We start from the raw sequence: 140,797 nt of genomic DNA on the forward strand, positions 1-140,797 counted from the left end.
GCAAGTTGTACTTGGATGATCTCAATTTTAAGAAAACTTTCTGCACTGATCAGATGCACACTACTAATTAGGTATTCATTGTAATGACTAATGACTTAATTAATTTTGATGAGTTGTTTCAAATTAGTTATAAATATGTGGTACATTACACTAAATTAAAAAGATCCTTCTGCATTATGTTTATAGTTTTCTACTGATCTATAGTATTTTCGTTGCGTTGAATTTGTTAGAGTTTGCTAATGACTGTTACCAGATGGTTGTTAATAATAAATATAGCTAGTAAACCATTTGTTTCTTCTTTTTTTTTGCCTGTTAAGCAGTGTTGCTTCTGAATTTTATTTCATTTTTTTTATTTGAAGTGTTCTAAGTTGAAGTCTCTTGATAAAACTCTAAACTGATGTCAAGTAGGCCGAACAATTTGGATAGTGAGTCAAATTGACAATATAATTTATGGAAACTTAATGTTCAAGAATTTATTATTATTTTTTTTGTTTGCTAAACGAAGCCCTAAGGGCTTTCGTTAAGTTACATTAAATATTTGTATATTACCATAAAAATCAGGGTAGACTTTTGATATGAAAACATAAAACTTTTTTATGCACCTTAAATGAAGCCCTAAGGGCTTTATTTAGCATTTTTTAAAATTTTTTATGAAAACTTGTTTTTATTACTGTACAAGAATAATTCAATTATCAAGGGAATATAATACTTAGGAAGGTTACAAACTACAAGTTATAAACTGGTCGATGATGGAACAATAATATTTTATTATGTTTTGTGGCTAGAAAACTCATTGAAAATTGGGTGGTAAATATTGGACAAACACTTGGCCGATAAAAACTATAATAATAAGCTATGGACATTTTTTTGGGTTTTATAATCTTCTTCGGCTAGAAAAACATAAATTCAGAAACTATCATTTTTGTCTTGAGGTTTCAATTTGACAATAATAAAGAATTAGTAATTGATCAAGTCATGTTAGTGTTCACGAGCCCTGAGGTATTTAACATAGCCGTGGGCATTTTTCGGTTTTGGGCTCAACCCAGACCCAAACCGGTTTGGAGGGGTGTTGACCCAAATCGGTTTGGGGTCAAACCCAAACCGGTTTATAACCGATTTGGAGGCTTAAAAACCCAACCCATTTCGAACCGATAGGGTTGGTTTGGGACCGGTTTAGGTCCAAACCGATTCGAAAACCGAACCTGTTAGTTTTAACTACATAAATCGTTTTTCGGCCACGTGATTGCTAAAGACTCGAGACTAGGACTCAAGATACCTTCTAAATGATAATATCTACTGAATTAACACAAAACTCCAAGTTATTTCACAAAAAACACTTAAAATTAAGTGAAAACTCACTAAAAATCACTAAAAATGCTAAAAAGTCGCTTTTTAACTACGTAAATCGTTTTTCGGCCACGTGAATGCTAATGACTCGAGACTATGACCCAAGATACCTTCCAATGGATAATATGTAGCGAATTAACACAAAAACTCCAAGTTATTTCATAAAAAACACTTGAAATTAAGTGAAAACGGAATTTCGGACCAAATAGGTTTGAAACCGATTTCTCAAACCGGATTGGCGAAACCGGTTTGGTGAAACCAGTATTGAAACCGATTTGACCATAGATACCCTGAACCGGTTTCGAACCATCGGGTTGGCTTAAAAACCGAACCGATTTGGTCAAAATCGGTTTTGACCGAACTCAATTTCGGTTTTGGTCGAACCGGGTCGGTGGGCACGGCTATTTAACAAGATATATCTAAGTTCAATTCTCACTAGATAACATTTTTGGATGGTTAACCGTATTAATATAAGTCAAAATACATGACTTTCTCAAGTAACCGATATAAAAACCACACCCGTTAACCTACCCATCCTGCCATCCAAGTCCTTTAAAAACCAATATAATTAAAACATAATCAAATGACTATAACCGTTATTGAGTAACTAAACCAATGGAAAGCTTTCATAGTTTTGTTTACCCTGTTGTGACCATAAATTAATGAAATGGGATAGTCCAAAGTGATAACGTGAATTCCATGTGAGGCCCATCAGATGGCAGCCAATTAATTGAACCTCTTTTCCACCAACCCAACATAGCCCTTTCATTCTTACGTAACTATTTTTTTATTTTATTATATTTTTTTTTTTTCTGAATTGGTCATTAAAAATAGGAGAAATATGATACGGAGTAATTCTTATCTCCCATCACATCTTTCAAGCACTAAGTAAGGAATATCTGTTAACAAGTTTTAAAGTTACTTAAGTGGAGTATTAGCTAATAAATTCTCAGTCAATATTAGTTTTCACAAACCATTTAAAAAATGTATGTGCCTATGTTATTTCCTAATCACGACCACAGAACTAGTTGTTTTTGCTATATAATCTTTCATGATATCCGTGTAATACGATAATATCACAATGACAAATCATTTTAATTTTTTTTTAAATATTTATGAAATATTATCAATGATCAATGGCTCGTATCTTTTATTATAAAGTAAATAGGGTTTTCAACTCTTAACATGCAACTTTCAACAATATATACATGTTCATGCATGATTTACATTTACAATACATCTAAACCATATTACATCAATAACCTACCCTACTTGCCACTACCGCCGACGTTATCACCACCACCACCCGTCACTGCCACCGTCATCGCCGCCATTACATCACCACCACCGGTGTCACCACCACCACCGCCAAAACACAAGGGTGCCATTTTATTTTTAAAAATCTAGCATAAGAAATCGGTGGGGCTTTGGCGATGTTTAGTAATATTGGGTTTGAAGAGAAAAATATGATACGATTCCATCATCTCTTTTCCATACACCATCAATATTTTTGGTCATCACCACGAATAGTCAAAAGACTATCAAAATTTAATAAACTCAAAAACTCACCCCTGTGGTATGAAAACTTTTGTTTTAATCAAAACATTGTTGTGAAGAAAATTTTTTTCATTTTATAATTTTAATTGATAATTATTCGGTTGGATGATGATAACACGCACACAATGGATCCACAAGGCTTGGAATCGAGTCATCAAACCACTTTACTTCCTTTCTCAATTATTATTATTATCTTAAAACCAAACCAAAGACCATATAACGTACCAAATAAAACGAAAATATTAAACAAAATATATAGCGTTTTTAATGATGTTACGTCACCAAAAGGTAAATGCATATCTATACTTGATCATAAACAAATTATCTTTTCTTTTCAATTTTCTATCTTTAAAATATCTTCAATACCTTTAATTTTCAACACATTCTCAACTCACACACTAAATCTACTCAAAATATCCCTAAAATATTTTCCCTCATATTTATCCAAACTATCTCACTTATTTATTAATTTTTATACTTCTACTTCTTTTCTTTATTTTTTTAAAAGTTCACTTATTTATTTATTAATTTTTATACTTCTACTTCTTTTCTTTATTTTTTTAAAAGTTCACTATAATACTCTTAATCAAACTATCTATAAAAGATACATCCCTTAACCATAAAAAAAACTACATTATCATTTACGTTAAGAGAAAATATTACATGATGTTGAACTCACGTCATTTTTAACACATGTAGAAATGCCCAAGGCCGGTGTAGAGGGTGGCCAAAGTGGCCGACCGACCGATGCCCGATTTTTTCTAGGATTATTGTTATGTATATACGTGTGTAATTATTGAAGTCTATTGTAAACTCTAACAATCATTTTAAAAACTAAAGCATACTCTGTATAATTTAATCCATAAAAGCCCACGTATATACCTATTATTGGATTAAAAATAGATTTATCGTCAGTTATCGAAAACTCGAAACTAATCAAGCGACATTTTTTCAATCTTTCATTGTTTCACTTTTTATAGCATGACAAGTGGTTATTTTTGTTCATTATTTATTGTAAATAATATATATATATATATATGGGGATAACTTGGATGATGTTAACATTATTTTAGTTGGATGATGTTGCTCTCACAAACCATTAAAATCATGGGGGCTTTTTGACATGTGTAGAAATTGATTTAAGTGAGTTTGTGAGAGCAACATCATCCAACAAAGATAATGTTAACATCATCCAAAAAAGATGATGTTAACATCATAAATCATTTTCCATATATATATATATATATATATATTATTTAAAAAACAGTGACATAGATATTTGTTGCTTTTCATTTATTTATGTCTTTTTAGGTTGAACCTATCGAAAAAAATTTTTTGTCTTTAGGTTTTAGATTTTATTTGTTGATATAGCATTTATTGTCGTTTTTAAGATTAGCTTATATAATATAATTTGTTGCGTTAGTTTATGGTCCTTTATTTTCGTGTTTGGCCTGTATTCATAAATCTTTAGAGACAACTCTGAAAATGTCCCTTATGAAGTTTATGGTTTGTGAAAAAACATCATCTAATTAAATTAATAAACACATCGTTAAAACCACCACAATCACCCATTACCATTATCATCGTCCTATTGCGCGATACCTATCTTGTTATCGCTTAATAATAATAAGTTGCATTAAAACATAAAAATACCATAAACTCGTGATATAAAATGATGGGCCCACACTTCGTTTTTTTCCTCTATGTTTTTAGCTGTTTTTCATGATAACAAGCCACGTACAAACAACCAATAACAAAGCTTGGGGTGGGTGACATCACGCAAAGTCGCAAATATGTATATTTAGAAGGGAGTGAAATATAAGGAAACTTAAGGGCGCATTTGCTTCACGAAATGTTTTTAGAAGGAATAGAATCTTTTAAAGGAATTAGAATCTGAAGGAATGAAATTTGACGGAATGTTTTTGATTTTTTGAAGATTCAAGTGAGGGACGGAATGAGATTCCTTCCCCCATCCCTAAGGAATGGAGATTCCATCAAATGAGGGAATGTTATCATTCTAACGGAATGTGATTCCTCTATCTTTAACCAACCAAACACACTAAGAAATGGAATTCAATTCCAATTCCATCAAATTCCATCAAATTCTGTGAACCAAACGTGACCTTATTCATATCTCATAATCCTCAATATTCTCTTTTCAGTTACTTCAATCACATGAACTCTTGACAGTAGTGTCCTTTTCTTATTCTGTTTTCTTGTTAACAAATAAAGAAAAAACAAGTTTTATTTCTAAAAGATAACCAAAAATATACAAAACATTAAATTCTGTTTTAATTCATGAGATTGGGTATGTTTTTAAAATACATATAAGAAAAATAACAAAAGAGAGTCCTATCATTGTTAGGTTTGTGGCCTATTACTTACAACTGAGTGGATATTCCGGATATCTATATCTATAATTCTTTATATATATATATATATATATATACAAAAAGGGAAGGATCTTGCATGAGATACCAAAAGGGGTTCTTTTGATTTGATTCTTTAATATTCTTACACAATCAAGTTTGATTCTATAACTAAGCGAAAAAATTTGAACAAAAAAAAAAATGGATTTTTGGCCAGAGTTTCTTGCAAGCAGTTGGGGTAAGGAATTTGTGGCCGGAGGATTTGGTGGGTCTGCCGGAATAATTGCCGGATACCCACTTGATAGTATCAGAGTCCGGCAACAAAGCTCACAATCTGGTTCTGCTTTTAGTATATTTAGGAATGTTGCAGCTAAAGAAGGCCCACTTGCCCTTTATAGAGGCATGGCTGCTCCCCTTGCCTCTGTTACCTTCCAGGTACGTTTCAATCTTGAAAACATGCACCACAAGAATATTACGGAGTACATATATATATATATATATATACTGTATATATATGTATGTTTTAGTTATGTTAATGCAAAATTCGTCTAGAATTGTTTTGTTCAAAGATTTGGAGTTTTGGATTATGATTGTAGTCACAATTTGATTCCCACATAAAATGTAAAAATATGTGTTTCTAGGTCAATCCAACCTGGGGATAATTCCCTCAAAATAAAAGGTTATGATCCTCACAAAGTAAAGGATCGTTTGTAATCATTATGAGTAGACTATTGGAATGTTGGATGTGCCAAATCAAGGGCGGAGCAAGGATTTTCATTCTGGGTTGACGAACAGTGTTTATGATACTTTACAAACGTAAAATTAAACTACAAAACTAGATTGCATATGTCTGGGTTGTTAATTACCTTTAAAACTAAGTAAATACATAAAAATATTACTAAAAATATAGAGTTTTATATATATTGTGGGGTTGTCATTGTCACCTTTAGCTACCACATTGTGCCAAATAGTTCTAGTACTTTGATATTTTCACTTTGTGTTGTAGAATGCCATGGTGTTTCAAATCTATGCTATCTTGTCCCGGGCATTCGACTCGTCTTGTTGCTCCAACGAACCTCCGTCTTACAAAGGTGTTGCGTTAGGAGGTGTAGGAGCTGGAGCTATCCAAAGCCTAATGCTTTCCCCTATAGAATTAATCAAGATCCGACTACAATTACAAACACAAGTCCAATGTAAACACACCGAAAAAGGTCCCATTAGCGTAGGAAGAAACATATTGAGAACAGAAGGTTGGAGAGGGCTCTACAGAGGGTTAACCATCACTGCTTTAAGAGATGCGCCTGCACATGGTTTTTATTTTTGGACATATGAATTCATGAGAGAAAGACTTCATCCGGGGTGTCGTGCAAGTGGTCAAGAAAGCTTTCACACGATGCTTGTTGCTGGCGGTCTTGCAGGTGTTGCTAGTTGGGTTTGTTGCTACCCTTTAGATGTCCTTAAAACAAGAATTCAAGCACAAACACCTGCTTCAACAATAAAGTATAATGGAATTGTGGATTGTTTTTTTAAAAGTGTTGCAAATGATGGATACAATGTGCTGTTTAGAGGATTGGGAACTGCAGTTTGTAGAGCTTTTGTGGTTAACGGAGCTATTTTCACAGCCTATGAAACCGCATTAAGGGTCTTTTTCAACAACAATGGTAAGCATGAAACTCTTTAGGCAGAGAGTGCCATACAAAGACAATTGAAGAAAACATCTAAACAGGAAGTTATGAATCTTGAAAGTTCAGAAATCCAAATTGTTTCATGTCGATTCGGTAGTTGTACAGCATTCAAGAAATGATGTTTCGGTTATCTGATAAATCAGATAGTACGCATTATTCAGCATTTCAATATAACTTTTCATGTTATATCACAGCAGAATGGATCAGATACAAAACACATTATATAGTAGTTGGATATAAAGTTTTGAATTTGAAGGGTACCTTTTCATGCTACTACTCTACAAATATATGTATAACAACAAATGATCCCAGATATGGTATCCTAGTACTCTAGTAGTGGGGACATTATATAAAAACATGAGAAATCATGTTTCATCTCCCTTTAAACATAGGAAAATAATAAGGGTACGAAAAAAAATGATAATTGTACCATAATATAAAATGTAATGTAGTGTTGTGGTAGATTCTTTTATTCTTGTGGCAGCTCCTTTTAGCTTTGCGTAAGGTATTTTCTCTCATGCTGGTCGTGGGTTATGAAAACCGATAATAAGTTAGCTATCTATTTATATCACAAACAAAGGAATCATTCACAAAAAATTTCAAAAACCATAGCAACTATCTTATGAACTAGAGATTCACAAAGCCATGTCCGATCACCAGCCCTGACCCAGGGGCCCAAATACCCAGTCTTAAATGGGCTCAAAAAGCCCGTTCCTTATATTAAAAAGCTAAACATGATTTACTGATTGACACAAACGGTTGAGCTTTACAAAAATACGAGTATCATTATTAGTACATTACATTCACCGTTCAAAAAAAAGCACATCACATTAGAGTTTATTTATCTAAATTTAAACTTGTAACAATAATCATGCTCAATTGATGGCCTACTTAAACAAAAAAAATTCTTTAAAATTCTGCAGACATTTTTTCATCTAATGTTAAAATGCTCGTTTAAGAATTGCTTGAACCCACTATCATATCATGCGGTTTTTCAGATACAGACCAGACTTACAGGCATAATAGAGCAATAGTGGGGCTTAAGTGAACTTTATACAAGCTTGGATGTCTAATCAGTTTGTGATCGTGGGCTCAAAACAAGGCTTTTGCTAGGCGCATAAAGTGATAAAACTATAGGAGTGACTCTGGCTAAACTCAAACATGACACAAAAAGACGAACAGTGTGACATAAATCAACCAACTGATGACCGGATGTGTATTTTCAACTGGACCCTTGTTCCGGTCTGGTTGCTAGTGAGACACGAGTTCCGTTAAAGATCCTTATTGTATGTAAAGATGCAGCTATAAATAAATAAATTCATTAATATCATTCCATATTCATGAGAATTGAAAAGATAAACAGAAAAAAAAAAAAAAAATACACAAACACTCAAATCCACACACAGACAGAAAAAGATTGTTGTAAGAATGGTGATTAATTAAACCAGCAGCATGGCATCATCTAGATGTTCAAAGGACCTAGCCTCCTTATAGAGCTATTGAGGCTATTACTTCTTATCGGTGGTTGTGAAACGTTGAATTCCGAGTACATATCTGTGAAAAACTTATCAACGAGATCTTGGTAAATCGGACTTGTAAGCAAAGAATAGTAGTGAAGAACCTCTTCTACATCTAAGACATGCTCCTCATCCTTCACATCCATCATCTCCAATTCTTTCATTTTTCGCTCCAAAACACTGCTTTGGCTCCTACCATCAACCCATTTAGAGCAACCGTTGTTTTCTTCTTCTTCAACGCTGCTAATTACCACTGAATTGTGACCTTGTGCGTTGATCATGCTTCTATTTGATTCCAGGTCTTGTTTTTCGGAAACTTTGACATCATCATTGGAATCCAACTGCTCACAGACCTGTTTGTAAAAATTGTCCAGTTGCTGCATCTTTGGGTTGTTCATATTAGTACGAAAAATTTTCAAAGAAGGAGCTCTGGTTAGCTTTTTATACCCTCCAAAGACGAAACACTTGAAGTTTTGGAGGGTTTTGTTGAGAAACTTCTTGGTTGTGTGTAAGGTCTTCCTGAGCAGCATCTGTACTTACTTCTGTTTGTCTTTCCTAAACGACTCGTTAACAACTCAGAAAAAGCAGAGTGTGATGTGTGTGTGACAAAAAGAAAGGGATAGGGTGTTTGTGTGTGTGTTTATTGGAGGAATAGATTTAGGAAATGACATTAACACGACAAATGGAGCACTATATATGTTACTCTAATTCGCCGAAAAAAGACTTCTGAGTGTTAAACAAGCTGCATTATTATAAACTTATCTGTCAAAGAAAAAGTAACAAGATTTCTTTGACAGTACATATTAGAAAGATAAATTCATTAAACTACAACACACCATGGTACTATAAGGTTACTCTTGATGCTAAAGTGCTAAAAACATTGATGTCAAATTTATTTCAAAATGCAGCCGGCCTAGAATTTCAAATTTAAAACCTGAATCTTTTGTTGGGGCAACATAGATTTATTTATTTTTATACATTTTTTGAACCTTTTCTTTTTGTTTGCACACTTAACAAAAAGTAGAGTGATTATGATAGTGTAAAGATATGAAATGGAATATTTTTTATGAAGAAAAAGGATGTGTAATGATAATAAACACTTGAATATTTGACCATATATTGTCAAAAGTGCATTGCCACTGATTCAGGAGAAAAAATTAAAGGTGGTGGGTGAGTGAAAGTTCAGATTTGACTCCTTGTTACCTGCTAAAATTGCTTACTAGTTAGTACTACTTAAGAACTAAAACGTTTGCATGAAATATATACAGTAGATAATTTTTTTCCTAAATTCATGACCAATAAAACTTATAAAGATGGGTTGCTATTACACTTGATATATTGTATTTTGGTATTTGTAAATGTTGTGTTGATAAAAGAAAAAAAAACTTAATCTAGATACAAATGGGGAAAAGGTGCTTTCTAGTCAATTGTATTCATTAGGAGCTTAGCTGTATGGACCCTAATCTTAAGATAAAGTGGTACCAGTGTGTTGGTAAAAAAAAGGGTGAAATGAACAAAATGCATTGAAAGCAAGGCATATGGCTTATGGGGATTTGATATCAAGTCATTTTCATGTAGCTCATTTGAGTCTGAAATTTGCAAACCAGCCTTGATGCAAGGAAACATACTTTAAAGAGGATAAAATTCACACATGTCACTCGAATTGACATGCAGCCAATGTAAGAATGACACGTTTTATATAATTAAATATATTCATTGTCGGAAATTTGACATAAGAAAACGAAAGACGTGATTATGTGTGACATTCTTAGTTGGAGATTTGTAAAACAGAGAGATGGCCTACTTTCATTTATAATTTTGAAAATATATATTCGTATAGTACAATACAATTGGGTATAGATTCATAAAATTTCACTGACCTTTTAAATTTTGAAAACTATATATATGTGATTGTATTATAAGAGTCTGAACATGCAAACCAGCCTTGATGATAGGAAACATACTTTAAAGAAGATAAAAATCACATTGCTACTAGAATTGACTGAAATGCATCCAATGTAAGTATTCACATATCATACTTTTCAGCTACAATTTACTGTAACAATAATTATGACAACCTAGTATGGGAAAAGTACAAAATTTATACGAGTATGTATCTAGGCGTCTAAAATCCTATGACTTACTTTTGTGAAATTTGAAGAATTGATGAAGTAATTTGTGGACTTCTCCATAATTATTGGTGTTAGAAATGAGGCGCTCTCTAATCCAACGTGGAAGTTTGTTAGTGCGATGCGAGAGGTCATTTTTCGAGGAATCTGATTTGTAACGTGCATCGACCAATAAGATTGCAGCATAATCATTAATGTGCCTAATCGCTCTGCCTGATAAACAAAAAGTCCAAAATGAAGCACAAAACATCAGCGGCAATAGTCAATTAGGTTTGATGTGTGAAAACCAGTACCATATCAAAATCATTAGCTTCACCACAAGATATCCTTAATTGTATTGTTCTATATATCATATTGAAAAGCAGATAACTGGTGTGCTAAAGTTTAATGTATACTTTTTAAGTTCGAAGTTGGAGAGTTTTAGGGGCGTTTGGATGTGAGTTTTCAAAGTGAGATTATGATGTTGAATAATCAAGATCAGATAATCAGATGAATGTGCTTTTGTTGTTTAAAGTTGTAAAAATAAACAATCAGTTGTTTGTGTGTTCGACAATTTATCTTAGCACAGAAAATTATCAAAAAGGACATCGTTGTAAAACAGAGAGGTGTTTTTTGGAGATAAGAGTAAATGTCTCTTAGATTAAGTTGATGAACAGGTTCTTAAATAATCTCATTTATTAATTAGTCTTTGCAGCTAGTATGTGAAACTGAAATAATCACTAAGCCGTATTATGCAGATAATTAGTTCCAAAATACGGACTTTTTAGTGGTAGCTGGCACTTACCGATTGACTGATTTACAGCCTTCATGCAAAGATTTTCATAGTACTCCCTTCCTCTATGTTTGCAATTTCTTAGAATCTCGAATCCTGCTTGAGCATCTCCACTGAAGCACGCACCATTCGAGTTTTTTGTCGGGTCTCCAAGGCCATCAATATGCTTGACTCGTTCCATCAACTCGATATCAGATGGACTTGGATATGGCAATCCAACCATGACTATGCACCGGCCCATCCCATCACTAAAGTTGATACCTTCTGATATCTTACCTCCAACTACAGCAAGAAGCATTGCACCATTATGGGTTACTACTAAATCCTTTGAGCTTGTAGCAGATGCTGCATCAATTGAATCCTTGTATTCTTTCAAAATAGTTTCCACTTCTGTGCTTTTTCTTGGCTCTCTGAATACGCGTTTCTTCTTCATTATTCTACTAAGGATGCCTGAAGCTTTCCATGCATTGTAGACATGTTCTTCATAATCAAATGAAGATAAGAACACAATTATACCCTGTGGAACTGCTGAAACCAGATTGCAAAGTAGAAGCCCTAGCTCCCCAACCTATCAATTTATGCAAGTCAGCAAGCCTTGGTAATGCCAAAGACATAGAAACCATGTAAGTGGGAATACGAACGGTTTAGGAAGATTGGGTAATCGGAGAATGAGTCATTTTTATATTAGTCGGGTTGGCCTGTAAACAATTCTTTCCGCTTTTTATTTTCTACTCTGTGAATGATTAATTCGTTAAATTTTAGATAATTAAATAAAGACATTTTAGAAGAATGTATGCATTAAAAATAGGCCTTGGGGATTTAACCTTTGACACCTTCTCCTTCTGGCTAAACTTTTGATTTGACCCATTAAATAACCCAATCCAATCAACCCATTTGTATATAAATAATACATAGTGTAATTAAAGCGAAATTTACTGACCATGGCTGATGTACTTCTAGAGTTATAGCTAAAATCCAAGGACTGGCCAGAGGGTCCGTGTGAAACAGAAATGGGTAATATATTGTCCGATGAGATTATATGACCACAAGAGAAGAAATTCAATTGATCTGGCGGTAACCATGGAAAGAGCCGCCCCTGTGTTTCTTCAATAGGTTGGAGAGTTCCACCAGCCAATACAACAGCATGGGCCTCATTAACAATCTATCAAAAGTTCATTGTTAACCTACAGTCAATTTATAAAAAAATTCATGAATTATGAAATTTTTGCAGACCTCGTGAAAAATCTTCTCCCCAGTGAGCATAACATACTTTAAATATCCTCCTTGCTGTCCAGAGTCAGTTGATCTTTTTCTTGATATTATTATCCGTCCATCACTATCATCATTTGTCAGTGATAGTAATATTCCAGCTAATGCACGAAACCCTGATAAAATGCTTGTAGTATCATTTTGTAAGGTAAATATTCTATCTCCATAGCCACTGACCTGAGCAGGAACAAAAATAGACCATAAGCAACTTTGCATAGATAGATTAATAATCACAAAAGGCAACAAAGCAACTTACCTTGTGAATCATATTGCTGTCTTTAATATATTGTAGCAACTTCACCAAATTTATGTTGTCAATGTTGAGGGAAAACACAAATTCATTGATGCACAAGGAGCACTCGGAGCCACTTTTTGCTGAAGGAACCAAAGTAGCATTATCCTGGTTGCACAAGGTTTGTATAAAGGCTTGAGTAAGAATCATCAATGTTTGAATGTGCCTTCGATTGCCTGGTCCTAGAAGATTGCTAAATTTTTGGAAGTAACCCTCTAAACTGGAGTTAACAAGTTCCAACTGTAATATGATGTGAATCACCAGGTTGGGTGGTTAGGAAGAAATCATAAATTAAAGCCGGGAAGAGCATGAAAACATGAATAAGTCTTATGCAGGGATAATTACATAAAAGTGCAACCAACTTTGGACCGATTTCTAATTAGTGTAAATGTGTAATCAACTTGTTTTAGGGTTGAAAACAGCACTGAAGTTTGAAAAATTTTTGATTTAAGGGGAGTTACATAAAGTGTCTGAGTTTCAGAGGACACACCAAAATAAGTCATTATGGTCAAAAGTTACCGATACAACAGCTGCCCTGTAATCCTTTTTTACTAGTTACTACCAGGTCAGATTAGTTTCGATCAGAACTTTTCAAACTTTGATCTCTATTCTGACCTGAAATAAGTTGGTTATGTGAAATGGAAAGTTAGACCAAAATAGGTTACCCTTTTATACAATTAGCAATATCATATACTCTTAATAAACTAGCTACTAAAAACCACACCATTTACCTGGGACAAAGTAATTTTTGCGTCATACATGCTGATGAGAGAGTCAGCAAGATTATGAGCTTCATCTATTATAACAACACTATTCTTCAAGTTTAAACCAAGTGATTCCCGTGAAGATTTTGAAAGAAGAGATTGATAAGGAAGAACTACAAGATCTGCTGCAGGGACCAAGCTTCTTGAACCGTAGTATGGGCAAGTACCTACATTGCCTCCAAGCCGAACAAGGTCTTCAATATCTAAAGGTCCCTGCTCATTTATCTCATTCCTGAACTGCTTTTGTAGCTTTTGTTTGCTAAGCATCGGGCATCCACCTTGGGCCTTTCTCTGGCGTACTTTCCCCCCAACACCTGAATTCTGCAGACTAGCATTAGAGAAGTCCATCATGATGTTCAAAAGTAATGACTGGTTCAAACTAAGATATTCTTCATGTTGTATCATCATAAGTCACAACAGAATAGACAAACGCTTAATCAGTCAATCAAATGAAAAAGACAGATTAGTGCGGTGACTAAGTTCAAATATCCACATTTTCAAATTCAGCAACACATTTTAACATACAAGACTTGTATCTATAATTTATAAACCATAACAAATGGCATGCTATTCTATGTGTATTATAATCATGTAGGTCATAAGGCAATAGCAGTCTCAGAGTGTGTTAGATTTCTCCTGTTCTCACATTATCAAGAATTCTTTCATAAGTGTAATATTTTATAATTCTGGGTGTTCTAATAGTATCCTAACGAAAATAATGAATCAAACACATTATTAATAGATAAAGAAAGAATGAGTTATACCTTCATTTTTGACACTTGGCTTTTCTTTTTCTTTTGAAGATCCAAACATCGCTCATTGATGAGAGCAGAATTCCCAAGCTTCACCACCTCTGCAAGGTTTCATCAAACTCGTGTAATCATATATTCAATTAAGACCAACAAAAAAAACACACACTAACTTACCTTCATTTATGCAAAAATTCTTCCTAGAGCCCAAAGATGCAACCTTTAACTCCCTAGCAAAAACCGTCTTCCTCAATTCTTTAACAAACTGCGATAGCTGCGAATGAGTTCTGCTACAGAAATAAATTTTGAAATCTGCCTCTTCCTCTTCCTCGTCATCGTCACCTTCCTCTTCACCTTCACTCGAAGACGAGCCACTGCATATTCCACCACCCTTTCTTTTCCCGTTCTTCTCATCTTCACTCTCGTATTCGTCCACCAAAAACTCCTTATCATCTAATAACTCTCCATCACTTTTCACATTCGCACCATTCCCATACATTTTGTAATCGACCTCAATAAAATGATCAAACAAGTCCCTAAAACTCTCCTCAATTCCATTCTTGTCTCTTTTCTTAATTGTAAATTCATTTCTTTTCTTGACCTTAACCTTCTTTTTAGGGCTTTCTACTTTATTATTCATTAAACTACTTTTGAGCCAATCGGGTTCATCGTCATTATCTAATTCATTCTGATTCGTATCAACTAAAGTTTCATAATTTACGCGCTTTTTCCGATCAATTAGCCATTGCATAGCGCTACAGATTATACTTAGGGTCTTTCCTGTACCTGTAAGTATATTTACATATCTTCTACTTTATATAATTCAAAAATAAAATAAAATAATAATAAGAAGAAAGAAAGAAAGAAAGAATACCAGTGGGGCTTTCGAGCATGGCGATACCGCCTTTATCGAGGGAATCGTAAAGAGAACTCATGAAATCGATTTGAATAGAGTAGGGTTTGAAGGGAAAACCCCCAAATTTCTGCTGCTTCATTTCTTCCCCCATTTTTTATTTTTATTTTTGTGTGTGTTTTACAATTAATTAATTTAATGGTTTCCCGCGCTATAACTATATATATATATATATGGTGTTCGTCATCTGGGCCTGACTAACAATAGTTAAGATATAACTAAGCCCAATATCCCATATTCCCATATATGTGTGTCGGATACCACTCGGATTCAAGAAAAATTAATTACTAGATGGAGTTTTCATTTTCAAGGGGAAACTTATTCTACTCTTTTTAGTCTTGTAAAGGTACACAAAATCTGAGATGAAACTTAGAAATCTTGAGAAAACGCCTAAAATTTTAATTATTCTTAATTATTATATATAAAAATATATATAATTAAGATATAAATAAAAAGATTCGTTGTCTTTTACCCGGCTGTTCTTCTTTGTCAACGCTACTAAGGACCTATAGGTTCGCAATAATCCAAATAACTTACCTCAAGTGAAACTCTAACTCTGATAAACAAAGTTAAAACCTTATTAATGAGTCATCAACTTTATTATCTTAAATAGATTTTTAAAATAAATTTATGCTAAATTCAAACTTGGTGAATATTATTAAGATTAACACATTGAAGATGGTTGTATATAAATATAAAATCACTCTAAAAAATTTTAGTCAACCGCCAATCCAAATAAAGTTATATACAAATAAAATTAACTTCAAAACGGTGTAAGATAACAACGTAATTTGGAAGGAAAATGATTGATCAACCTAAAAGAACAACCTAATGATCAACCTAAGCCCATGGTGATGACACTTGGCATAATCAAAGGAATAAATTAAGAGAGAGAATGAATGGGTTACATTTGTCATGTGATAAATGTTTTAAGTTGATTTGTTAGATTGATATATCATTACTCAATTTGGAATATTGTTTATCAATAAAATAGTTTTCCAACAATTTATCCACACACGGTTTTATTAACAATTTATTGACATATAGTTTGCCACACAGAAGTCTAACTTCAATACATTCACCATATAATGATGCAGATCGGAATATACATCATCATTGCTGATTCCTGTATCATCATTTCGATGAATGGGTATTCGTGAGTTTTATTGACTATATTATCACATAAATTACTGAACCGTGCTTAGCACAAATACAAAGATAGTACTCGTATAATATAATACAATATCAATTTTAAGTCATATGTCACAAAAGATTTAGTCTTTGTATGTACCAGCTTCCCAAAGAGGGGGAGATTGAGTTGTGTTGATTAAAAAGATCAAGTCCCATAGTTCAATAGCAACAATCGACAAGTAATCTTGACAATGTCTAATATGCCTTCCATCACATTTGTAATCTGTAAAAAACTCTTGAATCCGTCCCCTGAAATCCCAACTCATGATATCTATTTACAGTTGTAATTCACTACAGACCCTAATTATATTTGTGTCATTTGTGCTTATAAAACGTACAAGAATAATAAAAAAAATTATAAAAATTCCCGAGTCATAAAAGGGCGAAACAGGAACCAAAATTGCAGCGCCCTGAGAACCATATGTATCAAGGAAGAGAAACACTAGGTGAAGATGATCACTGCGAGTTGAATAAAAATGTTACTGTTCAAGAACTCCAAACTTTTGCTTTTCATCGTGCAATTGTTGGAATACAGATTCCATCTCCGGAAAAGTGGACAACAGCAGCAGCTCAAGAAGGTCAAAAGATAATTGCTTTAGACAAACAGATGACTGACAAAACGAACAGGAAATCATCAGATGGTCAAGTTTACTCAAGATTAATACAAATAAATATAAAAATACTGATCATGCATATGAAGGAGATCCCAACAAAGGTATAAGTTCCAAAGCGAAACCATTCTAGTTTTACCCAATAAAAACAAAGGTAAAGGTTGATGATACTACTTATATACGTATATCTGTAGATGTAAAGCTGTAATGGAACACATACAAGTTATGGGCATTTCAAGGAGAAAGCTCACCTGAATAAAGTAATAGACATCTTTCGCACACTGTTCATACTCCTTTCGACCAAAAAGACTTACCACCGTTGCTGGTGCTTTATCTATAATCAAAAGTTCCATTTATGTGCTCAATATTAGCCATGCAACAAAGAAAAAATGATGTAACTAGTAAAAAGAGTAGGCTCCATTATTTCTTTGAGATTAGAGGATTCCGATAGAGACCAGTTAACTTATAAATTGTCGACTAGAAAACTAGCTTCAAAGAAGAACGGGTCCAAAGTCGCCCACAGCCTATTTTTCAATGCATACAATCTCCTAAGTCAATTTTATTTAAACAAAGTCCAGTAGTATCAGTGTTTTTGCAAATCATAATAAACACATTATCTATTATAAAAATATTTGCAGATCAAACCCATCCCTTTTAATCCATACTTGACGAGTTTCAATCTGAACCCATTGTGACCCATTACTCGGCTCGCCCGTCCCACCCATTCTGCCACCTCTACAGCTCTACCATACTAAACGGAGATGGATAGCGCATGAAAATACCTAAGCAGACGGAACTTAAATACATGAGAAAACTATTACCAATCATTAGCTCATAAACTAGCTTAGAACGTCTTTGAGCTTCTCGTTCTTGAAGCTCTTCTCTTGTCAACGTTTCCTCATCACTGTGTCGGTATCCTGGTGATGAAGGTCCGCCATTAGGTAAATCCTGTGGCACACTCTGTGAGGGGGTTGGCTGCTGCCGCTTTCGGTGCTTTGTTAAAAATATACCATCCGGCCAAAGTATCTAACAAACAAAAGACATGAAATAAGTTAGAAGCCAAGAAAAATATCAAAAAATTGTATACACTTGGAAAACTTAAGCTAAAAGTACAACAGAAACATCAGAAGCATCCAATATAAGGAGTCATTGAGATTATAATTGTGGTTTTTAGAACGCAGGGGCTGCTGGAGCATTATAGCAGATTAGGGGCTACTGGAGCAATATACCAGATTATCTTTAATCAACCACGATTTCGATTGGTTTTGTTTGTCATTCATTGTCTTTCTCTGTGATAACTTCTTATTTCTGTTGGTATTATCAATTGCCAATTGGTTGCTGTTTTCTGGTTTGTTACCTATCAAATTAACCAATTCAAAGCTTCGTCATGGATTACCTGCTCAAGCCGCTTGATTCCTGAAGCAACAATAGAGCCCCTACGTAAGAGTTGAATTTTAGCAATTAGCCAATCATCAAAGGCATCTGACATGCCCAGCTGTAGAACCTGCTTGACCACCCAGAAGGCCTTCCTCCTGGTAAAACAGCAACAACATTGGGTTAAACAGAAAATAAAAGAGGAAGAAGTGGGAAATGGACCCAATTTCAATAACTGTAAGTGATCAACATGTTTAATACCTGATCCAACCCCCATCCTGAAGCTGGAAAACAACATCAACAAGATCTAACATTGGGATACTCAAATTTGGTGGCACCCACTGCAGCAAGACACACAAGATAAAGAAAATTTTTTGTGTGAAAAGAAACAAACTAGCGGTGGTTACTTCAACCCATTTACTGATGAATGGGTCAATTAAGGTTAGGTTATCTCTGATGTGACAAGTATAATAAAATTCTTAAAGGAAGTTGATCAAATGGGTTAAAAGAGTCACAGGTCACCCGATGTGCATAATGCCTAAGGCCTACTAAAACATTATATCAAAGTTAGAAACATTATTATTGATATCCATATAATATTTGTACATTCTAATAATAATTTTAAAATACTTATAAATTTATACATAAAGCTTTCCAGGTCAACTCAACATGTTTTGAGCCATACAAAAAAAAATTTTACCCAATATTACCCTGTCACCCACCCAACTCGTCCACTACAAACATATATGGAGAAACGGATTATAAGGCAGGAAATTTTACAGTAATTACCTCACTGGGTAGTACTGATTCACCATCATCTGTAAGCATCACAGATGGTGTATGCAAAGACTGCCCGGACTTTCCAGTTGAAGACATAATATTTGAAACAACAATTTCAGGGTCGCTGTCAGAATCCTCTGATGACTTTCCGACTTCCTTTACAGGCTTTCCAAGAGAAGCCGCTACATTTCTCTTGACTACTTTTGACCCATCGATCATAGAATTATGTTTGACTTCTGATAAATAATTTTTAATCACACTATCTGATTGTTCTCTTCTAGAAATTAAGGGGTCCACTACAGACCTATTAGCAGTATTACCAAAATCTGTACTCTTTTCACGAGCAGCTGGGGCTGTATCAACTAAAGAAAATAAATCAGTTTATAAATGAAGGGAAAAAAAAGAACATGCGTAGATAATAACGTCTTGCTAGAATTGTTTTCACCTGACAGCGTTTCTATGATGGAAATAGAATTTGAGAAACTATATGTCTGCATCAAGAAGCATGTACAAGTAAGAAATAGTCTTTAAAAAGATAAAGCAACAAATAAACCACAAATCAAACCTGAGAATCAACACTAAGAAAGTCCCAGACTTCAATTGATCCAGATATAGTTGGAAACTGCATAAGTCTCTGAAAAATAGCAAAAACGAAATAGAAAAAAAAGGAAAATTATCCACCAAAGATGTAAGTCATTAAAACAGCAGAAGGCAAATGCATATTGTCTAGGAAACATTATTTATATGAACAACAGACTTTATACAAATAGTCAATAGTGTACAACCATTCTGTTTTTATTTTCTTCTGAGATACCTTAATATTTAATAAATTAAATGAAGTAAACCCTAAAGATGATGCATCACCTTCAAATATATATCAAGAAGTTTACAACGTTCATGAATGACATCCACATCGAGTCCTGTTGACAGAAAGTGCTTTGGTGGGAGATGAAGATTATACTCTGGATACTCCTTGAGACGCCGGTGTAGCTCCTCAAAATGCCGAAACCTGTATATAGCTTATAAGTTCAGATAACGAAGTTCTGTGATTTTTAAATCATGAACACAAGCTAAGTAATTCAATCTAGTCTAAACACATGCATTAATTTGCTTTCTGAAACTGATTATCTGATTATCGCCAGATTTTGATGTTCGCATAACTGAAGTAACTTGTTCCGATTGCCTGATGATTCAGTGGTAAAAACAAAACCGACTCTCAAAGGTAAAATAATATTACCTGATTGCCCATTTTTTGACCTAACTTTAAAGACTTTTACTCACATCTCACAAGACAACTCCCATTAGCATGAAAGTCTTTTTTCATTATTTATGTAATAATTTCTTATATAATATAACAGAATTTCTAGTTACTATAAGCAAAATCACATCCAAACACTAGCTCCTAACAGCCATTTTATGATAACTGATTATCTATATGTATCATTCAATTCACATTATCATTATCAAAACAAACATCTAAACACTGTCTATCATGCATGTGCGCACACAAACACAGAGACCAAGGATGAATGAATACAGAGTGTACACCTTCTTTTAATAGACCAGCTAACGTTGTTCATGTCTGTAACAGATATGGGATAGACAGCAAAAGTCTTAGAGCCACTCTTCACAATATTGGCACCTAAAACCTGCATAATTAAATGATCTCTCAATGGATCAAATGATGCATATGCATCAAGATATGATATAAATTAGATATGGCAATCTTGATGTGGTATCTTTTCGGGTCACACAGGTAAAAATCATAAAATACTTTGCTGAAATAATATTAATTTTAGTAAACATCTGGAAACATAACTGTTGCCAGTGAATCCAACCTGACCCATAACAAAATTCCCAATTTTAAAAAGTTACCCTAGTACCCAATCTGCCTGGCCCACCCACTTTACCAACTTCCTACAATAAGATAAGAAATAACAAAATTGCAATTGCTGTACCTCACATCGTAGTCTAAAAAAATTATCCAAAGGTGAAAATTTTGGGGGATTAATGGCTGAAAGCGCAGGGAAAGAAGACGAAGCACTTGCCCCACTATTGGTTCTTCCCAACGACTCTCCCCCCTCAGAGTCACCACTAGAGTCCCCGGACTTCGAATTTCCTTTAGAAGAACCCAGCACATCCAGTCCATCTCGCAACAAGAAACTCTTCCTTTCAATCTCCTGCCACACCTCCTTCTGACTGCTCACTCTTGATCTTTTTCTCCCGTTGGAATTCCCTTTTTCTGATTTTCTCCTAGGTTTCTGGCCTTCATAACTTTCAAGCGGATGATGAATGTGAGTAACGGAATGGTTCCGATTACTTTTACCGTCCCAAACCTTCGTTCCTGGAGAATTTAAACCCATGATGTCACTATTCTCTTCATCTTCACTAGAATAATCGCTGCTATTTATATATTCTTCCTCATTTCCATCTTCATCCTCCTCATAAGACGTGCCCATAGGGGGGCATAAACTTTTATGATCACCTCTGGGGAGGCCATATGTCTCTTTGTGTGATGTCAATGGTTTTGAGTGATTAACTAAATTTGCTGACCTAGCAGAAGAAGGTTGGTGGACCAGATCTGTGATACGGCTCACATTGTCTTTTGTTTTGTAGTTTCTACCTTTAGCCCACATATTCTCAAAATTTTCAGGAGCTAATGCTGCTGTTTTTCTGTGGGAAATCATGTCTAATTTGCCACCCCATTCTCCACCTGAAAGCTGTTTTCGGGTATCGATGGAAAGTAATGGGTCCTTTGAATGAAGAGTGTTGGTGACATTGTCTTCAGCAGAATCAGGATTTTCCTTTTTTAACTGTGTGAGCTCAAAACCTTTAACAGAAGGATCTATAGACATAGATAGTTGACTAGACATTTTCGGAGATCCATTCGGCTCAGACGGCGAGTTCACTTGTTCTGTGTTAGCTCCTTTGTCAGTCTTGCTTGCCGAAATGACTACATTCTCAATTCTCTCATTAATGAATCTAAAGCCAAACATGGAAGACAATAAAAATGCATGATAAATAAGATTACATTATTTCAAGTTTAATTCAAGGTATTTTCTTTCCCATTACTCTATTAAAGATAAAGCATGACCTTGCATTGACTCATTCATAAGTGAAGGGTTCAAATTGCTACCTTTGGGATTAACCAAATAAAAAAACTAAATTTACTGAATGATAACCTTGGGTTAGCTAAATTGACAACAGGCCGTATAACTGTACACGCGAGAATTTCCCTGACTATGAAACGAAATAAAGAACACTGCAGATCCTCAGGCCTGAACGCGAAAGAGATGAAACCATCCATAAGATGCTGTAAAACCTACAAGAAATCAAACAAGAAGTAAATTACAAGTTTCATCCCGGTGTGAGTTATGTATCAAGTGCAGAAGTTCCTGAGGGCGTGATTTGGGTCCAATGGGTTTAACAAAAGCGTAATCAAGTTATATGACCAAATCACCCTTGTCATCTTATATGTCTAATATCTTCATTCTTCTTAAAGTTTAATTTTTCTGAACTGAAGTCATTAATTTTAACTTAAGAACACAGCGTTAATTATGATAAATAAATTTAGAAACTAAACTTCCGAACAATTGTTAAATTCGGACCAATACCCAAAATATCTCAAAAATCATACCTTGAAAAATCAAAACCCATTCACACAAAACCAAGAAAATCAAAAGACGAAGTGCTAGAAAACCTTGTACTCGGCTCCAGAAGAAAATAAAGCAGGGTGTAACTTATTCTCTGCATACAGCACAGCTTTGAGTTCCACGTCTCGTTGTGCAATTGTCAGAGACTGCTGCTTCATAATCTTCACCTGACATGCACGGAAAAGTTCCAAGTGGGTGCAAAAAAGTTTGATAATGTCCCTACAATATTTTATAACAGATAAAATATAAGTGACACCAACTCTAATACAAGATCCTTTAATTATTTGAGGGCTGTAGCATTTCAACCTTGTCAAGAAGTCAATAAGGTTGATGTTTCGCATGCGGCTAGAGAACTCCCCCAAGACACCATTTATGATCAGCACCAACTCATCTGGACCTTGTTTGTCAGGCGTAATTCGGGAGTACCACAAATCAGTGACCCACTCAGAAACTAAATGTTTTGTGAACTGATCTATTGCATCCTCAACAACAGGAGAATTGACTTTTCTTCTCCACTCGGATTTTCCTGATAGAAACTTTGGCTCTACAACTGCTTTCTTTTGAAAAAGAAGATTGGCCGATGATGGGTTGCTGTTATATGATGCAGCTTTCCTCTTCATGTCATAATCCAACGTTAAATAACGAAAGCAAATAATTAAAAGGAGCGCAGCAGGCAAGTTTATCAACACTGACGCGCTTGTCACTGAAATCAATTGCAAAAGAAATATGCATGATCATGATCAATTCAAGAATAAATATAATATCAAAAAAAAACATAACAAATAAAGCATTAATCTGGCAAAAGATATGATTTGGTACTCAAATAACGCTAATGCCCATTTTCTTACCTTCCATAGACCATAAGTAAATGATACGTAAATAAAATGCATTTGTATTGACCTTTATCTACTACATTAGTAAAGTGTATCAGGAAAAGAAACATAAAAATAAGTTAAGTGTTCGGAATCATGCATATGCTTATAAGAGGGAGAAAAGAGTAACAAACACCATAAGGCACCATCAATATACTACAGGGTAACAATATCTCAATTTAGCATGCATTGTGTTTGTTGTATTTTCACTACTAATAAAATTTTCAGGATGATAATTTTATCAGTAAATGCTAGTTTTGGCAAGATAGAGAGGATATTTTCTAGTAATATAATTTTGTAAACCATAAACATGCAAATTAACAAGAGCACGAATTTTATGTCAAACTACCCGGTGCGTCACACGCATCCAAAGAAAGGAACAACAGATAAGTAAAATAGATACAAATAGGACATCAACAATTGCATGACTAGCTAATCATCGATAAATTTATAAAAAAAAATTAAAAAAAAACCTATATTATTTCATCCTCCTCATCTTTACTTCTGGGATAAAAAGAGACATGGAAAGAGGAAATTAACCTTCACATTTGTCCTGCAACAACTATCTAGCAGTATACGGTTTGTATGCATGAACGAGCACTAAGAAACCAGAAAAAAAGCGCAAAAAGGCAAGGTACATTGGCGTAGGATGGTTAGGGTTGCCAAACCTTTGGAAAAGACTAGGTACATTAGATCTTGGTGTTTGAACTTGCCATCTTAAAAAAATAACTTATCTTCTGGTTTTCCTTTTACACAAGCATTAAATAACACCTACAAGATCATCTAACGTATTCTATTCCTATTCAGGAATGTTTGTTACAAACAACCATACATAACCTATGAATCTAACTAAGCACGATACAAATCTACTTGTAGCCTTGTTCAGGAAACTTCTGATTTCTTAGTCAGAGAAAGAGACCACAAACCTGATTTAAAGTTGCAATCAGCGGTCCGTATCAATATGTTTTGAATTATTTTGCACTAGTAAATTCACAAAACAACACGAGCAATTATCTTACATACATTAAGCATAGATTTATACTGAATAGCCAGATAACAACAATAAGGTAAGTAGCGGTTTAAAGTCAATATATCATTGTCCCCTTATAGGTTTGCGTATAAGTCTAACAAGAAGACACATAAACTCCGCCATGTGCAGAACGTACGTCTAGGCTATACAAGTATCCCTAGCTGTCTGGATTATAAGACGGAACTCTGTAAAGTTAACGATCCGTAAAAACAATCACTCCAAATAAATTTCTTAACGGTTTAAAAATCAATATACTGTAATTGTCAATTTTTAAGTTTACATGTAGGTCTAACCAGAATAAAATATCCACAAACTCCACCACGTGCTAACGCCGGGCTTAGAAACAAATCCTATACATGCATCCCTGATTGTCTGTAGTTAGCACCAATATTAGACGGAACGCAATTACCGTTTAACAATTCATAAAAGCTAATAATCTCGAGTAACACTCCAAACATAGTAAGTCAGCCTAAATGTGTGTGTGAATTAAGTAGGTACAACAAATAAATTTGGCAATAATAATAGAGAAGAAATTCTAAACAAGGAAACTTACGAGACATAAGATACGAGAGTCCAACAACACACACGGAAACGAAAACAATCCGTTTCTTCGCCTCGTCGATAAGGTCTCGTAACGACACCATTTGCTTGCCTGCTGTTGCCGTACTCATTTTTTACTCTTCGATCAATAATTTTCACCGCATTAAACTCAAATCTCCCAATTCTAACTGTGTAAACGATGCGAGTGAAGTGCGATCAAAGATATTTGAAAGTGATTGACTGGGGACAAAAAGAATTAGTGTTCAAGTAATTGAGGTTTAAAGGAAATATGATTGACTGAAGAACTGAGAGAGAGATATTTTTTTAGGTTTTATGAGAGAGATGCGCCGGAATTTACATAAAATAATGGAAGAATGCCTGTATATATTTGTGATATAATTGCGCAGAGGGGGACGGTTATTTTGTGACAAATGTTTTTCCTGTGTTTAAGGTGTTTGGTAGTATTTCTTTTTTAATAAAAATAATAAAACTTTTTTCATTAATTAATACTCCTAATAAAATTTCTCCTAATTAATAAGAGGGGAAGGGAATATGAGGCTGTTAGGCACTTAAGTTGGGTGAAAAACTCATCACATATCTTTTTTTAAACCATAAAAATCATGGGAGGCCAAGCATTTATTCAAAATATTAAAATATTGGTATGAAGGATTAATCATTTTTCTTTCAATTAAACTAAAAACTTTTTCATCCCAGAAAAAACCTTCTTTTTATATATTGTCTTTTTTTTCCACTTTTCCCTAATAGAACATTTAAGATTAACAGATGACAATCACCAAATCATTGTCATATATCAATTGTTAACTGAAACTTTAAAACTTTATTCAATATTTTCTTATTATTTTTTATATACTTATCATATAAACGTGTTATTGATTTATATAATACAAGTATATTGTAAAGAATATTTATTAAACATATATAAAAAAAATTGAAAACTAAACACGAATTTCAACCCAATAACCAAAAACAACGATCAAGATTACCATAACTACCATCACCACCGTTTTTCCCCGCCGCCACAATAGATAGTGAGTGTTCGGTAATGATGGTGATTTATGGTACGAGCCTCGCTCTTGTTGATGATCAAAGATGGTGGTGGTTGTAATTGATGGAGAGAAGAAAGGTAGAGAGTGTTTGAGGGAGAGAGATAGTTCACATCAATCTTAATCTTAGCAATTGATCAAAACAATCTCATGCAAAGATGCGTTTCTTGTTTTTCAACTCAAACATAATTTTCAAATGAACATTTTTACTTATAAAAGTATACAACACAGGGGGAAAAAAATTGTTACAAGCAATTAAACACATATATCATTTTTTTTTCTTGATAAATCAATAACAAATGATCAATTTGTTACAAGAGCTAAAGACTTATAGAGTTACAAGTAAATAATATTTTCTATACTTTACACGGGTACTATGTTATTATTTTCTTATACAAGTTGTTTGGTTTGAAGTTGTTTGGTTTGAAATTAGCATCGTCACGGTACATCACATTATATGTATTAGTATTTTGCAAATATATGGCTTGTTTTATAATTTTAATTTAATGGGACTTATGGCTTGTTTTAAGCGATTATCAATACAGACTCATCTAACATAAAATAAGATACATTCTTTATTTATTATATTTTTTTTACTTTTATTTTTTGTTTAAAAACTTTCTTCTAATTTTTGTTTTATGGTGCATGTCTCTCCCAGTAGGTTTGGGATACGTAATTTGAAATATTTAAATATGAGTTTAGAAAGAAGAAAAGAAAATAATAAAACGTTTTATGATTGTAAAAAATTGTATTATAATACTTACACACACATTAACACAAGAAAAGTTGGCCACCAAACCTTTTAGGTTCAAGCTCAAAACTAATCTGTAGTTGGTTATACATGTGAAGTGTCAATAGTTGATAATCGTGTAATATAAGATGGTAACCCCCTCCATGGTTTTGGGTTTCCAGAAATTATCTTTATAACCCTCAAGCAGTCTATAATATCATCCTGTTTAATCTAAAGCTCGTCTTTAGCCAAATGCTCCGCATCATGTGCATGTGCTTTTAAATGCTTGTTGATTTGTATTGCCAAGTCCTTCGAGCTAGATTTTGTTGACAGCTTTATCTACACGTAATAGCAACACACCAGCACAAAATTAGCCTTAAGACAAGCTATTAGAGCAGATATGTAGTCGTGAAACAAATTACTCACTGGGTTCGACTTGTTGCTCACTGGGTAGAACAGAAGTGCTGGATAGTCCTCCACCTGCAAAACAGTAGTACATACCCAATCAGGAACATCTTTGGTTAGAACGTCGGAGATAGCAAATTGATCAGGTAAGGTGGATTGGCCAAGATTTACGGATCAAGACATGCTTTGGTACCGGAAGAACCGTAGAAGAAGGCTGCGTCTGATTGACCGAACTTACTTTCGTCTAAAACAATAAGGTTCTTACTAAAAAAGAAAATTAGCTTTTCTTTATGATTAAAAAACTTATATAAATTCATTGATAATCCAACTTTTTGAAATAGAAACTTTCGGAAGACTTTCGACCCCTCTTACACATATAACCAGTTTCCACAACAGCTAGTCATACCAATTTGACCTGTTAAATATAAGACAGGGCCCAACTTGACCCATTTATAGCTTACCACCAATTTTGGGTGTTCATTTACAGAAGCATCTATCCTTGCAAAAACCAGATTTTCCAATCCTTTAAAGTGCTTTGCCAACTTCTCCACTTGTTTGCTTGTAGTTTCACAGTTCAAACACCATGGTGTGTGTACCTAGAATATGATCATCAAATTCTTTTTATCAAGATCCTTTTGATAGCGGAAAAAAGTAAAAACAAAATAAAAAACAAAGAAAAGAAGCAGAAATGAACACAAACATTATGCGCCTCTACTTGATGTTTTGTAGATACGATGAATAATACTTTTAAACTATGCAAAGATGCATACAGACCTCTAGAATGATGTTTTTGGAATCGCTTAGAACCAAGTCATCAAAAGTCTTTCCAACAATTGTCAGAATTTCTGCGCCTTTCTGCAGTATCAAGATCAAGAAAATGATCGCCAATTACATGAGTAAGATGATCATTATAGTTGCAAAACACTAAAGCTCAACTCAAGCATTAGGCTGTAAGTCATCGGTAGTTCGCGAGTAAGAATTTAGGTAATCATTTTAGCATTATATTATATAATAATACATTTAATTTATTAGACTGGAAGGAGAAATGTAAACGGGTCAACCCAATCACCCAAACCATCTTGACTAACCCTAAAATTATACCCATGGTCAACCAACTCCATTTTGATCCGTCACCCAGCCCGTCTGGTGGACATTTGACACCTATAATTACCATGCACACTTCAAATAGTTTAGTTTTAGGCTAAACAACAAGATATGAGAATCTTACATTATCTGGGATTGCTTGTGACTTGTAGAATTGGGGCAGAGATCCCTTTAAAAGCCCCGAGCAGAACTCCTATTTAAAAGAGAGAGAAAACAGTCAGATATTTATGTATAGATGAAGCATGAAAAGATCAAAGGAATCAACTTAGTACTTCTATTCTTGTGGGTGTTGGATCTGACTCTAACAAATACTTGGTGCCAGTTTTGTAATCAAAAGCAGTAACCTATGCCAAACATAATGAATGAGTAACATTATCAGTAAATCCTGAACTAATTCGGAGAGAAAAGATATTTGACTGGTTTCTAGAGATGTATATAGATGAAACCAACAAGAGTGTCTTCTGAATCTTCAAGCCCGAATAAAGTTAGGAAAGGCTTTGCAAGATTGTCGTCTTTAGTGTCCACAAATACAAACATTATCTGCATTGACAGAATGTATTTATCAACTGCAATGATAAAATGAGATTTAGAATTAGTCAAGTTGATAACTTTAAGTTGTCAACCTTTGATTTGAACTTCCTGCCAGCATCTTGAAATGGCTCTAGTAATTTCTTGAAATTATCGGCTTCTGCGAAGACATAGACCTGGAACACATACAATATATAGGTTAAAATGCCAAAAACGATACCCACATAGAATATGTTCGATCAAAAATCAAAATTTCATGTTTAAAGCACTAGAGTACAGGGGCTTGGGATGTGCTTTTCGTAAGTGATTACATATCGTTAATCAATTTCTAGTGCTAGTAGAGGCTAACTTTGCTTATGATTATCTGACTACGTAAGGGTCTAATAACCGATCTGATACTAACTTCAAGAAAAGTAATCATCAGTCGGAAGTAATGGGCTATATACCGTAGTTTTATCTATTACTTCCGTTAATAACCAGAACTTTCCAAGACATAACACCATTAAGTGACCTCCAAAACTTCAAAATACATGCATCCAAACACTATCTCATGCATCGCATTTAACTAATCAATGTGACTAATCAATATCATAATTTCAGTTTCAAACTGCACATCTAAATACCCTATATAAAGTACCAACCAGCCATTTTTTATTTTAAATTGTCGAACACACAACATGAGTTTATAATTAATGACTGAAAGTAACGGAAACCTGAAATTTATCACTGGCATAAACTTTGACAGAATTCACTTCAGTGAGAAAAGTGACCAATGGGAATTTGTTATCGCTCAAAAACCGAAGAATCTTATCCTTCTCGAAAGCATCTTCTGCAAAAACCGATGTGAATAACATAATTAACCAGACATATAGCCAAAAAATTATAGAAGCTGCGATTGTCTAAAACTCGAAATGGAGTATTTTTCCTTCAAGTTGTTTAGTTCACTTAGAGACAACATATATATATATGTTATATATATATACCACACATATCAAACAAAAATTATCCATCAATGATGACTCCGACTATATGTAAATCATTAGAGGTGACAGCTTCAATCCATTTACTTATTAATAGGTTATATTCTAACTTCCTACATCGCTTTATTCAGAGATTTAGATTGTTATTGTTATCATAAATAATACATTAATTATTAAATAAAAATATTAATAAAGGGACAGAAAGTGTTTAGCCTTTTAGCAGCTCAACCTGTCCTAAGTCACCCAACCGTCCTGTGTTAACCTGTATTAGAATATGAGTATATGACCCACTTTGAATTTACCAGTTGTGAATTCCATTGCCAGACCCGCCCCTCTGGTCACTTATACAATTCATGCATATCAAATTATTGAATCTTACACAAGTAAATTTTGAACTTACCATACGAAGTATATCTTTCGGGCTCACTTTTCACTATTCCAAGAAACAGTTTACTAGACTTAACATCTGGATATAAAGTATTGGCAATTTCTGGGTTGCTTGTCTCAACAAACTGAATCTCATTGTCGGTAGCTGCTGCCTCTACAAACTCTTCATAATTAGGTCCCTGGAAAATTTTAGGGATGTACGAGCGTTTAAGAGTAGACATGAGTTACTAGTTTTGTGTACCAAGGAGTTTATACCCTTTCCTCGCTAACTACAGAACATAAACTCAAAAGCACATACCTCAAATTTATCAAATAGGCCAACTGCAAACATAGAATGCTTCTGAAGGAAATTGTTTGCTTCATCAATAGAGTTGATTCTGATAATGGGTGTACCCGTCTTCTTTCTCACCCATAATACGATTTCTTCCCTGTCTCACAAGAAACCCCCAAACATAAACGTCACCAAACTCATTACACACAATATACTTTCTAGGATGCTTGTCAAATTGGACATTAGTATATTACTAGATTAAGGTGGTGTTAGGATGTGCATTTTAAAGATAATTATCGTATCTTCGAGAAGCAACATCAGAAAACCGGCTGCCTAAAGCTATGGATAGGTGTCGTTGTCCGCCTGTTCTTAACAATGATCAGCTTCCTTTACGGTACTTACCAGCTTCGAATTTGATTATTTTCACTACACATGATCATATTTTACTTGAATAACTACAACTACTTATGATCACTTTTGCTTATTATAAAATCAGATATGGTTCAGTACTTCAGTTATCCATTTCACATTAATATCATAAAATCACTCTAAAAAGTAAAAACATCCAAAAAAAATGCTAAAAAAAATTAAAACTTACCAAGAAAATCCACCAGTATAAGGTTGAGAAGTGCCATTAACAAAAAACAGCAAAGTAGGATAGCCTTTAATTCCAAGACTAGAAGCAACTTTAGGATATCTTTCAGCATCAATCTTAGCCATCAAAACTGAACCACCTTTCAATTCTTTCAAAAAGCTAGCGGCTTCAGCAAATCTAGGCATCAGTTCAGCACTTCTAACACACCAAGGTGCATATCCTAATACCAAAACATACTCATTTTCATCAATTATCTTTTTTGTATTATCATTATTAAGCTCCACTACTATTCTTTGAGCTTTTGTTAATACTTCTGCTTCAGATGATAATGATGATTTATGTAATTCCTCTTCTTCTTGGTCTAATGCTAAAAGATCTTCAATGTCATCAAAATCTTCTTCTTGTTCATTACTACTGTGTATTGAATGAATCAAGAAAGTGAGTGAAATTAGTAGAATTACAGTGAGATAGATGAATCTTGAAGTGGGTTTTGTAGTAAACATTGAAAGATTTGTGGGTTTTAAAGGATTTTGTAAAAAGATGCAATCTTGATCAAGAAAATCAAGGTTTTATAGTATGGGCTATTCAAGAATTTCAAGATCTCTTCGGTGAGAAACTGGAGTTGAAGATTAATAAAGTACTCTATTATATATTTTAAGTAAATTCAATGAGAAAAAGAAGTGGGGAAGCAATACTGCTTTTATGTGTCCCGTGCGACGTGCAGTGACTAACGGGATTCAGGGTTGGGTTTGTATCCTTTTTTCTTTTTTTTACTCGTATTACTTCTTTCTTTTGTATGCGGGTTGAATTTACATATGCCAATAGGATGATTTTTTTTCCCCTAAAACTCCGATTTAATGGGACGGTTTGGCAAGGGCTTTAGCTTTTAAAAATAAGTTCATTTGAAAATTATAGCCCTGTTTGATAATACATAAGAAATTGATGCAGGCTCAAGCCCAACCATTGAGGACAAGGCCATTTTGTTTTTAAAAAATCAAGACAAAAAGAGGCCACCACAAAAATGGGCATAACTTTTGCTAGAAGGTTCCGTTTTGGGCGTGTGACCAGTCAAAACGACCGCAGAAACGAGACGCATCAAGTTGCAAACAGCCAAAGGCGGTTTGGTCGACCGTCGAGCCCCGAAATGGCCTTTTTCTATGAGTTTTGGACCATTTTGTATGTTTTTTCGGTTTTTTTGGACTTTCTTTTGGTTATAACTTTCGGCCCACTTGTATTTTAGGGCCCATTCGAATTTTGCAGCTTTATTTATATGTATCTGGACATGGGGAAATGATCAGTTTATAATAAATCAAAAATTCATTTTTTCCCTATTCACAATGTGTGTTTAGTGTAAGAATCCAGATTATCGGTATTCAATCTGAATCAACGATAATTTGAAGAATTGTTTTCCGGGTATTCTTTGAATCAACGGAAACAATTAGTTATCTTAAATTTCCGTCTGCGTCAGAAATCAAAAGCCCTAGCCCCGAAAAACTCTTAAAAGCCAAAGGTCTTTAAAATAAAAGCTCGTAGGAAGAGAGTTGAAAAAAAGCCCCAGCCCCTAGCCCCAACGTCAAGCTCCATCCCCAAGCCCTTAACTACAACCTCAGCTTTAACCTTTTGTGTCAAACATACCCAATATCCTACAGACTCTTATGTTGTTTATATACTCTTTTTCCGTCTCATTTTGAATTTTTTGATCTTTTGTGTTTCATTTTGACTATAAATAATTTTGTTTGTGTTATATAATACTTGATATGAAGTATACGAATGGATAGGGTTTTAAATGTATTTTACATTGATATAATTTTCATCAAACCCGTAATGGGGTGGGGAAGGTTGTTTGGTGTCGGAGATATATAACGAGTGCACCGGAAAAGAACGGGAACTGGGAGTCTTGGTCAGAGCAAGCTGACCTATTCTATCAAAATGATTCTTTTCCTGTATTTGTTCGATGAGACATAAACAAAATTATTTACGATCAAAGTTATAAAAGAAAAACTTGACAAGTCAAACTAGGAAATTTAAATCGGGAGGGATGAGGTATTTTTTAATAATTTTATTTATTTAATATTTAATCATTATTTAAAACTCTATCATAATTTATTTCCTATTAAATAGAAGAAAGAAACTCTCGCTGCCACCTTTTGCGGGTTTGAGCCCCAATACATTGCCGGTGTATGGGGGACGTTATGTCGTAGGTAGATGTTACCCCTACTAAGGTAGAGAGGCTCCAGGTTTCACCTAAATAGTAAAAAAAGACCTCTGGCCTTTTGCATAGTATGAGAATTGAACCTTTGAACTCTATAAGAGAACATTGTGTTTTCCTATCAAATCAAATCTTTTAAAAATTTAAAGATTTGAATTAAAACTCTCTCAACAAGTTACTATATATACGACATATACTTTTATTAAACTTTCTTATCCCTATCATTTCTCACATCCCTATAATCTAAAAACTCACAATTATATCTTCTCACTACTACTGAAGTCATAATAGGATATATATATATATATATATTTATGAGAAAATAACATCAATACCCATTTTTCTAAAAAAATATATCAATTTACCCAACTTTTTTTGAATCTTCACAAAATACTTAACAAAATCGCAATAAAATACAAAAATCGCATAGAGATTCTCTAAATCGCATAAAAATTATCAAAATCGCAATGAGATAATGTAAAATCGCAATGAGATTGTGTAAAATCGCAATGAGATTCTTAAGTTCTTTATAAGATTTATAAGTTCTTTATGAGATTTACAAGTTCTTTATATGATTCTTAAGTTCTTTATAAGAGAGAAAATAGCGTGAGTACCCAATTTATATATAAAAATGAATCAATTTAACCAATTTTTTTCAGACTTTCACAAAATACCCAACAAAATCGCAATAAAAAATGAAAATCGCAATGAGATTTTGAAAATCTTTATGAAATTTATAAAATCGCTATGAGATTTTACAAAATCGCATAGAGATTTTATAAAATCCCATAAAGATTTAAAAAATCTAATAGAGATGTTGTAAAATCGCTATGAGATTTTGACTTTTTTTAATTTTGATTTTTTTTTTGAAATTTTGACTTCCACATTACGTTTTTTGACTTTTTTTTAGACTTTGACTTTTTTTGAGACTCAAAAAACACAATGCAAAAATCAAAATCTAAATAAAAGTCAAAATTTAAAAAAAAGTCAAAATAAAAAACAAGTCAAAATCTCATAGAGATTTTCAAAATCTTTATACGATTTTACAAAATCTTTATGCGATTTTTCAAAATCTCTATGCGATTTTAAAATTCTCTATGCGATTTTCAAAATCTCATTGCGATTTTCACATTTTATTGCGATTTTGTTGGGTAATTTGTGAAAATCCAAAAAAAGTTGGCTAATTTGGTATATTTTTTTAAAAAATTGGGTACTCATGTTATTAACTCTTTATAAGATTATAAGTTTTTTATGAGATTTATAAGTTCTTTATACAATTTATATGTTCTTTACGCGATTTATATGTTCTTTATGCGATTTATATCTTGTTGTACATTGTGATGACAATAAAGAACCTATGAATCGCATAAAAAATATGTAAACCGTGTAAATAACCTATAAATCACATAAAAAACTTATAATCTCACAAAGAACTTATAAATCTCATAAAGAACTATTAATCTCATAAAGAACTTAAAATCGCATAAAAAACTTATAAATCTCATAAAGAACTTAAGAATCTCATTGCGATTTTAGACAATCTCATTGCGATTTTGAGAATCTTTATGCGATTTTGAGAATCTCTATGCGATTTTTGTATTTTATTGCGATTTTGATGGGTATTTTGTGAAAATTCAAAAAAAATTGGGTAAATTGATATATTTGTCAAAAATTTTGGGTATTGGTCTTATTATATATATATATATATATATTTATATATATTTGTCTAAAAAAACACTCATTGCTACTGATAAGTCATAATAGGATATAGAGTTAATTACAGAAATCGTCCCTGTCGTAGTACCCAGCTTGCAGGTTTCATCCCTAACTTTTAAAAATTACAGTTTTAGTCCAAAAAACTTTGTTCCGTCAACAGCTTTAGTCCTGGCCATAAACGTCCGTTTAAAACCAGGTCACGTGATTCGCACGTGATAGGTAATCTCGTAAATTGGCTTAATAATACCCAGAGTAATTACAGAAATCTTCCCTGTTGTGGGGGGTCACTTGCAACTTTCATCCATAACTTTCAAAAAAAATACAGTTTTGGTCCAAAATCCAAAATAAAACTAAACACAAAATCATCTGGATTTCTAATGCATAACATATACCACAGATACAATCCCAGATCCAAAATCAAACACAAATTTAATCCAAAATTTAATGAAACTCCAAATCCCATCACTTTCATATCAATACATGATATGTATACAAACATAATATATAATTATATATATTAAATCTATTCTTTATATGTAATTAACTCACAAACAAAAAAATCTTAGAAAAGTCTCACCATCTTTAATATTCTTAGCTTTTCCTCTGTTTTTATAAGTTGTCAAAACAAAAATAAACTTAAAGTAATATATATATATATATATATCAATTACTTAAAACCTATAAACACTTAAATTCAAGAGAGTCTTAATCCCTAGTTTTCAAAAAAAGAGTAGGGTGTGAGTTAAGATTGTGATTTTATATTCCATAGAAATAGAAGAAGTTGGATAATTAGGATTTTTAATACATCCAACAAAAAACTCGATTTTTTCGATTTTAAATATGATTCTGATGCGATCCTATTTCTGATATGTATGATAAGTGAATCGATCTATTATACATCCAGCACAGTCAAAGACCTTGCAACTAAGGGCTGAAACCGATGCCTTCAAGCTCACCTAACTTGGTTCTAGTGTTGTGACTGGCACTCTACCAAATCCATCTATTCTTGGATTGGTTGCTTCTGAGAGAGCTGCTCTTCCGACTGCTTGTATTCATCCCTTCCCCATGAGAGCAATCAGCCCCTTGCTTTCATTTGAATATTGGCCCTTGTGCATCACGGCTAGAGTGGAGGTGCAACAATAGTAGAAGATGGAGATGCAACAATAGCTTCAGCCTGATCCGCAGTAGGTATTGGTAAGTGTTCCCTTGCAGCTCTATCTCTAGATCTGTCTCAATCGGTCTGTCGCAAACAACGATCCAAGAAAGAGGAGTTCAAGGCTGGCGAAGTGAATCGATTGATTAGAAAGAGGTCTCATCAAAAAGATCGCCCTAAAAATTAGTTTAGTCTGAATTACTCGTATTTCATTTCAACTTTTTATTTAGTTGGATTGTTTTTAGTTTTTATTTAATGTATTTAGTTTTTATTGTTTTCTTTTACTTTGAAGGGTTTTTTTTTTCTTTCTATTCAACTGTTTTTTAATTATTATTTTGAAATTTATTTTTGATACATATATTTTGAGAACACCATGTTCATCAAACGTACATGAAGACTAATGATGGTTATTTTAGTGATAATATTTAAAAAGTTTTTAGAAAATATTAATGCTAATCTATATATTATTAAAAAATGTAAAAATTGGTAGGTTGAAGATGTGGAAATGTATCTATCGCTAATAATATTGGTTTAATAATTATGTAAAGTAACTAAAAAATAACCTAACTTTTAGAAATTCAACACAACACACGGGTTCTTTACAAAAATGCAACATACTGGTTATTTAAAAAGGCTTTTGAGGGGCATTCCCTATCCTCTAATGATGAACCCAAAACCCAAGCTCAATAAGCCGAGCTTGAGTCTATTATGCCTTAAACATGTTACATGTCACATGTTTGTTACGACATACTGCTTAACTCGATATTGATGCATTGCAAGCTTAGGCTATCCAGAGTGTGGGCGTATCTCCACCAAAACTCGCCCAAAACTTGCCTGGAACACCACCACCCCATAGCCAATTGCTCCCCTTGTCCCCTCCAGGTGGAAAATATATTTCGCCCAAAAATTTCTTATGGGCGTGCCTTGTTTTCCGTGTGGCCAATCAAAAGAATAGTTTTGCCCCCATTTCGCCCACTACACCACCCCCCTCTTTTTTTAACATGTTCTTGATGATGACATGACGCCACATGGCGAATACCCCCATCATCTGAATATGCCCCATTCCGGATAGCCTTAGTTCAAATATACAAGACTTATTGGTAACAACGTAACATTTTACAATTAACTCCAGAAACAAGTAGTACACAGTATCATCATCATTCACCACAATGATATGCACAGAGGTTTGGTATAGTCATTATAAAGCATGTCTATAAATGGTGTTTCTTGGTCAAATTAACTTATAGCGTACAAGTGTATATATAGACATAGATGACAGATCCACTCGTATGACAATTTTTATTACCCCAACAACCAACATTTATACATGTTTCAACATACCAAAAAGGGTATGTCTTGGCTACAAGAAATCGATTTCGAAACACATTTAACTATTTAAGGGAACAAAACTTAATATGAGTAATATTTTTACAAATACTCCTTCCAAAGTTAATGTTCATTCATTTGTAGATGCAAGCACTCTTTCTGAATCTGATTGGTTTGATTGTATTCGATGTCAAGTTCATATTGCAAGAAATTTGCTTCCGATGCTTCGTGGTCACCAATTTTCCAACGACTTCCCCTTTTGATTTGATCTCAAACTCTAACCTCAATGGGATTTCAAACACTTCAGCATTAGAGACCACTAAACTTGAACCCGCGCCATATAAGGGTACTTTGGTTGCTTCTAGGCTCACAATTGCTGTTCTTCTACTCTTTCGTTGCTGATAATACTTCTTCAACTGTGATAACAATTAGCGGGTGAGACAACTTTGAATATCCGGGTTGTGCTTAATCTTAAACCTTTCAAAAAATACTACTCCAGTAGCCAAAAAGTAAACGAAATTATATATTTCATTATAACTCATTTTCAAGACTGAATTGAATAAGCCCAACCCAAACCCATTTGACCATTATATATATACAACCTGGCATCCCAGCCCATCTTGCCAATGATACAAACTAATATTAGTAGCCCATGGTTTGGTTGTGTGTATTCTCTGTTATGCAGCAAGAGATTGAGTGTTGGTCCTAACCTGTCCGGTAGCAATCACAATCTCTGAATAGATTAAGTTCACCGGGGTGGAGCTAACATGGATGCCAAAGAACGTGGCTGGGTTATGAACACCGATCCTCAATGACCCATTGATCGTCAACATCTTGGTTATGACTCCAGATGAGTCTGAACCCTCCCCAATGTAAAGGCTATTCAAGGCCAAACTCTGCAACAAATGCATACCTTTAATGACCCGGGCCTAAAAAGTTTTCAACATATATGCATTTTAACACCTAGCTATGGTCTCTATATAAAAAGCTAAATCAATGAATGACAAACCTTAACAGTGATCTCAGCTTTATAAGGTCTTGCAGCACCCCAAATAATCAAACATAAAACAGTGAACAGTATGATAAAACTCAAAAGAGCCATTAAAGCTTGTAATCTTCTAGTAAGCCTCTTTTCATCATCATATTCATCATACTTTCCTTCTTCCACAATCACATTACACTCTGGCCAGCCTTTATCATTCCTTTTCCTATGAACTTTCCTCCCTGAATGAGACCGAAAAATCCCAGAAAACCGACTGGATGATGAGTTCCTTGAGTGCCTCCCCATAGAAGGGTGTGATGGTGATTCCATTGGACTCCTGAAATTTGGTGTGGCTTGTATTGAGGATGATTTGTCACCATCTTGTGAGTCCCTTGAAGGGCTTTGCACATAGTATACCGGTCTTTTCGGTGATCTTGATGGTGATGATGGAGCTAAACTAGTGATATCTGACTCTGATTTTGTATGCAACATGTTTTGTTTCTTGAGAAAATAACACTTTAATTCACAGGGTTTTTAAAGAAAAAGTTTCACTAGTTAATTAAGATAAAGTTTCTAGCTTTACTCCATGAAGTATAATCAAATTTTGTAGAGCATATGGGAATTAAGAATCTTGAAAAGCCCACAACTTATAACAAGTAATTCAAAAGTGTGTACGTACTAATTACTAATAACACTTAAAACATCAAGAAACTAGACTCTTTTGCTTTTGTATCACAAAATTGAGATGCAAATGAGCGAAAAACGGATGATGCTTTCTTATTCAGGTTACGGTCACTTTACAAACTAAAAAAAAAAGTGGCTAAAGATTATATGAAAACAAAGGACAAAAGTTTTGTAATGTATCTTAGCAGACACGCAGAACACACATACACAGGGTGTGAGTATGTGTGTTTTATCTTGTGTGTTTTGAAGTGGTGAAATGGAGTGGTGTGAGTGTGGGTGCAATATTATGCATGGGTAGGTCCAACAAATGAGCTGTGAGTTGGGATTAAAGGGGGCAGAACAAACCACCACCAAACAAATAATTACCGAACCTCAATCCGGACCTCATTCCATGCCTACAAGGCTTCTTGGGTCCAAAATACAATCTATAGTGTCGGCGGCCAACTAGTATTTTACTATTTTTGATAGAAAATGGATCTAAATGCAACTTATCAACCTTTAATTATTGTGAAATTAATTGTTTAAAAGGAACCTTTCATGAAAAAAAATGTTTTAAAACGAATATAGTCAACGTGGCGCATGCATTTCCTTTCAAAATATAGATTATTGTAATTGTGACAAGATCCTTAAATAAAAAAGTTAGAATATTACATACTCCTTGATTTCTAGTATTAAAATATCAACTCTATAAATTAAAAAAAAAAAAAAACATATGTAACATATATTTTACCAAGTAACAATAAAATAAAATAAGAACAGTCTTAAAATAAAAACCGATGAGAACACTTAAAAACTACATTTTGATGCATTAAAAGTCCATAAAGCTAACATAGTGCATAACTAATTATCATTATTTAAGTGTTTAACAACACATTGGTCTCTCAAAATCGAGAAAATAATGTTTTTTGTTTTGTGCATCCATCTTGGATGCATATTCATCAAAATGATGCATCCAACAAAAAACGTGATTTTTTTTATTTTGACGGATCAACGTGTTGTAAAACACTTCAATAATGATAATTAGTTATGCACTATGTTAGTTTATGAACTTTTAATGCATCAAAATAATGTTTTTAAGTGTTCTCACCGTTCTTATTTTAAACATGTTCTCACCGGAGTGTTACTCTATTCTACCAAATAATATAATCGTTATAATTTGTGTACATTTGCTATTTAACAACGTGCACTTTTCACGCCGAACGCCGTTAACATTCAACTGCATGTACTTACTACAAGTTTAGAAAATGACCCACGAGTTTATATTAGAGCCAAGTTTTGGATATTTTTGTAACAATAAACCTTCACCGTTCATTAATCTTTACTACCATATAAAAATTCTTCAGCCTCTCATTTTTAGAAAAGTTAGGATAAAGTTGGTTTGAAAATGATATAGTTGTTCTTAATAAATTTTTTTTACAAAGAGTTACTAAAAATAGCAATTTACTCTTAATAAACTAATTTATACCCCAAATTACTATCTAACTAAGTTACACATTAAAAATTTTCCTTTTAAAATATCTCAAATACGGCATATACATTAATTACATTTATATCAACCTACACCATTCAACGTCGACGTCACCACCACCAATAGTTGTCACCATCACCACTAGTTGTTGTTGCCATCAGATCGCTGTCACCACCATCCCCACTGCATTGCACGAGTTTCGTGATAGTTTAAAGTATAAAAACATAGATAAACTTAACAAAAACAAGGTTAAAGAAAGCAACAAATCACAAACATCGTATCTACTTAGGGGCAAGGGTGTAGTGCCGATTGTAGCATGTTTTGACAAAAACACATCCATTAAAATAATGACACATGGCTTTGCCAAAAAACTTACCGATCAGCTATATCTTTATCTATTTAAGCATTACCCACCACTCTACCACTCATTTATATATATATATATATATATATTGGAGGGTTTTGGGAGAAGTGTTTTTGACTTTCTTTCTCACTTTTATATATATATATATATATATATATAAAAGTGAGAAAGAAAGTCAAAAGCACTTCTCCCAAAACCCTCCAATGTTCATATGCAACGGCCAAACTTGGCCGATTGAAGTTGCTGATGCTCCTTGTTGATTTTTGCCAAAGGAAAGGGTGTAGGAAATCGATTTGCCGATACTTGCCGATGCTATTTGCCGATGTTTTTTTCGGACTACACCATTGCTCCTTATACACTCAGGATTAAGGTTACCAACCATTAATTACTCCAATCATTATCCCAATAGTTCTTAATCATCCAATCATTGTTACCTGCCATGTGTTAAATAAGGACATGTTTATGATCGTTTCACCTCATATGGTGTGTATAAAAAATGTATTTTTTAAACAGCGAAATCCTACTCAAACAGGGTGCGTCTGAGGTACACTCCCTTTTCTCTATAGATACATGATCGATAAGTCTATGTTATAAAGATGCATATATAATAGTTAAGAGTACTAGAGATGTGCATCAACTTATGTCACATTTATCATATTTTTTAGAAAAGGCTAAAGATAGCGTCACTGTTTATTTTATTTTTACGAAAAAAAGTTAAGGAAAAATGTCTAAATTTATATTGGATGAGTATGAAAATAGTCATTTCATCTCACTGCCACCTCTCTTTTTACAACTATATCTATATCCATATATATCTACTATTCTATATACTCGTATTATCTTTTTAACTGATCCACCTAAATACACCTGACTGCAAAAACTTTGGATTTTACATATCTCAAGATCTGCTAAAGAGTCGTGGATAAAAGTGTGAAAAAAAAATGTTGGAAGGTAAAGCTCTAGTAGATGATACAGATATGCCAATCAAGATGCAGGTCCAAGCCATGGCTTATGCTTCTCAAGCTTTGGATCTTTATGATGTTATCGACTGCAAATCCATTGCTGCCCATATCAAAAAGGTAATTAGAACTCTTTTCTTTCTTTTTTTAATTTTACCTTTTACCTTCAAGATTCCTTCTTCTTTTTTTTTTCCCCTCAAATATATGTATGTATATGCATCTTGGTATTGTGAACTGTAAATCTTTAATAAAGATGCAATATTTTCTAGGACTATACGGTTGTAATTAAATAAGGTTATTTTTATGTACAACAATGTAGTACTCTATATTATGAGCTCTACCTTGTGTAGCAAAATCATAGAGTAATACTAGTATTAATGATATGGTGACAGGAGTTGGACAAGAAATATGGGAATGGATGGCAATGTGTGGTGGGATCAAATTTTGGATGTTTCTTCACCCACACCAAAGGGACTTTTATCTACTTTACTTTGGAGACACTCAATTTCCTCATCTTCAAAGGGGCTTCTTCTCTTATTTCGTCTTAAATCATAAGTAGTAATCCTAACCCATAGGTAAAAGTATGTGTTCATATCTTAGATTTTGTAGCTTATCTGGTTAGCTTATGTTCCTTAGAAATTGGTGGTTTGTTAGCTTGTAAAATGTTGTTAGTTATCTTTTTGTTGGTTTTTCGTAGTTCAGATTACTACTATTTGATGCATTTTGTTTCCCTTGTTTCTGATTTAAGAAAATAACAACTAATTAAAGGCTTATAGCCAAAGAATGGTATGTGGGTTAGCTAGTTAGCCCTGCCCAACAAGTATTGAGGTTGTGCATTCAGCCCAGGACAAATGTGTAAAATAATTTGCATTGTATAGCCGAAGAATGATATTTGCCTTTCTTATGATTAAAAAGAAAAGGTAATTAAAGAACATAATATGATCATTACTTTAGTAGTGACAATAGTATAGGTGATGGTGCATCAAGTTTTTGGGCAATCCATAATTTTGGTAAAGTGAGGTCCCTAGTGGTGTTCGCACATATTTGAATTTCTCTAAAAACTGAAAGATGTATATGTATATGTTTAAAGAAAAGTATTCTGACATTTGATTTATATAAATCTGAAACAAAAATCTGTTCAAATTAATGAGATTATCTACCTAATCAACCAAAGAAAAGCATCAAGTTCCTTTTATTCTACTGGTATTAAGATTTATAATAAGACAAGCATTCCCAAATTCACATGTAAAGCAAGCATAATAAGCGATTTACCATATGTATCTAATCAAATATCACACGATGAATGTGACATGGTCTAAAGTGTCCACTATGACCGTAAAAAAATCAAACTTTATGCAAATTTGCCTTAACAGACATGACCCTTCAAAGTTCAACAGGCGTTAGCAATGGTTCGTTAGAAAAGTGAGCCACAAGATTTGCCACAACAAGGTCAGCTATAGCCTTGCGGGTTTCAACCGTGCAACTTCCCACGTGCGGCGACAAAACTACATCATCATGATGAAATAATTGCTCAGGCACTTCGGGTTCATGCTCAAACACATCGAGTCCAGCCCCACCTAGCCTACCTTCAACAAGAGCGGACACAAGCTCTGGTTCATCCACATGACCTCCTCGTCCAATGTTAATGAGAAACCCGTTTGGCCCCAACGCATTAATCACTTCACGGTTGATTATATGTCGTGTTTCTTTGGTTAAAGAACAAGCAACCACTAGGATGTCACAATCGGAAGCCAATTCAATCACATTTGAATAATACTTGTAACATATATCCAGTTTCTTTGATCTTGAGTAATAACTAATTGGACAACCAAATGCCTCCAATCTCTTTGCAATTGCTGAGCCAATTCTTCCTAAGCCAATGATCCCTACTAATTTTCCACTAACCTGCAAAATTGTTTTTGTAAAGTTCTAGGCAAGGAAGTTGCAGTATTTCCTTAGCCCAAAAAGATAGTCTACTTGTCCTGTTTTTCCAAATTTACCTTGTTGAAAAGACGTTAAAACTATACACCAAGACGTTAGCCAACGTAGGGTTAACCTACTTAGTAAAAGCTTTTATCTTTTAGGGAGAAGTTCAGGATTCAGCCCCAGGCATGGGTGATTTTAGGATTATTTGGGCTAGTATATGAGTAGAGTAGATTTATCGTTCAAAAATATCTGTCAAGACTTTTTAATTATATTGATTACAGAGCTTAAACAATGCGACAAAAGACTCGACCAAATTTAGCAACGCAAATACTCAAATGTAACATATAGAAGAGTATATGCAGATATAACGTACCTTTGTTGTCAATTCGAAGTCTCGTTGCTTCCACAATCCAGTCCTAACAAACTGATGAGAAGCACAAATCTTTCTAAGAGTAGCTAAAATTAGTAATATGGCCAAATCAGCAACTTCATCAGTCAAGGCATCAGGGGTGGATGCAACCTTGATACCCTTTTCTTTACATTTCACTAAATCGATTTGATCTAAACCAGAACTATGACTCGAGATGATCTCTAGACATGGAAGTGCTTCAATCAAAGTGGAGTCAGCTCCATAGGATCCGTTTCCAACAACTGCTTTGATTGAATTCGAATGTTGTTTGAAAAACTCGGGTTTTGATGGGATTTCCCATGACTTGTAGAGCATGAATCGTTTCGCAATCTCGTCTTGTAGGTATTTCGACATCGGGCAGGTCATCCATACTCCTATGTTATCCATCACTGCTGTTTTTTATAAAGTATTTACTTAAGTTTGCATGTAAAGCAAAGTAAATTGCTCATAAGTCATTTGCATATTGCACAATACTACTACATATATACTACTGCATAAACATAATTACCCGAAAACAGATCTTGTCAGACGCTGATGGATCCGAACCAATAATATATATTTAAGAGGATAAACAATATAATAAAATTAAAATTGGGGGCGTCCAAAAAATATCCGAGCCAACCAATGGAATTTTCCTCATTTGAAAAGCGAATGTTGTGTGGTTAATGGTTATGTGTGGGCGTCCAGAAAGCCCACACAAGGATTGGGCCTTTATGCTTTGCCCCAATAAGAATCAATAGTATTAGACCCATCTAACTCGAGGCCCACAAAGCCACAACGTTTTGATGTCAACGTCGATACTCTTTGACATGACCTTAAATTATTGATATAAATCAAAGTTTTCATTATATAACCTGGAAATGATGGTTTCTTTCAACTATAAAATATATATATATATATATATGATCTAGCTTTTAAAATAAGAGGAGAAAATGAAAATATGCATAATGCTTCAAACGAATCAAAAGATGTTAAATGACTTTAGATTATTTAAATGAGAAGCCGCCCATGAACGAACTACAGGGAGCGGAAGTAGACAAAGATGTTGACGTTTATCATTTTAAGCACGGGAACGTTTTTTGTCGGTGACCATACAAATTAGTAAATGACAATTAATAAAGGTTCTCAAATATGGAGTATCAAATTACTACAAGGACCATAAAATGAAATTAAAATTGAAAGTAAGAGGATGTGGGCTACATATATAAGGGTGCTCATTTGTTTACGGGAAAAATTAAAATGCTGCTAGATATATGATAGAATCAATTTTTTCCACTCACAAGTTACCTCTGGAAATCACATATTTAAATATAAAATGACCCTCTAAAAATCACATGTAAACCCCTTTGTTTATTTTCACCTTTTTCATCATTTCGTATATTCATAGGTGAAATTGGTTTAATAAATCAAACTTACGAAACATGTCTTATTAAATAAACTTCATACAAAGATTGGACACTTTTTTATTTGTTTGTTTACATCTCATCTATACTATCTAATAAAATAAACCATCTTTTTTTTCCTTTAAACTTTCTGTCTTTGAAAAACCAAAAAATACTCTTTTCCTTTATTCACTAATTTAAACATTTTGATCTAATATACCTATAATACCTTTAATGAAATAATCTAAGTTATAAATCCCCCAACACTTAATATAACTACAATATCACATTCAATATCAATTACTTTTACATTTACCACTATCATCGCCACCATCACCGTCTACACTACATACCCCACCACCGTCACCACCACCACCTCCGCTATCACTATCTTCACCGTCGTCGTATTGCGCAGACATAAGTCTAGTTTTGATAAGACAAAATGAATTCTTAAATACAAACTCGGACATATGACTCAAAACCATGTTTTGTTATTACATATTTATTTATACTATATTTTATAAAACATACTAGCCTCCCATTTTAAACAAATTAGACACTTTTGAAAATATTCTTAAAATACCCCTAATCATGCTTAACGCATCAAAGACAAATGAAACGTACAAGCACGTCTCTCTTTCTCACACACATGCACACATCATCGCCATCAACACCGTCCATCATCACATTTTGCTACCGCCCTACCGTCGTCGCCACCAATTGTTGTTGCCAACGCCGTCATTATATCGTCACCGCTACCACTGTTGCTACCGCCACACACCACCATCAACGTCACTATTATACCACCATATCTTACGGGTGTCTTTCTAGAAAATAAAATAAAATAACAATATAGTCTTAAAAGATCGATCAGGAACATTAACTCTTACTTTGACCATTTGACACTTCAAGCAATCTATTTCTACTTCTTTATAAAGCAAAAGGTCCCTTTCTATTTTTAGTAATTTTTGTCTTTGAATTACCAGAATTGCCGTTGACATTTATTTTAGTAATTAACACTTTAAGCCCTTATTTTTTTAAATATTCCACTATCACCTTTACATCAATCTACACCATATGAGACTTGACAGCGCTGTCACCAGAAATAATATTGTCACTGGCAATATTAGACCGTCGTGCCCATTATCGTCGGACATTGCGCGGGTACTATGCTCGTAAATAATAAAATAAAATGGTATTATGTACAAATATCTTTTTCGTATATTATTTTGTACTTTTCCATACACAAAGTATATACAACCATCGACATCCACATTAATTGCACCTACCACTGCTGGAAGCCAACATGCTAAAAGGGTCCAACCTTTTTATTTAGTAACTTCCAAATTTTGGGACTCTTCAACCCCACCAATACCATGGACCATCCGACCTTATAACTAAGGTAAATCCGTCAATAAAATTAAAATCAATCGACAAATATTTGAAGATTAGTATAGATTCTATGAAAGGTTTTTACACAGATATTTAGATTTAAAACCTGATGAGGTTTTTTAAGGGTTTTTTCATAAAAATTAATGATATATAATTAAGGTTTTTTCAAAAAGTCCTTATTATTACTTATACCAATCAACTTTGGTCAAAGTGGTTGAATTGAAGTACCTATTGACTTTAATAAAGGAAAAATTTTGACTTCAGGTTCCACATGTGATAAAAGATTAGAGTATTATGTTGCGCCGATAGTTTTTTCCACCTTTGGTGGTTTTCTTCATACTAAGAGTGGAGATGATAGGGTGGGCTAGTGTTAGTGATGACCCTAAAAATTAAAGTACCCAGACTAAGACGATAAAAAAATGCCCCAAAAAAATTCAAATTATAAACAAAATTTTCTATAAATGAAAACTAAAAATTTACAACAAATCAGAATAATGGAAATAAATATCATAATAGTTACTAGTTAACTGATAATTCATGAAAATATTTTTCATATTAAATTAATTGATTAATTCTTCACGGTTTAATGTACACGATGCAAGGTATCTCCCATATATCTATTCTCCACTTTGATATTACTAATCTTTATAGACATGTCGGCCTCAGGAGAGTGACTAAGAAGGCTTTTAAAGGGATTATGTTCGTATCTTGTTGGCATATTTGGAAGACTGAAAACGAAAAAATATTTGAGTTTGCAAAGATTTACGAAGAAACAGTGTTACAAGGAAATTAAACTTCAGGATTCTTATTGTATAAAGCCAGATCGGGGAACAACCAGATCAAATGGGAAAACTGTTCGAATTTTAATCTTATGTAATGTGCATCTGCTGTATATCAGTATATGTTTTGGTTGTATAGTTTGTAACATCTACCCCACTAGTTGGTTAGGAGGTGTTTATATTAATATAATTCAATTTTTCCTTATTTTTAATAAAAAAAACTCTTCACGGTTTATATTTTCTAAAATAATGTTATCGGATTTTGAGCTCCAATACTTCAACGGTATGTGAGAGAGGTTAAGATATAGGCAAGCGTACCTCTACATAAGTAGATAGGCTGCTACCATTATCTACCTAAATGGTAAAACAACCCTTATGAGAATCATAAATGCAATAAAATTGTTCAACTTAGTTTAGTTTATCGGAATCATAACACCATTACATAATAATGCACATACTGTATCAAAAATTTTAAACTTAATACATCAAACTTACTAAATTACATTGAACCTGTTAGTACGATAAGAAATTGAATAAGAGACCTGTTATCGGGTTTTATCAGGTCTTGTTGTGTCTTAACATTCATTAAGTACATATGTATATTGCAGAACATGTCTTTTCGTGTCTTAACATGTTTGGACATGTTAAGACACAAATTTGATTTGTCTAACAGACGCGGACTTGTTAAGACACAAATACTATTAAGGTCAAACACAAAACCTATTAAGACCAGGTAGTGTCTTGTCGTATTAACAAGTCCGTATAAAAAATTGCTAGTTCTACCGTTCTCAAGGTATGCATGTTTTTGTAAATGGACAATTGGACATTTGGATAAGGAAATGTCCGAATAAAAATAGCATATTTGGAGTACATTTGGTGTAATATTAAAAGATATGGATAGAACTCGTAATGTTTGATAAACCACAAAGACTATGTGTGTCTAATATTACGACATAATCAGAAGAAATTGAGGGTTTAAAAACGGAATTTGATTTGGAACTTTTAAAATAAAATACACACAAGTATAGTTAGTTGGGAACTAGAGAAGGACGGGAGGTTACTAGTCCAAGAATATCAAACGGTCAACCCCTTACCGGCCCCCACTCACACACACACTTCGTTTCACCACTTTGCCCCTCCCCTTTTGTCACCTCCCCTCCTCTATTGTGTTTTCTGCGTGTTATCTCGCACACTCACCAAAAGCAAAGAAACCGTTGTGCCCCTATTCAACCCTGACCCCACCCACCCACCACCCAATCTTCATACAATTTCACCACTAAACACCACCGCCATGCCTTAGCTACCAGCCTGCCCACACTAACTTACACTGCCTAGCCGATTTATATCTATACATGCTCGCGGTCATGTCTTCTTCAAATGATAAAACTAATAACATTCCACCGACTACTTCTTCTGCTACTAAAGACCTCTTTCCTTCCACTTCTCTTTCTCTCACTCTCGTAAGTTTTTCCTTTTCTTTTTTTTTTTTTAATGATTTATTTCACATATAAATAAATACACGCATATATATATATATTTATTTATTTATTTATATGGATGTAAACAAACATACCTCGACCTTTCCAGAAAGACCTCCGACAAAAGTATATATATATACATGTATATGTCTTAATCATGATAGGGAATATATCGTGAAGAAGAAGAAGATGATCGGAAAGAAGAAGGTGTCGGTGGTGCTAATGCTACGATGGCGACGACGACGACGGTGACGGAGATAAGCAGCGAGAATTCTGGACCGGCGAGGTCACGATCAGATGATGAGTTATTTGACGCTGATCCTGACGTTGATGATGGAGATGATGATGATCCTAATAATAAAAATAAAACTAAAAAGAGAAAAAAGTACCACCGCCACACCGCTGAACAAATTCGTGAAATGGAAGCGTACGTCACTCTCTTTTTATTTTATTTTTATATATTATATATTTTTATTTTTTCTTTCAATTATTGTTTGCCCTAACAACACAGCCATTACACACACAGGAACTCGAGCATATGATTTACATTTACATGCATATAAATTAGGCGATAGTTAATCATTGAGAAACTTAATTCTTCTGTAACCATAAAATTATGGTGCAGTTTGGTTTTGGTTGTACCCAAAGTTAGATTATCTTCTTAACTGGTTTAGGAGGCCGAGATAGTTTTCGGAAAGTAATTTGTTGTCTATAATCCTCGATCACTAGTTTGTAATGATTCTTATATTTATCTGATATGTTCCTTGATAAATGTAGAATAGTTTGTTGTGATACGATTATGATCTGAGCAGGCCGTTAGGTGAGCTTAGATTATCTCACTTTTTGAAGAGTAATTAATCAGATTATCGGAACCATAGTTTCCGATTGTCATCTCACTTTTTTTTTTACCCTTCGTTTGGTTGTTGGCGTAAGTCGGCTTAATTAGAACAAATTAACTATGTTGATTTTAATGAATGTTAGATAATGAGTGAGAGGTTGACTGTCCATCAAATTAATTAGCTAATAAAAGAATCTTTTATAAGGTAAATGGAGGTGGTTGGTTAAGATGCATGATACATTGAATAGGATCACTAATTCAGGTTTAATTAAGATACACCAACAAAAAAAGAAAAAAAAGTTAAAGCTTATTGTTAATCTAATCAATAGTACAAATAATATATAAACAACTATAGGACAATAAGGACATCATGTAAAGCTCTTTCTTTTAATAATAAAAATAAGAAAGTGTATCACCTTAAATCAAGAAAGGCCAAGCAACAACTAACCTTAGCATGTGTGCCCACAAATATAATAAAGGTGATGTGAATCATGTGATGGAGCATAGCACAATTTTGTCACATGTATGATATAAAATTAATTTAAATATACCATAGTCTTGATGAGTGTTTACTGACAAATTTGGTCCTTTGAGTTTGTGATATGACTCAACTTATTAGAGATGTACATAATTGCTGCTTCAAATAATTTAAGAGTAGTGGGAAGTCACTCTACCTATGTCATTTGATGTTCTCAATGACCTTCAAAATGTATACAATTTTGCCTGTAAGCATAATCTTAAATAATCTCTATTTTAGATGTAGTCTAATCGCAATTAGGCTATTGTCATTCTTGATATCTGATACTCGGAGCTTGTTTGGTTTCCCAGCTTCCTTTAATCCTTTTGGCTGATACCCAATATTTATCGGAATCCCGAGGAAATGAAGTTGGCTGTTTGTCACTGATATATGAGGGAAGTTTGCATTGATATATATATACCAACTGATTCTTGGAGTAACCACTTGTTAGTGTCAAACCGTAGCGATTATACTAAAATGTTGCCAAATCATTGTTTCTCTCTATTTAGAAGATGCATCACACATGAAATATCACTTATCTAGTTGTGGTGGCATGGACGAAAATGCACACTTAATTATTGTTTTAACATACAAGTATAGTGGATCAGACGATCAATATACAATCTAGCAGCTCAACATGCATGGGTGTGTTATAGATTAATGTCTGACCATCCTTTTACAGGCTATTTAAGGAGTCACCTCATCCGGATGAGAAGCAAAGACAACAGTTGAGCAAGCGGTTAGGCCTTCATCCCAGACAAGTGAAGTTCTGGTTCCAAAATCGCCGGACCCAAATTAAGGTTTCCCATATTCAATATTGTGAAATGACAATCTAATTGATATCATATTATTCTTGTTCAGAATAGCCTAGCTAGGTTAAACAAGACCCAATGAGGGTTAAAATCTGAAACCTCTATAGATGCAAGCCAATAAAGATTTGCTTGTAGATTTATATTAAAAAGCAACTAACTGTGTTGCTGTTGCAGGCTATACAAGAGCGCCATGAAAATTCGCTGTTAAAATCAGAAATGGATAAAGTACGTGATGAAAATAAGCTGTTGAGGGAGACAATTAAAAAGGGCACTTGTCCTAACTGCGGCTTTGGTAGCTCTAGCAAGGATGCCGCTGCTAACACTAATGAACGACAGCTTCAAATTGAAAATGCCAAACTTAAAGCTGAGGTTGTTATCAAATCGTTAGTATATTTAAAGTTATGAACCTTAATCAATAATGAACTGGTGTTGTATGTAGATTGAGAAGCTGAAGACATCAATTGGGAAATATCCACAGGGAACATCACCAAGAAACTCCTCTTCTGCACGAAATGACCATGAAAACAGAAGCTCATTAGATCTGTGTAGTGGCGTATTTGGGCTTGAAAAGTCTAGAATAATGGAGATTGTCAATTTAGCTACCGAAGAGCTTGTAAAGATGGCTAGTGCTGGGGAACCATTGTGGATTCGGAGCTTGGAGACAGGTCGAGATATACTTAACTATGATAAATACTTGAATGAGGTCTCCATGGAGACTTCAAGCAATGTTCAACCAAGGAGAAGCATCGAGGCATCTAGAGATCGTGGTGTTGTCTTTGTCGATCTCCCACGTCTAGTTCAGAGTTTCATGGATGTGGTACAATGCACCTATAACATCAAATAACTTGCAGCCCTACAACTGGCCTTGTTTTAGTTTCAACACAGTTACTAAATTGAATACCCAAAGGTTAAAAAATGGATGGGTTGGGTACAAGTCGATAAAGTCTGGGTCAAAATAGGTATTTGGGTATGTCGAAGCATCCCAGTCTGAAATACCTGTTCTCCAAAAAAATTGAACTATCTACAGAATCATATAAAGTATTCGATGCTCTCTCTCTTACACCAATCATAATCTGATATAACTCTTTGTTCTCCACCAATGACAATCTGACACATCACACTTTTCCCCGTGAAATAACATTGTGACCCAACACCACTGAAATCAGATTCGGTGCACTAGTGTCAACCAACAGCCATTGATTTTTGTCACTGCAGGAGACTTATAATGACTAGAAACCGCCATAAAATAAGAAACTTAGAAACCTTTAGAAGTTTTCTCACATTTAAAGAGTACCATGCTTATTTGTAAATAACTAACATGTTAAATCTGTTTACAAAAGCTATAGTTTTATATAATCTAAAATTTTTTATAATATGATTAACGAGGTGTAAATGCATTGAATAATATAATGATACACTCTGGATGACTTTCGACCCATTTGACCCTTTTATTTCAAGTTGTTTTTATACCCATCTGACCTATTAGAGATATTAAGTTAACCAAAGTCAGCTCTCTTTCATAAGTAAGTGGGTAGAATTGCTACTTGCATCAATTAGCAATATTTAAGTAGGAATAGATATGGATAAAAGGTATTTCCCTTGCTTCACAGATCGCACATGCTATCTGGAAAGCAGGGCTACATCTAATTTATCGCCTTCTTGAATTTCTGGCGGACATGAAGATGTATGGTGGTAGATTTATCTTTTAGAGGGGTTTTGGTTGTGATTTTTTACTGTCTTTGTTATTTCAGAAAGAATTTGAAGAAATGTTTCCATGTATGATCTCAAAAGCAGCTACTCTTGATGTTATCTCCAGTGGGGAGGGTGCCAACAGAAATGGCGCAGTTCAATTGGTGAATAAAAACTTTGAGTCAGATACTTCATAGTGTACTCTTTAGCATTTGCAACTCGAATTTGAGCTAACTTTGTTAATTGTTCACATTGGTTGCAGATGTTTGCGGAGTTGCAGATGCTAACCCCTTTGGTCGCCACAAGAGAAGTGTATTTCGTGAGATCTTCCAAGCAATTGAATGCTGATAAGTGGGTCATTGTGGATGTATCAATTGACAATGTAGAAAAAAACATCGATGCATCCCTTGCTAGATGTAGAAAACGTCCATCTGGCTGTATCATTGAGGACAAATCAAACGGCCACTGTCAGGTAAAGCATAACAACCTCTCAATGGAAAGAAGCGTAGTACTTCAAGAACTTTCTGATATATCCATTTTGCATTTTGTTCTTCACAGTTAATATAGAATGAATTGAAATAGAAACTAGTAAATATGCAAAAGGAAATTGATATCAATGATTAATATATTTTCCATTCAGAAAATAAATCCAACATGTTCTTTTAGGTGACGTGGATTGAACATCTGGAATGCCAGAAAAGCACCGCTCATTCTATGTATCGTGCAATCATCAACAGTGGTCTTGCTTTTGGAGCAAGACATTGGTTGGCCACATTGCAGCAACAATGCGAGCGTCTTGCATTTTTCCTTGCAACAAATGTTCCCACGAAGGATTCTAGTGGTATACAGATATGGATCTCTTCATGCTCTATGAAAATACATTGTTTTGAGATTTGGCAATTTCTACTCATCTACTTATAAATGACTCAAAATATGACTCATTTACTTATAAATGAGTCAGTTTGGGTTGTTTTGTGTACATTTTCATAATCTCAAAAGGTTTATAATAAAACATCTATCTAAAAGGGGAAGTGGTAAAATTTGTCGAAGAACTTTGATGGTTGAAATTTGGTCAAATGTGTCAAGCAACTCGCCCTGGCCCATTTGACCCATACTACAAATAAACATGTTCAACCTGAAGCTATTTAACCTGTTACCCTTATCTGACCCTTCCATTTTGCTGCCTCAAGCTGTTTTTGCATGACCGTTCCCTGAATACAGCCATGTATGATATGGACATTTAATCAGGAATTGGTACACTCGCTGGGAGAAAAAGTATTTTAAAGTTGGCTCAGAGAATGACGTCGAGTTTTGCTCGAGCGCTAGGAGCATCAAGCTATCACACATGGAAAAAGATACCATGTAAGACTGGAGATGACGTAAGGGTAACTTACAGGAAGAACCTAAATGATCCCGGTGAACCTTTGGGGGTTATACTTTGTGCAGCAGCTTCTATATGGTTGCCCATTTCTCACACTCTTCTTTTTGATTTCCTAAGGGATGAAACCCGAAGGAATGAGGTACACATAAACTCCTTTTCAGACCTTTCTAAGAATGAAAAGTTTTTGTTGTGTTATAGTTTTAATAAAAAATCCAGCCAACTTCACATCATCATCTGAATTTTCAGTGGGATATATTGTCAAATGGTGGTCCAGTGCAATCTATAGCCAACTTGGCAAAAGGACAAGTTCGGGGAAATACTGTCTCCATCCATGTAAGATTTCTTTCTTTTTTTGTAATGTAGCATTTTCACCACACTTTACTTGTAAATGGTTCTATTTGGGTTATGTTTTAGCTTAAGTGGATGCCAAATGGGTTGAAACTTGGACTCCATGCAAAGTGTTCTTTATGGCGTAAATAAATCAGATTATTGTTATAGTAATTTAACTTTTGTAATCATATTGTACGCAATATTTTACGAATGAAGATCTTGGACAAGAAGTGTTTCTAGTCAGTCAACCTAGCCCTCTTACGTGTTTCAACTGGTACAAAGATTTCACCATCTTAATCCGTACCTATTAACCTATTTTTCAACCAGACAGACCCGCCCATTTCAACCTCAATTTTGCAGACTAATGGAATGAAGAGATATTTGTGATAAGCATCCTTTAGCTTACATCCATTTATCCTTCTGTTTCAATCTAGACAATGAAGTCGAAGGAGAATATGTGGATGGTCCAAGATAGTTGTACAAACGCATACGAGTCCATGGTCGTGTGCGCACCAGTGGCTGTGACCAACATGCAATCTGTAATGGCTGGCTGTGACTCTAGCAGCATTGCTATATTACCCTCGGGGTTTTCAATTCTACCTGATGGGGTGGAAACAAGGCCTTTAGTGATCACTTCAAAGGCAGAGGATCAGAGTTCGGAAGGCGGGTCTTTGCTGACAGTTGGTTTTCAGATTCTCACAAGTGATTCCCCCACATCTCAGCCTAGTGTGGAATCTGTGGAGTCGGTCAATACACTTATCTCAAGCACTCTGCACAATATTAAGGTTGCATTACAGTGTGAAGATCAGTGATTACCACAACATTTTAGATAATCATTAATAATTATGGAGTTTAAGGGGATCCCAAATAGTGTTTTTTGCCACCAAAAAACCGACTTTTTCCAAATATTTGGTGAAAAAGTCTTCGTACAAGTAAATATTTGGCAGGCTTTATGCTCTCGAATGACGGGTTATAATCTGTCAAGACAAGATACTAAACTTAATTGTGAATTACTCTTTGATTATGGTCAACTTAGTCATATTTTGTACTTGTTGATAGATTAGTTTGTTCTCTCGGATCTTAACTGTGGCTGAAGATTCGCATGTGAAATTATCTTTTCAGCTTACTGTTTCATTGATGAAAATAAAAGCTCATTGTTTTTCATATAGTTCTATAACGGTCTTCCCCGGAATATTGAACACTCAGATTATAGTATCCATGAAAGGCATCTTTCGAAGTTATCATTGATCCAGAGTGTTCACCATAGAGCTCTTTAACATCACCTATGCAAGAACCTAAAAGGTAGTCATTTGGTATCTGTTTGGTAGGGGGCTTTTGGGACTTTTAGGAGCTTAAAAGCTGCAAGCTTTTAAAAAGAAGCTCAATTTATTAAGTTAGTCTTGTTTGGATATACATTTTAAATTAAAAGTTCCAACCCCAAAAAGCTTTTGAAACCCCCAAAAGGTCTTTAAAATAAAAGCGGGTGGAAGAAAGATTGAAATAGAAGCCCTAGTTCTGGCCTATTTTTAAGCTCTAATTCTAAGTCTCTGACCACAACCACAACTCCAAACTTTTATGGCAAACATACTCTTGGTATTTGATTTGGACAAGAAAAAAATGAAGACATCACCTATGCAATAAATTTGATACAAATATCGCTTCTCATGAAAATCATCTGTACCTCATTTTTTTCATGAAAATGGTTTGCACCTCATTTTGAACGGAAAGTTAAGGGACTACTACATGTTATAGGATTTAAGGGCATCCATAATGATAAGTTAATAAATGACTTTTTTTTTTAAAAAAAATTATTGAAAAGCTTTTTATTATTGAGATGAATGATTTTTTTTTTTAAAAGGTTGATACTCTTTAACCTATTGAAGCAAAAACTTTTTTTCTTACACACTCAATGTAATCAAAGAAAGTGAAGGAAAGAGATTTTGAAAATTATATTGTTTTAATAATGGTGTGCTAACAAAAAAAAACTATTAATAGTTTTTTACCATTAGGAATGCTCTGATAATATAAAGGGTAATTGAAATTGATGAATTAATGATATATCAGTACAAAATCCATAAAATAAATGTGTATACTAAATTTTTTTTAGAACATGTTAAATAAAATTGTCATGATTGTAAAAATATTAACTTTTCTTTTTTTATTAAAAACTTATCTTTGAATTTTATGTATGTACGACTGCATTTAAATTTTTTTTTTTTTTTTTCTTTTTTATCATCATTATTACCTTCCTAGATTGAATAACTGTTGACAAGATCCACCCGGATCATTCAAATTTTCATTCGATCTACCAAAGAAAAACTCAATCGGTCAAACCTACTTAACATTCACAATCTGAATATTTACTTTTATCTTGAAAAAACAACACGTAGATAAATCACGTTCATTTTTCATTATATAAATTATCTCTATAATACAATGTTGATGATAATTAAACAATGCATGGTTGCAGGTTTTAGGATTTTAAAATGCATTTGATCGACCAGGAATTAATTAATAATAATATGAAATGTGATGGCGTGGTTGCGCGGGAAGGTGGCTTTAGGGAGTTTTCCGGATTTGACGGGAGCTGTTAACAAAATAAGCGAGAGCGTTAAGAATATCGAAAAGAATTTCGACAATGCTCTTGGTTTTGAAGACCAGCAGCAGCAGCAGCAGCAGCAGGGTGCTGGTTCTGTTTCCACGTTTGAAGATGGTACGTACACGTATTATACATACATATATATATGGGGATGAGAATACAAGGCTAAGCTTAGGTGCCGGACAACCTTATACTCCCTTTCCCCTATATATATATATATAATATTAGTAAAAAGTTATTTGAGGAACCAAAAAAGTTACAGGAACCTTTAGGAACTTTTTAAATCACGCTTAATCATTGATTATTCTTTACGGTGATTGTTTTTTGATTATTTTTTGAGTTATTTAGGTGCAATTTTGGATTTTACAATTATGTAGAGATATGGATTATCATCCAATATACAATTTTTGGAGAAACGAACTTTATGATCACATGTGCACGAATAAGGGCTATGAGCACATGTATGCAGGTCGATTTTATGTATGCAAGTATTTTGTAAATTAATAAATTCATGAGATTGGTGATGATCAAATATATATAGATAGTTATATGAACATGTGTAAGCAATCATATAGTGAATAGTTCTAATTTAAAGAAGGTTTCTAAGGGTTCCTGCAATTTTTGTGGTTCTAAAAATAACTTTTCCCATATTATATATAGATACACTAGGATTTTCACACAATGATTTTCAGTTAACTGAAAATGATTTTTTTAAATGTACATATAATAGTAATATATACGAGTAAATGGGAAAATGTTATATGATATTAACAACTTAACATTATGGTGCTGCACTCACACTAATTTTCACACATGTTAAACAACCCCCCTTGAATTTAAGGTTTGTGAGGGTTAACATCATATAAGTTATCCCATATATGTATGTGTGTGTGTGTGTATATATATTATATATAGATAGATAAGTGAGTATATGGCTTAGATACCTAAGTTTAGGTATAGGACCTCTCACATATTAATTTGATAGTATTTATTATATAATGGATAAATGATTGGCTCCCGTGTTTTTTATGGATTAGAATATCTAGATGTGAGAAGTTATACACTCAAGCTTAGCCACATATTCCCATTCCTCATATATATACACTAATACATGAAAATTTTTATGATGCACTAAGATTTTCAGTTAATAGAAAAAGATTGGTTAATCTAGATAAACATGATCAATATTCTTCAGGAAAACTTGAATCATCAGAAAAGTATGAAACTTCAAAGCAAAAAGGAGGAGCAGACACAAGGGCTAATGACTCAACAGAAGAACATTTCCCGCCGAAGATCAATGAAACGAGTGTTGAAAGTTTAAAGCCCGAAGAGCATCAAGATCATCCCATGGAAGAAAACAATGCAATTTCTAAGGAAGCAGACACAAGGGCTAATAAACTCAGGGATACAAACACTGTCATTGGTGATCAAGCAGTAGACATTGCTGTAAAATCGATAGATACTAATGTCGCAGCATCTCACGACACAACCGCCATTGCTGAAACAGAGGCTAATTTAGAAGCAAAGCCAAATGCTAATATTGCTAAAGAAGGGCCAGAAATTATTGCAGGCAAGAATCTGACAACCACACCTGAGCTAAATGAGGTGCACGGTGTTTCTCATCTGCAGAAAAGTGACCATGAACTTAACATACAAAAGAAAGTAGATGTGGAAGTGGAGGCATCATATGATGGCCGAGAGGCAATTGAGTCAGAGCCACAGGGACTTCTATCTCATAAGGCCAGTATTGAAGAAAGACAACCCTACTTTATGGTAAAGTTTTGATCATAAGGTTTCTAAGATGGTTCCTGATATAGTTTCAAAGAATGATGACGAAAATGCTAACACTCATCATGTGAACCAGCTTCCTGGTGATGATCAGACTGAGGAGAAAGGACAGAGCGCAAGCTCAGGAAGCAATTTGTCTGTCAAAGCAGATTCTGTCATTGAACTAGAGACGTTGAAGAAGGAATTGAAAAAGTTGGAGGCTGCACTTTTAGGAGCCGCTAGACAAGCTCAGGTACTTAATATATTTAGAGTTAGTATTTTAAGAAGCTTTTATTGCATGATAATCAAATGGTGTATTTAATTATTTGTGTTTATTTTGTATATCTTGATGAATGTCCACGTCTATATCTAATATTTCTTAATTAGCAAATACGGTACGTTTTCAGGGATGTGCATCTCTTGGGTACTAGACTGCTTTTGCAACTTTTTTTTTTAAAGAAAATATTTTTTCAGTTGTCCTCATAATCATTTATTATCTGTTACAGGCAAAAGCTGATGAAATTGCGAAGTTGATGAATGAGAATGAGCAGCTGAAATCTATTATTGTTGATCAGAATGTATGTAAGTATAAGCTTAATTATATACTAGTCTTGTGGTTTGCTAACAATTTGAACCCTATATGTGAATAATTTTACTTTAATTTGTCCATATATAGGATACAGATATAGATATGTATATGTAACTTATGAATTGTTATTCTTGTAGTTACATACTCATCCATCCAGGCCTTCCCATTACCGTTTTATCTTCATTCTGTTTGTATTTCCGAGATAATTTTTTATATTATATATTGAGTGTTTCTGAGATAATTTTTTCTATCATTGATGGTTACAATTACCATAATTAACTCGACTAATTGTACATAAACTGTGTGCATTCCCTTAAGGCGTTTTCAATATTTTATGCTTTATTTCTATCAATATGTAATTGGTCCCTTGTCTGGTCATCTTAAGAGGCGCATTAAACAAGATTTCTTCAACAATCTAGGATTATTGTGAAAATCTTATGACCATGTTAAACAATATATATGATGTCCTACTTGTATACTTTCATGTCGCTATATAGAGAAAATCAAATGAAGCTGAAATTGAGTGTCTACGAGAAGAGTATCATCAAAAGATTTCAACACTGGAAAGAAAGGTAGACTGTGCTTTCTTAATTTTGTTAAATCATATATATACTTTTAGAAACAGTACTTTAGGAAAGTATTGGTAGAATGTTCATGGTTCTATATATATAACCTTCTTTATCGACAAGCTTCTTTGAACAACCGTCGAATAATAAATTTTTAACTTAGCTTCAATAACTAAGGTCTATAATGTCACGAGGGAAAGGGATACACTACGCAGAGAGCAAAATAAGAGAAGTGATGCCGCTGCTCTTTTAAAGCAAAAAGATGAGATAATCACTCAAGTCATGGCAGAAGGTAATGAATCAGTTAACTGTTTGAGAACAGGTTTCTCAAATCCCAACATCTGATTCTTGTATTTGTAAAATTTTTGGATGTGTTGTCACAAGTGTTAATTTAAATCTGCTTTTAAGTACTTAAGGTTGATAGATATAGTTTTAAACATTATCTGAAGACCATTTCTTAGTATAAGTCACGGTGCCATTCCTTTTCATTCATGTAGGTGAAGCACTTTCAAAGAAACAAGCTATTCAAGAATCTACAATTAGGAAACTACGAGCCCAGGTAAGTAATAAAATATAACATTTCACCTTTATATGCTAGAATTGTTCCATTACATCTGTTCATGTTATATTTTGTATTCCGACAACCACAGGTTAAAGAGTTTGAAGAGGAGAAGAAAGGGTTGAAAAGCAAGCTACAGGTGAGCAGTTTTTTTTGGAGATAATTTTACAAAGTTATAAGTTTAGGAGTGAAGATATATTATATTGGAAAATTTGTGTTATAGTTCTAAAAGTTTGCAAATCATCTTCAATGCGTGTAAGCATAATCTGTTACAAAGCTTCTTGTCATGAGTTATTGAAGTTTTACGATTTGGAAGCCATAAACTCTTTAAATGATAATATCTTATGGGAATTAGCTAGCGTGAGTTATGCAAAAACATATCTAAATTTCACCAGATACCGGTAACTAAAATCACATGTTTTCCTTTTTCTTATGATATATGCAGGACACAAGTGTTCCTTTTTTAGTGTGCAAAACTAGTATATAGTTAAGGGGTGTTTGGATGTGCATATGAACATGATTATGTGATCTTGATTAATCAGAATCAAATAATCAGTCATTCAATTTTCATAGATAGTGCAAGAAGAGATTGTGCTTGGATGCAATTTTAATATTTGAAGATAAGGTAACGATACGAGTAATTAGTTTTTTCAATATTTGGTAAATTCTGATTATATGAGACATTGATACATAGAATTACAAAAAAAGATATGATCTTGGAACAAGAATATATATTGTATTTAAGATAATTTCTCAAGTGAGGTTATGTATATAGGTAATGTTATTTAGGGTTTGGTAATCAGCTAGTACGAAATTGATGATCCAAAAATGATTATTTGACCTCTAATAATCACATACTTGACAACTGGAACTGTTTATTCAAACACTAAAAATTAATTTATTATTGTTTCATGTTGCAATAAGTTTCAAATTGCAGATAAGTCAGCAAGATGTAATTTCAATTATATTTTTGTTTCTCACTCATGACTCCTTTTTGATTAATATTGTTTCTTCCCCTTATTTGTTAGTTTTATTTATCTTTCTGAATTATTTGTGAGTTGTATTTATCTTTCTGAATATTTTTCAGATTGAAGAGAACAAAGTGGAGAGCTTAAAGAGGGACAAGGCAGCCAACGAGAAGCTGATCCAAGAAACAATAGAGAAGAACCAGGCTGAACTTGCAAAACAAAAGGAATACTGCATGAATGCATTAGAAGAAAAAGCACTAGCCAAGGCACAAGCCAATGACGAAGCCAGAGCTGAACTAGAGAGTCACCTAAGGGAGGCCAAGGAACGAGAAACTATGTTAGTTCAAAATTTGGAAGAATTAAGACAAACTTTGAGCAAAAAAGAGCAGCAGGTTTCCCTTTGAAACACATATGACTTGTGTATCTGGTTGGCAGTATCCGCAATTAATAATTTCCTTGCTGCAGGCATTTTCTAAAGAAGATATGCTAAGAAAAGACATGCATGACCTCCAGAAACGGTATCAAGTATGTTTTGATTCCATATATTAGAGGTGAAAAATGGTCGGGTTGGGTAAGGTGCAAAACCTGTACTTCTGGTAGAGGTCAAAACGGGCTGTGTTGACGCAAGACATTTTATATCTGAATCTTTACGAGAATTTGTGCATAAAAACTATACTTGGAGATGGCAGACCTATTTTCTTTTCAGCTAAATTTCTTAAGTGTCTGACCTGTTTGTGATTAACATAACCTGAATTATTAGTAGTTGGGTCAGAATCTACCTCTACAAATAGGGTATATAAGACACATTGTGTGAAAACTAGAGAAGAAATAATATTTCATCTATTGATTAATGATCATAGCTAGTAAATACACAGAAATAATAATCAGTTTTCATTGATTGAAACAATAACGAGCTTGTCACCTTAGTGAACTACCAATATCATTTCTCCCCAGGAAAGTGAGCGAAGATGTGAAGAGTTGGTTATGCAAGTTCCTGAATCTACCCGGCCTCTTTTGAGGCAGATCGAGACTATGCAGGTTTTCTATAATCTGACACAATGTCTCTTAAGGCTTATGGCTCTTGGCCTGATCTTCATACATCTATTGGTAATAGGGAACCACTGCTAGAAAGGCAGAGGCTTGGGTTGCAGTTGAAAGATCACTAAACATTCGACTTCAGGTCTCAGAAATTCTATATATTAGTGTAATCTCGTTCATAATATCATTGACTTTCCTGATAACTCAATTTGCAGGATTCAGAAGCCAAAGCTGAAGCTGCAGAGGAAAGACACCGTTCTGTTAATGATCGCTTATCGAAAACATTATCCCGAGTTAATGTTCTTGAAGCTCAGGTGCTTTTGTTGTCCTCTTCTCAATTGATTACTAGAGATGGCGAAATTGGACAGGTCAGTCGGGTTGGGTAATGGCCCAAAATGGGTATTTTGTGTATTAGTTGAAATGGTTAACAGTCGGGATGGCTTGATCTAAAAAACTTAGTGAGCAAATTTCTTAACATTTTTACTGAAAATTATTCTGTCAAGTATGATTTGAAAAGTTGTTTGCTGTTGCAGATATCATGTTTTAGAGCTGAGCAAGCACAACTAAGTAAGTCTATCGAGAAGGAAAGACAGAGAGCTTCAGAAACTAGGCAAGAGTACCTGGTGCTAAAAGAGGAAGCTGATACTAATAAAGGTCATGCAAATCAACTTAAAGAAGAAATGGCAGAACTTAAAAGAAAACACAAGCGAGAACTACAAGAAGCACGGACACAAGGTGAACTTCTCCGGCAGGTATCACTTGTCGTACATATAGAGTTGTACGTTGTGAAATATAAGTTGCGTAAGTTATGCTCTTAATGATTTCATAGGACATAGAACGTGAAAGATCTGCACGTCTAGAACTAGAAAAGGCAGCCCGACCTCAGGTTTCTACTGTTCGTGGACATAATTCTATGACCAAAACTAAATCTATCTCTGAGAATGGTGAGAGTAGCTCTTACTTTGTAATAAGATTTGAGTAGAGGTGGCGATTTTGACCCATTTATATAAAGAAGAAACTGGTCAAATGGGGCCAACACTTGTTGGGTTAAAAGTTTACTTTTAGTGCATAAAACTTCCCAAACGAATTTTTTACTCAGCAAGTCAGGCTGTCTTTTAATTAAATAGTTATTTTCATAAAATCTGACACTATATTCTATATGAATCTAAAGTTTTAGTATAAGACAGAAGGTCTGTCTGGTTAACCAGTCTCATTTTGACCCATGACCCAAGTTACCCGTTGTAACAACCTAATGTTTACCTGTTTTGCAACCTGTTATGATTCCTCTCCAAGCTCCTCTTTTTGGTTACTCTTTGTACTGACATTTTATACAGGCTTGACTCGTAGACTTTCAAGTGCTAGCAGCTTAAGTAGTATGGAGGAGAGTTCCTTTTTGCAAGCATCATTAGGCTCATCTCATACTTTCTCTGACAGAAACCCCAGAGAGCCTGCTATAAACTCGTATTATCTAAAAAACATGACCCAAAGTGCTTTTCAATCTGCTCTACGCCAAAAGGAGGGTGAACTTGCATCTTACATTTCTAGAATGGTATAACACTATGTCACATGTTTGACAAAACTAATAACATGAAGATTTCGGGACTTGGGAGAGTTGGGAATTGGTTAAAGCGGATTCAAATCAAAAGTCAGATAGACCAGACACACTAACACACTATTATTTATCGAATTAGCACATTAACTTAGATTATGAAGATCATATTATTTCAGTATTGAACTAATCTATTTAAATATCTTGATTAAGAAGGTGTTACATGTTAAAATACACTTTCTACGAGTTCAGTACAATTTATATAGTAGTTGTTTAATATTTTACCTGTTCAAAACCATATCTCGGATCGATCCATCATGATTAAATGAGTTCAACTTGTTACCTCACTCTCATTTATGTGTCTGATTTCAAGTGACTCTGCTTCATCATTCATTTTAGGCATCCATGGAATCCATTCGTGACTCGCTATCTGAGGAGTTGGTTAAAGTGACCAAGGAGGTATGCCATCCTTATTTTTTTGTTCTTATCAAGCATGCAGAACAAAAGCAACAATGTGTTTCTGATTGATGTTTGACATGATTACTATCTTTTGTCGCAGCGTAACAAACTAAGGTCAGAAGTGGCTCTGCTGCCTAGCATTAAGGCAGAACTAGAATCATTAAGAGTCAGGCACTCTGCTGCACTAGAGTTGATGGGTGAACAAGATGAGGAGGTAATTAAAATACCTGCAAATCTGACCTACTTTAGTGTTTTTGATACTATATAAAGTAAAGTTTTATTAAAACAATCTTTTGTTTTGTGTATAGCTCGAAGAACTTCGTGCTGATAATGTGGACTTGAAGGAGATGTACCGAGAACAAGTAAACTTTCTTGTAAATAAGGTAAAAATCTTTTAATATGATTGGAAGGTTAATTAGCCTAATTATCTCTTTTAAGAGGTTTGGTGCACTAAAATAATACGAGTAGTTAGGATGATAAATATGTTTGCCTGGTTCGATTCATTTACTTATTCTGTATGTTTTCTATTAGATACGTTTGAATTAATATCACCCAAATCAATTCATTTGTTAGTAGATAGGTAAGCAGTCAGATATAATTTGAAGAGTATAGAGCATTGTAATAATGTGATACTACAATATTATTTATAGAGAAAAGGGAATATAAGGCTGTCTGACACCCAAGCTTAGGTGTGGAACGCCTCACATACTAATATTTTATTATTTATTGTTTAATAAATAAATGCATGACCCCCATAATTTTTATGGATTAAAAAAACAATATGTGAGTGTTCCACACCTAAACTTAGATACCCGACAACCTTATATTCTCATCTCCTTATTCCCCTTATTTATATTATTATATGTTTAATCAAATGTATGTCATCACTACAGATCGAGAAGGGTTCAAATTGATTTTTCTTCTCCCTCAAGATCATCATATTCATAGTACAGGTTCGATTCTATATCTTCGCTATAACATTTTTTTAATGCATGTATAATATGGGAAAAGTGAATATAAGACTTTCCGGTACTTAAAGCTTAGTTGTGGAACCCTCACATACTAATTTTTTAGTATTTTTTTGTTTAATGAATAAATGCTTGTACCTCATGAATTTTATGAATTGAAATTAGTATGCGAGTATTTTACACCTATGTGTAACCACCAACAAACAATATATTATATCTTTACCAAAAGGTAGAGAGACTGACAACCTTATATTAACATTTCTTCTCTTAAAATATATATTATATATATATATATAAAAGTTATTTTGAGAACCTTTTAAATGGCAAGAACTTTTAAAAACCATTTCTACCAATATAATTAAGGGTATTATGATACTTTCCTAATCATACATTAATTAATTGAAACTTAATTTAAACAATCCCACAATTATCTATGGCAGATACGTATATTTAGTTTGAGAGCCCATATCTCCATCTAATTGGGATCAATACATACTATTATTGTAATTGAACTGAAATTTCTTTCACAGAATATAATGGAATTGCGGTTAACAAATGATTCTAAGATTGATCAAATATTAAATTAATGTTCAATTAAAAAATTTTTGTTTGTTGTTAGTGGATGACTGGATGGTCACATATTATTATTTCATATATAATTTTATGTTATACCATCAGAATTACACATGCTCACTAATGATATATTTATACGTAACATATAGTCAGAACTTAATTTCGAACATATGCACATCATATTTATTCGCAACTTAACTCCATACATATGCTTCGAATTTAATTTTATGCTTATGATTATCGTACAGACTTATATATGTATATCATAGTTGCATACATATACCTATTTATTCGTGCTTATTCATAACTTTAAGTGCATATATATGATCCTATCTTAATTGTACATATGTGATCAATATGTATATATATACTTATTCACACACAAATTGCATCTCAATTTTCACCATAATTTCCTTAATGTCCCTTTGTGGCAGAATCAGAAATTGAGCATGGAATCAAATCTAGGCGTATAAATGTAATAATTATTTTGTTGTAATGATCCCAAATGCATATAACTAAGCATTTTAATTTTTGTTACTTTTTTCTTGGTAAATAGATATTCATTTCATTTTTTGTAACATTTACTTTATGTTAGGGGTAGATTGCTGATCAAATATTTGGATAGTAAATTATGTTAACAATTTGCAACTCGTTTTTGTAAAAATTTGGATTGTGTTAGGTTGAATTTTTTATATAACTTGATATTTGCTTTTATATATTACTTGAAAATATACAAATAATGAAAACCTTATAAAATAGATGACAAAAATTATTTGACTCAAACCATCAGCGCTTGAAATTGACTTTTCAAACTAAAATTGCACGTTTAACAAAACGTATACGCGTACATAAAGAAAAACAAAACAAAACAAAACAATTCTACCAAGTGCTTGATGATCTAACTGTTCCAAAAAGAAGTCGTTGATTTTCACACGTGTCATACTTCAAACCATAGATATAGATAGATAGTTTGAAAAAACTCAATAAATGAAAAAAAACCCATAAATAATCAGATCATCATCAGATCTAGTATAGTATAGATGATGACAAAAGGACAAGTGTCACTTTGCCGCTCTTCTTTACTACTTCGAGTTTTCTCCCCATCGACATAACACCAAACCTTTTTTCTTTTTATTATTATTATTATTATTTTCATTTTCAAATTCAAGTGTAATGTATATATAACTCCTTCCTCGTATGATACGGCGTACGTTACCACATAGCACACTTTCTAATTCTTGTTCTTGTTCATTGAATTGAATAATAATCATCCATTCTTTTTCGCCTCATTTTTCTTTACTTTCCTTTTACTACTTCTTCTAAGAACAGATCCAGTTCCACCGCCGCATGCTACCACCCTGTCTGCTGCCGGAACTCACCTTTCCTTCCTCCTACACGTAATCATTTCTAGGAGTATTTCTCTTTTATTTATGTTCACGAATGTGCATGTCTGTCTGTCTGTCTGTCTGTATATATACTCAGTTATTTTGTATATATATGTTTATGTTTTTTCTATTTGTTCATCCCTGAATATGATTTTATCTAATAATATTTCCAATGTGATACATGTGTTTCACAAAATGTTTTTTTTTTTTTTATAATTTATTTTATCTTTCGATCTGTTTAACTGCATTTGGATTTAAATTAGCGACGAATAAAAATTGTAATCGATTTGTATTATTTAGAGTATTCTAGAACTACTAGATTTTAGACAGGTTTAGTTTTCTGTGTGATTTGTTGATTGATGTTTCGAGTGAGTATATTGGCTAATGTGGAATTATGATAATTTTTTTTTTTTTTATTGATGTGTGTTTTTGATGATAATTTTGTAGGTAGGTTCTGTTAAGGATATTTTTGTTCGGGGATTTGAATATGAGAGGGAGGCAGAGGGAACAAAACCACACCCCGTATAAACGTGCTTCTTCCAGAGATCGTTTGAACGCCCAGGATAAAGAAGATGGTTTAGGAGGTACTTCATTTCACTTCTATTATGCCCATGTATATATTTTCCCCAATTCATCGCCCAGTCGATATAAAGTACTTAGCTTTAGAGTTTGCATTTGCAAAAAGTTTGATCATTTCTTATGTAACTAATTGGATCAAGGTATAGACTTTGTTGCATTTAAATGCAATATATTTGACGGGGTTGTTGACAACACACTAGCGGTCATTCAACTAGCTTGCCTACTAAAATATAATTTGTGAAACAAGGCACGGATGGAAATTTAAAGTTAGTCCCATTTTGTTGGAAGGATGAAAACTAACAGAACAATGCTGTATGTGCAACTATTAATTGAGAAAGAGTATATCTGTAGATCTCTTGTAGCCAGTATGTATGAATAGCTGAAATAATATATAAGAGAACAGGAGTAAGAAATTCATCGATAGATGGGGTTATACTTGTATGTACATTGAAGTAATTTGCAGTTGATAATTGCTTTCAGTTTCAATGGATTCTTCAACTCTACGTTTGTGAAAATATTTCAAAACCAACTCCTAATGTAGATAAACTATTGATTTACATATATTTCATGTAATATTGTTGAATGAGGTAAAAAAATTTTCAGAAATCCAGTACATGTTCATTTTATCTCCATTGTCCCTTCTATTAGTTTCTTGGAGTTCGTATTTTAGATTGATTTCTAAAGATTGACTTGTAGGAAACCCAGGTCATGTGCAAATTGATATTGGAAAAGGATCTGGAAATCCCCCTTGGATTCGTTCATTGCCACATGTCATCGTGGCAGCTCTTTCTTCGTTCTTATTTGGCTATCATCTAGGGTATACACCAGTCCATCAAACATAGGAAAGTCTAAGCAGATGAGGTTGTTGAAAGGCGGAAATTAATATTATATTTTCTTCATTTGTCAATCTTGATTCCAGGGTGGTTAATGACACACTAGAAACCATTTCTGTGGACCTCAACTTTCATGGGGATACAATGGCTGAAGGTATGCTTTAGTATCAATGTTACCTGTCTCCTATGCTTGTTCAATAGTTTTCACATTATCAATGATTTCTTTATTCGTATCATGTAGGTTTGGTGGTAAGTACATGTTTAGGAGGCGCTTTTCTTGGGTCTACAGTCAGTGGCTGGATCGCTGATGGGATTGGACGTCGGCGGTCATTCCAGTTGTGTGCCATACCACTAATTATTGGTGCTTCTTTGAGGTATTAATATTGTTTATGCTCTTGAGCTGTTTGATTGTATTGAAGTATGCTTTAGTCTCGATTCAAGTAATTGCTTCTTCAGGACTTGGGGCATTTTATCCCTTCTAAAGAAAATTTAGATGGTTATATTTACTCCAGAATTGCCTTATAACTGCTCATTTGTTTTCATGTAAATTCCAAAGTGGGAATTCTGTAAAGGATGGTGCAATGCTATAAGTTAGAATATGGTTGGTTCAATTATCTTAGAAATGTTAGGGCGAGTCTTATGAGAATACTTGCTGCGTGGAACAACGCAACTCTTTCTTTATATTTAACTATTACATTCTGTCGGCTTGTTTAAGTCTTATTATTTGATTGGATTGGGCATAGAAATTTCTCTATCAAGCTGATAGATCTATTTTTATGGTAGATTAGTTTTTCAGGTTATGATATGCTATATCATAATTGTCTGATTCTTAAAATGCTACTTGATAACTAGCAACGTTGTTGTAATGTTTTACCAAAGATGTGCAAGCAAAGATGGATCACATTAATGACTTGAGATTTCAAATATAATTTGTAGTGCCACGGCAGATGGTCTTGGATCTATGCTATTTGGAAGGTTTCTTGTTGGAGCCGCAATGGGTGTTAGCCCTCCTGTTGCAGCTCTGTACATTACGGAGGTATCAGACTCGACTGAGCTCTTGATATTGTTTACTTCTTGTGTTACCTTGTAGTGTTACCATTTCATTTTGTCTCTTTCCTGGCCCTTTATTATGGAAATTTAGGTTTCGCCAGCTTTTGTACGAGGCACTTATGGGAGCTTTACTCAGATTGCAACATGTCTTGGACTAATAGCTTCATTCTTCATTGGGATCCCGGCAAAGGATGTCCCTCGTTGGTAAGGAGCCCGCTATACACTTAAGTATTTGATCTGTTTACCCCCAGCTGAAACACAAGCTTCTCAACTGGCCTTGTTACAAACTGTTGGATTAGGTGGCGTGTATGCTTTTGGGTATCTACTGTCCCAGCAGCATTGCTTGCTCTTCTGATGGAGTTTTGTGCTGAAAGTCCTCATTGGCTGTTGAAGGTAAGAGTTGCACCATGTCCAGTTATACACTTTTTGGGTCATATCTATCTGCAAGTCCATTTAAAACATCTTTATTACATGTACATCGCTGTACTTAGTTTTGTCATACATTTTGTGGCTTATTTTTCTATGGATATTTTTTTTTGTCATAAATTCAAGTGATAGTAGTAGTCCCCATGTGTTGTGATTTAGACCCACATGTGGTCCGATTACTTAAACTGAAAAGGTAATAGTGGTAGTGTAATATCTACTTTTTTGTTTCTTGGCAGGAGTTTCTGCACTTTTATCTTCATAATTGCCATAGCAAGGCTTACCTCAGTTTGGATTGATTCATATATTACTTCCTGGGTAACCTTGATATGCATCGCATACAAGTATATTTGCTAACAAACCCAAATTTTTTGGTAAACTGTTAATTCGGTACCTTTGGCAATTCGTGGCAAAGTGCTATTCCCTTTTGAGTAACCATTGAAGATTATCCTTAGCAAAATCAGGGTATCCCTAAGATATTATAGCTTCAAAAGAGATCAAACAAAACTTGTGATTTGGTGACTACCTTAGATGTGCATTAATCTTGATGTTCTGCTGTTGTGTAACTATAGTATACTTTTGTTCTTTGACTTAATGTAGAGAGGAAGAAGTGCTGAAGCTGAAGCAGAGTTTGCGAAGCTTCTAGGAGCATTACACGTAAAAGCTTCTATGTCAGAATTATCGAAGACAGACAGAGGGGATGAGGTAGATGGAGTAAAGCTATCTGAGCTGTTCTATGGACGGCATTTCAGAGGTTGGTATATCCCTATATTTACTATAGGTTTTTACACCATATAAATTATAAAGATCTTTCCTTTTACATAAGACACTATCTCTTTTTTTGCTCCAGTGGTTTTCATTGGGTCTGCTCTGCTTGCCCTGCAACAATTATCTGGAATAAATGCCGTCTTCTATTTCTCTTCAACGGTATTCAGGAGTGCCGGAGTACCTTCAGATATTGCAAATATGTCTGTTGGGGTAGTGAACTTATCAGGTTATTAGGCACCAAGTCATACTGTGTTCCTTGAGAGGCTGTTACTGAACTATATTGATACTTATACTGATCCTTACAGGCTCAATTGTTGCTATGATTTTGATGGATAAACTGGGGAGGAGGGGTCTTCTTCTTGGAAGTTTCATGGGCATGGTATATAAATGATTTTAACATACATTTGTTTTTCTGTAGGTTTGATGTTGATAATATTTTGCGTCTAATCTCTACAGTGAAAACTTTTGTATTCTTAATGATTTATTATAATTTGTGATTTATTCAGGCATTGTCAATGGCCATGCAAGCAGCTGCAGGAAGTTCCTCTGTAGCGGGGTCTTTAGTCGTGTACCTCTCTGTTGGTGGTGTGCTATTGTGAGTAGGCAACCACTTTACTACATGTTATTTACAAAAAATTTCTATAGATCCAACAGAACCTAGAAAATAAAGTCAAAAAATGATTAGGGTCAATTTTGTACTTAAACAGTTTACAGGTGACATACTGGATAAATGCAGATTGATGATACTAGATATATGTTTTTCCTACTTGTCAAATGCAGGTTTGTCTTATCATTCGCCATGGGCGTGGGGCCAGTACCTGGGCTTCTCTTATCAGAAATATTTCCAGGCCGAATTAGAGCGAAGGCAATGGCTATCTGCATGGCTGTACATTGGGTAAATGGATTCCCTTTCATGAACATTTGGTCAAATTTCGTGTGTTCAATTCTTACAAATACGTGATTATCTGATCTATAGTTTCTTTCATCTCCATTTGGTTTGAAGTTTCATATATTTTTATGGATGTGTTTGCCTTGTGGATTTCCTTTCACACATCGGTGATTGATTTTTGTGTTATGCACTTGATACAGGTTATAAATTTCTTTGTTGGTTTGCTATTTTTGCGGATGTTGGAGCAACTTGGGCCACTGATTTTGTACACAGTTTTCGCAAGCTTTTGCTTGGTGGGATTTTTCTTTGTCAGGAACAATGTGGTGGAAACTAAAGGAAAAAGTTTGCAAGAGATTGAGCTGGCACTCCTTCCAGCTCAGCTTAGTTAATGGTATATTGTCTTGCTCTTTCGGTGCCAATCATTCATTATATCACCTAAACAAACATCAATTTCTCTTTGGCGGTTCTCTCTAGTCTCTGCTTGATCAACTTCCTCACGATTTTCATTAACTTATGAACGGAAATTATTTTTATACAGGTCCATACATTCTTGGGTAGTATCATGTAGCTGTGGAATTGTGTTTTTCTCCCGGATTCAGCCCATAGCCTTTTAGAGAGAGATTATCAGTGGAAAGTATCTTTGAGGAACATGCTTGAGGAGGGGCGCTTTGAGAGGATTTAAGTTTATCCGCTGGTTTTATACTTTTATATGTAGTTGTTGACGTTGAGCTTGTTGAGGCTTCTAATCAGTGGCTTAAAGGAACACTGCTCCAAGTTTTAGCTAACAATTTATAAAGGTTTGTTCTAGCGGATAATTATTTGATAGGTCATTTTGAATTTTGGTCTGTATATAACAGGGGAAAGTTCACGATAAAACCACATTATTGGCTACTCAAGTACTTATTAATACATTGAGACTTGAGAGGCTATTTAAGTATTACGAGTAATTTTTTTCTTTTAGACCATCAATTTATCGAAATCGACTTATAAGTCAAATGAAGCTATACTGCATGTTTCTTTAGTTTTATCAAATTCGAAGAAGTTAGTGTTGGAAGGAACGTGTTAAATGACCACAAACATGTGTAATATACAAAATTCAAAAATGACTAGTGTACAAAAATAAAAGTATTTTAGGTAAAAAAAGTTTTTTTATCCCACTAATTTAAGATCTATTCTGATACAAGTATGAAACGATAAAGCCAGCTTTACCTTTTATTTTCTTACAACTGTTTGTCCTAATTTGAGGCCTGTAAGTTTTAAATGGTTAAGTTTTATCAAAAGCTATCTATTAGTATTAAACTTTAACCCAAAGTTTTAGTACTAAATATTAACCCAAATGGTAAAGTTTTAGCAAAAGCTACTATTAGTATTAAACTTTAACCCAAAGCTTTACAAATATGTTAAGCATGTGTAGTTTGATAAAGTGAATGGCGTTCAAGATCGTGGGTAAAACACCAAGTCAAAAGTGCCGGTTATAACTTTTTTGGCTAAACTTGAGGGTCTATTAGTCACAAATGGTATAATTTCACAAATGGTATAATTTCATGGAAAGTTATTTGTTGGGTATTAAACCATACCCTTAGGGCTTTACAAACATATAGCATATGTTTGGTTTCATAAAGTGAAATTGGTTCAAATTAGATTTGAAATTTGTTGTTTTAGTACAAAAAATTATAAGGTATGACCAGATCTGGTTTTATCTTTTAGTTTTAAAAAAAAATTCTTTGGCCTACTTAAAAGGCACGTATATCTTAAATGTTGAGTTTCATCGAAAACTATTTATTATGCATCAACTTTAACCCCAAGGCTCTACATATATGTAGATTGCGCCTAGTTTCGTAAGTAAATGATGTTCAAGTTTGAGAGTAATACACTGAGTCGGAGATGTCGATTATGAATTTGTGACCTACTTTGAGGGTACACTAGTCTCAACCGTAAATTTCATCGGAAGTTATTTATTGGGCATTAAACCATACCCTTAGAGCTTTACAAACATATAGGATGTATAGTTTGGTAAAGTGAAGTTGGTTCAAATTAGATTTTAAATGAGTTATTCTTGATAGAAAAATTAAAGGGTAAGAACAGATCTGGTCTTATCCTTTAAATTTTTGATAACTTTTTGGCTTACTTTGAGCGTCATAAGTCTCAAATGATTAAGTTTCATCAAGAACTATTTATTGGGTATTAAACTTTAGCGCCAAAACTTTACAAATATGTAGAGTTTGTGACAGTTTGGTAATGTAAATGGTGTCCAAGATCTTGGGTAAATCAAACTTTCTGGCTTAATTCGAGGGTTTGTTAGTCTTAAATGGTAAATTTTCATCTAAAGTTATGTGTTGGGTATTAAACCATACCCCTAGGGCTTTACAAACATATACGATATGTCCAGATTACTAAAGTGAAGTTGGTTTAAACTAGATTTTAAATTAACAATTCTGATAGAAAAATTGAAGGGTAAGATCTGATCTTACCTTTAATTTTTAATGACTTTTTGACTTAAGTCTTAATTGGTTAAGTTTCATCAGAAGCTATTTATTGTGTATTAACTTTAACCCCAAAATTTTATAAATATTTAAAGTGTGTCTAGTTTGGTAAAGTAAATGGTGCTCAAGTTCGGGGGTAAAACAGCCCGTCGGAGTTGTTGGTCATAACTTTCTGACCTACTTTGAGGGTCCGTAAGTCTTAAATGGTTGTATTAAACTATAGCCATAGGGCTTTACAAACATATAGGACATGTTAGTACGGTAAAATAAAGGTGGTTCAAACTATATCATAAATTAACTATTTAAATGCAAAAAATTAAAAGATAACAGAGTCAGTCTTACCTTTATTTTGTGATGAGTTTTTAGCCTATATTGAGGTTTTGTAATTCTAAGATGGTTAAATTTCATCGGAAACAATATGTTGGTTATTATAATCTAAATACTTATAATGAAAAATATCGACCAACATCTTTACATTTTGTTCACCATATATGGAAATGACAATTGAAGAACTTTTTGGTAGAACGGGAGAATTTGACATCCATTTTGTCAAAACAAGTTTCGTCCAAAATTTCTTCAAAACCGGTATATCTCGTAGTGATATTTGTAGGTTGTTCTAGATAAGCCAAATACGGCATTTGGTAATAAGCCAAATTAGGTTTTTTTAAGTATGACCCGACAGTGTTATTATCGGATTTTAAAAAGAGAAAATCACGTCATTAGCCAAATTTCATTGCGATTATACCACATTAATCTCATTGCGATTCCGTTAATCTTATTGCGATTTTGTCAGTTTATTGCGATTTTGTTGGCTATTTTGTGAAAATCCAAAAAAACTTGGCTACCGTGGTATAATCGCAATGAAATTTGGTTAATGATGCGATTTTCTATTTTAAAAATTTATAAGAATATGATATAAAATAGAATTGTCATGGTTGAGGATGGAAATACAATTAGAAATGGTCTAACAAGTTAGCGAAATATTTTCACTATTTGCCAAGACAAGAATAAAAAAAGAGTAATCAGACATCAATAAAGTCAGCCTGCTGCATTCTACAGACATTGTGTTGGTATTTGGTAACCCTGAGGTATTTCTTGTAGCATGGGAGTGTCCGATTGGATGTTCATGAGTAGGTTCTCGAGCCGTCTAAATATTTTCACTATTTCTCAGGTTTGTTATTGCACAGCAAGTGTTTGACAAAATGCTCAAATGAAAGTTGTAGTAATAATGCATTGACAGAATCATCAAGAAAGGTGTAGAGAATGGAAAACGAAGCCTATCCGAACAGCATCGGATGCACGGCAAGAAACAATGTTTGTTGCTTGGTAGCCAGAACACAAGTTGCAGAGACATTTGAAATATCATGGCTCAATTGGAAATGTAGGTGAGTTTGATGCTATGTTTTTGTAGTTCCATAAACATGTATTCGCATCTAGTTTTTGTTTCCTTTTACTTTTTTATATGGATGGTTAAGGTATACTATCTTGACCTTTAATTGGATTGGAAGCCGACTGTTATGCATTATTAATAATAATAAGGGATCCCTGATATTAATTGTGTATATAATAAAGATTTCGCATGTGTTTAGGCCAGGATTAAATATAAGCCGAGTTTATGAATATGCTCACTTGTAGCGAGCGTGTACTACGATACGGAATTATGGTGAATCTTAATTATGCAACTCACTTGTAGTGATAGTTTCATTTGTCGTTTCCTTTCTATATTCGATATATGAGATTAGGATTCTTGTATTTGTCGAATAGGACAATGGGGTAGTTTATCTTGCAGACGTGTGCTGTTTAATTGAGTGATTGTATGTAGATTAAAGCACTGATTATGTAGGAGCTCAAGACTAGATAATAATAGTTTACTTGAATAAAACTATGCTTAACCAAGTAGTTAATTGATTTGGTTTGGTAATTAGTGATAAAGCGAAAACATTTAATTCACAATCTAGGTATTCTCGCCTATATAAAGCTACTTATGATGCTAATATATGACCCTCACTAGTGAGTCTCTTCTCTCTATCTGCGCCGTTGGAAGTCAGTCACTCAAAAAAAAATTCTATTTGCGTTGTAATATCCGATCGTTGGCTATAGGACAATTAGATTTGATCCTACCTCTGTCCAAGTATATTGCTGCATTTCACAGATAAGTAAGCATTTTATCCCCAAATTTCTTTTACGACATGATTCACTTATATAGTCTGAGGAAATTCTTCGATTCCATAGCATGTTTCATATAACTGACATTACTTTGTGAGCTTTTTTGTTAAGATTTAGTTATCGGAAGGGAAGCCAGCCGTTGCTTTTGTCTCATCAGCAAAAAAAAATCATTCCGTGTTTCTAAATTAGGGTTTCTTTTGATGGAAATCACCGTCGCACCTTGTGTATCATGTTTTCACTGCTTTCTTAATTTTTTAGCTTTTCATTATTTCCATTTCATGTTTTCATTTAGCTATTAAATGCCTTCAATAAATATGTGAAGTGGATCCTGAATAGAATGTAGATCTAAACATGTCCTTGTAACAGATTGTTAATGCAAGTAATTAACGGCACCTTCAAATTAATTTTTCCGCCTCTTTGTTAAATACCATATATCTTTGTATTATGATTTGTACTTCTGCAAAAGAAAAAATAAGGGGTAACTTTTGACAGGTCCTCTTTTTATCAAGAAGTATTTGAATTATATCTATATGAATAATCTGATTATGATTTATCTTGTTACTGATATGTGGATTTTGTTTAATTAGGCTCTTTTAAGTTTCTTGCAGCTAATGAGTCATTTGGCAATTCTTGATATTGCAGGTGTTGGTTGTCATAATGAGTCAACAATCGCTTCAGACTTACATGCCATCCAACACAAGTACTTAACCATTTATCTTTAGAATTTTTGTATCAAGTAAGTATGCATTTCAAGTTTATACTATCTTAAGCTTGACTGAAGATGTTGATGTGATTATAGGAGATGATGTGGCCAATATTGCTAAAAAACAGGATGAACAACGAATTGAACACCATAAGCGGAAAATGAATTTGCGGAAAAGGAAACAACCAAAATCCCGCATGTTGGGAGATATTAATAGAGAAACAGTAATTATGTCAGCTGTCGTTCCAGAGATGCACACAACTAGAGCTTCAAAAAAGAAAAAGAGGGGGAAAACTATTTTAAAAAGAAAGAAACTACAAAAAACCCGTATGTTGGCAGATCTTTATAAGGACACCGAGGCATGTGGTAGTGGCCAAAACAGATTCACTGAGGCAAGCCCTCCGTGCCAGAAAGAAATCATGGCCGCAATGCAGTTACTTGAAATATCTAGTGGGGTGGTGCCCTCAAAGACTGCAGATGAATATGAAATCGACAATCCCATATGCCGATTAAATAGGAACCCAGCTGAGTTTAGATTATCTACCGCTCAAATGTTCATGAGATCGGTTTGAGCTCTGGAGCCAATTTGTATGACTTAATTTGGATATGCTGGTTCTATCTCCGATCCTTCTCATTTTCATGTTTTATTGTTACTAGCTGGATTCTGTAGGTTTTCTTTATTGAAAACATTTTACCTTTTTCATTTTATTATATAGTGTTAAAAAAAAGTGATTTTTTTTCCCTACTCATCTGACATCTCTGCTTATAAAAATTGCGAAATTTAAGATGTCACTGCTCGCAGCCTTGCACCCATAGCATTGGAAAATAATTTTCATGAAGGTAGCTAGCTGCCTAGCTGGGTTAATGATAACGAATTAGGAGGAGGTTCTAAATGAGGGAAATTAGCTGTTCATGTGGGTTACTTTTTACATATTTAGTGTTTCAAAATATATGATAACCCAAGTTATATTATTTCAACAATAAATTTGTTTTGGAATTTTTTCTGTTTTTGGCTCGTTCGAACTGTTAGAGATAAAACATAGTGCATAGTAGCAACTAAATCATAGATAATGGGTCAAAACTGGTCGCAATTGGGTCAAACTTGGTTGACGCACAGTCCGTTCATTCCAACACGTGGCTAACCTCTGAATTCATGTTTGATTTTGAATTCATATGCCGCCTTAAACCTTCCTAGCAAATCGCCTGATGTAGTTTTAGGTCATAGATATATATATAACTGATCAAAACATTACAACACCATGGATTGCAATGAACTTTAGAACAAACTTTCTAATGTAACCAGCTTTCAGACGTGACCATTGAATATAAATTTACTAGAAACTAACTGACGTATGAACAATTACTCAATTCTCATCATATATTGTGGTTTATCATGTGATGACATATGACCCATATTTCGGATTCACATTAGCCATCATGTGTATGACCGAAAAAATACAAACCATGTGGAATAAGAGATAAAAAATTTTCAAATGAAGCTTAAATGAATCAGACCAAAGCGTGTAGCACCCACATGAAGTAATCCCTATGATCTTTTATGGTTCATTATGCTTGTTTCCGGTTGTAGCTAATTCATGATGAGATACGATCTGGAAAAACGACAAAAATATCTATCAGAAGCTTGAACAAGATTACCGAGAGACAATACTTTATGCTCCAAAGTTTGCTTGGCAGACTTCAGGCATGTGTCTCACCAGTCAGTTCAAGAAAACACCATCCAATATAACGTTTCATTTACGTTTGTATGTTGAAGGTAATCTAAAAGGTAAGCTTCAACAATTATATTTGTGAGCAACTTATATTTGCTGAAGCAGCTGGAGAATATGGGAATATGGCACAGAAATGATATGACTTTTCTGCTTTGTATTCATGAAACTTAGATTTGGTTAAAGACACATTTATTTCAAAAGATGCCTACCCAACTCAACACCTAGAATTGCACGTTGAAACGTTCGTGGTGATTTATTAGGTTAAAGTGTATGTGGTAATTTGGGTGGGTCGGTTGTTGGGTACTTTGTAAAAAGCGGCTGAGGTCAAAATTTTTTGTAAGTTTGGAAAATACCGGATTTGACATTGAGTCGTGTAAAATCCCTTTCACCATATAGTATTTGGACCCCTTCGGTTGCTTTAGGGTATCACGAAATTTCCAAATGTATAAAACAAAAGGTTCAACTTTAATCCAAGGTAACAAGAGTTTGAGTTTGAACAATGAGATTTGTGTTATTAACATGCAGATCTTGAAACCAGAATCAAATACGTGAAAGGATACAACGTCTGTATTTTAAAAGTCGCATCTATTTGTTAAATAGATGTTTATCTTTGTTTGGAGTTAAGACGTAAAATACAAACTTTAAACAAAGGGACAACTTAAACCAACAGAACCTTTCGTTAATGGCTGTAGGCATACTAGCCTCCCACCCCTACATTTTGATCATGTAAAGTATAATCATAAGCTCAAATGCGTGAGCTATCATCAACTGGTAGTTGAGCTTAACCCGATCTCATTGTTAATCAAAGTCAATTTAAATGGTTGATGACACAAAAATCACAAAAAAAAAAAAGAAAGAATGTTTGTCCTTGAGATTTAGCCCAGCTGGACATTCAAAGCCCCGTATGTCTTTTAGCCAAATGTTGGTCACGGGTTCGAAACCTTTGAAAGACATATTAGGAAGTCCTTGCCAAAGAGGTGAGGCATGAGAGTTTTCTCTAGCATTTAGCTGGCTTCCAGAACGGTAGTTAGACTTCCACCACCAGTCATGCCCTCGGATTGACTGTGCTGGTGACGTGGTCGATCTCTACCGGGCGATGAAGAAGCATGCTGCTAAGTCCAATCACCACTGCTGTTAAAAAAAAAAAAGTTTTTAGTGTGGTTAACTTTCTTTCGAGAACTTTTTTTTTTCTCAAGAATCTTAAGAATTATGTATTTGATAATATCCAAATTTATACTATATTATAAAACAAATTTCGTTTTGTTAGTTTTAAGTTTTAACATTGACTTTTTAGTTTGAACAATTAATTAAAACCACATTACATCAACAACTTACACTACACATCGCCGGCTGTCACCACCACCAATCGCCGCCGCCGCCACCACCACCATTACATCGCCGCTACCGCAACACGCCACCACCACCCGTCACCGCCGCTGCTATTGCGCCATCGTGTTGGTACCGTTCTATCGTTTTTAACATATATTTACATGTGAAAGTTATAAAAGTTTATATTATAAAAGAGTATTTTTTTATAAAAAAAAATAAAAATAGCTTTTTATTCACATGTCAATGATTTTATATAAGAACTTTTTATAGTTTTTTAAAAACTTTTTGGGACTAGAGTTTGTTTCCCCTCCTAATACCATAGCCTTAGAAATAAAAGAACAGATATTTTTTCAGTTGGATTCCATTTTAAAAAGTTCTCAATTTAGACAAATAAACTGTTTAGTAGCGTTTCAAAGTATATGCTTACCCAAGTTATATTATTTCTAACAATAACCTTGTCTTTCCAATCAAATGATTTAGGAGGTTATATATTTTGTAACACTTTAAGCAACTTCTCTGACCCATTTGACATGTCTCTTTCAAGTTTCTCTTTCTCTTTCAAACCGTTAGAGATAAAACATACTGCATAGCAACTGAATTATAACTAATGGGTTAGAATTGGTTGATGCATACCCTGTTTGATCTTACGATTAACCTTTAAGTTCATGGTTGAATTTATATGCCACCCATGGCAATACGGGTAAACCAATGAAGTTTTTCCTATTCAGATTACCGGCCTAACAGGGTATCATGTGACTGTTTCCGAACCTTTCCGTTACGACCTCCAAGATTGTACCTGTCTGGATTTGAATGGGAGACTTCTTGTAAAGAGGTTCAGGATTAAACCACTAGGCCACCTTAAAGGTGGTTCGTGGTCATACACTGGTCATGGGTAATATAAAATGATGAACTTAACTAGAAATCTTACAAAATCACAATAGTAGCTGCTTGAGTAACCGAGTAAGAACTCAATAAAAAAAATACTTAACATCTTCCTAGCAAGGTGAGTAGAAACAAAAGGGGCAATTACACATATGTAAACTTCATTAGTCTTCTGCTTTACTATTGAGGGTGAAGATAAAGTGTGGAATGTGTACAATGGTAAGGATTTTCAGCAACGATGACAATACTCCCATAAACAAGAGAAACTCTATTTTTCAGGCTTGTTTTTTTGTTCATTATTTGTGTCTGTGGATCCACAACAATAAGGAAAAATTAAAAAGAACCGCCAGCAAATTATTATACCAGTAACTTATTAATACAATCCCCTGCTTCTATCCAATGCCGTCTACAGCCCAGACTGCAGATCTTCCCAACAACTCATGATCAGTGCAAGATCTTCTCAAACTTGAAGTTGCATCTTCGTCTCTGCTTGTGACCTCCTTTTCCTACGCATCTTTGCATTGTCGCTCTCCATTTGGTACTTTCCTTTTGGTCTTGGTATTTGCTTTCTCTTGTTGTGGAAGCACCCATAATTCGGCCATAAGCTTTCGTGCTTGCAGCGTATAATCTCCTGCATGATCTTAGAGAGTTTTATACTTCATAGGATACGTATATAGATTCATCTAAGCAAAAGGCTACAAGATGTCAAAATATAAAGTTCAGGAAAGTAGAACTCAAGATCAGTAAATAGGATATGATTTGTTCCAAATTTACAATGGCCGACTCAAATTTGGCAAAACTAAAAAAACAGAACACATACCTTGCATCCCTCTTTATGCATTACAATGAAAATTACAGGATCTTAACAATCAGTGATGAATGAGAAAATGTCACCAGATTGATTGAGGCTTCGTAGATGACATCAGCTAATATACTTTTGGTTGAAACTTAACATGAGGGTTTATCTTACGCTTAATGCTTGCCATAATTTTCTTTATAATCTACAGAAATAATGCATATGATTATATATATATATATATACTTCCAAGCGTAGTAGTCTACATACCTCACGGGAAAACATTATGAAGGTGGCCCTTGGTGAATTATCCACTAAATAGTTTTTTACTTCGGTAGACAAATTTACTATCCCTTTTGGAAGGTCCTCCACCTCCCCCTCATAAATCTTTTTCGGATATATTGTTAAACTCTTCAAGTTAACAAATGGAGAAGGTTGATGAGAGATTAGTTCCACTGATGAAGAAAGAAGCTGCAGAATATTTTGTAAGTGAAAATTATATGTACAAAACAAAAATATATTACAATGAACGTATTTTAGAACCGAATGAAATTTACCGTACAGGTCAAACACGACTTATGGAATTGCATAGAGCGGAAAGTTTGATGCCTTTAATAAACGATCCAGAGTCCTTCAATATCTGATCTTTATGACTATATATTTTCCATATGTCTGCATATTTAGATGACAAGGTGTGTTGGTATTGAACCTTGCACCATTGTAATGCTTAAATAAACTTTCAATTTGTATGGTTATTTTACTTAAATCTCTTACTCTTTTGTGCTTCTTTAGGATGATACTGCATTTGAGAAGTACTTTTTGCCCTTTTTGTCTCCAATATAGTCCTTCTAAACATGTAAGCCTAATATATGTATGAAATACAACTTTTTTATTTTGACAACTTTAAATTTCATTCCTTGGGGTAAATTTCGTTATGCAAGCCATTCTATGATATTAGGCATGAGCAGGCTGCAAAAACACCTCCTCTGAAGTAAACTTTGAAATGTGTTCTTCTATATTACCTGTACTTCAACTCGGCTAATTTATTTAGACTTATTGGTGTTCATTTACCTCCCCATGTTCATATGGCATGGGTACTCCTTCTAAGATATTCTTACTGTGTCATTTTAGTGGTATCTCTCTAATTATAACTAAGTTGGTTTGTACCTATAATGACGCTTTGATATCTGACTTAGAATCTTGTATTTTACCGTTTGAAGTTGGGTGTGGGTGTGGGTAGGGGTGCACACCTGCTTCTTGAATTACATATAACACTTAGGTGTGCCAAGTGTTGTTTGAATGCGTTTTGATTTGTCGGGCTTATCAAAAAAGAAAAAAAGCACTTGGTATACTCAAATATTTGAATTACGTGGTTACATATGGACTATATGTAATATATCAATACAAGTTTCTATGTTAGTGTATATGGCATTCATGTTAATTATATTCTGATGTACATGGTTAATTACAAAGTTCTTTAAGGCCTTCTGGTTGAACCTGGTAGACTTCAATTCTGATTAATGGTATGTTTTAAGTTTCTAAAATGGGTTTGAAGTGGATACTAAAATCAACACTTTCTCAAGTGCATACTAAACTGAAGACCCTTTCTCCAACTGCACTAGTTGGTTAATAAGAACCATTTTCTTATCCTTTTTAACCTCTTAAAGAGAGATTTAACTGAGAATTGGATCTAATGTTGTCACTATCTGTTTCTTGATGTCTTAGGTTACCTCAACAAGGCGTACCCATCTAAATGTTTCAATCAGATGAAGGTTGATCGAAAACAATCCTAAAGGTCCACTTGGATTTAGAGACTCAGGTTGCCACCATTTTAAACCCTTCAGGTACACTATTAAATCACACTTATTTACAATAAGGGTATCATACAACAGATTTATAATTAAAGCTAATAATGTTGAACATATCATTGAAGGTACAAACATCTTGGGCATGCAGTTTACCCCACATTCCAACATTGTCCTAAAAACCTGATGTTAAGTCTTGACATCCTGCACGGAGTTTTAATCTCCTTTCATTTTACTTTCTTCATTCTTTGTTTTATATAGCAGATACCTAATTTGGTTATAATATGATTTTATGAAAATTACATCAAAAATTGAAAGTCAAATACTTGAAATTTGCAAGTACTGGTGCATCAAGTCAAACACATGCTTGGGCCAATTACCCACCTCTTGAATCACCTGTTTTTTATTATGTGGCATTACCAGGCTACCAGCTGAAATTGTTTTAACAAACTCATGTTTGATATTAAGATTCTGACTTGTAGCATAATCCTTTCATTTTCTCTATCATGTGATCTTTTCAGTGCACCTACATGCACGCAAGGAGCAGTAGTCTACATTTAAAGTTGTCATTAAGTGCATAGAACAATACAAACTGGAGTTGAAGTTTCCTCCCGAGAACCCGAAGAAGCGGCTGGAACTGTTGGGAGAGAAAAAATGGCCGGCTGCTGCAAGTCCTGCCAGCAAAAGAACAAGAGCATGCAACGCGAGACCCATGCCACCGGCGAAGGCAGGTTGTATCACAAACAAATGTATATTCGTTTCTTTCCCAACCAACATTTGTGAGATTTGCTTCTATCACATACCCAATAGTCTCCGCCATACACAGTCCCACACCAAATGTATGAAGTGGTGATACATAACTCATCACTCATGATGTCTTTACCTAATATTTTTTGTAATACTCGTATATCGCTAACCTTTAATGGTAGCTGGTGTGTGTTTGTATTTTAAGCGGCCATAATAAATTTAGCCTGATGTGAAAAAGTTAGTTTAATGAAGTCACCAGTTGCAGAAAACTCCTGGTTAGCCTTTATAATGGATTTCATTTAGTACTACATTATGGGTTGGTGTGTTTTTAGTAGGAATGGCACCATATTTATATCCTTCCATTGACCAGTCATTGTTGCAACACAATGCATAAATAACATGTTAGAGGCCTTAGACCATCCGCAAAGGTTGGACATATTCTTTTCACAAATATCCTAATCATCATGTCACGTCAGCTTTCCATTTATCCTTCCCACAAACACTTTTTATCCACAACAATAACATATTCATCCTTCTTACAAACAACCACATAATTTCCACATCATCAATAACATAATACTTTTATTTTATTTACTTAACAAATATATTTTATAACACATAAATAAATTAAAACGCAAGTTAGATATAATTTTATAAGATATAGATAAACAAAAACATTGTTAAGGCTGTTCAAAAGAGAAAAAATTTAGTCAAGATCAAACGTGATGCATTGGAAACAAGAGATAATTTAAAAAAGAAAAGTTTTTTTTTATTTACCTCATAAGTTATAACCCAATAATTATTTCTTTTTATATTTGTTATATCCATATCCTGATATCCATGCCCTTTACATTTACATCCACATATTTTTCCACCACTTTATCTTCTTCAATAGCTTTCTACAACTTCTTCATCCAATCACTTCATCTTCTTTAATTTTTCAATAAGCTTATGCAGTTTCATCTTATAAAATCAGAATCAACTTTTTATCCTACATAGTGTTCTATATATATATATATATATATATAAAAGAAACAAAGACAAGGAAAGAGAAAGATCATGCCATCCGTTTCCATCCTTCCTCACGGATGGACATCCTCCACATCATCATCCCCATCAAGACCTATCTATGGATAACCTCCACATCACCCACGGATGTCTTACGAACAAGCCCGTTGCAGACAGTCTTAGCATGGAACATTTTATATATGTCAAAAAGTGTGAATTTGTTTTAGTAGGATTTTGTCGCATTGCGTTTGGTTTATTCTATATACAATCAATGAGTTTCTTCCTACCTTCACACAACAACACCATACCGTCACACCTAAACACCTGTTTTTAGAGGTACCGTTGCAATGCGCGGGTTCCATCTAGTAGTTTATAAACAAAAGACACAATCAAATTTAATAACGATTTTTAGTTAATTTAGTAATTTACAGATTAATGACATGAAAAAAGTGTTGTTTCTGATTTTGGAGGGTCGATTTGTGATGTTTTTCCATCATACTAATGTACTTGTTGACTGAAACAAATTAACGGAAACCAAAAGAAACACAAATACTACTTAAATTTGGGGTTTGTAACATAATATAATCACCATTTTCTATTTTGGAAAATATTTTTATAGTAAAACACTATTATGATAAATGTTCTTAAAATACAATATTTTGATAAATATCTTTTTTAAATACACCATCTTGGTTAAAAACTCACAAAGTGAGTAATTGGAACTTGTTATTAATAAGACTACGACAACACACACTATACACACCCTAACTGTAACCCGTATTTTTCGCACCTTCGTCCTATAACCTGTCTCACACGTGACTCCTCTCAAATAAAAATTTCCCGCCCATATAAATAGTGACTCCTCTCTCATTCTACTGAATCACCTCTCTCCATATCCATTTTTTTCTTCTCCCCTCTCTGTGTTTCCTTGCCAGGTAATTCAACTATTTATCTCTATAATTAAGCTACAAGTATATTTTTACTTTTTATTACATGCGGATGATTAAAATTTTAAATCTAATTTGGTTTTGATTAGTATAATTTTACTTCCGATTATCTGTGGATGTTATTGTTATTATATTGATTTAAATTAAATACTATTTAATTGAAATTCTATAGTTAATTGGGAAATGTTGTAATTAATATATGATTTTATTTGTTAAACTCTGTAGTTAATTAAGAAATGATGTAATTAAAACTATGTATATGTGGATGATTAAAATTTTAAATCTAATTTGATTTTGATTAGTATAATTTTACTTTAGATTATATGCGGATGTTATTGTTATTATAACGATTTAAATTAAATATTATTTAATTCAAATTCTGTAGTTAATTAGGAATGTTGTAATTAATCTATGATCTTATCTGTTAAACTTTGTAGTTAATTAGGAAATGATGTAATTAAAACTATGTATATGTGGATGATTAGAATTTTAAATCTAATTTGATTTTGATTAGTAGTATTTATTTACTTTCGATTATATGGCGATGCTTTTATTATTTATATTGATTTAAATGATATTCAATTGAAACTTTGTAGTTAACTAGGAAATGTTGTAATTAACTTATGATTTTATCTATTAAAACTCTGCAGTTAATTAGGAAATGATGTGTATTTGCGATGATTAAAAATATTAATTTGATTTGATTTTTGATTTTATTATAACGATTTAAATAATGATCCATTGAAACTCTGTAGTTAATCAGGAAACTCTATTTATGCGGATGATAAAATTTTAGTTCAATTTGATTTTTGATTTTTTAATTTTATTATTATAAGGATTTAAATAATAATCAACTGAAACTCTGTAATTAATTAGGAAATGTTGTAATTAACCTATGATTTTATCTATTGAAACTCTGTAGTTAATTAGGAATTGATGTAATTGAAACTCTTTATATGTTGATGATTATAACGCTTAAATAACGATCAATTAAATTCTCGTAGTTAATCAGGAAATGATGTAACTGAAATTTAAATATTTATTATTATTATTTATTATTTTATGATCATGTTCTATCGAATTCTAGGTTCAGTATGTCTTTTTTTGAGAAAAAATTGACGAATTAAGATGTGAGTCGTGGATCGTTGACTGTTCCTAAGAGTTGTGTAGAGACATTATTTCCTCATTTGGATTACCCCAATGGTATCCATTATGAGAGTTTAATAGTTAGGGATGTTGATGGAAATAGTTGTCCATTTAATCATGTCGATAGGGGGAATGGGATACATGTTTTGGTAACTGCATGGACTGATTTCGTGAAGAGTAAGAGGCTTGTTGCAAGAGATTTTCTAGAATTTTCGAAAACAGAGAATGGTGAAATTTTTGTAGGAATCAGACAAGCGAATAGAGAGTGAACTGATGGTCTAATTGCTAATGATGGCCCCATGGATGGATTGGCTTCGGGTTCAAAAGTAAATGAAGCTGAACAGAAAGAAATGGAATTAGCGTTTAAACTGTTCGGGCAACTAATCTATAATAACAAGCAGATTGTGGCAGAAAATGCAACAAAGAAGATCCATAATGGTTGCAAAGTCCTTTTAGATACTGGAAAAACTGTTGATGTTTCTGCTTTTAAGACTCTTAATGAGCTTTTTGAAAAATTGGTAAACTTGTTAGGACTTGATGCAATTCACAATGCAACAAGTATCTTGTATGAGGATTCCCATGGTACTGTCAAACGCATCGGAGATGAATTGTTCAGTGATTTTGCTACATCAGCTAGAAACTTAAGAATCCCCCTAAATGAATGTGATCTTTCTGTTGAAAGGTATCGTACTTTAACTATTTACACTTATTTGCAAATGGTTAGTCTTAACTTGAGTATATGAGTTAATTCCGCGATTTTAATGCAGAAAGAGTTGAATACCAAGGTGCAGACTCCTGAACATCAAACTGGAGAAAGTGATGATGATATGCCTCCACTGATAGATGTGTCAGAACTTCAATGTTAAGAGGTAAAAGACTGTTTCCTTTCGTTTCCTTTGATTTTATTATTATAAAGACTGTTTACTTTCCTTTTTTTCTACTGATACACGGGTTGGCCTGTTTCAATATGTATTCGATCAAATTCTCGCTTGTTCTTTAGACAAAAATTTACTTCCAGAGATCAACACGAATGAATCTTTCGTCACCTCACCTAGGAATCAAAAATCAAAAGCTGTTCTTTTGACTTCTCTAATCCCGGGTTATTCTGAGAAATGTATTGGGAATATGCAACAGTAATGGGGAAGTGATTCAAGTTTCTCAACCGAGCCACAAAGGGCATCAACAAACTGAAAAGAAAGTGCATCACAGGAAAAGCATGGGCAGAAATGTACTTACGGAGTTTGACCGATAATCTAATCACTAGTTCATGGTCATCATTCAGTTATGTTGCTCAAAGTCATGGAGGTTTGAACCCAAGGATCTTGTACAAACCTGAGAATGAAACTACCTTGGATCCGGCCTGCACAGGGGCTACGTCAATTGAGCATTGTTTCCATGCTCCACCCTTTTTCGATTGTAAAAAGAGAACCGGGATTGATAGTGGTGCAGTAGTCCCCCATATTCATTGTTCAACACTGTGAAGACATGTGTTGGGGTCTGAAACTAGATAATCCAACTGCTGAAAGAATTGCTTAAAGCCACCTTTTTGTAGTTTTTTTTCCCCACAAATCTTTGTTGATGCATGTCTTTGTAGTTATGAGAATACATTTACAGGTTGTTGATTTAACTTTATTCTTAATATAGCTAGAACTGTAGTTTTTGGTACAATGTGCTAAAAAGCATAGCATCATTACGTCGTTTTCTGTATTTTGTGATAGGTAATGTTTGATTAAATTTAAATTGTGTATTGTATATGAGTATATCAGCTTGCTTTCATAGCTCAGTTGGTTAGAGCATCCATTTTAATAAGCAGGAGGTCTTGAGTTCTATTCGGACCCGAGAAAATTTTTATCTCGGGCCCACATAATGGATTAATCAACATATTGATAATCAACATAATTGATAATCAACATAATTTAACATAAAAAGCAGGAGGTCTTTGTAGTTATGAGAAAATTTTTATCTATTGTTAAATTAACATATTGATAATCAACATAATTTTTAATTAGTGCCAAATCAACAGTATTTTTACATCATTTTCATAGCAAAAAGGGGTTCTCGTTTGGCCACCTCCCTCTGTGCCACAGTCTGACCACCGCCGCCTACGGTTCACTTCTTCCGTCACCGGCGAGATTTTTCACCACACTGCACGATTCGTCTCTTCCGGAACGACCTCCAAAGCTCCAATCAAATCAATCTTTCTTAAGTAGTTCCTTGAACAGGTACTGTTTCCTATTTTAATCAAAGAAAAGAATTTGAAAGTGTGTGTGTGTGTGTGTGTATCTATATATGATTCTTGTAATGCTATTATGAAAAGAAAAAAAATTTTATTTGTTGGGTTATATGTTGAAATGACATTTATCGCACCCCAACTGTTTGACGAAATGCCCAGGTGAAAGTTGTACTAACATATGTTGATTATATGTAGTTTTGGGAATTGATTTGAGGAGAATCGATTTTTAGAGGAAATGGAAAACGAAGAGGATCCGTTTAAGAAGCAACAGATTGTGGATGCACGCGCAAGAAACATAAGTCACAATGTCCGTTGCTTAGAATGCGGTAGTCAGTCCATTGAAGAATCCCAAGCTGATATTGCTGTTCTTCTTAGGAAGGTAACTACTCTTCTTTCTGTTACATATTTGAGAAATGTCCCTCTCGTCGTGTATCATGAATTTCATTCTTTTGTATGTTTGTAAAAGTACTTGGTGGTGTCATTTATCCTTTACTATGATCACAATACAATAGGTGGGTAGATATTATTTAGTCGTCAAATCTTTAGCCCCTATGAGTTCCATGAATTTGTTAACCGTAATGAATATCAAGCTTGACTGCTAAGTCTAGGTTGTCAAAATTCCGATCTCTGCAATTTTCCATATAGTTTACTCCCGAGTTCTCATTATGCTCGTTTTCTGTTGTAGCTTATTCGTGATGAAATACGATCTGGAAAAAGCGACAAAGATATCTATCACAAGCTTGAACAGGATTATGGGGAGACAATACTTTATGCTCCAAAGTTTGACTGGCAGACTGCAGGCTTATGGCTATCACCGGTCAGTTTAAGAACATCGTTCAATACTACTAGTATGTTTTATTTTATTAAGGATTATCTAGAAGTTAAAGTTTCAATGATCTTTTTTGAGCAGCTTATAATTGCTGGAGCTGCGGGGGGAATATGGGCATATGGCAGGTACAGACAAAGAACTAATGTTCACTTATTGGCTATGAACCTTACAAGAGGAATCCCGTTTACTCCAAAAGAGAAGGAAGCCATGATCGAGATCCTCACTCCTCCTCCACCTGACGGAATTCTTCCTTCATCCCCATGGTGGACAAGGTGGCTTCCTAGATAAACGATTTGTTTTTGCTTCATACTATTTTGTTGCAAAAACACAGGTACCAGACGGGATGAGAACCTTTGCACACCAATAATATTAATTATATATTTATTGTACCTCCGATGTTAGTGATGATCTCATATTGCCATTAAAGCAAGGATAAAGTCTTTAGTTTTCTTTCTAATTTGTATCCATGTAACTTGCTTATTTCAGTGACAACCTTGATACATTTATCTAGTTAAACTTCACCAAGACCTTTTACATCTCTCACATAAGTTGGTACACTCATACAACTGAGTTAATAAAAAAGGACTCGTATAAATCAAATAGGGCTGTAGTTGTCCAAAATGTATTTTATAGGGCTTGATGCACGCGCATAGTGATTTGATTCAATTGTGATGCAACTTGTAAAAGGACACATTGCCATAAAAATTACTTTTGCTAATGTGGGGTACATAAAATAAAGTGAAAAATAAACCAAATTTGCCAACAAGGTAATATTTTCTTTTTTTCTTTCAATCGGATGAAATAAAAGTCCTAAAAAGCATTTTAAGATGTTAAGAATTTCATAAAAACTACTAAGATGATAAGATATACTGATAAGTTTTCTAAAAGAAAATCACGTCATTAGCCAAATTTCATTGCGATTATTTCAAATTAGGTAAGTTTTTTTGGATTTTCACAAAATAACCAACAAAATCGCAATAAACTGACAAAATCGCAATGAGATCTTCAAAATCGCAACGAGAACTTCAAAATCGCAACGAGATTCTAAGAATCGCAATGCGATTCTGATGATCTCTATGCGATTATGATAATCTCGTAGAGATTATGCAGAAGAATCTCATAGAGATTATGCATGATCTCATAGAGATTTTGCAGAAGAATCGCATTGCGATTCTCAAGATCTCGTTGCGATTCTTCATAATCTCATTGCGATTCCGTTAATCTTATTGCGATTTTGATGTTCTCATTGCGATTTTGAAGATCTCATTGCGATTCTTTTAGTTTATTGCGATTTTCTTGGCTATTTTGTGAAAATCCAAAAAAACTTAACTAACTTGGTATAATCGCAATGAAATTTGGCTAATGATTTTCTACTAATAAAATTTTTTGCTATAAATCACTTTCACCCCGCTCCAATTTGGTAAATAAATTACGTGAGTAATTTGATTTTGTTTTGCGTTACCATTTTTGTCTGTTGCCAGTGAGGCGGGTCAACCCATACTGGATTATAATTATTATTAAATCACCGTTAAATAGCGATGAAGAAATGCTACACATTTATTACAACAACCATCCTTAATCATCACTACCATCCTCCTAATATTACTATCCATTACAACACCAACAAGAAGAAAGCTTTCTTGTTCTTCAACTACTTTCTCACCCACCACTTTAACTTCACTTCCTATCGTCAATTTTCTTGTAAGTTCTTTCTTGAATAATATCACTCTAGTACTTTTACTACTGATTCTTGTATGTGTAATTGTGATTAAAGTTTTTTTTTTTGATTTGGGTATTTCGTAAGTTTGCACCCCAGGTGTTTGCTGAAATGCCTTCCTTTTGTTTTTATATCTATAGCAGCTTAATTATGCATGTTATTCGCTTATTTATGCTTTCGAGATGGAGAAAGTAACATAGAGTACCGAATTTTTTTTAAAAATATATCCATTTAAAGTTTTTTTGGATTTTCACAAAATACCCAACAAAATCGCAATGAGATTTTGAGAATCTCAAATATCATAGAGATTTTGAAAATCGCGCATAGAGATTTTGTCTTTTTTTATGATTTTGACTTTGACATTAGTATTACTTGTTTTGAATCTCAATAAAATGACAAAATCTAAAAAAGTCAAAATCTCAATAAAAAGGTCAATATCTTAAAAAAAGTCTTTGAAAATACATAAACAACAAGACCCAATCCTATGGGGAGGTGTGTTGTAGACGGTCTTACCCTACCTAAAAGTAGAGAGATTGCTTCCATAAGTACCTCCGTCACAATGAGGTAGAAAAATAAAAGTCTTTGAAAATCTCTATGCGATTTTCTAAAATTATCATTTTGGTTTTACAAATTCTCTATGAGATTTTCAAAATCTCTATGCGATTTTGCGAAATCTCATTGCGATTTTCCCTTTATATTGCGATTTTGTTGGATATTTTATTAAAATACAAAAAACTTGGCTAAATTGATATATGTTTATAAAAATTTGGGTATTCATGTTAGTTTCTCTTTGAGATGCTGTTGTACTTATTATTTGAGCATCATTAGAGTGTGATCATGGAAAATTCTATTCATTTTTCACATATGATTGATATTCGACTGTTTATATATGATTTTTTGTACTCTGCATGTTATTTGAATGGTCAGCCTCTTTGTTAGGACATTGTTAAAGTGGAATGCTAGTCATTTTTGGAAAATGGGCTAATGTCAGTTTTTTTGGTGGATGTTAATTCACTAATTTCCTGACCAGGTAGTCGTGTTATATATGATGGGCGAATTTCATAAAATATAAACATACTTTACAAGTGGTCCCATATTGGTCATTATACTTTATAAAGTCCCATTTTGATGAACTAAAGTAGAAAATTTGTTACATTCACGTCATTACTTTATCATGTAGACAGATGCATGCTGATGTGGAATGATTACTTATCCACGTGGACCTAGATTTGTCAATGACATGAAATGGGCTGACTTGGACCGATTTTTCTGGTCGATTTCATGTTTGTTTGTTTTTTCCACCAAACTAGTTGATCTTGAAATAATAATAAAAAGTATAATGCCCACATTCTGATGAGATGACCTCACACTATAGTGGTTGCCTGTTTGCTCAATTACCAAACTGGTCCATTTCAGAAAAGTCTATCATCATGCCAAGACATTTTCGAGTATAATCACTCTGTAACCAGTTTAATGTGGCTTAATAATGGAAGTAGCTCTCCTTCAAGGCTTTGCAGTTTATTGTATGAAATGCTGAATGCTTATGAAACTGTATCTAAATGTGGAATCAGAAAAGTTGCCTGCTGATCTAACTATACGGACAATCTTTATACATGTTCTGTACCAGTATGTAATAGCTGGTTAAAGTTTAAAGTTTCGTTAGGATTAAGATGTATGAGTTTTTTAGTTATGCTTTTTTTTTTTTTTTTTTTTCATTTTTCATTATAACCTTGATTCCAACTTTGCAGCTTCAAGTTGTGGAAATTTCATGGAAGTTGTAAAAGCTGTTGCAAGTCATGGGTCTGCATCTCATGGAGGTGTTGCTCTCAAAGCTGATGACAAAAGTTATGGCTACAATCATTTAGTCTCTTCTGCTTGGAGAATATCTCTTCTGTTATCCGGTCATGATCAAAAAATTGTGAGCTTAAAATTCGACCGTATATATCTCGTGGGATATGTGTTTGCTTTGTAGAATCTGATTAATATTATAGATGTCTAAACTAATGTTATGTTGTTATCATTTCTGCAGGTTGATGGGACCACAGAGAATAAAAGTCTCAACGGTGCTAGAATAGGTGTCGTGGCTAAACCTTCTGCTGAGTTTGTGGCTGGAGTGCTTGCAGTATGGTTAAGTGGTGGTGTAGCTGTACCTCTTGCACTCAGTTATCCCGAAGCTGAGCTTTTACATGTCATGACTGACTCGGTATACTCTGAAAAAGCTCTACCTATCTGTTGTTTTCTGTTTGCCTTGTTCCTTGTTCACTTAGTATTCTGTTGTAGGATGTATCGATGATTTTGAGTACTGAGGATCACAGTGAGCTTATGCAAAAAGTTGCAGCAAAAACTGCAGCTAAGTTTTCTTTAATACCTGATGTTCCAAGTAGTGAACCCAATGATGGTGTAAATTTGAAAGAAAAGCAGTTCTCAATTAAAGTTGAAGGTGCTTTAACTCTATCAAATATACAATTTCATCTGTCATAATAAAGAATATCAAATTAATTACTTCCTCTATGTGCTTTTTTTCATACAGATGATGACCCAGCATTGATTTTGTATACTAGCGGTACAACTGGAAAACCTAAAGGAGTTGTTCATACTCACAGTAGCATATTAGCACAGGTAAAGTAATGTATACTTAATGTTTGAGAGGAAAAGCATAAAAAACTATAGACTTTCTGTTAGTTACTGCCTTTCTGCTGATTTCAGGTGAAAACGTTATCAATGGCTTGGGAGTACACATCAAATGACTGCTTTCTACATTGCCTGCCATTACACCATATCCTTGAATAAATTTGAAATACATGTACTATGATGTCTACTTATGCTTTTATCCATGTATTATCATCCTAGAGAAGTAGATAGCTAACTTTTTTGTGCTAAACCTTAACTTATTTATACATGTTCATGGGCTCTTTAATGCGTTGTTTGCTCCTCTCTATGCAGGCTCCATGGTCAGTATTTACATTTATGCTATTGACTGTTGAGTCAAATTATATTAGCAAAGGCAGTCCTCAGTTTTTATATTTATGTTGTTGAAGGTCGAATTCATGCCTAAGTTCAGTGTGAGGGGTATCTGGCAAAGATGGCGTGAATCGTATCCAAAAGATGGAACTAAGATTGATGATGCAATAACTGTATTTACAGGGGTATGCCATCTTTTCTTAAATAAATGAAACAATGTCGAAAAAAACATGATGCCTTTCATATGTTGCTTATACAACACATTTTGTCGGTATGCACATTATACATTTATATTTGAGAAAAGTACAGAGTTCTGTTTTTATGTTACTATACTTTCATATTGTCCTTAACTCCTTATAATATCTGGGGAAAAAAAATCTGAAGTGGTTTTCTATATTTAGGTTCCAACCATGTATACCAGGTTGATACAAGGCTACGAGGCTATGGACCCAGAGCTACAAGTTGCTTCCGCTTCAGCTGGAAGCCAACTACGTCTAATGGTAATTTATTACAAAAACTTTTTTGATCATTTGTTTTAAAATCATATAGTTGGGACGCACTAACATATGACATTAGATTGCTAATTATTATTTGAAATCAAACTAAAAGCATATGAGCTGTTTCTACTTCCAGATGTGTGGGTCCTCAGCTCTACCTTTGCCTGTAATGCAACAATGGGAGACCATTACAGGACATCGACTATTGGAAAGATACGGCATGACCGAGGTATATCTCTACAAGTCATCTCTGTGTCCTTTGAGCCGGAAGTAGTTTCATCTATGCCGGGTTATTTTGTGGTCTTCCTTCTAATGATAAGACTTGCAACTCTTTTAGTTTGTCATGGCAATTTCAAACCCATTAAAAGGAATACGAAAAGGAGGCACTGTTGGAAAACCCTTTCCAGGCGTGCAGGTTAGTCAAGGTTTTTGTTGTCTTAGAATTACTATACTGTCATTAGGCTTTTTAAAACATTTGCAAATTGTTTATATTATGTATTAGTGAATTCTTAAACTGGGAAAAATAGACAAATCATATAGGTAGTAAACCCAATGCTTAATTGCTGGCAAATTAAGTTGCAAAGAACCTGACATTCTGTTGTTGGCAATAGGTCAAGATTCTTCCATTTGAAGATGGTAATGATGGAGTTGGTGAGCTTTGTGTTAAAAGCCCTTCATCATTTAAAGAATACTGGAAACGCCCTGAGGTACTTGTGTTACAAGACACCTATAAGTATACTACTGGATTGAAGGCCTTTTGATGACGTTGGGATGATGACAAGTCTCTTTATCATGTCATACTTCATACATTCATTTGAGTTTACATATATGAAATCAAAAGTTATTTCATTTGAAAATTGTTATCTTCTTCTGTTTATTGCTAGTTTAATTGTGATTACGTATTAGGTGACCAAGGAATCTTTTATAGATGGCGGCTATTTCAAAACTGGTGATGCCGCTAAAGTGGATGAAGATGGATATTATGTAATTTTGGGACGTAAGATCTATTACTGTTTTCTATCATATCCTTTGGTTTATTGTTATCTTTCAATGGTTCTAGTTTTTTCCAACAGAGGAAGTATTTTGACCTTTTCTGTCCTCCAATCAGGTACAAATGCTGATATCATGAAGGTTGGTGGATACAAGTTGTCAGCATTAGAAATTGAGGCAATTCTGCTCGAAGTAAAGCTTCTTCTGATCATTTGTTCTTTGATACTTCTTTTAAAAGAATTAAACTGGAATTTCATTTACATAATTTAATATGCTCATTACTTTTCACAGCATCCTGCCATTTCAGAATGTTGTGTGTTGGGATTGCCAGATAAAACTTATGGAGAAGCAGTAACTGCTATAATTGTTCCAGATATTGAAATAAAGAAGGTTCGTGAGAAAGATTCGAAGCCTGCTATTACACTGGATGAACTCTCTGCATGGGCAAAACAAAAACTTGCGCCATACAAGGTATGTGTGATTTAATATATTGGTCCCAGCCCTTGCCAAAATTGTGCAGGTATAACTGGTCCGTGGCCCAAAATTACAGGCCTGGATTGAGTTAGAGTCGTAACCAGTCCAAGACAGGTCCACTGATCCAAACTAGTTATAATGTATATAGTTTTAGTTAAGTAATTATTTTTTCTTGTTATTGCGTTAATAAACTTAGTTGTTTATACAAGAAATAATTTTAAGTGTTCCTTGAATTACCTGTAACGGGCCTTGACAAGTCCTAAACTGGTTCAAGCAAATATGCAACACATGTTGGACATGTCTGGGAAACATTGCCCGTAAGCGCTCCTTTGCCTGGGCCACTTGGAATCATTTACGGGATGGGCTGGACTCATGGACATATGCCAGTCCTTGGACCATTTATGCACCTCTACTTGGTGCAACAGATATACATTGAACTACTTTAAATATTTCTCTATCAATAGTCTGTTACTGAGAATAGTTCTTTTACTTTTCCTTATTAGATGATTTATCTACGACTATAATGAGCATGTAGAAATTTATGCTAGTCCATTATTAAGCATTAAGAACCTGATAATCTTGTATTTCCATCTCCAGCTACCAACCCGATTATTCTTATGGGACTCGTTGCCTCGTAATGCCATGGGAAAGGTAATATCCTGTATTTCTTAGTGTTATGACTATATTTATTTGCACATCCGCTTCATTACATACTAGAGATGACAGAATGGACAGGTCAGATGGGTTGGATAAGAGGTCAAAATAGGTAATGTTCCATTCGAGATAAAACAGATTGACCCAAAAAAGTTTTTTGCCATATTTTTTAGCCTTTTTTATTGATATGTTGCGTGTCCAATATGACTCCTAAATATTTAACATTTGAACAATATGATATGGAACCGTTTTGGCCACTTTCAACCAGTTTAACATGTTCCCTTTTAAGCTAATTCTTATGTTACATGACAACCCTTTTGTAGAAAGAAAAGTAACTCGAATCATAAGTAAATGGATTGAATTCGCCACCTAGAAGAAATTGTATTGCTCGACTTTAGAATACAAGTTTTTATCATTTGCTAAGAAGTCGAGAAAGCACACCTATTTTGACTACTGCATCTGAGTATTTGACTTACCTAGTTACCTTACACACCAAGTCAAATTAATTAAAATAAATTTCTGATTAATTATAACTTAGGAAGTCATCATACATGATAATATAAATCATTTTTTGTGTGTATATTTTAGGTGAACAAAAAGGAGCTGAAGACAAAGTTAGCTGCTGAAGAACAGTAAACCAATTTTATCATCGTCTAAAGGTGCAACATAATGATGTTTGTAATCTATGTTACCAGCAAACATCGTGCGTTCGTCTTATCCCCATGGTATCAAGCATTCAACTTCTCGGCTGTTAGTATTATCAGTCTTCATGCTATAAACATCACATTATTAATTTTATTTATATTTTTTTGAACAGCACATCATAAACATTATTATTATCATTAAGTTCTAAGAGATGATTTTAAATTAATGTGTTACTGTTAAATACTCCTTACTATGTATGTGTACATAGTAATCATTATTTCATATATTTAACTAATTTTGTTTGCTGTACTAGGATCTAAGCTTATATGCCCTTTACGTGTTAATTGAGTTTATGACCTTTCGTGTTTTAATGTTTTAGAGGATGGACCACTTCATGTGCTACAAAATTTGTTATTGTTTAAAACCAATCCTTTAAATAAAATAATGTCCCTAATAAAATATACATATCTTGAAATATCATATGAATGGATTACTTTTTAACTTTCAAGAAAATCAAACTTTTATTGATTTTCAAAGGGGTATTTATTAGTAATCAAGATGGTGATAATTCAATACAACCATCAAGCATTACATAGTCTATATTCAAAGCTTTATGCATTTATTCAAGGTCACAATGTATTTAGTAACGTCCATGATTTGGTCAAAAAGTGGATAGAACAATTACAAATCCATGAAAACTTATTTGCCATATACAACAATGACCTGACTTGCTTTCAGTTGCATGTCGTATAATAACATGTAGATGGAACATTTGTTGTTAATTCATAATTGACTAAAGTTGATATGCGGTTAAGATTTGGTCATAAATTAAGATAACATCAACACAACCATCAAGTATTTAAACAGTGAGTTGGCTATGAAAACCTATTTAAAACATTTTTATTTTTTATCTTTATCTTTATATATACTATAAGACAGTTGAATCAATAACTTATTAACTAATCAAATCATCAAATTAAGCATTTAGATTAACTATAAATTAAAAATCATAATAATCATTATCCAAATATATTATTATATTAGTTTTATATTAATTTATAGAAAAAGTCTCATTAATTTACACTTTTTTGTTTTCCATCAATAATTTACACTTTTTAACCCTGAATACTTAATTTATATTTATTTTTAGCCATCAATAATTATATTTTATCACACTATAAAAATAAAACAATCGTAATTGTTATCTAATGATCATAGGACAGGTAGATGAAAATAAACCTATTCGTGTTATGGGTCCACATCATGATCAAATACACATACTTGATTGTCAAATACAGGATCACAAGTATGTTTATATTTTAATTCTTAATTATCTTCTATAATAATATCACACTATAAATTGGTTTTAAAAAAATTCTAAATATTCTATAATAGAAAAATTATTGTAGCATGTGCCTTGAAACAATTTCATCAATATGTCTCAGCTAATAATGACAGTGACGAACCTGTAATTATTGTACTATATCTTGCAAAGTATATCACTTAGAACCGTATATCTTCAAAATTATAAGCTTTTATGAATTGAATGTATGAAAATTTAATATTGATAATATCGTAAACCTCGCGTCCAGTGTGGGACAGGGGTATAAAATCTATATATTATAAGACAGCTGAACTAATTACTAATTAACCAATCAAATCGCTCAATTTCATCAAATTGATTTTTGCTTATGTCATCAAATAGATATTCAAGATTCATTTTATCTCTTAATCAAAAATGTACATAATTTTCTCTTTTTTTTAGATATTAATTTTGCGTATTAATATTTAAAGTTACAATTGTCACTCAAATCAAAAGTCCTAATTGTTATCAAAAATATATGAAAACAATCCTAATTGTTATCTAATTATCATATGACAGATCGATTAAAAAAAAACCTATGCGTGTTATGGGGCCGCATCATGATCAAATATATATACTTGAATATGATGTACATAATCACAAGTATGTTTATATTTTAATTCTTAATTATCTTTGCATGATAATATCACATTACGAGTATAACTGGTTTCAAATAGTTATATAATATAGAAATTATTATAGCATGTATCTTGTGAAATGACTACGACAAATAATTCCATCAATATGTCTCAATCAGCTAATAATGACAGTGACAAATCAATGATTAATGTATTACAACTTGCAAAGTATAACAATTAGAATAGTATATTTTCATAATTATAAGCTTTTATGATTTAAATATATAAAGATCTAATACTGATAATATCGTAAACCCCGTGTCCAGCACTGAATACAGGGTCTAAAATCTAGTAAAAGTCATATATGACACAAGTATTTCACACAAGATTTTCTTATTGATAGTTTGAAACAGGTTGACGAAGTGAGTCGGCAAGGCCGACCTAAGATGTTAGTGGGGTTTGTTTTGGGTTTTAACTTCATGACCAATTTGTTAAATGTGTTACTTTAGGTTAAGGAATAAAAAAAACACGCCAACCCAAACACCATAACTCCATAAGATTACCATAGTATTTAACTATTTATAACTCTTTTGTTAATAAAAAACAAGATTCAATGTATAGGTGGTTTTGAGCAACATTAAAACCTAAAGTCTATGAGCAGGTGTTTTTTCCCTTATTTAAGGGAACAATTTTAGCTTGATGCACTGTCTTTTACATAAAGAGCCATGCCCTTCTGTCAAACCCATAATTTTTGGACACGGTATGGATTTTTGTTTTTGTTTCTGTCTATTTTATATTGTTTTCTATAGACCTTGAAACAAGTCCAAATCAAGTATTACATTCTTTACAGGAAGTGTAACAATTTTGTTTAGTCAACTCATTATCAATTAGATAATATGATACAATCCAAGTTAGTACTTGAAAGATCAATCAGATGGTATAAACAAAAAATCTTAAACACACTTAATATTTATGTTTACAAGTATATTTTTAAAGTTCTGATCCAGCATATCAACCTATTACACCACATCCATAACACAAAACTAATCGAAAATCTCATCTATCATCACGCTTCAAACCAAACGGAACTAAACACCCCCCGAATCAAGCCCTTAGATCAATTTCAGATTTATGACCGATCCTCGTTCTTTCATTTGTGTTTTATATCGGTCATTCTAATAAAGGGATCTTGTTTACAAATCCCTCAGTACCGGCATGATGACAATATAATGAACCCTTTGTTCGAAACAACCTAATATTTTCAAGATTTATAGAAGACATTGACTATGATGGCAAACCTTTGAAAAGGCTTGTTCTTTCATCTGCTACGGATCTTGCTCTTTGTAACTCTTCAAGCGTTTCTTTACTAGTACCGATCTTAGTCTTGTCTTTCACCATTTCATCAGCACAAGGACCATAAGCCCAACAACATGCCATAAAATAAAACAGATTCACAAAGCTCATTATAGCAAGAACCCAGTAATAACTATCGTAATGCCCTTGGTTGATATTAGTTGTGATCCAGCCTTCTTTGCCACCACTTTTCGTGATTTTTTGGATTGTGCTTAAGATTAGACTGGCGAGTAAGTTAGCAAAGGCCATACCTAGCAAGAAAAGCGAAGCTGCAATGCTTGCCATGCTTTTTGGGAACTCAGAATAGTAAAACTCATTTTGACCAATTGCACTAAAAGCTTCGGCTAATCCATGTAAGCAGTACTGTGGAACCAGCCACATTGCTGACATGGAAAGAACCGCTTGCGGGTTGTTAAGCAGCCCTTGTTTGAATGCTTGTTTTCTTCTAGCGTGTTCAACAAGCGCAGAAACTACGACGGCCATAGTAGAGAAAACTAGCCCGATGCCCATTCTTAACTTAACACCAAGATGGACAGGCTTTCCCCTGAGCTTTGAAGCAAATGGAAGAATAACACGATCATATAGAATGACCCAAATGCCTATAACTGCGATTGTGAAAAAAGCAAATGAGCCTGCAGGAATTTGGAACTTTGGTCCCAAATGTCTATCCATGGTGCTAGCTTGAATCACTGGAAATGAAGATTGACTAACATTAATTGACATCATGATTCCTGAAGACCACAATGGTAGAACTCTTATTAGTGCTTTTAGCTCTTCGACTTGCTCTACTGTGCATAAACTCCACGGGTCTGTCGCAATTCCAGCCGAGGTTAAATCTTTCGCATTTTGAATTATGCAGGCTTTGGTCAAGATCCTACACACATGATTAAAGATAATATCTTTAGCAAAAAATGTTGACTTTAAGATTTCTGACACATTTACTTATGTCCATCTGCCTGGTTACCCAACCTGCCCTTTTTGCCACCTCTAATTATATATATTATTTGGTCCCAAATTGATCAATATCAAAAGAAAAATGATACCTTAGTCTCTTGGTTGGAAGAGAATTAGGTGAATCTCTGTGATAATGCCAACCATCGGCACTTGGTGACTGGGAAGGGAGTTTTCGGTTCTTATAAGCAACCACAATAACTTGTAAAAAGCTAGTGAACAAGCTTTTTTTAACTTTGGATTTCACATATAGTGTAGAAGCCAAAAAGAACAAGAGTGTTGCTAAGAACATAAGAATAGCAGGTACCGCAAAACCGATCTTCCATCCAGCATGATCTTGAATATAAACAATAGCAGTGAAAGCAAGTAATACTGCAGTTGCACCTGCAGCATAATACCACCCGAAAAAGCTTTCTAAGGCTCTCTCGTTGTTTGGATTGTTCTTATCGTCTATTTGTTCAGCACCGAATGCTAAAGAACACGGCCTTACGCCACCGGCTCCCAAAGAGATGAATATGAAGGCAAAGACCAAGAAAGCAAACTGAGAATGTGTGGCCTGCTTGCAGGTTGTTAATTGATTGCATGGAGGTGGCTTTAGGTCAGGAACCATTGTTGTTAACCAAAGCAAGAACATCCCCTATTATCAAAAATAATTTTTATAAAAATAACAATTAGTTAAACATTAAGTTTTTTTTACCTGAGTTGCTTGATAATGTGTTAGGAAAGAGAAAAAAAAAACCATCTACATCGAGTAACCATAATATATTTATCTGAGTTACCCATTTCAAGAAACCATAACTTTTACCCATAGTTCTGGATTCACCACTGAAAAGGCCAAAACTTTTTAGCTTAATTACATGCAATGATGTAAAAAATATATATATAAAAAACCATATGTTCCAAATGAGCATAGCCTTTTATGAGTTTTAGAGCCAACAGCAAGAAGCCAATAGAAGGGTCATGCCCAAATTTCATCATTTGGGCCTCCAACTTCAACTTTTTCCCTAAGTTCAACATTTTTGCAACCTTATTTCTCTGTTTCCAAAAACACATGGATTTTGACTTTTCCACTACTAATAAGATACGAGTATATTGTAAACTTGGGGAGCTCAGGCTATTGCATTCTATCTTAGCAGGCAACTCCAATGTTTTAGGCAAAATTTTGAACTTAATCCATAACAACTAAACATTTTCTAATTCAAAGGATAGTTTTAAATGCCTTGAAAACAGTGGGACCAATATTTCCCTTATAAAGTCAACTATCAGTTTAAAAAAACTTACAGAGTGCAGGATTTTAAGCAGTGTAGTTTAGACCATTTTACAGTTTCAACAAAATTTCTCAGAGGTAGGTGCTGGACTGGACTGGACAGGGTTATGCTGGGATTCTTTCAAGAATTATGAGGGTAGGGGCATGTGGACCAGACAGAACTAAAGAAGCATTTCTACGTTCACTGAATGTTTGTGACTAATTTCCGGTCGTTGAGGGACCGATAATGTTCAGTTTATCCATTTAATATATATTAACTGCCCTGCTGGCCTGGTTGATCTGGCAACCTAGTCCAGCTAAAATTCTTTTTGAAAACCCATGATGGTCAACCTCAAACATACTGTTCAAAGATCAAAATACAACAACTACTTAGGATTCATTTATTAGTGCAAAATTTCATTCTACATTGATTTCACACCCTAAAAAGGTATGAAATTTACAAGCAAAAAATGGTAAAGTGATTGAAAGGCAAAGTTTAACATGAAGTAATTAAAATCAAAAAGTTGAAAATTTTACCAGAAGTGAAAAGCAGGAACCCAGTCCAATGGTGAGAAACCGACCCAAATATGAATCTGAAAGAAATGCACCCAAAACAGGGGAGAAATTTGAAGCTGCAGTCCATAAGAAGAGTATGTTTGTGCCTTTAGCTACACCAATCTTGTAATCACTCATCAAATAAAGTATCATATTTGGCACCAATCCATAACTAGCCACCTTCTCAAATGCCTCATTTGCTGCAAATAAAAAAGATTCAAGATTTAACAAATTTACCACACTCCCAGATCAAAATTTCCCCAAAACTTCAAGATTCAATAAACCCACTACTACAACAATGCAGCAATACCCAATCCCAGTATGTAGAGCCTTACCTATTACAATTCTTCTAATATTCATCAAACTCATTTCAACATTTCCAAGATTCAACAATCCCCATGATGTAAAGTTCCAAACTTTACAGGATTCAAGTTCAAATATGTTAAGTTTTCTGGTATATACATATTTTTAAAGATTAAAAAACCCATTACAAATTCTTCAAGATTCAACAAACCCATGTGTAAAGTTCCAACTTTACTAGATTCATGTTCAAGAATGTTTATTTCTTTGTATATACATTCTATACATATGATTCAACAAACCCTTTATGTAAAGTTCCAAACTTTACAAGATTCAAGCTCTAGGTATGTAAGTAACATAGTACAAACATATATATATATATATACATATAACATACCTATAATGAAAGGCATGGTAACTAAGCCACCTTTCTTTCTTGTTGAAAGCTGTCTTTCATGGTTCAATTCTTGCATCACTTGCTCTCCCATTTTCTTAATTTGTGCTTTTCTCTCACTAGCAATCTTCCTATACAAAACACAATATGGGAGGGGAGGGGAGGGAGGCTTGTGTTTATATACTGGTGCTAGTTATGGGTTATAAAAATGATAGTTAAATAATAAGGAAAAAAATAAGTTGTATAAATAAATTTTGGATATAAAAATAGTCATAATAAAGCTGAGTCAGAGTGAATATATTTAAAACAATGAAAACACATTGAGAGTTTGGTTTCAATCAAAAGTCCAATCTTTCTTTACACTGCTACTTCTCAGAGTGAGTGTGTGATAAGAAAGGGCAACATTATACTTTTCTCTTTTTTTTTTTTTTTTTTTTCCATTTATTTATTATATTAATATATATAAAGATTTGTATGTAAACAAGTTGGGGTAGCGTGGTTAAGAATCTTGACCTCTTAACATGTCTTAAGTTCGAATTTAACTGGATTGATATTTTGGGGTGGTTAAATTTTTTTTCTGAAAACAGCCTTGTTAAAATTAAACCTTATCTATTTGTGTTTAAAGATTTATTATCTTTAGATAACCTGATCAAACATTTTATAAAAAGTTTTTATATATAATTAGAAAATGATAATGACAGCCCTTAGAGCTGTCACTAACAACATATTACATGCTTAAAAACTTATATATTATATATCAAAAACCGCCCCCTGATTTTTCTAACAGCAAGGTACAAATTTTAATACACCCAATTAATTTTTACTGACAACCCTAAAGGCTGTAACTAACAAAACCTTATATAATTTTATGAATTTTCCGGTAAATAAGCTGAATTTTACTGTGGTGGGGTTGCATATGGGCTTGAATCCATGTGCAGGTACGTAGACTTCAGTCCCCACCAACTCATGCCTCGAACTCAAACAAATACTTTTATTTAAATATATGCTTAAAGATTAATTAATTTATACTCCTATATTTTAAGTTTACTTTCTGCTATTTATTCTTAAACTAATTGCTTTTTTTAATGACTTGCTAATTTCATGTTGGCACATTAAAACTTTAAGATTGTTCTATTTATACTTGTATACTTTTATACTATTATATAAAAATTATAACCTCTATGCTGAAAGTTTATATAAATGGGACATGCGAATTGATAAAAATACGCTTAATGAATTAAATCATCATCAATCCTTAATATTAAATTACATCATTAGTCCATTTAGATAATATCTCTACTAACTTCTTTAAATTAAATACTTTTACCTACACCAATAGATGTCGCCACCACCATCATCGCGCGACTCGCCGCCGTATTGTGCGGGTACCATGCTCGTTATGTTAGTGATAATGAGAATGTGTGAATGTGTAAATATTTGAAGTTATTGGAATTTTAAATTTTATGCTAAAGTTAAAAAAGATAAATAAAACAAATAGTGCGTTAAATAAAGATATAAACTATTTTGATTTGAATATTTAATTTATTATTTAACCTTTTGTTTTCTTTTGCAAATAAGCTTCACTTCAGGCTTTTGGGATCCGAGATTTCTAAATGTCTCATCCATCAAAGTTAGGACACAATCTTCTTGCTTTCAATCTATTTTTACATATTTCCAAGATTATTTTTACTGTTTTCTTTATTAGATTTGTCACCATATTATGTACTGTATCATTTTATTTATTTGTATTTATAAGGAAATAGACTGATACAAGCAAAGTAAAAGACAACTCTGATAAGTTTCCAACTATCATTTGCTCATTAATCGTTCAAAGCTAACCGGTTTTGACATCAATTATCATGTTAACAATTTTGAGTTGTGTACGAAAATTATGTTTGGCATTAATTGCTACTTTGTTACACTGAAGAAAACATACAAATACTTGTACCTTATCAGTGTGTATTAAAAACATTTTCTATAAGTCTACTCAGTATTTAGTTCATAGATTTCATGAATATATTTCGATGGCCGAAGTTACAAAAACTCTTATTTTACACGTATTCCAATCATACAAACTCTTCGCGAACTTGGACCTGCTAATTAGAGTATTTACACAAGTACAACACTGTCATAAGTTTATATATATTAAGTTTGGAAATTCGTTCAAAGGTCAACGATTGTTAAATGCAACAATAATTAATCAGCTAATATCATTTTGACATTGCTTTGGTCTTTCCCCATATTCTCATTGTCACATTTGACACCCAAATCAAGAAGGGTTTTGATGTTTTCCAAATATCTGAGATATAAAATTAGAAAAATGATTGATTAATTAATCAAGAAGGTTCTGCCGAAATGATATTATTTAGAGTAAGGGTGTAGTACCACAAATTAGGGCAAGTTTTTTGCTATTTTAAACCAATGAGGTGTTGACACATGTTTTTGCCAAAATGAAGTCAAAACTTGTCAATTCTTACCAAAAGTCATGGTGTAGTGTCAAAACTTGTCGATTCTTGAAAAAAAAAAGGTTAAAAAAAAAACTAGCAAGTGGTCTAACGTTCACTTTTCCTGCCAAAATGGCCATGTGGCACTTGCCCAACGTTCACTAGCATCGGCATAAACCGTCGATCCAACTTGCCGATCTAACTTGTCAAAACTTGCCGATGCATGTGATATAGGCTTGTCAAATAACCGATGCTAGTCGATCCTTTTTACCGATAAAACTTGTCGACTACACCCTTGCCCCTTAGAAAACGACATTCGTCCTTGGCATGAGTTGAAGATTGAAACCTTAACCTCTATATCCGGAAGCAATGATGTTAACCACTTAATTCAACTATACTAAATATCAAATCAATCATATTAAGTTGTTGATGTTTCCAAATATACGAGATATTAAATCAATGATGAAATGATGCTCATCTATCCATATTAAGTTGTTTTATTGTTAACAAAAAAGGAAAATGTTAAATGAAGACCTTAGGGCTTCACTTAACGTGCATAAAAAGGTTGTACAATTCTATATTAAATGTCGGCCCTTGATTTTTATGATAAGTGTACAACTAATTAATGCAATTTAACGAAAGCCCTTAGGGCTTTTTTTAGCAAAACCCAAACAAAAAAAAATATGTAAAGATGTTGTGCAATATAATCTAACATTAAAGAGTTTTTTGGTATTGTACATACATGTAAAAACAACTAAAAAGATTGATATTTGCTTTCACATCCCAACAATTAATAGTGAAACTATGGAATGCAAATATCAATCTTTGTACAAAATGTGCGCTTCTCTAGATTTGCATAGTCTCCACTCATCTAAAGTTTTGATCTTATAAACTATCTGCCAATTATTGTCGTCATCGTTACCTCATTTACACTACCAAGATCTCTTTCTATTGTAGAAAACCCTATCCCTATTAATGATCTTCCAGCATAAAAACCAGGTTCGTCCGGTTGGCGAACCAAAACAAAATTTTCACCTTGTTGCATGTTGACAACCTCAGACATTGTGGGTCGATCTTCAGGCTGTTTTTGAACACATAACAAACCAATATGTATACATTTCACCACCTCATCCTCTTGAAAAGTTGACTCGACTAATACGGAATCCATGAGCTCTAAGGGTCGCCCTATAGTCCACAATTTCCATGCCTGAAATAATAATAATAAAAAAAAAAAAATGAGAGACGAAAATTTGTGTTATAATTTAACTGTTGTACTTAAGGTGAATAACATATTTTCACCAAATACCACACTTATTGTATATTATATAAGTACTCACATGCCCTAACAAGTTTAGATTGTGGTCGGGGTGATGAAATCCCCAATTCTTTTTTCCACTTATTATCTCCAAGACCAGTACACCAAAGCTATACACATCTGATTTGGTTGAAAAATTCCCGTTCATTATGTACTCGGGAGACATATAACCACTACATACAGATGAGAAATTAGTGTTTGATGTTAGTAGATGAAAGTCATGGTAAGTGCTTAGTGTACAAGATTAACTAGTTAATTTGAGATATACAAATGCATACTTACTGTGTGCCAATCACTCGGTTTGTAGTTTCCTCTTTCTCACTTGCGAGAATTCTTGCCAATCCAAAATCAGAAATCTTGGGGTTCATTTCTTTATCAAGTAGAATATTGCTTGCTTTTAGGTCACGATGTATTACTCTTAGTCTAGAATCATCGTGTAGATACAAAATCCCTTTTGCCACTCCTTTGATAATTTTGAAACGATCGTCCCATAGTAAGAGTCTTTTCTTAACTTGATCTACACATTTTCGAATGTAAATCTCACAACTTAATACATACATATATAAGGCTGACGGTTACCTAAGCTTAGGTGTGGAATACTCACATACTATTTTTTTAATCCATAAAATTCATGGGGGCCCAAACATTTATTCATTAAATAAAAAATGCAAAAAGATTAGTATGTGAAGGGTTACACACTTAAGCTTAGGTGTCAAACAACCTTAAATTCACTTTTCCCTGTGTATATATATACACATATGTAGCCGCAAAATAAAAAATTAAGAATGAAATTACCAAAAATGATATGGTCTAGGCTGTGATTTGGAAGGTATTCATAAACTAGTAACCTTTCATTTCCATGGATACAATAGCCCAAAAGCTTCACAAGGTTCCGATGTTGTAGTTTTGCAATCAAAGTGACTTCATTCTTGAATTCTTGTATGCCTTGCCAAGAACTCTCAGCTAATCTCTTCACGGCCACTTCTTCCCCCCGTGCTAATTCACCCTAAATATGAATCTTCATATTAATTAATCATATCTATAGTATAAAATCTGTCATACAATAAAGAAATTTACCTTATATACCCTACCAAATCCTCCTTCACCGATCTCATTAGAGCTAGAGAAATTATGTGTTGCAATGGCAATTTCATCTAATTCAAAGAAATGGCAATCTGTATCTTCCTCTTGAGAACCAAATTCAGTCAATGGATTATGTTCCTGCACTGTTGCTAAATATAGTGTAGAAAATTTTCAAAATAAAAATTTTTATGGAGCAAAAAAGAAATTAACATATACAAGGTATGTAAAAGATGATCGAAAGAGTAATACCTTTTGTTTTTGATATTTTAATCAAGTAAACATATCGGTATATAATAGCCATTAGAAGTGCACAAGAGGTTGTAGACAAGAGAACGATAGCCATAACCATCATTACTTTCTTTCTTTTCTTGGGCATCATGGAATCTGATTTATCAAAACATTTCAAACAATATCAATCACTTAAACTATAACATTAAATGATTGGATCAAGAATATCAAGTAAATTTCAATCAAGCAAATGTGTCTTCTATTATATTTTAATGAATTAACATATAAAACCTTAGAACTGTAGTTGTAACGTATATCATGATTCCGTGTAAGCAAACGAGAAACTAGGAACAAATTTGAAATAAACACAAATGAAATGGACGCAAACAGTTTCTATTCACAAATGAGTAATTTTTTTTTTGCAGTTATTCTCTAAATGGATTATTTTCTTGTGTCAGTAAAAACTATCTTTTAGTGACAGTTAACTTGTGACCCTTTTGTATAGGCCAATTCTCTTAACTTAAAAGTATTGATGTCAATTATAATTCTCTAATGAGATATATATATATATCTACATTATAAAACATTTGTTCTCACCAAATTTTTTCAATTTTTAATTTTTCAACTATTCATTTTTATCTCTCTACTTAAATCTCAACCACTAATTTTTTCTTTCTCATCCATAAATTATTTTATTTCTCTAATTCATTCAAAATCTTTTATCTCAAAAACCGTACATCGATAAATTATAAAAATTATATGGTGTTCTTAAAATTTCATGTTCTTTCATTAGAGAGGTCATTCGATATACTTTTGACGAATTTTTAAATTCAAGGACGGAGCCCGTATGGATAAGGCATTTGGCTAGCACACTCTATGACCTATCACCCCAACTATCTTACCACCACAACGCGCGGGTACTTTCTCTCGTATATTATAAATCAAATAAGGTTTCAACTCTCAACTTTCAATTTTCAACAATGTATACATGATAATGCATGATGTATCATACATCAATGCTCTACAACTTTCAACTTTCATTTTCATTGCTCTCCTCATATCCCAACCACTCATTTTTTTCTCTCTTCTCTAATTCATTCAAAATCTTTTATCTAAAAAACCGTACAGATAAATTATAAAACTATATAGGTGTTCTTAAAATTTATGCTTTCTCGTTAGAGATGTCATTCGATATACTTTCGACAAATTTTTAAATCCGATAAGAGATTTGGCTAAGGCATTTGGCTATCACACTCTATAACCTATCACCTCCTATGACCTATCACACTTTATGACGTATCACCTCCACCATATCACCGCCACAACGCGCGGGTACTTTTTCTCGTATTTCTCTAAAGACACACAACTAAATATCAATATCCAAGACAAAGAAAAAAAAAAGGAGGTGTATTTGCATACACGTTTCACAAGCAACTCTTAAAATGTGTTCTTCATTGCAGTTAGCTCTTAATGTATTATTTGTAAGTCTTCATTCATATTATAATTAGTTAGTCTAGATATAATTAAATCAGTAGTAAGAATTTGCACTAAATTAGCAAAATCATGCCTAGCTTGGCTAAGACAAAGAGGAAATATACCTAGCTCAACGTGTGACATACGTATGTAAAGATCATTGCCACCTCCATGAATTACTCGTAAATCAATGAGATCGTCGAACCACGCCACACAAATACTCCCATTGCCATACATGTTCAAAGTTGTATATGCCATACAATTGCAACTTTTCCTACACTGGTTCTCACATTCTTCCATGCTTAAAGTTCCCCAAATAGTTGAATTGTCTGGTAACTTCATTTGTTCATACTTTAAAAACCCATCTCCATGGCGACAATTCAAATCATTATTTCTTTTGCATCCGCTTGAGCACTCAAATCCACACCAATCTATTGATGAAATTGCCTTGAAACCTTTTTCCAAACATCTACAACTTGGATCATCACTATAACATATACCATACGATCCACATGATCCGATTCGGTCACAGTTATCTTTATTTAGTGTTAAGATTGTTATCCATCCTTCATTCATACCTTTCCACCAAAGGAACTGAAGACTCCCTAAGGGACTCAAGACAAACCTTAATAGCATCGACTTGTTTGACACGTCAAACTTCAAAGAGACTTGATCATCATCAAACCTCATTTTGGTCAACAAGATTGAATTATCAAATAACGAATTCATACCACTAAATTTTGTACCATCCCACGGCCCCCATCGCGAGAGTCTAACCCTGTTCTCTTTTGTTAGCACTAGTTGTGGCGCTTGAACCGACCTATCAAAGCCAAAACTAAAATCCCCATCAAATGGATCATCTTTTTTTCTCCATGACGTGATTGCGCGATATCCTAGCCTAGTCCCGTAATCTAGACTGAGTTCCATCCCAGGCAATAATGTATCTCCCGGATAATCAAAACTTTCAAATATATAATTATTACCTCCACAAGACGAATTGTTACAATCTCGAACAACAAGATTCCCGGAATCCAAAAGTTGTAAAACGGGTTGTTTATGGTTCACAAAATTAGGAGAGTAACTAATTTTGGGAGCTTTCTTCCATATGACTCTTTTATTACCATCTTGTATAAAAATAACCGCATTATCATTTAATACCAAATGTACTCCGGTTAATGCTCTTCGAATTGGCCTTCTTCGATTAGCGACCCAAACAACGGTTAACGGTGATATATTTTTGTACCAAATACCCAAAAACTTTACCTCTTTACATGGATTTGAAGGACAAAAAAATCCTAATTCAAACCGTTGGTTAGAAGAGACTAAAGTTTCACCATCGTAGAGTTGTTGGGATGTTCCAAGGCTAATAATGGTCTTCGTAACAGAATTATTGGTAGTAATCTGGGAAGCATTTGATGTGTATATATTGTAGAGGGCTATAACTACCCAAAAACAAGATATCATTTCTGGGTTGTGTTTTTAATTAATTGGGTAAGAAATCAAAGAAGATTTTCTCAGAGTTGATAATGTTGACCTTTTTTATTCGATTAACCCATATTAGAGACTCAAGTCACACATTTGTCAAAGACTGACGTGTTTTTTGTTGTAAAAATTATGTAGATTTTAAATTAAAAAAATGCATAAAGGTTTGACATTTACAAATTTAATTATACAATTAAAAGAAAAAATATATATATATATGTATAGAAGTTAATTTTCTTTTACAGAAAATAAGGGGAAAAAAACTATTCTTTTACAAATTAATATGATGTTTGAAAAATAAAGAACTAATTACTCGTTATAATAGCTGCTTGTAATTATAACGACTATACTATGAAGGTCCACTGTAAATCAAAGCCAATTGTGATGATTATTAATAATCTGAAAGTTGAAAAAATACAAATAATAGATAAAAATATCACCAATAAGCTTGTTTTGCCTTTACAAAAATAGGACAAGATTCAGATTTACTGTGAAAAGCTTTGTGATAACAGTTCCTTTAATTTGAAAATAGCTTTCTGAGTTGTTTAATAGAGACTTCGTGATCGGTATACGTATCCCTCACCGACTTTTGCCAGGTGAAGTTAGGATGCCCAAATGAATTGAATGCTTGGGAAGAAATTATACAATGATAAAAATGGTAAAAGAAAATGCTAATTAGAGCGTCATTAGCAAAAGCCAAAGAAAACTAAAAGGTAAAGACAGATTTTACTCAAAAATAAAGCAAAAATGATACGAGTAAACTAATAGCATTTAAGATTTTCAGTCAGGTGTTTCATAGTGATTTCATAATTAATAAATGCTAAACTTACAAATAACTAACAATACTAATTAATATAATACTAATATATTTACATTAGATGTATATTTGATGTTGAATTCGAACCTCAAATATATGGGAAATGCTAAATAACGTGTATAAAAAAATTTGAACCTTCCATATTAAAAGTTCTTCATGATATTCATGGTAAATGTATAAATAATTTATGCACCTTAAACTCAACCCTAACACTATATTCTCGAGTTTTTTTTTAAATGATAGGAAAGGAAAAGATTGGATAAGGAAAGAAAAGAAAAAAATTTATATATCAAAAAGACATTCTCGAGTTACATGAAAAACTAAAGAAAAGAAAATAAAACACAAAATTAATAGTGTTCTTGAGATAGAAAGAAAAGAAAAGAAAGGGAAAAAAGTTATAATTTTACAATTATGTCCTTTTTCCTATAAAGTTGTTATTAATTAATAGGGGTAAATTAGTAATTATACACATAACTTAAAAATTTTCCATCCAAATCCTCCCAAATATGGGAGGAAAGTTTTTACTTCAAAAACATCCATGTTTTCTTTTCTTCCCCTTTCCTTTCTTTAAAAAAAAAAACTCAAGAATGCAAAATAGAGAAGTTTTCCAATCCTTTCTTTTCTTATCCTTTAAAAAAAAACTCGAGAATGCACTCTAAAGATTGTATTTAGTAAACCCCAAATATAATATAACATAATAGTCAAACTGGACAACAAAAAAAAAGTACAACGTACCATTTATAATACGAGTAACATTTATAATAAAGTTTTAAAACACAATCTTATATTGAAAATCCTTAATACAAAGGTAACTTAATAACTTTTTAAGTGTTTTTAACGTGTTTTAATTTTATGGTTGTTTTTATTTTAAAAGTGTTCTCACCGAAGTGTTACTTTATATATATATATATATATATATAATCGTTCTTTAATTGACTGTTTTACCTTCTTTAAACGCATAAAAATTATGTAAGCAAAAGTCCTATTATGATGATCTACCATTCATGTTTCAAATGTGAATTGGTTGATTATATTTTTGGTTAATACTAAAATTGAAGAGTTAATTGCTGAAAGCCAAATTTTAGTTAGAAAGAAATCTTGGTTAATAAATGTCTAATAAATGTTTGAAGAAGACAAGAAGTTATAAATGCACAAGGGAAAAAAAAATTATAAATTAAAAAAACAAATACTAAAAGCAACATAAAAATTATATGTAACGTGCATAAATAAGTTGTATATTTTATATCAATATTACCCTATATAAAATTATTGTGCACGTGGTCTATAAAAAGTTATCGGTAACATCTCATTTTCTACATATCGTAGTTTAAAATACATATAGGTATTCACCATTATATGATGAAGTGTCTTCTGTTGTCGAATACTGTCTAACTGTTAAAAAAAATTATAAATTTTCTTTCTTTGACAGTTAATATATATATATATATGCTAAGGTTCATGTGAGAACTATTCACATACACCATTCACATATGAAAATCAACGTATAATTTATAAGTTCTCATGGTTATTCCAATTCAAATGGTTATCAAATGAACATTTTCTTATATATATATATATATATATATATATATGGTAACACTCCGGTGAAAACAGTCTTAAAATAAAAACGGTGAGAACATTTAAAAAACATCATTTTGATGCATTAAAAGTCCATAAAACTAACATAGTGCATAACTAATTATCATTATTTAAGTGTTTAACAACACATTGATCCGTCAAAATCGAAAAAATCACGTTTTTTGGTGGATACATCATTTTGAAGAATATGCATCCAAGATGGGTGCACAAAACAAAAAACATGATTTTCTTGATTTTGACAGGACAATGTATTGTTATACATTTAAATAATGATAATTAGTTATGCACTATGTTAGTTTTATGGACTTTTAATGCATCAAAATGATGTTTTTTAAGTGTTCTCACCGTTTTTATTTTAAATCTGTTCTTATTTGATTGTCCCCCTATATTGAGACCATGTCGTAAAAAAAAACCAAGGGGTTCAAATCTCAGTCACTCATTTCTCTCTCTCTCTTCAAACCTCGACCATTCATTTTGTTTATATCTCCACCATAAATCATTTTATTCATCTAATTCATTCAAAATCTTTTATCTCAAAAACCGTACGTCGATAAATTATAAAAAGATATATGAGTGTTCTTAAAATTTCATGATCTTCCATTAGAGAGGTCATTCGATATACTTTTGACGAATTTTTAAATCCGAGGGTGGAGCCCGTAAGGCTAAGGACGGAGCCCGTCAGGTAGATCACCTCATCATTAATCACCCCTAAGACGGTATGACCTATCATCCCCGATGATCGGTCACCTCTAATAATCTATCACACTTTATGATCTATTACCCCACTAGCTACCCCTTATCAATACGCGAAAGGGCAAAACCTGTACTGTATCAAATCAGGGGAAAAAAACCTAATCACACCTATGACCTATCACCCCACTATCTACCCCTTATTAATACCCAAAAGGGCGAAGGCCGTACCATATCAAAAATTCGTCAAACGTATATCGAATAACCTCTTTAATGAAAGGGCATAAAATTTTAAGAACACACTTTTATAATATATCGATGTACGAATTTTGACATAAAATATTTTGAATGAGTTAGATGAATAAAATGATTTATGAAAAAAAAATAAGTGGATAAGTTTTAAGAAGAGACAGAAAAATGTGTGGATGCGATTTGGTCTCCTTATCTTTTTTTTAAGACATGGTCTCAATAACGTTGTTAACTAAATTTTTTTAATAATAGTACTATGAATTTCTTAATGTTAGTGACTTATAACTATATAAAATTATATACGACACTATAATATATTTTCATGTATATAAACTTTTTTTGTATATTTCTATTTTTAATGTCGTGTAAATGATACGAGTTTTGATAAAATTTTCATTTAAAATAGATTGACAAATTGAATATGGTATTTAGATTTTGATAAAAAAAAATAATTTATTTGATAAATTTACTACATGTTTATTTATTTGTCGATAATCTGTACCATTTGTTTCACTAAGTTTATTTTGTTAAGAATCTTAGTTGTATTATTTGTTATTATTTTTTAAATATTTATTCATAATAAAGCATTAAAACTATGATATTATTACGAGAAATTTTAATTATATTTTCCTTTCATTATTAAACCTTTACTTTCAATGACACCACAACTTTTTTCAAATACTTTTATACTACATGGTTTTTAGATGTGATTTTTAAATCTATGAATTAAAATAACACATTTGGTACTCTTATTATGAGTAAAAGTATGTAACTATAATGTAGTGTTAATAAAGATATCTATTTAATACTTCACAACTAAGATAATGTTGAACTGCACTCATTAGAATATATATATGCTCCATGTATATATTTTGGTTTTATGGTTGAAAAAATTATTTGTTAGCATTTTAACTTGACAATAAACATGATATTATAATTGTGGTTCAAAAATCTGTAAATATTTATTTATATGTCAATCATTTTTATATATTAAAAGTTTTTAAATATAAAAAACTATATGCAATATCGGGTATTACACGAGTAATAAGCTAGTTTTAATACTAAATAAAACATGTTACCTCTTCACCTTTCCTTTTAAGTCGGGAAGAGAAGATATGTCGAAAATACCCATAAGCTATCAACATCCTTAACTAGTGATGGCAAAAATACTCATACCTGATAAAAAATTCAATACTCAAACCAGATTTGATTGAGGAATCTCTGGATTGACTGGGGATGAAGACGGGTATGAGGATGTAATTCTATCCCCCGTGGGGATGATGACAGGGATGAGAAATCATAAATCCTTAATTCCCGTACCCGAACTAGAAAGAAATATATATATTATAACAATCACTTTTAATTTGGAAATTTTTTAAAAACTTTTTTTGTTTCACATTTTATTTATAATTACTTAACATTGATACTCTTTTTCCTTTTTTGGAACGGCTACTTAACATTGATATTGGTTTGTATATAGTGTTATATTGATACATTATGAAATGAAAGATCGAACTATACATTTTCTTAGTTATCTTCTATATCAATGACTTTATACTTATTCAAAAAATATATTTCCGATTACCCGATGGGGTTCCCCTATACCCGATGAAGACGGTTATGGAAATGCAACTTAAATTTTCAACGGGGATGGGGACCGGAATGTGGATTGCAAGTGAGATTCGGGTACGAAGTTGAAGATTAAGATCCCCGATAATAATCATCTCATTATCATCCCTATCCTTAACAATTGGTTGAGCCTTTGACCTTTGAGAAAACTCTTGATATTAAAAGAGAAAAATGATAACTATCCATTATGTATTGCTATATACTCGTGTATATATATATATATGTGCGATATAACTTTTATATGTGTGTTCTATTTTTGAAATGAAATGACCTAAGGATGAAGCTGGTGATCAAATTTATCACTAAAAGAAATCTACCAAGTTATATAGGTTAAAAGCTACAAGGACCAATTATCCCGATGTTAGTATGCATGTCGATCATAAGGAGATAATCAAGAAAAAGAATTGATATACCACACAATTTAAGGTGAACTCACGTATTATTATAAATAAGAAAACTATCTCAAAAACTTAATTACAATAATTCTTCATGTCTTAACCCTACACATGGACATTATATAGGAGAGACCAACTTGTCCTCCACCACGTAATTACAAGAACCCTAAATAACCCCTTAAGCCTAAAACCAACATATTTTAAGTCTATACAGGCCGACTCATAATCCTACACGATTAGGGCCGTCTAAAACAAATTATGGATAATTGGCTCTATCTTAATATGCCTATTGATCATCCAATTGTCATTTTTTAGAAATGTCTTAAAAAATAGCTACAAAAACCATAATGTGGTCATCTATCCAAAATCACAAAAGAAGTCAAAGCATTAGTTTTGAATTTTGGAAAAACCATAACACAGTTACTATTTATGAAACCGAACCAACTGACACTGTTTTGTTCGGACACCCATACTATTTAGTGTATAGTTATAAAAATGAAATGAAATAGACAAAATGAGATAAGTGAAGTTACCCTATGGAAAGGGCAACGGAAATGTGACAATTAAAATTACCAAAAAGAAATAAAGCAAAGACAGAAAATGAAAAAGGAAACCAAACATATCAATACAAATGCTACAATACTAAGGTAAGGTAAAAGGTCACTTCATATATTGGAGTGTTACGGCTCAATGCGGTCAATTCTTACATTATTTGTGCCATCACCAATCCTTGGATCAAAATAGAAGTCCCTTTATCATGGATCCCACTTCTTTTCTAAGTTATTTGTTCGTATGTACCTCAATGGCTCGAGAACAATAACATAACCCCGTGTGCTCATACGCACGCACCAATTACACCAAACATACACTCGTGTGCTTAATGGCATTTTCTTATACGTTGATATCACCAAGTTTATATGATTGGCCGACATTAGTTTCAATTATTCTATCTGTATTTATGTATCGTATTGTCTATTTTAGATTATGATGTATTAGTTGTATTTGTCGTAGTCAGGACGATATGACTATACGAGTTTAATTTGGTAATTAGAGATCAATGTGTATAATAGGAATTAAGCAACTTGGTAGCTTTGGATACTCGATACCCCGTTTTGGCTAATGGTCCTGTCCAATATCTATCATTTAGTCCTCGACTTCAAACTTATTCACTAGATTTTTTAGAGATTTTGCAATGGAAAATAAAAAAATAAAATTATTTTCTTATATCTCGATTGTACGCAAGATTTAAAATATAAATCAACTATATATATTTTAATCAAATATAGGTAATGAAATCTTTTTAAAAAATAAAATAAAAAATGTAGGTATTTACTTTCGACTTTTCAAGTTATCATTGAGGCAAAACCTCAATGATATCTCAGTCCTCACATAAGGGTCTTGGCTCAGAGAGATCCAGGTTTGATAGTTCGAATCATGAGGTGACAATGTTTATTCCTATTAATTGTGTTGCCGTTTGACGGATAAATATGGTTTTTCTCCCTCCGTGTGGTTTCCTGAAAATTCAAATAGAATCATGCCTAAAGGACGTATGTGCCGATAAATGAGACGAATAGGATTTAACCATTCAAACGTTAATAAAAAATTACCTTCAAGTTTTTATTATGTAACATTGTACCAAAAAAATACCAATGCATACTACAGACTAGGGTTGTCAATATTGACTCAACTCGAAAAAAATCATGTTAAGGCTATGAAATCTCGACCCGTCAACCCACTAACCTGATTTTTTTCAGGTTGGGTTCGGGTTGACCCATTGGGTTAACAGGTTGACCCACCAACCTGAAAAGGATTTAATTTTATATAATTCTTTTTAAAGGTCAACTTACCAACCTATTTGACCCGCCAATGCATGACCCATTTGACCTGAAATTTACCCACCAACCCACGACTCATATGACATGTTTGACCTGAAATCGACCCACCAACCCATTTGATCCGCCATCCCGAAACTCGACCCGTCAACCTGCAACCCGATTTTTTCCAGGCGGGCGTGTTGGGTTTTGGTTGACAAGTCATGGGTTAGGGTTGAAATTTCTGACCTGAAATTTTTAATGAGTTGGGTTAGGGTCAGAGATTTTCGATCCGTCAACCAGCGAACCCGAACTCGCCAAACGGAATCCGAACCCATTGACAGCCCTACTACATACTTTCAAATTTTAATTTGTTCAAAGAAACAAATATTTTATGTTGATAAAGTTTAATATTTTTGGCATAAAACCCATATTGTGGAATTGGCCAAAAATGGCAAAAAGTAGAAAGTTTCGATCGAGCATTGTTTTAGTTGCCAATAAGTTATTTTTGTAGAGTATTTTTGAACAACACTAAGGTCCCATTATTTTTTTTTAATAAGCTTAATGTTTAAGAATTTAATTATTCAATCATATTTTATAATATATTTTTATTTGATAAACAAAAATAACCGTCAGTTACCTATATTACTGGATACGTACAGACATCGTTTATGTATTCAGTCACTTAATACTTTCAACATTTAATGGAAAAAAAAGCCCTAACTTAACAATAACAATATTATTTAATTGGAGAACTTTGTTTGGAAACCTAATCATATATATATATATATATATATATATATGTAATAGAACTATAATGTAATGAAAGGGAAACAATGGAGGGAGGGATCCAGCCAAGTTGGTTACCATGTTAAAACAGGACCCAAAGGCGAATGGCACACGTGAAATGCTATGAGAACGACTCCATTAACGTTATCTCTATGTTTTCTTTTTTCTTATCTCAATTTAAGTAATAATTGTGTAGTCAAAGATCATTGATTGCGATTTATGAACAAACATATATGCTCAAAGTGAGTGATGGGTCCATGTAGTCCGATCACAATATATGTGTAGATCCTTTCATTTAAAAAGCAAAAGTTTCGACTTTTTTACACCCACAAAAAAAAACATTTATATATGTTCGATTTATGTTTAGATGAATCGTTAATGATACTGTAAACAAATCGAAACATCTGTTTGGACATTGGTCTTATCACTATATAGATATGAAAAGAATGCTTAGGCTACAGAGGAAACAATAGATGAATTACACATCTACACCACCCCTTATTTCAAATCAAAGTTTTAAAATTGACATAAGGAGTAACATTTTACACTATGTATGTGAAATAAATTAACAAAGTTAATTGTTAATATTTATTAATACATACATAGGAACATGACGTCATTAATAGAATTTTTTTAGAAAAACTAGTGAATAAAAGGATCGTCATATATTGTGCGCGAATAGGATTTTTTTTTTTAGATAACTTTTATGTATGGACTTGATTTTTATAAGAGATAGAGAGAGATTTGATTTAATTGTTTTTTTATTGAATTTTTTGTTTTTAATTAGAGTTAATTGCATGATTCATCCTTGTGGTTGGTTCAATTCCGTGATCTACATCCATCTTTAAGATATTTAATCAACAGGTCCAAAATATTTAGTGTTGTTACGGGTTGCATCCCTGATGTCGTCAACTTTGTTCCGAGTTACTACTCATTTTTTTATGCTCGTAACAAACCGTGTAATTTGGATCTATTCTATTATTATATATCTTGAGAAAAGATGTAAATCACAAAAATAAGCAAACCACGTAAACGAATTATGTAATAGTTAACTCTTACAGCGCATTCCATATGTTACATATAACTATGTATTTTAGATTGGCAAACTCACACCATCCATTATAAATGGATTTGTCATGTGACACACCAGCAGTCTACATTTATAGCTTCACTAGACAGTGAAAATGATGATAAATATTTGATATTTGGAATAACTTGCTTAAACAATATAAACTTGAAGGGAAATATGCAAGCAAGTTAGTTTTATGGATGTGAAAACAGAAGATTGGAAAGTTGTCCACACACTAAAGATAGAATAGAGGGTAGAAAAAAGAGTAAAGTAGAAGTAAATTTCCTAGTTTTCACATTTAACAGACAGATCTTCAATTATTTCCGAAATCTGCCCCTATTCTATTCTATGCTGTCAGAGTTTACATCCTCAAATTCAAATATCTTTTGTCTTCTGACACAACTTCTTGGTAATTAGCTCAGGGTTTTCGTACACGCCTTTTTGTGGGTTCAAGTGTTCAACAACAACTCCTCCAGTCCACCAACCCAATTTTAATTCAATGAACTACGAACACATTTTCTAGTTGAATAAATCATCAGTACTGGTTAACTTTAGATGAAATAAAATTTAATTAAATGCTACAAAGGCTTGAAAAACATCTATACGACTTCAATGGTAGCTCCAAATATTCAAAGGATTTTTCCCCCTTTTAGCATTACTCTGTTATAGAGCTTGGTCACCATCAAGTCTTTGTACTCACAACTTTTGTTAGTAGCCATAGTGACACACTGACAACTAAGGTAATATATCGATCACTAATTTGACACATCGCAAACCCGGCCCATTTTTTTATAACATATCGTGTATGTGACAATTGATTCTAAATTGTTCACTAATACTTTTTGAAACCCGTTACAATCAAACTACCCGGATTTTTTAACGTGTGTCCACTATAAGACACAAGTAATAAGAAAACTTCATATATATCCGAATTAAAGAGAAAAAAAACCTTTACTAAAAATATAAAAGTAAGTTTAAAAGGAGGACAATGCCCATACCTCTATAATGATATATCAACTTTCCCTGTTTGACCTTCTCCTCACGTTACCTTTTTTCACCTGGGCTTAATTGGTGCATAACATGCCTACTATACCCTCCTCCTCTACCGTTGCCTTATCCTGTTTCCCTATATTTATTTCCATGTATATATACTAGGGTCTTATGTTATACTTTTTTATATAAGATTAGTAATTAGTATATCGATGAGATTTTTCTTAGTCACGCTATGACCGTTTAAATATATCAGTTTAATTAATCAGGGTATCTCAATGCATGATCGCTTATGAACTTTTTTCTTTGGTTTTCTGTTCACCTTTAAGATATTTCCCAATAGAAATTTGAGCCTGAGATTTCTAAGGAATCATTACTCTAAGTCCCTAATATATCGGGTATCTCAAAATATATCGGAGTATAAAGCTAAAAGAAGAACGATTTTTTTTTGGTGCCTAACATCTAAAAGGATGGCTCAAAATATCAAAAAACAATATGATAAGTAGTGATGAAACATACATTTACCAGTACCTAATTCTAAATGTGATCTAACTAGTTGCCCTATTAGTTGATGTTACCGCAATCAAATTTGTTATAAATCTTGCTATAAGTGAGATATTCTTAGTAAGATTTGTCTTCAATTATATTGCAAAATGCATGAAAGGCGCGCTTAAACATTTCAAAATCAACATTATAATGTCTATGAATTTTGAAAAAAATAATATTGCTCCTATAATAAATATATTAAGTTGTTAGAGCAACGAGGGAATGCGTCATTTCTATGCCATTTGTCTTAAATTAGTCTTAAAAAGTAATTAAATAGAAAGATGTAGGACCAATAAGCCATTCTGCCAGTGTAAAAGTTGATTTACTAATTATATATTTGTTTTAAATAGCAAAACACAGATAATATATTTGTGGGTTGTGCACATGGTGGGTCGAAATTCTTTGCTACCAAAAGCGATGGCAACCCCGATGATGACTTATCGAGCCATCATGGACCCCAACCACCACCATATCTCCGTCACCACACCACCAATATCCGTCGCTAGTCACAACACTGTGGTTTTGGAGTTGTAATCATGCCCTGCAACTAGTAATGTCAACTCGAACCTTTCACTAAATAACCCATAGGGACACATTTACATTGATCATGCATCATCGTCCTAACTTTCACAAGATTCATTTAATATAGGGAAGAAAATATAATGGAAAAGAAGACCATACTTTTCAACGGTCCCATAACACACCACAAATATTTTCAAAGGCATTACCCTACTATATTGATGACATAAATGTGCAAGCAAAAGTGTTTTTAAAGATATGTTTAAATGATATCGATATTATCTACATAATTACTATTTTATAATTCTACTATCTTTCGCTTAATAAAAATGCCGTACATCACAATTTTTCCGTATCATTTAAAGATTACAATGGTTAAGTTGTCGTGTACAGACTTTATTATAAAAATAACTATGAAAAATTAAGCTTTTACTCTAATAATAAAAAACTTTTAAAAGACTTTTTTCAAAAATAAAACGTAATTTTACAGTTAAATATAGATGAGAGTGTTTATTTACATCAATAGGTCCAAGAACTTCAACCCATTCATAAAAAAAGTCATTTCTCCAATGATGAAAAGTTATTGAATTTTATTTTATATTTTTTATCGAGTTTTATTGGAGATGCTCTTATAAGTTACGAGTACAATATATCCACACCCTTTACCCATTGTCTTCAAAAGCTATGCTAATTGTCGCAACAAAAAAGAATAGATTAGTTTGGTCAATATGAGAAATTCACTACAAAAGTAAGTAGTTAGTGTTGTGCTAAATGCATGATTTAATTGGAACGGTTAGGTATAAGGGGTTTTTTTTTTTTTCAAACATTACCAATTTTTATTTTTTTAAAATTTTTTTTATGTTTTGGGCTTGCCCAACCCGTTACGAACATGGTTTTGAAAACTAGACCGGACCGGCTGGTCTGACGAGTTCAACTGCGAACCGTTGGGTAGTCCGGTTTATTTCTACCGGTCCGGTTCAACACTATATAAATAAAGAAGATATTGTTAAAAGACATACTGAAACTGATACGAATAGTTTTAAAGTGAAGTTAACTAGTACCGTGGAGAACTTATGTCACATGGCAGCCTAGAGTAGGTGCGTATAAAACTCATTGAGGAAAAAAGCAATACCGGTAGGCTAATAAAATCAGATACCCAAAGCAATTGAAGCTCCAGGTCGCCTAAAGGGGAAATATAAACGGCGATTAAAAAAAAAACGCGAAAGGGTTGAGGTTGAGTATTTAATTAAACATCCGATACCTTTTAGTCTAGAACGATGTGATTTAAAGATACATTAAAATTACATATTTTAAGTATTCTTTTGAAAGGTACTTTATCACGATTCGTTATTATTATTAGAAAGGTGAGAGTTAGAAAAGCCTTCGTAACCAATTATCATTCTAATTTTATTACGTGTGAAAATTTCTTCTGATAATCAATTAAGTACTTTGAATCTGTATTATTTGCCGGAGTCCTTTTCTTTTTCACTAAACATCATAAATGGATTATTGATTTTTAGCTTCCTTTTAAAGTCATATCATGAGGGTTGTTAATTTAAATCATTGCTAACGAACACATTAATCATTGCATTTGTGACAAAAAGTAGGCTACTATTATAAATCCGCTTATCCGCCTCATTATAAATTACGTTATAATTTATTTAGTACTTTGGGATAATTTTGTAAAAGTCGTGATGAAAAATTATTTATACACAAGCATATATATATATATATATATATACAGGGAGACAATCAAATAAGAACAGTTTTAAAATAAGAATGGTGAGAACAATTAAAAAACATCATTTTGATGCATTAAAAGTTCATAAAACTAACATAGTGCTTAACTAATTATCATTATTTAAGTGTTTAACAACACATTGATCCGCCAAAATCGAAAAAATCATGTTTATGAAAATTATTATTCATTTTTATACTTGTATTTAAAGTTTATTTGGCTTGAAAATTCATATTTTTTTTGAAAGGTGAGAACATTTGCTCGAAACAGGGGATCTAGCTTACGTTATCTTAACCGGGCGCTAGAGAGTCCCCTCACCCTCAATGCCTAGTAGGAGGAGAAACCTCCAACTAAACTGCCTAAAGTCACGACATTTAATTGGGATAAAACATTGTCCCCTCTGCACGACTCAAACCTACTTCACTAGAAAGACTTTTTTTAAAAAATACATTGAAATGTCATATCATAGGATAATTCTGTAAAAGATATAAACAGTTACAAAAATTTCCTGACTCATAAATTGGTTGAGGGAATTAAGTTGTAAAATTGGAGCAAAAAATTGAGTTAATGGTGTGTATAGATAAGGTGTTCATCATGAGACTAAATGCAAATATGAGTTTTGCATAATCAAATTAATCATGAAACGAAGTTTCAAAACAAGCGAACAACTATCTTGAAACAGCAACGTTAAGATATAAATTCAAACTACGCAATGCATAGAAGTGCAGATCGACTATGCAAATGACAAAAGATGAATGTGATCATACCAACAATAACATCAACACATTGAGGGACTTGGACCATTTGTAGAGTCATGGACCAGCGTCTTTTTCGACGTTTAAGAATGCTTGCACGAAAGAAAACTTAGTTGGATTTTCTTCATGAATTACTTCATGTCTTGGATTGTACTAAACTCTAAAAGAAACACGTTATATTATCATGATTTGTAACCCAATAACTTTGAAATATATGTAGAGCGTTCTTAAATCTATTGTTAGACCTTAATAATTTGCATATTTCAGGCTTTCAGATTATTTTCTTTGGCTTGAAATGAATATAGATTTGAATTAAAATATGACATCGATAAGATAGTTGAAAAATCTTTCACCTAGTATATATCAAGAGGAATATGTTCAGAATCACCTTCCTTCCCTTTTTCTTATGTTTTTTTTACCTTTTTACATTCATTAACGGTTTCGGTTTTCGATCTTAAAATGATATTGGATGATTTTTATGGTTATGGACTTATGGAGTATGGACTAAGAATTTTAATATGGGATTTGGGCCGATGATAGGAAATGAGCTCGTACATAAGAATAGGCCCATATATGCAGACTTTACCTAGCTTAGGTACTGTCACTTTAAAAAAGGTTACAAATTAAACCTTTGAATTTGATAAACATACATAGCCCCCTTGAATTTTACATGAGATCCCATGAATTTTACATAACCCCCCCTCCCCTGCTTTAACTAAGATAGATACTGCAAATTTTACCTAACTTTTCCCCTTCTTTTTATGTTATTCATTATTGTGAAGCTCAGATAAGATAACCAGTGACTTTTATCCAAACCAAATTTTGTTGAAATCAATTAAATCAAGTGACTATGAACTCGAATATCCAATGTGGTTATTCATTACATGTTGTTACATGCTTCAGCTGGACTTGACAAAATAAATGAGCCTGTAAAGTTGAACAACAAATTTAAAATGGGTGTGGATCTTAATGGATAACACCTTTCCTCCCTTGTTGGGCCGGACTAACATCACTACAAATTTCACATATTTTTTTCTGGCTTATAAAGATTAGAATTTTAAGGTACTATACATGCATAAACAATATAAAAAAAAAATTACAGAAAATGTAATTATAAATACCAATTCTTGAAATTTTTAAAAATAAAATACAACTTTTTATTTATCTAAAAATTTATTACTTACGACATAAAACCTAATAATTCTACTAGAGATAAAAATAGCTAGGGCTTTAATTTGTTAAAAAACTTATTTCGTGTACAAATAAATATCAATACTAACATTAATTATTAGATATTTATAAGTGTAATAACTTTTTATAAATAACATAGTGCTTGTATATTTAATCATTTTCCTATTAAATATGATCACAAAGTCATATAACACTTGCGATTTTTGTTTTTCAATTCCTCGACGAAATGTTTTGTCGCAAACGATTTCGATCGTCATCAAAAAACCGAGTTTCTTGAAGTGATATAGATGAAACAATACTGTTTCATAAAACCAAAATGATATACTATACTTTGAATCCGGATTATTAGTAAAATGAGCCATTTGCAAATTTGACCATGCATCTTCATGCATGCAAATCAACTTATTTTATGTTACTCGTATTATATAGAAGATTATTTAATTTAATAGACAATCATGATGAGCATGTAATTTCGTATTCAGTCACTGCTCTAATCAAAACGTACATTAAGCTAGGTTATCATACGTACTTAATATCAATTTTATGTCGTTTGTGGTATCCATTTAAATGAATTAAATTGAACAATAAGATGATTAGATTGCATAGAAAACCCGTAGTAACGAGTTATTAAACAACGTACGTACATCAACAAGGGTACGTACGTATGTTCATATACATATTTTGTTGATATATAAAATTCACATATTTCACAAATTATAGCTAGAAATATTTCATAATAATAATGATCAAGTTAGCATCGATGTAACAGATTATAGTCTTTACTTTCCTTCTCTCACTTCACCAATAATGCCCGAAAACAAAAGAAATAGAAACTTAAATAGTAAAGCATCTTTTTGACATAACATAACATGCACGAACCTTTAGCATCACGAGTCTGTCTCAATTTCTTTTTCTTTCCTTTTCGGGCATTTCCATTTTTTTGGAAGTAATACAAGAGTATGCATGCGCGCTTCAACCAAGTGATGATGATCGGAAATTAATCATTGGTGTACCTAGTTTTTGTAGCCTTCGACCAATGCTTAACTTAATTCATCTCTCGCCATATAATTACAATCCACCACCAAGTGCAGGAGTCCAGAATTCGGCGCCATTGGTGGTCATATTCGTGGTGTCGATATGATCCATACAAGTAACCGGAACCAAGCATAATCCTCTACTTGCAAGATCCCTTTTCTCATCCTACATGTATATAGATTCATTTCAAAAGTACGTTATTCTTTAAAATAAACATAGCAAGTTTACTTAGAAACCAGTAAGAAGCTTTAAAAAAATAATAATAATAATAATTGAAGAACAAGTTATTTAGTCTAATAAGAAGGTCCTTTGTAATTATCATGTAATGGTCATTTTCAAGAATAATACCTTTGGGGCTAAATTATTTTTGCAATAATTAACAACCTTTTTATGCAATCCCGAGGTAATTAAGTAAACCTCTCAATTGATTAATTATTTCATTGATCATCATAGAACTAAAGTTAAGAATCATGTCTCCCACTTTATGTTGAATAATTGTTTAAAATGAGCTAATAAGTGATGGATCCAATAAAGTAAACCCTACTTGGCTCCTCACCAAGAATTTATATTTATTTATTAATAATGCATATATATAAATCTACACACATAGCTACTTTCTTTTCCTTTTCATTAGCCCATTAAATAATCAAAGTAATTATTACATTATTTCTTTAAAACTTTCTTTTGATACAGTTAATTAAACATTTATATTTATATTTTAGTTTTAATAATATATGGTATACTAATAATTAACATGATTTCGACAAATCATGAACCGTTAGTTATATAAAGATTTTAGACTAGAAGTGAGCATGGTATTTATATGCTCAATAGGGCAGAATGGGTTTGCACATCCTAATTGTAAACACCACTATATAATCAAATTTCACTATAAATAATGTTTTATTTGTTCACATTTTTAGTTAATGTTAACAAATTAAAAATTCTGTCACGCTTTTATTTGTCTAAAAATATGTAAAACTAAAGATGTATAGAAATTTCTTCACACTAAAAAGTGTGTAGATTTAAAAGTTTACAATTTTTAGTATGAACATTTATAATTATTTTGTAACACTCTATTTGTTTACGCTAATTAAAAAGGTAATGTCAACAAATTAGGTATTACAAAATAATTATGAAAGTCCACACTAAAAAAGTGTGAATTTGTAATTCTGCACACTTTTGGTGTGGAGAAATTTCTACACGCTTTTCGTTCTATATATTTTTACACACATAAAAGTGTGACAAATTTTTTGATTTATTCACGCTAATTAAAAGTATGAACAAATGCAACATTATTTGTAGCGTTTCTAGCGCCTTGCTAGTTAGCTACTACATCTGTCCCATTAAAAGTGTACTATTTTGAATATTCAAAGTAATTACTTTTAAACTTTGACCTTAAATATATTTTTTGTGTTATATAAACTTTGATGAAATTTATACCAATTAAAACACTTTTAAAACACAATCAATTAATATAAATTACATCAAGTATTATTTAACACAAATATAATTACTTAAAGTTAAAAAAGTCAAACTTTAAAAATTCAGAACATGACACTTCTAGTGGGACAAAATGAGTAATACAAAGTGTTAGAAGTTCAAAACAAAATAGTGTGTATATATATATAAATAAGCTTTAGAAATTTGCTCTAAATATTTCATTTTAGTTAGTTGTAAAGTAGATCTTTTAACCCCTAAATATATATACAAAGATAGGAGTAATTATGTTCAAATCAAATGAATGGGAAACATAAATGTGACATTGGCAAAGACTAAACTGGTCTAAACTACACAAAGAAGAAAAAGGTTTGTAATTTAATTATGTTAAAGATGGTGCATTGGGAAATGGGCATGAATTGGAAGCATGGGCAAAACTTACAGCAGAATGTTGGTGTCTGGTGCCTCCTGAAACATTATTATTATTGGCCAAATTCATGTACGGTGAGGTAAGTGCCTGCATGTTAAAATTTGATATTAAAAATCAATGTTGAAAAAGTAACAACTTTTAAGTGCACGCTCGTCTCTAAAATGGTATCTATCTATATATATATGTGGGAGCAAATTAAATGAATAATATTAGTTTTATTAAAAAGAACAAATGTCACCTCAATTTGACTCTCAAGGAATCTGATCTGAGCTGTGGCCTCTAACAACACAGAAGCTGTGTCAGTCTGCAAAAAGTCCCACACAACAACATGTATATATCTCTTTTTCAGTTCTCAATAGTACTCTGGTATTTACAAAAACTTGAGGTACGTGTTGTTTCCCTTAATCATATTGTAATACATACTAGTCACTATATATATGTATATATGCTCACGAATTAATTGTTTTAAACCAGCATTTCATAATTTTCCATTATTATACAAAAACAATATATTAAACAACAGTTAATACTTAATCCCATATGAGAGTTAAATTCTTCTTATTTAATGTTATCATTATGTTTAATAGAACTAGAAATATGTAAATGACGAAATAACCAAGATGTATATCAATATTATTGATCGATCGATATCAAAGTGTAGAATTAAAAAATAAAGTTGTTTACACGACACTCAATAAGCACGTTTTATACTTACTAAAAATAATAATGTGGTATGGAAGAAGTAAGTTACCTTTCCGAAAGGCGAAACAAGCTGGTGCAAAGCTGATATCCTATCTCCCAATTTTTCCTTCCTCACCTATACGTTTATTGTTGTCCATTGTTAGTGCTATTTGATTGCCAGGTAAAGTTACATTTTGCCTTAAGGAACTTAAACATATAAACAAATAATTAAAAACACACACACACATATATATATACTTTCTTTTTTTTTTTTTTTTACTACTACAGATATATATATATATATATATATATATAGCTAGCTAGATATGGTCTTCTAAATCAAGTAGTACTATCCAGGTTCAATGGGCCACACGTCAATTCTAGTTATAGGTAAAGTATCTATCCACATATATATAATTAATCGTCAAAAAAAATTATCTAAATTTAACAATAGATATATCTTTCTGTGCATAAATCGTAAAACAATGTGGTTTTTATATACAAATGGTAATTACTAGATGAGGTAAAAGTCGCTTATATAGCTATTGATTTCTACCATATATATGCTCGTGACGTGCCAAACTCATCAACGATCATTAATTAACATGTACATTTTAGCACTACGAAATGTATATAAGATTACAAGAAATTATTAATTAAGAGATTTTAAAGAGGATTAATTAATATATTGGTACGTACCTTTAGAGGGGTTTGGGTTGCGGATTGTTGAGCCCTAGACCTTTTAGAAGAAGTTCCACTTGTGAATGTGTCGTTACATGACTGCTGATTACAATTATTTAAAAATTAGTATAACTTTGCTATAAATAAAATAACAAGTAAATTAGGATCGATGCGAAGATTTTTTATTTTATTTTTTTAAAAGTTGGCATAGTACGTACCATGGGAGAAGGTTGCTGGGTCGAAGAAGAAGATTGAAACCTCGGCTTTTTAGATGCTCCACTTGTAGATGTATCATCATACTTGAATTTGATCATGTATAAACACGAACGTTCGAATCAGTAGAACAAAATGAAAAGAATTAATTATAGTAAAATTAAGACATCAAATTAAACCCCGGCTACGTTGGGGGGGAAAGCACGCAAGCAAAATATTTATTTGACGGACGAAATTAAAGTAAAAGAGGAATTAATTAAACAACATATATATACTCGTAGAATATATATCTTTTTGCTGGCTAAAGTAGTATTGTTAGCTAGCTAGTCAATAGCTAGTGGAGTAATTAATTACGTATAGTACCTGAGATGAATATTGATGGCTTTGCTGTTGGCTGTTGATCTTACTTGAGAAATCGAACATAGTAGTGGTGCTTAAACTCATGGTATTAGAAGATGAACCGACGGATGGCACCGGATTATTGAGTTGATGATGAGACGACCATGAAGAACTACAAGCAGCAGCTTGTATATCTTCGTCGTTATTATTATCAGTTTTATTATTAGTACCATGATGATCATAATATAGTTGTTGTTGTTGTCTACTTTGTTGATGAATATTATCCAAATATCGATGCTTTACTTCACCAACATGTCCACCTCCTCCCAAGTTTTCTTGTTCTACTTGATCATTAGTAGTTAATCCACTCCTGGATATATATATGAATAGATATATAAATGTCAATAAACATATATATAAAGAAAAATCAACATTTGAGGTACACTACTACTGCATATATATTTTGTGTATATATAGTTTAAAAGCATGCATATGAGTAATGAAGAAAAAACTAGAGGTAGCTAGCTAGAAATTAAGAAGTGATACTACTATACATACATGAGCAATTGGCTCCATGATGAGACTGGGAAGTCTAAGTTTTCTTGTTGATGATGGTCACTCAAAGGATTGTTAGAGTTTGTGGTGCTAGGCACTAGCAAAGAAGATCCAAAGAGATATGGATGAGGATTTATCAAGATGGAAGAGGAAGAAGGAGGCACCACCGGCATCGGCACCGGCATAGGTGTTGTTGATAAGAAATTAGTAGGGTGATGAGAAGGTGGTGGTGGCTGCATCAACTTCCCATTCAAACTCCACCAGTAATTAGGGTTTTCTCCCATCATCTCCAAACACTAATTCTCTTGGCCCTTTAATAATATTGGGTTCTTGTTTGTTTTTCTTCCAAAAGTTAGCTAGATAGAGATGGAGGTTTGAAAACCATAACAGATTTAACTCTCATGCCTTGTCTGAGAAAAACAAAAAAAAAAAAAAACAAAACTTCTTTAAGAGTCTCTTTTGCTTTAAAGCTAGAAGAAAACTTTTGTCATAAAATCTTTAATAATTTCCTTGTTTAAGCATCAAAACAAGCCTTTTGGTAGAAGGCCTCAGGGGTTTGTGTTTTTTGCTTTCTAGTCATCTATCATACATATATCAGATTAGATGATGAGATTAATTAAATTTTGTCACTGCCCGGCCCACCCAAAATGTACGTCTCTTTCAACAAAGTAAAATTTTGAAGTTGTGGGGTTGAGAAGTTCTCTTCTCTTATCATTCTCCATCTTTTCTCTTTCTTAAATTTTATTTATTTTTAATAATGTACTGTGTATTTGTTTTTCTTTATTATAATATAATGTTATACTTTAGCTTTTAGCTGTATTACAAAAAAAGTGGGGCACGACAAAAGTTGTGGGCAATGTTTTTTTGCACAAAACAAATACAATTTTTGGAGGGTTCCTTGATTTGGGGGTGTTTAAACTAGCTAGGAGGTTGTTTTTCAGGCTACTATTAGGGTTAGGGTTAGCCTCAAATTGATATATGTTCATTGATCTACAAGTACAATGCTACCTTGCTAGCTATGTATTGTTACAATAATAATTCAAACAATAACCCATACCTCTATATTATTTTGTGGTAAACTTTACCACAAAATCTTTGCCACACCTCATATCATTTGCGGCAGTAGTATTACCGCATGTCCGTGTGGTGTGGGAGTTTGGCACATCCTTCTTTCAAATTCCATCAATTGATTGGCAACGCCCTAAGTTTTTTGTATTTGGGGTGCTTTTTTTTTCCTTTTATGGAGTTTTTATATATGGTAGTGAGATTTGTACCACTTTTTTTATATACATCTATCATACTATTACATTAATAACTTGTTTTGCATGTATAAGTTACATTGTGGTAGATATATCTAAAAAGTGGTATAAATATCTATCTCTTTTTTATATATGAGATGTAGTGTGATATGAAGTATAGTGGGTTGTCAATGAAATAATGAAATGTGGTATGAGAAAGATAAAAGTAAGATGGCATAAAGAAAATAAGTAGTTAGAGTGATTTATGAGAAAATATGTATGTGGAAGATGTGATGTCAACACTCGAAGATAAAATTCATGGAAAACATTTCATAAATAGATTACTTATCCATAACTGTGAATGTGAAAAACAAATGTTTGTAGAGGATGGAGCATTACATACGTACCTATCGTTCTTCATATATATTTGTCTGGTCATGTCTGTTTCTAAAACCCGTAATTTGATAATAATAATAATAATAAGATCATACTTTTACTTGTATGAAATTTTAGGGAAATCTAGTTTTGTGATTCTTTTTAATAAGTATACAAGAGTTAAATGGCTTACATTTTTTTTAAAGTGTATTTATTTCTGGAAATAATTGAAATAGAATATAAACACTTCATATTATTTATAAGGTGGACAAGGTAACTAATAAAACTACATAGTTTAATTACACGTAACTTTTAATCCCGTATTATTAAGTTACTAGCTAATTAACCCGAGTTCAACTCGGGCCGCTTAATTAAAAAGTTAAAACCAAAAAGTATATAGAAATATGTATGTAATTTGTTGTCGATACATTATAATTTGATATTGAGATAGCAAGATACTTGTAAAGATGAACATTAATACATAAAACCCGATTAAGGTGATGAAAAAGTAAAAGAACTACGATAAATCAATAATAGATATATTTAAAAATAAAGAGTTAAGATAAAGTCGATTATTTTTCATATTAATTAAAAAAAATTTAAGGTTAGACAAATAAAATGGGGAAAAAAAAATGACATAGGGCCTAATAAAAAATATATTAAAAAAAAATTAAAAATGATTATGACATCATATATGTTTAAAAAATAGTTTAGAAAAAAATATTGGCATGCCACATATGAAAAAAAGTTCTAGAAACAATTTTATTTTATTTATATAAGAGATAAGCATATATTTATGAACTTATTATCATTTCTCTAATACTTATCGGTTCACTTTACTAAAATAAAAAATCTTATATATATACTTACTGTTTAATTATTATTATTATTATTATTATTATTATTATTATTATTATTATTAAAAAAAAAATGTATGCAGGCCGGACTTCTAAAATACATAGAACGTACGGAGATGCATTTGTATTCTTGAAAACAAAATTTCAAAACTTCAAGTTTTAGAAGAAAAATTATAATATAAAAAACGAAGAGCCTAATGGTTTTTGGCTTTGTCATCCTCTGCCTTAAGTTATAATATAAGAAAAATTATAATATAAAAAACGAAGAGCCCTCAGGGCTGTATTTAGCATTTCCCTTAAGTTATATTTACGAACTTATTATCATTTCTCTAATACTCATCGGTTCACTTTACTAAAATAAAAAATCTTATATATATACTTACTGTTTAATTATTATTATTATTATTATTATTATTATTATTATTATTATTATTATTATTATTAAAAAAAAAGTATGTCTAGGCTTTAGCTAGAGTGCCCAATATTATCTTGCAGGACTTCTAAAATACATAGAACGTACGGAGATGCATTTGTATTCTTGAAAACAAAATTTCAAAACTTCAAGTTATAGAAGAAAAATTATAATATAAAAACCGACGAGCCTAATGGTTTTTGGCTTTGTCATCCTCTGCCTTTGGATCGGATGATATGATTTGGAAAATCGAATAGTGAAATGAAATGAAAAATTTTGATTTAGAATAAAAGGTAGATTTCCAAGAAAAAATTAGCACTCAAATGCTATAAATTTATCAAAATGATGTTGGGCCTATTTTATTTGTGAGGAGTTTGGTTATGCAAGATTGGCCTGTGAGCAAGCGTGCGTTCATATATTTTAACTGTTGAATTTTTGTGAAGAGTTTGGTTATGCAAGATTCAGAACAAAAGCAAATTTTTTATAACTGTTGAATATTTTAACATCTACTACCAATAATAAGTAATGGAAAAAACAAAATTCAATTAAAAGCTTTCAAATATTAGTAAATACTTATAATTATAAAAAACTACCACTGTATATAATGATCGATAATGGTGACAAGTTTGTTGGATGGATCATTATGCATTAACATCTTAATCAGAAAAAATTGAGAAAATCGTTATCAAGCTAGCTTTTGTCAAATTATAAAAGACTTAAAAAATGTACTTAAAAGTATAGAGAAAAAGAGACAGGTTCTTTTATGCAACTACTAGCTATACGTGGTGCTTTATATTTTATCTTTTGTACATATATTATTTGGTAATGAAAAACACATCAATCATTCACGTATCATATGGAAAATGCTTACAATAGTATTTATTTCGTGATATCGTTGACACTTTTATTTTTATTTTTAAAAAAATATATATCTGGTTTTCTTTAATTATAACTTCAAGACTGTACGTAGTTAAGAAGATAATAATTACTAGCTAGAATCCAATCAACACACTAGCTACTAAGATATCTAGTTTTTTCGTGGAGTAAGAAAGTAGTGTGTCCTGTTCGGCTTTTTTTGTTCTTGAAATCGACATTTAAATTTTTGTTGATATTGTTATTGAAAGTGCCTAATAAGGTATTCTGATCTAGATTTTGTGGAAATTGGACAGATAGATAATTTGTTAGAATTTATCTATCTTGTGGATTCGATCGGCTCATAAAAACAAAACGCGAATTGAAAGTTGCAATTAATTATTTAAAAATTGAAAACTTGTTGCTTTTGCACCCTCGATAGTGAGATGAAATGTGTTTGTTCTAAGAAGCAGGTTAATTCTGCTTGCAAAGTAGTTATTCATAATTGGATTAATTTTAAGTTCATAAAAGATGAGTAATAATTACTCCTATTTTTTCCATCTTTTTAAATATTTATTTATTTTTATTACGAATGGGTTATCAAAATTCCTAACCAAGATGGAGAATCAGATCGAGGAAATATGAAATTGGAGCCGAATGATGAATTAATGATGGGTCTAATTAATAGTGTCTAAAATCGGCATAGCCGGCCCATTGCATATATAGGTGTATGTATCAAATCAATCCAAAGATTCATAACAAATAGATACTGAAACTGATGAACCGTACGTCTATAAATTACATAAAGCGCGACGACCTCACTCTAAATAGTCTAAACAAGTGGATCAACATATCTCGAAAGTTGGTGCACTAGCTTGAATGTGTTCTCATATACGAGTAAATAATTACAACTTGGGCAGGGTGAGCAAATAAAGCTAACAAAAAAGACACAATTATTTTAAGACATCACTCTCATACTCCTACCTATCCCATAATACACAAGCAAACTAAAGAAGGAAAAAAGGAAAGGGGAGAAAAAAGAAGCAATTCATCAAGCAAGGCTGCTATATATTCTTTCTTGATCAGGTTTAGATCAATTTAAACATGTCTATATATGCATCTATGTATAACGATAGGTCTGTTATTCCAAACAAATCAAACTAAACCGATTATAATTAAAACGCGTACGCGTCTAGGCCACGATTCACGAACTATATAGTAGAGAATTAACAACACAAATAACAAGCTATAAACACATGAAATACGTTAAAGTGTGCAATATATATATTAGCCCTGGACCGGCCTACCTATCCACACAATTTGTTGAAAAAGATACTTTTTTTTCACTTTCTTTTTTGTTCTTTTACTAACAAAAAGGAAGAGGGAGTTTGACTTCTACAAGTAATAAGTAGTAGTACTATTATTGAATATCATTTGTGCACATTTGTAAATTGTAAATCTGTTAATCATGAGCGCACTAAATGAATAGGAATAAAATGCCTCTTTTTTTTTTCTCTCAGGGAATATATATTGATCCTTGGAATTAAATATACTTCCACTTTGTGGTGGCACTATCTTTTCTCTAGTGTTTTTTAATAAAAAGGCTGCAACTAACTGTACTTGGCCTTTCTAATCTTCATTCATGAAAATTGTTTAGTACTGTTTTTTTCTTTCAAGGAATATATATTGATCTTTAGAATTGTTCATAAAAGATATCCCTTTCCGTTAAGGTCGTCACTTCTTCAACTTATATCAAGTGAAATAAATACGAGTAAGAAACAAAGGTGAATTTTTATGCTAAAGTGTAATTGATTTATCTACAGATTCTGCAACTCAGGTGTTTGCCTTTTTCGATATATGGCTTATGTTGCTTTATGCAAGCACTCTCTAATGTCTAGACCCAAAAAATCTATTATTTTTCTTAAAACTATGATCCAATAACTTGTAATCTGATTGAACATGAAAATGAAATTGAACTCGTTAGTTACATCTTTAATTATTTTGTACTAATAAAATTCTAGCTGACCCGAATGGGTCTTGACTCGTTGAGATCGAGCAGGGCCCAAGGTAGAATTTCAAAGGGAGTCAATGTTGGTACGTAGTAAGGTTAAAGGTCGTGTAGACATGTCATAATCTCGGAGCTGAAAATTATTTATGTAGGGCTTGTGCCTATTTTAGGATTAGTAGATAGGCCTTTCTAATTAAAGGATATTCGAAACTAGCTAGGATATTGTCGTTGTGCACTTGATACAGACTAAAGAATGAATATGTCCCTGGACGTAGAGCGATCACATCAAGACCGACCAAATCATTTAAGCCGTTGAATTCATGTGGTCGTTTACTTCTTCGTCTTTTACGCAACTTATAGAACGTTTGTCTATCGATCTATGATCGATGTTGTTTGAAATTCGTACCTGGCCAAATCAAGTCCCCTTTTTAATATCATGTCTAATTTCAAGTTCCTGTCTACTCTTCGCTACTGTTTGGATATTGGGTCAACTCAAGAAGTAAGATAAACAGAATAAAAATAGAATCAGGAGGTTGGATAGTATACATAAACT

The 140,797-nt window shown here is 32.9% G+C and overlaps 18 protein-coding genes across 31 annotated transcripts; 9 read left to right on the plus strand and 9 right to left on the minus strand.

Annotated features, from left to right (window-relative positions):
* The first annotated feature begins 5,347 nt into the window (after positions 1–5,347).
* Positions 5,348–7,430, plus strand: LOC122589415 (mitochondrial arginine transporter BAC2). The gene is made up of 2 exons (XM_043761709.1): positions 5,348–5,708; positions 6,280–7,430. Exons 1-2 carry the CDS (start codon positions 5,475–5,477, stop codon positions 6,952–6,954), a joined length of 909 nt encoding a protein of 302 aa, XP_043617644.1. The 5' UTR covers positions 5,348–5,474; the 3' UTR covers positions 6,955–7,430.
* Positions 7,431–8,298: 868 nt separating this feature from the next.
* Positions 8,299–9,198, minus strand: LOC122589275. The gene has a single exon (XM_043761548.1). It carries the CDS (start codon positions 9,003–9,005, stop codon positions 8,421–8,423), a length of 585 nt encoding a protein of 194 aa, XP_043617483.1. The 5' UTR covers positions 9,006–9,198; the 3' UTR covers positions 8,299–8,420.
* Positions 9,199–10,490: 1,292 nt separating this feature from the next.
* LOC122589273 (ATP-dependent DNA helicase DDX11) lies at positions 10,491–15,476 on the minus strand. The gene is made up of 9 exons (XM_043761547.1): positions 15,325–15,476; positions 14,628–15,236; positions 14,466–14,554; positions 13,669–14,022; positions 12,902–13,177; positions 12,610–12,822; positions 12,317–12,538; positions 11,389–11,944; positions 10,491–10,817 (listed from the first exon to the last, which is right to left on the minus strand). The coding sequence occupies exons 1-9, from the start codon at positions 15,455–15,457 to the stop codon at positions 10,609–10,611; spliced, it is 2,661 nt and encodes an 886-aa protein (XP_043617482.1). The 5' UTR covers positions 15,458–15,476; the 3' UTR covers positions 10,491–10,608.
* A 1,263-nt stretch (positions 15,477–16,739) lies between these two features.
* On the minus strand, positions 16,740–25,785 carry LOC122587454. 3 transcript variants are annotated; one of them, XM_043759629.1, is made up of 15 exons: positions 25,428–25,785; positions 23,279–23,675; positions 23,020–23,191; positions 22,502–22,641; positions 21,278–22,301; positions 20,868–20,968; positions 20,184–20,328; positions 19,885–19,953; positions 19,765–19,810; positions 19,329–19,672; positions 18,801–18,880; positions 18,562–18,697; positions 17,987–18,191; positions 17,417–17,499; positions 16,740–17,165 (listed from the first exon to the last, which is right to left on the minus strand). In XM_043759629.1, the coding sequence occupies exons 1-15, from the start codon at positions 25,543–25,545 to the stop codon at positions 17,034–17,036; spliced, it is 3,192 nt and encodes a 1,063-aa protein (XP_043615564.1). In that variant the 5' UTR covers positions 25,546–25,785; the 3' UTR covers positions 16,740–17,033. The 3 variants fall into 3 exon arrangements, with proteins under 3 accessions (XP_043615564.1, XP_043615563.1, XP_043615565.1); XM_043759628.1 differs by having other exon boundaries at positions 19,329–19,681; XM_043759630.1 differs by lacking the exon at positions 25,428–25,785 and having other exon boundaries at positions 19,329–19,681; positions 23,020–23,139; positions 23,279–23,299.
* A 1,411-nt stretch (positions 25,786–27,196) lies between these two features.
* LOC122587144 (protein disulfide isomerase-like 1-6) lies at positions 27,197–32,183 on the minus strand. Its single transcript, XM_043759234.1, has 12 exons — positions 31,482–32,183; positions 30,911–31,040; positions 30,626–30,791; positions 29,959–30,074; positions 29,341–29,421; positions 29,168–29,257; positions 28,990–29,061; positions 28,842–28,910; positions 28,388–28,468; positions 28,075–28,209; positions 27,635–27,688; positions 27,197–27,547 (listed from the first exon to the last, which is right to left on the minus strand). The coding sequence occupies exons 1-12, from the start codon at positions 31,979–31,981 to the stop codon at positions 27,440–27,442; spliced, it is 1,602 nt and encodes a 533-aa protein (XP_043615169.1). The 5' UTR covers positions 31,982–32,183; the 3' UTR covers positions 27,197–27,439.
* A 5,642-nt stretch (positions 32,184–37,825) lies between these two features.
* Positions 37,826–39,771, minus strand: LOC122587083. The gene is made up of 3 exons (XM_043759158.1): positions 38,892–39,771; positions 38,593–38,778; positions 37,826–38,298 (listed from the first exon to the last, which is right to left on the minus strand). Exons 1-3 carry the CDS (start codon positions 39,354–39,356, stop codon positions 38,017–38,019), a joined length of 933 nt encoding a protein of 310 aa, XP_043615093.1. The 5' UTR covers positions 39,357–39,771; the 3' UTR covers positions 37,826–38,016.
* A 2,100-nt stretch (positions 39,772–41,871) lies between these two features.
* LOC122589741 (dynein light chain LC6, flagellar outer arm-like) lies at positions 41,872–43,028 on the plus strand. 2 transcript variants are annotated; one of them, XM_043762069.1, is made up of 3 exons: positions 41,872–41,924; positions 42,284–42,459; positions 42,732–43,028. In XM_043762069.1, the coding sequence occupies exons 2-3, from the start codon at positions 42,322–42,324 to the stop codon at positions 42,885–42,887; spliced, it is 294 nt and encodes a 97-aa protein (XP_043618004.1). In that variant the 5' UTR covers positions 41,872–41,924; positions 42,284–42,321; the 3' UTR covers positions 42,888–43,028. The 2 variants fall into 2 exon arrangements, with proteins under 2 accessions (XP_043618004.1, XP_043618003.1); XM_043762068.1 differs by lacking the exon at positions 41,872–41,924 and having other exon boundaries at positions 42,165–42,459.
* A 530-nt stretch (positions 43,029–43,558) lies between these two features.
* On the minus strand, positions 43,559–45,241 carry LOC122588587 (glyoxylate/hydroxypyruvate/pyruvate reductase 2KGR-like). 3 transcript variants are annotated; one of them, XM_043760727.1, is made up of 3 exons: positions 45,183–45,241; positions 44,639–45,063; positions 43,559–44,244 (listed from the first exon to the last, which is right to left on the minus strand). In XM_043760727.1, exons 2-3 carry the CDS (start codon positions 45,059–45,061, stop codon positions 43,723–43,725), a joined length of 945 nt encoding a protein of 314 aa, XP_043616662.1. In that variant the 5' UTR covers positions 45,062–45,063; positions 45,183–45,241; the 3' UTR covers positions 43,559–43,722. The 3 variants fall into 3 exon arrangements, with proteins under 3 accessions (XP_043616662.1, XP_043616663.1, XP_043616660.1); XM_043760728.1 differs by having other exon boundaries at positions 44,639–45,066; positions 45,183–45,227; XM_043760725.1 differs by having other exon boundaries at positions 44,639–45,213.
* Positions 45,242–49,258: 4,017 nt separating this feature from the next.
* LOC122587123 (homeobox-leucine zipper protein GLABRA 2) lies at positions 49,259–56,436 on the plus strand. The gene is made up of 11 exons (XM_043759206.1): positions 49,259–49,687; positions 49,870–50,132; positions 51,743–51,860; positions 52,047–52,241; positions 52,312–52,689; positions 53,624–53,725; positions 53,824–54,033; positions 54,228–54,402; positions 54,810–55,081; positions 55,189–55,275; positions 55,707–56,436. Exons 1-11 carry the CDS (start codon positions 49,580–49,582, stop codon positions 56,082–56,084), a joined length of 2,286 nt encoding a protein of 761 aa, XP_043615141.1. The 5' UTR covers positions 49,259–49,579; the 3' UTR covers positions 56,085–56,436.
* Positions 56,437–57,949: 1,513 nt separating this feature from the next.
* LOC122589352 (golgin candidate 5-like) lies at positions 57,950–67,410 on the plus strand. Its single transcript, XM_043761639.1, has 21 exons — positions 57,950–57,985; positions 59,067–59,644; positions 59,736–59,891; positions 60,145–60,216; positions 60,725–60,799; positions 60,971–61,085; positions 61,291–61,352; positions 61,444–61,491; positions 62,440–62,712; positions 62,786–62,845; positions 63,275–63,358; positions 63,435–63,500; positions 63,574–63,672; positions 63,892–64,110; positions 64,188–64,302; positions 64,693–64,907; positions 65,307–65,366; positions 65,467–65,580; positions 65,675–65,749; positions 66,260–66,319; positions 67,342–67,410. Exons 2-20 carry the CDS (start codon positions 59,219–59,221, stop codon positions 66,278–66,280), a joined length of 2,355 nt encoding a protein of 784 aa, XP_043617574.1. The 5' UTR covers positions 57,950–57,985; positions 59,067–59,218; the 3' UTR covers positions 66,281–66,319; positions 67,342–67,410.
* Positions 67,411–67,982: 572 nt separating this feature from the next.
* Positions 67,983–73,830, plus strand: LOC122587168 (probable plastidic glucose transporter 3). Of its 3 annotated transcripts, none has more exons than XM_043759256.1 (16): positions 67,983–68,114; positions 68,237–68,304; positions 68,744–68,876; positions 69,568–69,688; positions 69,791–69,858; positions 69,946–70,078; positions 70,641–70,740; positions 70,846–70,958; positions 71,054–71,147; positions 71,778–71,931; positions 72,028–72,171; positions 72,251–72,324; positions 72,452–72,540; positions 72,726–72,840; positions 73,035–73,225; positions 73,373–73,830. In XM_043759256.1, the coding sequence occupies exons 1-15, from the start codon at positions 68,105–68,107 to the stop codon at positions 73,221–73,223; spliced, it is 1,605 nt and encodes a 534-aa protein (XP_043615191.1). In that variant the 5' UTR covers positions 67,983–68,104; the 3' UTR covers positions 73,224–73,225; positions 73,373–73,830. The 3 variants fall into 3 exon arrangements, with proteins under 3 accessions (XP_043615191.1, XP_043615192.1, XP_043615193.1); XM_043759257.1 differs by having other exon boundaries at positions 69,577–69,688; XM_043759258.1 differs by lacking the exon at positions 67,983–68,114 and having other exon boundaries at positions 68,147–68,304; positions 68,740–68,876.
* A 2,460-nt stretch (positions 73,831–76,290) lies between these two features.
* Positions 76,291–78,889, plus strand: LOC122589968. Of its 3 annotated transcripts, XM_043762298.1 has the most exons (4): positions 76,291–76,405; positions 76,489–76,702; positions 78,126–78,183; positions 78,283–78,889. In XM_043762298.1, exons 3-4 carry the CDS (start codon positions 78,141–78,143, stop codon positions 78,756–78,758), a joined length of 519 nt encoding a protein of 172 aa, XP_043618233.1. In that variant the 5' UTR covers positions 76,291–76,405; positions 76,489–76,702; positions 78,126–78,140; the 3' UTR covers positions 78,759–78,889. The 3 variants fall into 3 exon arrangements, with proteins under 3 accessions (XP_043618233.1, XP_043618231.1, XP_043618232.1); XM_043762296.1 differs by having other exon boundaries at positions 76,291–76,702; XM_043762297.1 differs by having other exon boundaries at positions 76,291–76,698.
* An 8,491-nt stretch (positions 78,890–87,380) lies between these two features.
* Positions 87,381–90,269, plus strand: LOC122589664 (auxin response factor 16-like). Of its 3 annotated transcripts, XR_006322300.1 has the most exons (4): positions 87,381–87,418; positions 88,704–89,258; positions 89,344–89,445; positions 89,577–90,269. XR_006322300.1 is itself a non-coding variant. In XM_043761981.1 (2 exons), the coding sequence occupies exons 1-2, from the start codon at positions 88,876–88,878 to the stop codon at positions 89,351–89,353; spliced, it is 393 nt and encodes a 130-aa protein (XP_043617916.1). In that variant the 5' UTR covers positions 88,421–88,875; the 3' UTR covers positions 89,354–90,269. The 3 variants fall into 3 exon arrangements, 1 of the variants encoding a protein (XP_043617916.1); XR_006322299.1 differs by lacking the exon at positions 87,381–87,418 and having other exon boundaries at positions 88,421–89,258; XM_043761981.1 differs by lacking the exon at positions 87,381–87,418 and having other exon boundaries at positions 88,421–89,258; positions 89,344–90,269.
* A 302-nt stretch (positions 90,270–90,571) lies between these two features.
* Positions 90,572–92,154, plus strand: LOC122589502 (cytochrome c-type biogenesis CcmH-like mitochondrial protein). The gene is made up of 4 exons (XM_043761800.1): positions 90,572–90,798; positions 91,005–91,188; positions 91,495–91,626; positions 91,720–92,154. Exons 2-4 carry the CDS (start codon positions 91,045–91,047, stop codon positions 91,924–91,926), a joined length of 483 nt encoding a protein of 160 aa, XP_043617735.1. The 5' UTR covers positions 90,572–90,798; positions 91,005–91,044; the 3' UTR covers positions 91,927–92,154.
* Positions 92,155–93,161: 1,007 nt separating this feature from the next.
* On the plus strand, positions 93,162–99,885 carry LOC122588606 (probable CoA ligase CCL8). The gene is made up of 17 exons (XM_043760755.1): positions 93,162–93,339; positions 95,104–95,273; positions 95,385–95,558; positions 95,636–95,795; positions 95,886–95,974; positions 96,062–96,131; positions 96,254–96,306; positions 96,394–96,501; positions 96,718–96,816; positions 96,950–97,042; positions 97,151–97,228; positions 97,425–97,520; positions 97,720–97,810; positions 97,922–97,995; positions 98,095–98,274; positions 98,875–98,928; positions 99,520–99,885. The coding sequence occupies exons 1-17, from the start codon at positions 93,177–93,179 to the stop codon at positions 99,565–99,567; spliced, it is 1,800 nt and encodes a 599-aa protein (XP_043616690.1). The 5' UTR covers positions 93,162–93,176; the 3' UTR covers positions 99,568–99,885.
* Positions 99,886–102,457: 2,572 nt separating this feature from the next.
* Positions 102,458–106,509, minus strand: LOC122586856 (protein NRT1/ PTR FAMILY 1.2-like). Its single transcript, XM_043758860.1, has 4 exons — positions 106,320–106,509; positions 105,605–105,822; positions 103,914–104,458; positions 102,458–103,744 (listed from the first exon to the last, which is right to left on the minus strand). The coding sequence occupies exons 1-4, from the start codon at positions 106,408–106,410 to the stop codon at positions 102,802–102,804; spliced, it is 1,797 nt and encodes a 598-aa protein (XP_043614795.1). The 5' UTR covers positions 106,411–106,509; the 3' UTR covers positions 102,458–102,801.
* A 2,933-nt stretch (positions 106,510–109,442) lies between these two features.
* On the minus strand, positions 109,443–114,342 carry LOC122590130 (cysteine-rich receptor-like protein kinase 10). Of its 2 annotated transcripts, XM_043762466.1 has the most exons (7): positions 112,985–114,342; positions 111,408–111,542; positions 111,153–111,307; positions 110,871–111,081; positions 110,358–110,592; positions 110,098–110,248; positions 109,443–109,967 (listed from the first exon to the last, which is right to left on the minus strand). In XM_043762466.1, exons 1-7 carry the CDS (start codon positions 114,321–114,323, stop codon positions 109,653–109,655), a joined length of 2,541 nt encoding a protein of 846 aa, XP_043618401.1. In that variant the 5' UTR covers positions 114,324–114,342; the 3' UTR covers positions 109,443–109,652. The 2 variants fall into 2 exon arrangements, with proteins under 2 accessions (XP_043618401.1, XP_043618402.1); XM_043762467.1 differs by lacking the exons at positions 111,153–111,307; positions 111,408–111,542; positions 112,985–114,342 and having other exon boundaries at positions 110,924–111,003.
* Positions 114,343–129,833: 15,491 nt separating this feature from the next.
* Positions 129,834–134,902, minus strand: LOC122589558 (transcription factor bHLH68-like). Of its 2 annotated transcripts, none has more exons than XM_043761860.1 (8): positions 134,506–134,902; positions 133,972–134,317; positions 133,614–133,694; positions 133,414–133,494; positions 132,785–132,850; positions 132,272–132,337; positions 132,046–132,120; positions 129,834–130,328 (listed from the first exon to the last, which is right to left on the minus strand). In XM_043761860.1, the coding sequence occupies exons 1-8, from the start codon at positions 134,787–134,789 to the stop codon at positions 130,197–130,199; spliced, it is 1,131 nt and encodes a 376-aa protein (XP_043617795.1). In that variant the 5' UTR covers positions 134,790–134,902; the 3' UTR covers positions 129,834–130,196. The 2 variants fall into 2 exon arrangements, with proteins under 2 accessions (XP_043617795.1, XP_043617794.1); XM_043761859.1 differs by having other exon boundaries at positions 133,414–133,497.
* Positions 134,903–140,797: the final 5,895 nt, after the last annotated feature.

The sequence above is a fragment of the Erigeron canadensis genome, chromosome 2, assembly GCF_010389155.1.
Source record: "Erigeron canadensis isolate Cc75 chromosome 2, C_canadensis_v1, whole genome shotgun sequence".
Classification (NCBI taxonomy): domain Eukaryota; kingdom Viridiplantae; phylum Streptophyta; class Magnoliopsida; order Asterales; family Asteraceae; genus Erigeron; species Erigeron canadensis.

Coding starts and splice junctions, on each gene's coding strand:
- LOC122587123 (XM_043759206.1), top strand. CDS start 49,580: ATGCTCGCGGTCATGTCTTCTTCAAATGATAAAACTAATAACATTCCA. Junction 52,242..52,311: donor ATGCCAAACTTAAAGCTGAG/GTTGTTATCAAA, acceptor TGTTGTATGTAG/ATTGAGAAGCTGAAGACATC. Junction 54,034..54,227: donor AATCAAACGGCCACTGTCAG/GTAAAGCATAAC, acceptor ATGTTCTTTTAG/GTGACGTGGATTGAACATCT.
- LOC122589558 (XM_043761859.1), bottom strand. CDS start 134,789: ATGATGGGAGAAAACCCTAATTACTGGTGGAGTTTGAATGGGAAGTTG. Junction 133,695..133,971: donor GCCATCAATATTCATCTCAG/GTACTATACGTA, acceptor ATCAAATTCAAG/TATGATGATACATCTACAAG. Junction 132,121..132,271: donor TCCTTGAGAGTCAAATTGAG/GTGACATTTGTT, acceptor TTTAACATGCAG/GCACTTACCTCACCGTACAT.
- LOC122589275 (XM_043761548.1), bottom strand. CDS start 9,005: ATGCTGCTCAGGAAGACCTTACACACAACCAAGAAGTTTCTCAACAAA.
- LOC122589741 (XM_043762069.1), top strand. CDS start 42,322: ATGTTGGAAGGTAAAGCTCTAGTAGATGATACAGATATGCCAATCAAG. Junction 42,460..42,731: donor TTGCTGCCCATATCAAAAAG/GTAATTAGAACT, acceptor ATATGGTGACAG/GAGTTGGACAAGAAATATGG.
- LOC122586856 (XM_043758860.1), bottom strand. CDS start 106,410: ATGGGAGAGCAAGTGATGCAAGAATTGAACCATGAAAGACAGCTTTCA. Junction 105,823..106,319: donor TACCATGCCTTTCATTATAG/GTATGTTATATG, acceptor TTTTATTTGCAG/CAAATGAGGCATTTGAGAAG. Junction 104,459..105,604: donor GTTCCTGCTTTTCACTTCTG/GTAAAATTTTCA, acceptor TTTTGATAATAG/GGGATGTTCTTGCTTTGGTT.
- LOC122589352 (XM_043761639.1), top strand. CDS start 59,219: ATGGAAGAAAACAATGCAATTTCTAAGGAAGCAGACACAAGGGCTAAT. Junction 61,492..62,439: donor GGTTGAAAAGCAAGCTACAG/GTGAGCAGTTTT, acceptor AATATTTTTCAG/ATTGAAGAGAACAAAGTGGA. Junction 64,111..64,187: donor AAGGTGAACTTCTCCGGCAG/GTATCACTTGTC, acceptor ATGATTTCATAG/GACATAGAACGTGAAAGATC.
- LOC122587083 (XM_043759158.1), bottom strand. CDS start 39,356: ATGTTGCATACAAAATCAGAGTCAGATATCACTAGTTTAGCTCCATCA. Junction 38,779..38,891: donor AAGCTGAGATCACTGTTAAG/GTTTGTCATTCA, acceptor CATTTGTTGCAG/AGTTTGGCCTTGAATAGCCT. Junction 38,299..38,592: donor TTGTGATTGCTACCGGACAG/GTTAGGACCAAC, acceptor TTGTTATCACAG/TTGAAGAAGTATTATCAGCA.
- LOC122589664 (XM_043761981.1), top strand. CDS start 88,876: ATGGATGGATTGGCTTCGGGTTCAAAAGTAAATGAAGCTGAACAGAAA.
- LOC122590130 (XM_043762466.1), bottom strand. CDS start 114,323: ATGATATCTTGTTTTTGGGTAGTTATAGCCCTCTACAATATATACACA. Junction 111,082..111,152: donor GATTTGGTAGGGTATATAAG/GTAAATTTCTTT, acceptor ATTCATATTTAG/GGTGAATTAGCACGGGGGGA. Junction 110,593..110,870: donor CCTAGACCATATCATTTTTG/GTAATTTCATTC, acceptor GAAAATGTGTAG/ATCAAGTTAAGAAAAGACTC.
- LOC122587168 (XM_043759256.1), top strand. Junction 69,689..69,790: donor TTATTTGGCTATCATCTAGG/GTATACACCAGT, acceptor TCTTGATTCCAG/GGTGGTTAATGACACACTAG. Junction 71,932..72,027: donor CTATGGACGGCATTTCAGAG/GTTGGTATATCC, acceptor TTTTTGCTCCAG/TGGTTTTCATTGGGTCTGCT.
- LOC122589502 (XM_043761800.1), top strand. CDS start 91,045: ATGGAAAACGAAGAGGATCCGTTTAAGAAGCAACAGATTGTGGATGCA. Junction 91,189..91,494: donor TTGCTGTTCTTCTTAGGAAG/GTAACTACTCTT, acceptor TTTCTGTTGTAG/CTTATTCGTGATGAAATACG. Junction 91,627..91,719: donor CAGGCTTATGGCTATCACCG/GTCAGTTTAAGA, acceptor TTTTTTGAGCAG/CTTATAATTGCTGGAGCTGC.
- LOC122588606 (XM_043760755.1), top strand. CDS start 93,177: ATGAAGAAATGCTACACATTTATTACAACAACCATCCTTAATCATCAC. Junction 95,274..95,384: donor CCGGTCATGATCAAAAAATT/GTGAGCTTAAAA, acceptor TCATTTCTGCAG/GTTGATGGGACCACAGAGAA. Junction 98,929..99,519: donor CTCGTAATGCCATGGGAAAG/GTAATATCCTGT, acceptor TGTATATTTTAG/GTGAACAAAAAGGAGCTGAA.
- LOC122589968 (XM_043762296.1), top strand. CDS start 78,141: ATGAGTCAACAATCGCTTCAGACTTACATGCCATCCAACACAA. Junction 78,184..78,282: donor TTACATGCCATCCAACACAA/GTACTTAACCAT, acceptor ATGTGATTATAG/GAGATGATGTGGCCAATATT.
- LOC122587144 (XM_043759234.1), bottom strand. CDS start 31,981: ATGTTTACTACAAAACCCACTTCAAGATTCATCTATCTCACTGTAATT. Junction 27,689..28,074: donor ATGAACACCCAAAATTGGTG/GTAAGCTATAAA, acceptor ACTGTTTTGCAG/GTGGAGGACTATCCAGCACT. Junction 27,548..27,634: donor TGAGCAACAAGTCGAACCCA/GTGAGTAATTTG, acceptor TATTACGTGTAG/ATAAAGCTGTCAACAAAATC.
- LOC122589415 (XM_043761709.1), top strand. CDS start 5,475: ATGGATTTTTGGCCAGAGTTTCTTGCAAGCAGTTGGGGTAAGGAATTT. Junction 5,709..6,279: donor TTGCCTCTGTTACCTTCCAG/GTACGTTTCAAT, acceptor TTTGTGTTGTAG/AATGCCATGGTGTTTCAAAT.
- LOC122587454 (XM_043759628.1), bottom strand. CDS start 25,545: ATGAGTACGGCAACAGCAGGCAAGCAAATGGTGTCGTTACGAGACCTT. Junction 20,969..21,277: donor TTTTTAGACTACGATGTGAG/GTACAGCAATTG, acceptor TTAATTATGCAG/GTTTTAGGTGCCAATATTGT. Junction 18,881..19,328: donor AATCAGTACTACCCAGTGAG/GTAATTACTGTA, acceptor GTCTTGCTGCAG/TGGGTGCCACCAAATTTGAG.
- LOC122588587 (XM_043760727.1), bottom strand. CDS start 45,061: ATGGATAACATAGGAGTATGGATGACCTGCCCGATGTCGAAATACCTA. Junction 44,245..44,638: donor ACTTCGAATTGACAACAAAG/GTACGTTATATC, acceptor ACAATTTTGCAG/GTTAGTGGAAAATTAGTAGG.
- LOC122589273 (XM_043761547.1), bottom strand. CDS start 15,457: ATGGGGGAAGAAATGAAGCAGCAGAAATTTGGGGGTTTTCCCTTCAAA. Junction 15,237..15,324: donor CATGCTCGAAAGCCCCACTG/GTATTCTTTCTT, acceptor ATATACTTACAG/GTACAGGAAAGACCCTAAGT. Junction 12,539..12,609: donor GGGAGAAGATTTTTCACGAG/GTCTGCAAAAAT, acceptor AACTTTTGATAG/ATTGTTAATGAGGCCCATGC.